Genomic DNA, 144179 nt, shown 5'->3' on the forward strand with positions numbered 1-144179 from the left:
AAGGGGTTAGCCCTATATAAGACATTTTTTCTTTGGTAGCGTTTTTAGGATGCCTTGTTAGCTATTGTACATGTAACAGTTGTTTTTATTGAAAGAGGTCCCTGAGGAAGTCCTTTTGTATAAGGACGAAACGCGTAGGACTGGTGACCTTTTTATATTTGTTTTTATCTTTATTTTGTACACCTCCTGATTTTATGAGTGAATAAATTGCCTTTGAAGTATTCATCTGGTTGGAGTCTTTTGGATCATCTCGCTGACCCTGATACCCCACTGGCTACCACTCGAGGAGGGACACCTAATAACACCCCGCATTTACATTGTAGGGAGGCACCCATAAAACGCTTTACCAATTTGGAACTTGTGAGTGCATATAAACCAGTATATTATTTTGAGTATCAAACAATATTTGCACTATGTCTTATCCTCTATTTTAGGTACACCAGCAGAATCCCTAAAACATCCTATCATTCATACAGTGAGTCAATGTAAGGCTACATTATGAGATGTCTATGCTGTGATTTTTTTTAGTGAGAGTAAGAGTCAACAAGCACTCAGTAGCTATGGTAGTGTGATAAGAATCAGAGTGTGTAGTGGTTAATATTGTTTATGCATGTAGGTACACTATGACAGCATCCTGCACCTGCAAATGTAAGCAAAACGGTCATGTGTTAAAATACATTTTTAATTGCTTTTTATTGCTTGTCCTTTGTTATGTTAAATGGACTTGCTATATGCTTGCTGAAAAGCTTTAGGGTTTAACTACATGCCTCCATCCCTCCATTTCAAAAGGAAATATTTTGCAGACTTTCCACAGAGAGTATACATATGAATCTGTGAAAACGCGACATACATTGACTTTCTCATTTACAATTATTGGCTGGAATAGGCGATATACCGCTCTCATAGTGTTGCTAGCAAATGAAGCTTGGGGCTGGCATTTTGGTTTTTAAAACTGCACAATGTGATGTCATTTTATATTGGCTATGCTGGAAATATTTAAGCATTTCTTTATGATCTCGACTTTAAAACATATCTAGTCATTACATACAACCCCCCACCACCTCTCTTTCACCTTCTCCAGATAACTTCTTTTATTTGAATCTTCTAATGACAGCTGTGACAAAGTTACAACATTCATTTGCCTACTTGTAATATAGAGATTCTCCTATCGTTTTTTGAGGATGAATTTCTACGGACAGTGTACAATTCGTTCTGTCCTCAAGTACATTGATTCTTAGGGAAGTTGTAATGAATTGTATAGGATATTAGTATAAAGGTTCTGGATTATGGGAGTCTTTCGCCTCGCCTCATCAGGCCATGGCTCCACTCGACTACTCGTCATACGTTACCAACAACTCACCATCCTGCAATAACGTCATGAACTCCTTTAACACCTTTTCATTCCTTCACCATTTTCCCTACATCAAATAATACCACGCTCCACCCGGTGTGCTTTCATTGTCATTCTGTTCACATGCGTATACAATTCTCTGGATATGATTTGTGTTTTTTCTTATTACGTTCATTACATTATGCACAACCACTTCTTCAAATGTTCTGTTTATTTATTGTGGTCCTACATTGTGGGTAATTCTGTTAGTGTTTAAATTGCCTCCTTTTACAAGCATGCCATATTTTAAGGCTAACTATGTTCATAAAACTGGAACATGGTTGTCGGTTGATTCAGACTGATCAATTGACAATACAATTGCCAGTCTCAATTACAATTACGTAAGTTTCGCAAATATTAATATAATAACTGAGGTTATCTATAATCAGCCGCTTAACCACAACTATAATATAATAACTGAGGTTATCTATTATCAGCCGCTTAACCACAACCATTAAATATCATAGTCTGCATAATGGTATAATCTATACGGTTAATTAAGAGGAGGTTAATAATGTTGGTATCCTTAATGATATCCTTTTCTGTTCAGAACCACACTTTAATTTCAGGTTCAGAACGACGTTCTATTATTTAGTTAGTTTTGGTTCTTTATTGTCTACTGTCTCTATCAGGTACAAATACATTGTCGTTCACGTTTCAATCTACTGCCTCTACAAGGCCACACATTTCTACAATGGGGTATTGGGGTACGGGGCCTGATTCCCAACAATCCGTCATACGTTTATTCTAATTCACTATCTATAAACAATCATCCTGATTCTAACAAACCTTGCTCATTTTACCCTCCTCTTTCCTTCAGGTGCTGCCACGGCAAGACACCTTCCTAAGTCTCCATTCAGGGAACTATAGTAGCTATCCCGGGAATCTTCAGCACCCTTGGGTTCTAAGGATACTACACTATTAGCTATGTCCCTAAGGACTACAATATGCTAAACATCAATTTTATTTAAATTTTCTCTCACTCAACTACAGTTCCTTTCTTCTTCTTTCTTCCTCCTTCCCCTCTCTTCTTTTCTCTCTTTCTCCGACTTGGGAACCTCAAGGTACTTTTGCAAATCACAGCTTGGGTGTCGCTACATACATCGCATTACCTCCTAATAAAGCCTCCGTCTAGGGTCAGAGAACTGGCTTTCTAGGGTTAGGAGCTGGCCTTAGTTGTACAAAGTAGCTGGTCCCGCGAGGCCAACTCCCCAATCTCACCACGAAGATTTTCTCCCCTCGCATTCACCCACCTATCGGGTTTATAGTCAGGGCCTCACCTGTCACGGCAACACATTTTTGGTCTTTTACTGTCACCGAGAGGCCGCCACCCCACCACCACGCCAGTGGCTCGAGCCCCATGCCCAAATCATAGGTAGAGCCTCTCACCAGCCGCTTGGCAACTAGCAGGGGTTCACCTGTCATGGTGTAGATAGCTTTTAGCTTTGGAACTAGTTAGCCAGCCAGTTCTACATAAACTCAACTATGTTTATTCATCAGTTCATTGTTGTTGTGTTTTTTCCCCCCAGCATGTCCCATGAAGCTGACAACAGGAGAAGAAACGTCCCTCCCTAGCGCAACCGCTAAGCCAGGGGCGTACCTAGAGCATTTGGCACCCGGGGCAGGTCCTATTTTTGGGAATGATCTACTAAACAGCTAAAGGATAAAAAAACGCCCTTTTCTTATTTTCAGTTGTTTAGCAGATAAATCCCTTATTTGTTATCCTTATGTGGGATTGCAATATTTAAGGACAGGAAATAAGGGAGCTATCTACTAAACACATACGCAGAGATACACACAATCACACATAATCACAGATTTACACAAACACAATCACTGACCCACACACATACAATCACAGAAACACAATCACATAAACACACAAACATTACATAAATACACACATTTAATAATTAAGAGGTCCACCCTGCCTCCCTACCTTGCTCTAGAAGGGCTGGCGTGGATCCTCAGTCCCTGGTGGTCAGTGGTTGCTGCTGGGATCTCTGTGCTCTTTCTGCACAGTTCCATCGCACGCCCTGTAATGATGCCGAGGCCGCGATGACATCATATCCTGGCTGCCGGCTCACTGCAGGGTGAAGACCGTCAGACACAGTCAGATGCACACAGTCCCACACACAGTCACTCACACACAGTTACAGGCAGACAGTCAAACACGCAGGCAATCACACAGGCAGACAGTCACACATACACACACAGATTCACAGACAGTCACACCCACAATCACAGGCAGACAGTCACACATACACACAACACAGTCACAGGCAGTCACTCACACACACACACACACACACACAATCACAGGCAGTCACACACACACAGTCACAGACAGTCACTCACACACACGCACGCACGCACACACACACACACAATCACAGGCAGACAGTCACACACACACACACACAGTCACAGAGACAATCACAGTCAGACAGTCACACACACAGTGGCACACACACACACACACACAGTCACAGACAGTCACACACACAATCAGAGGCAGACAATCACACAGGCAGACAGTCACACATACACACAACATAATCACAGACAGTCACACACACACAATCAAAGACAGTCACAATCACAGTTACACACTCACACACAGTCAAAGACAGTCACAGTTACACACTCACACACAGTCAAAGACAGTCACAATCACAGTTACACACAGCACACACTCTCTCACTTACTGTAAGCTTGGGCTGGAGTAGGAGTGGATACAGTCCCTCCTGTGCTGTAGTTGGGGAAGCAGGGACTCCTTCCTGCTTCCCCTCTGTGTGATCAGTAAGTAGCTCCGCCCCTCATCCGGCTTGGCTCCGCCTCCACGGCCATTTTAGCTCCGCCCCCAAATCTCCGTGCAGGTTTCCTGCTTCCAGCCCCTGCGTTTGAGCTGTGTCGGCTGCCCGGCACCCCTGCTGCTACGGCACCCGGTGCAGCCACACAGCTCACAGAATAGCAAGCCTGGCCAGCCCTGGTGGCACCCCCCTGCCTGATGGCACCCGGGGCGGACCCCCCCCCATTAGTACGCCACTGCGCTAAGCCATACACCCACTAGGCTTGCTGTTCTCAGTATAGCTCTATTATAATACACGCCAGGCTCTTTTAGATACCAACTATCCCCAAGAGGATTTGCACAATCACATACTCCAGCCAAAAATATATATTATTATGTAATTTAAACAGCACTGGGTTACAGCAATCTGCAAACTATTGATTGGGGATTGCTGGGTTAGAGTCTCGGACTACCGTTTTATGAAACACTGGCCTTAGTCGAATTACCCGATAAATGGCAGCCGCATTCGCATAGGAAATCCTGGTAGGGCCTGTCAGTCAAAGGTTTTACAGGTAGGGCAGTCTGCGGCATATTTTCATACAGGTCATTCATCTTCATTGACCATTGTGGGGATAGTTCGCGGGCTGTGCTGGTTGCCTGTCCTTTCGGCTCTTCCTCTCTCAGGAATGCATCCCAGGCTACCCCAAATTGGCCACATACGCTTTGTCCCGTTGTTAGTTAAGAATTCTTCGTTCCTTACCCAACTGCCAGACACCCAAACCCAACTCCACATTTCAACATGTAATCCAGTCTAACCTAGCTATTGGCACGGCAACGAGTTGTCACGAATAACTGTAGCCGCTAACACTACAGTACACACAATAGCACTGTGGACATTCTTCAAGGGCTCTCAGTGGAATACAACTGAGCGTACAAGTCAATTATGGTCTAATTTGCCGCATTTTGCCCCCTTCAATTCTCAGACAATATCAAACTCTCCCCTTTCAGACATATAGCACCACCTTCCGACAGCATGTTCAACTATACACCTTTCCTTAATGCTCACTTAACAAGGGTTCTAGGTATAAGTAATCGATTCATCACCCCACGAATAACATACCCCCACGATGGAGTTCAGGGTGTCACCAGTCTCTAGACAGCATTTTAATTACACAAACCAGGTCGTATACCCCCTAGTGTTGAACCTTCTTTGGCTTCCTAAGTCCTAGGAACTTCTCGATTATAGCTAATCAGACAGGCATTATATCTAACCAAGAAGACTTCATTGGTACCGCCACAACCTCATGTCACTACAACATTCTAACCAGAATTAAGTCACTTACACTAGGCAATCCCCTAACTACTCGAAATCGATTCTACATGTAACTCTATGTATTAAATCAGGTTGAGACCCTGCCTCGTAATAAGACATCCATTCAAATAGGACCGCAATCACATCCAGTAGCAGGACACCAGCACATGTTCAATTGGGTTCACTTGGAATCAGCTACTTTTTCCGCAACGGGGGAAGAGGTAAGGCAAGTGTATCATATTGTAATCACGTTTGCTATAAGTGTGTTATCCTGTATTTCTTTTGCCCCCCTTTTAACAAGCCTACCCCTACGTTGGTCCCGGCACACCACACGACTTAATCCCAATCACAAGGTATTTTATGATCACGATATTAATCGACCATAAGTAAAAGGCTGAAGGCTTGTATTTGTGGGAGGAGTTAGCGTTCCTATAAACGCTACTCCCCCCTTCCTACCTTGACGAGGCTTGCGCTGTTCACCCAACCCACCTCACCCTCTTACCTATACAGTCTTCGGTAGGTCCCCTTTTTACAGACCTACCCCAACGTCGGTCCCGGCACACCACACCGACTTAATCCCAATCACAAGGTATTTCACGATCACGATATTACCCGACCACAAATATATATATATATATTTCTCCGACAGAGCGCCGCAGTTGTGGAACGATCTCCCACACACTTTCAAATCTTCCCCAAGCCTAAAGTCCTTTAAGAGATCCCTCTCTACATACCTCAAAACAGAATGCACATGTCATGGTTGATTATATATGTCTTACCTTTTGTTAAATGTTTTGCATATATTGTGTATTAATATTGTTTTTATATTTTATTGTACCATAATGTATCAATGCAATGTTTTGTGGATCCAGGACATACCGTATATACTCGAGTATAAGACGAGTTTTTCAGCACATTTTTTGTGCTGAAAAACACTCACTCGTCTTATACTCGAGTCAGTTGTCTGTATTATGGCAATTTTCATTGCCATAATACAGACAAGGACCGGGGGCTGTCAGGAAGCTGTAACTTACCTTCACCGCAGCTCCTGTCAGCTCCCTTCTCTCTCCTCCGTCCGTGCAGCTCCCAGGTCAGCTCCCTCTGCAACTCTCGCGAGTGCCGCAGGGTCAGAGCGTTGCCACGGGTTACCGTGGCAACGCTCCGCGCGGCCGCGAGAGTTGCAGAGGGAGCTGACCTGGGAGCTGCACGGACGGAGGAGAGAGAAGGGAGCTGACAGGAGCTGCGGTGAAGGTAAGTTACAGCTTCCTGACAGCCCCCCTCCTACAGCCCATCCACTGGACCACCAGGGAGTGAGAGCCCCCCTCCCTGGCCAGCTAACAAGCAGGGAGGGGGGACGAAAAAACAAATAAAAAAATAATAATAAAAAATAAAAATAAAAACAACATTAAAAAATATATATATCACAATAATAATAAAATAATAATAATTAATAAAATGCCCACCCCCACCAATGCTCTGCACTCACACACACACACACTGCACTCACACACACTGCATTCATACACACTCATACACAAACTGCACTGCATTCATTATATACACACACTGCATTCATACACACACTGCATACACACTGCATTCATACACACACTGCATACACACTGCATTCATACATACATTGCATTCACACTGCACTCATACACACACTGCACTGCATTCATTATATACACACACTGCATACACACTGCATTCATACACACACTGCATTCATACATACACACATACACACACTGCATTCACACTGCACTCATACACGCACTGCATTCATTATATACACACTGCACTCATACACACACTGCACTGCATTCATTATATACACACTGCATACACACTGCACTCATACACACACACTGCACTCCATTCATTATATACACACTGCATTCATACACACACTGCACTCATACATACACACTGCATTCATTATATACACACTGCACTCACACACTGCACTCATACACACACTGCACTGCATTCATTATATACACACTGCATACACACTGCACTCATACACACACTGCACTGCATTCATTATACACACACTGCACTCATACACAGACTGCACTCATACACGCACTGCACTCATATACACGCACTGCACTCCATTCATTATATACACACTGCATACACACACAGCATTCATATACACACTGCATTCATACACACACACACTGCATTCATTATATACACACACTGTAAATAAATATTAAATTAATATAATTTTTTTAGGATCTAATTTTATTTAGAAATTAACCAGTAGCTGCTGCATTTTCCACCCTAGTCTTATACTCGAGTCAATAAGTTTTCCCAGTTTTTTGGGGTAAAATTAGGGGCCTCGGCTTATATTCGGGTCGGCTTATACTCGAGTATATACGGTACTTGAAAATGAGAGAAATCTCAATGTATCTTTCCTGGTAAAATATTTTATAAATGAATATATATATTTAGATTTAGATTTAGATGAAGATGAAAAACACTGATAAAAACTGATTTTATCGTTTTTTTTACATCTACATCACTGGACTAATACAGCTACAACCTCTAATATATATACAGGGAGTGCAGAATTATTAGGCAAATGAGTATTTTGACCACATCATCCTCTTTATGCATGTTGTCTTACTCCAAGCTGCATAGGCTCGAAAGCCTACTACCAATTAAGCATATTAGGTGATGTGCATCTCTGTAATGAGAAGGGGTGTGGTCTAATGACATCAACACCCTATATCAGGTGTGCATAATTATTAGGCAACTTCCTTTCCTTTGGCAAAATGGGTCAAAAGAAGGACGTGACAGGCTCAGAAAAGTCAAAAATAGTGAGATAACTTGCAGAGGGATGCAGCACTCTTAAAATTGCAAAGCTTCTGAAGCGTGATCATCGAACAATCAAGTGTTTCATTCAAAATAGTCAACAGGGTCGCAAGAAGCGTGTGGAAACACCAAGGCACAAAATAACTGCCCATGAACTGAGAAAAGTCAAGCGTGCAGCTGCCAAGATGCCACTTGCCACCAGTTTGGCCATATTTCAGAGCTGCAACATCACTGGAGTGCCCAAAAGCACAAGGTGTGCAATACTCAGAGACATGGCCAAGGTAAGAAAGGCTGAAAGACGACCACCACTGAACAAGACACACAAGTTGAAACGTCAAGACTGGGCCAAGAAATATCTCAAGACTGATTTTTCTAAGGTTTTATGGACTGATGAAATGAGAGTGAGTCTTTATGGGCCAGATGGATGGATTGGTAAAGGGCAGAGAGCTCCAGTCCGACTCAGACGCCAGCAAGGTGGAGGTGGAGTACTGGTTTGGGCTGGTATCATCAAAGATGAGCTTGTGGGGCCTTTTCGGGTTGAGGATGGAGTCAAGCTCAACTCCCAGTCCTACTGCCAGTTTCTGGAAGACACCTTCTTCAAGCAGTGGTACAGGAAGAAGTCTGCATCCTTCAAGAAAAACATGATTTTCATGCAGGACAATGCTCCATCACACGCGTCCAAGTACTCCACAGCGTGGCTGGCAAGAAAGGGTATAAAAGAAGAAAATCTAATGACATGGCCTCCTTGTTCACCTGATCTGAACCCCATTGAGAACCTGTGGTCCATCATCAAATGTGAGATTTACAAGGAAGGAAAACAGTACACCTCTCTGAACAGTGTCTGGGAGGCTGTGGTTGCTTCTGCACGCAATGTTGATGGTGAACAGATCAAAACACTGACAGAATCCATGGATGGCAGGCTTTTGAGTGTCCTTGCAAAGAAAGGTGGCTATATTGGTCACTGATTTGTTTTTGTTTTGTTTTTGAATGTCAGAAATGTATATTTGTGAATGTTGAGATGTTATATTGGTTTCACTGGTAAAAATAAATAATTGAAATGGGTATATATTTGTTTTTTGTTAAGTTGCCTAATAATTATGCACAGTAATAGTCACCTGCACACACAGATATCCCCCTAAAATAGCTAAAACTAAAAACAAACTAAAAACTACTTCCAAAAATATTCAGCTTTGATATTAATGAGTTTTTTGGGTTCATTGAGAACATGGTTGTTGTTCAATAATAAAATTAATCCTCAAAAATACAACTTGCCTAATAATTCTGCACTCCCTGTATATAGATAGCACTTTCAAGACTCAGAATATTTAAAGTAAAACTTAACTTTTAATGTCCATAGTTAAGAGATCAACATTTCAGTTTGCAACCCAAACTTTCATCAGAATTTTCTTTCTGATGTTCGCCCTGGTGCCTGGAACTCTTATTGGTAGCCTGTCCAGGTTCTGCAATATAAACTGTCTTCTCCAGCCTTCTCATGTAGTATAGGGTAAACTTGCGGATGGCGAGTATATGTGTTGTGGAGGTATTTTAAAGAATGGGGAAATCCTTTGTGTTTTGACTAGCTGTGATCTGAAGTATTTGGATACATTGCTTTGTTATCAACTCATCTAGCATTAGGACGTGCCACAGATTAAGCTGGTTAAATGGTGATATAGAGCAGCTCTCTAATTTCAATATTAGTTTGTTTTGCACAGTTACCCTTTACAAAAAATTTTTATTAAATTATTCCCAATTTTTTTGTTTCTGTTTTGTTTTTCACTATTGTTTAATTCAAATGATATTCCTTCAAAATAACACTTGTTATTGTACTGCCCTTTTAAGAATGAAAATGACTATGATACAGCTCAGAGTGCAGAGGGGGAATCTAGAAAAACATCTACTTAAGGCTTTGCTGCAAACACCATGATAATTCAGTGATTTTAAGTGCCCAGTGCAGGGTTTCTGTTTTAAACACACTGAACATTCACAGATAGTTTTAATTGTATGACTGAGGTTAGTTGCACCCCCAGAACTCTGTTCCGAACTACCTAATGTCAATTCTGTGCATAAAATACTGCCTGCAAGGAGAAACATTACCAACCCTAATAAAATTGCTAATTTAAAAAAATAAAAATACAAATTCTCACCCTTGCATGCTCTCTGAGCAGGCAAAACGGTCCTCATAGAGAAGCCTGTGATTTGACCGCACAAGACTCCTGGCTTACGTCAGGAGTGGGTGTTAAAGTCAGCGCCAGGAACTTTGCCCGGCGCTGGATTCCAGGTAAGTAAAATGTTTTTTTTTTGCAGGTTGGAAGGCAATAGTAGTGGGGGGACCTAATTCATAGCCAGGGGCGTCACTAGAGGGAGGCCAGAGGGGTCTATGTACCCCCCTCCCTAAATCAGGCTGTGCCCCCCCAATTGGCAGTGAAGTTACTGCTCGCTGCTCTGGACTCCCAAGAAGTTAGTGAGAGTGTGTGCATACTTAATAATAGTGTGTGTTAGTGAGAGTGTGCTAGTGACATTGTGTGTATACTTAATAAGTGTGTGTTAGTGAGAGTGTGTGACGTGTTTATACTTCAGTAAGAGTGTGTGTTAGTGAGAGTGTGTAAGTGACATTGTGTGTATACTTCATAATAGTGTGTGTTAGTGAGAGTGTGACATTGTGTGGATACTTCAGTTAGAGTGTGTGTTATTGAGTGTATACTTAAGAGTGTGTGAGTTACCATGCTACCAATTATATTCATAATACATTTTATAGATTATAATTAAAAAAGGTGATGCTGAGGGAGGAGGGATGATGCTGAAGGGGTGGGGGGTAATGCTGAGGGAGGAGGGATGATGCTGAGGGAGGGGGGTAATTCTGAGGGAGGGGGGTGATGCTGAGGGAGAGGGGTTGATGCTGAGGGAGTAAGGGTGATGCTAAGGTAGGGGGGTGATGCTGAGGGAGGGAGAGTGAGGGGGGTGATGCTTCAGCACCGTGTCACTATGGTTACCAGACACGATCGCGGCCACTTTGTGGCACGGTCATCACGTACACGCTCTTCACATATGCGCGGTCACTGTCACCCATTCACACAGCTTTTGACCACGGATCACAGGGGGCACACCTGCACTGGGTAAGTGATTATTTCTCAATAGTTTATGTCTTATATAAACTCTTTGTTCATTTGTATGCACATCTTGATAAAGACCTTCCGGGTCGAAATGTTGATTGCTCTATACAACACGAATTCACTTTGAAAAATCCGCTGGAGTGCTCTCTTCATTTATATTTCTATATTCCCACACTGTGCAGCACCTAGGTCGATTGAATTGAAACTTTTAAAGGTAGAGTGCCAGACTTCCTTGTATATCTATCTATATATCTATCTCTATCTATATATATAATATATATATATATATGTATATATATACACACACACGTTTTGTAATTGCCCCCCTACTTTTGTCCCTGGACCCCCATGTGCCTCCCCTAAATATGAATGCGGGTATGTTCGTAGCGCCCAATAGGGCATTTACACAGGAGAATGTTCCTCCTCCTAAGGGATTGGAGTAACTCTGGAAATTAAATAAAGATTCTTAAAGATAGGCCTGAAAAAATATAATTCTACCACTTTTTCTGCAGTAGATGGTTGATTCCTCCAACCACCACCTCTGTCAAAGCATGTGCTATCTCTAAGCTAGGCAAAGCTAAGCTGAACACATATAAAAGCATGCAATATGTAATACATTGAAAAGGTCAGTCCACTCCTTTGTTTCTATAACCTACTTACCTGACTAGTTTTGCCAGTCACAATTCTTTAAAAAATGCACAGAATGTTCATTACACCCATGTTTTCCTTTATGATCAATTGCACAACAAAATATTTGTCAGAGAAACTACTTGACACCATCATACCTTGTGTGCAACCTTGTGGCATCATTATTTTAGAAAATGTAGTAGATAAATGAACACAGACTTCTAGTTTTCTAGCCAATTGCTAATTCCCTTGGTTTCTAGTGGCTCTAATGAATTTCAAAAGCATTTTCATTTTCCCCTGCCTAGTTTAATGCAGACAGCTACTCAGCAAATCACAACATTTTTTGACATCACATTACAGTTACAAGATAGTCTTTAGGTTGTGAGATTGGAGCTAGGCTTGCCGTAACCTGGTTAGATTTATATAAAGAAAAGTTTAGTTAATGCAATGTTAATGAAAAACTTTGGTAAATACACACAGTTTAAATCAGTTGAACATCAACCTATAATTGAAGGGCTAATGGACTTTTCCCATACCAACTAGTTCTAAGTTCAAGAAGTCACACGGCTATAGGAGTTACTATAATCACAGATCCAAGTAATAATCAAACATATAGTAGGAAACTCAAACATATAGACAGCACGGGGATTGCAAGTAGCTAAGCCAGCTCTTAGGTCTTCAATAGATATCAATAAGCGTGAACAAGGAGTGACAAGGTCAATTTCAAGAAGGCTACATTACGCTGTCAGAATTTCCATAGTTTAAAAGAAAACCAGTGCTTGCCTGAAGGCCGGTCAATCTTCCTCTGTGACGGTAGCCAAAACAGATAGAAAAAATTCAAGCCAACAAATGATGCAAGCAGTGGTATGCTAGCAACTTTTGGATGCAAAGTGACTATTTTGGTTCAAGATAAGCTTCTCTCTTTGGATTCCATCAACCTAGTTCTTTATCCCTGTGTCTTAATGCAATATACATTTCAATATATTCTCTATGTGCCGCTATGTCACATTTTCATACTCCTTTATTGAGCCCTTAGACTGTTTGTTTTGGAGGGGGGAGGGGGGGGGGGGATTGGGGGTTAGGGGGGGCGTGGAGTGTACATTTTATTCCATCTTTGAAGGTAGCATTCTAATTAACATTAAATTTGCCAATTTGAATGCAATTATGTTGTTCACCTGGATACAGAGGTTTAATACTTTTACTCTTTTTTTTTTTTTTTTTCAAAGCAAAGTTTTGTTTTCTTAAAATAGGCGTAGGCAAACAAAATGTCAAACAGGTCATTTAAATTTCTGATAACACAGAGACAATTGTTACTTATATCGGTAGGTAAAGGTATTGTTGAAACATCTATATATCATTTACAAAATATCCAGGTTTCCATTTGCATGAAAGCTATTGAATAAACATAGACTTGCAACACCTGTAGTAAACTTATATGGTTCTCTATCCTTCAACTTCCCAACAAACAGGTTAAGCCACTCCTTTACACTAACATTTCACCTTCCAACATACTGTAAAATATCAGCCTGTTGAAGAGGAGCGTACATGCAGCAGTGTTCATGGTATGTTCTTCAATTCTGTACAAAAATCTTAAAATTTCTGTCTTCTCTCCAGAGTTAGAATGTGGTATTCTATAGAATGTGATTTGGTGTTTTTTTGTTTAAGAAATTATGTCATCTAAACCATAATTTAAATGTTATTCAATATATAGGAAAGCAAACAAACAAATAGTAATAATCAATACCACTATACTATGCATAGAATAAAAACTATTTCAAAGTAAAATTTTATTTTAGAGAACTGATATGCAAAATTTAACTTAAATAGCAACTTTCTGACTATATATAAAAAAGATAGATAAAAAGATAAAAGTAGATTACAAAGATTATCGTTCTGACTATAGCCGAGTTGTAGATTTAGTATTTTTGCCTGGCAGGCTATTTCTATTCATATTTCCATTCATTACAGTTCAGAGTTTAGTGGGAAAAAAAAACGCCAAACATTTTCAATAATGCGAAATGAAATATGCATGCAGACAAACAAAAAGTACTTTGTAACGTGTTTGAAAATCATGATAACATGGTTAACCCCTTTGGTTATGTTTGCAGCTAATTTGCACAGTTTATTTTATATGAATAATGTTTTACTCTGGGCTTTATCTACTAAACTGCACATTATAGAGAATTTAAATCTGGATGGCAACATTTAGCTTAAAATAGCAAAGAAACCTGTGACTATAGCTGATTTGGAGACTTTTTCCAGAATAATGTTTATAATGTACAGCGCTACGGAATCTGATGGCGCTATATAAATAATACAATATTAATAATAATAATAATAATGTAAATTGTGCCATTTCAATTTTAATTTGCTAAAATTCAGGGATTAGTCATTAACACCCCCCCCTCCCCCATGTGTATATTGCTATTGTTTTATAAAAATATTTGAGAAGTACGTTAGTAATATAATTTTCTTTGGATGCAACCTCTGTCTATGTCTGGGAATTTTAATAGCTAACCTTCTTCTTACATGTTGACACATTTCTAATGAATAAATATATTTACAGAGTGAACATCTTCTTAGAATTGTATTCTGTCTGTCTGTCTATCTATAAATAATAACACAAAGGTAAACTAGGGGACACTGAGACATTTGGGAACACTGGGAGACTTGGGGACACTGAGACTATGTATCAGTGTCCATATGTATCATTGTCTCAGTGTCCCATGTTGCCCCGTGTCTCCATGTCGCCCAGTGCCCCCTATTGAGACATGGGGACACTGAGACACTAGGGACACAGACACTAGGGACACTGGGAGACATGAAAACACTGAAACACTGGTTGGGAGACATGGGGACACAGAAACTTGGGGACATTATGGAATGTCGCCATGTGTGTCTGTTTCCCTGTGTCCCCATGTGTCTGTGTCCCCATGTCTCCCAGCGTCCCCTAGTGTCTCAGTGTTCCCAGGTCTCAGGGTCCCCTAGTGTTTCAGTGTTTCCATGTCTTAGTATCCCATTGTCTCAGTGTCCCCATGTGTGTCTGTGTCTCAGTGTCCCCAGAGGTCTCCATGTGTCCCCATGTCTCAGTGTCACCTAGTGTCTCAGTGTCCACATGTCTCCCTGCAGCCTTTACCCCATCCCACACTTCCCTGAGCTGTAGACTGTCTTTGCAGGCTGGGAGCTGCTGTCTGGACTCTCTGTGCTGTGTAGCTGCTCCCCGCAGATCAGTGAGTTGAGAGATGCAGGTATATGCTGTAACTTCCTATCCCTGCCCCTCTCAACACACAGTGACCCCAACGGGCCGGTGTTGGTATTGCAGAGTAATCTCTGTTTATACAGAGAAAAATACCAGCATTTGTATTGCCGGTAATACTGAAATATTGGCAGCGGCCAGACAGCCTCAAATAAATACTGGCAATGGGGCAATCCTAATAAGTGAAGACATTTTTATTTTATTTTTTATTAAATCAATGGGCCTATTCCCTGGGCCTGGAGCTGCAGCTCCATCAGCCCCTATGTTAATCCGGCCATGCCTCTGTCGACCTGATAGTATATGTCCTTTAAATGCCATAGGCGTGTGCAGCCTATTGCATTAGGGTGTGCACCCTCAAGCACAAGCACACGTGGCGTGTATATATATATATATATATTTATATATATGTATATGTATGTATATATATACACACATATATACACACACACACAAAGCTGTGTGTGTGCGGTGTGAGGGTGCTGTTAGTGTGATGTGTGTGTGCTGGTAGTGTACTATGTGGGTGAGGGTGTTTGTGTGTGCGTGCTTGTGAGGGTGCTGTGAATGTACTGTGTGTCAGGGTGCTGTTTGTGTGTGTGTGTGTGTGTGTGTGCACTTGTGAGGGTGCTGTAAATGTACTGTGTGTCAGGGTGCTGTTTGTGTGTAAGGGTACTGGTAGTGTTTTGTGTGTGTGTGTTTGTTAGGGTCCTGTTTGTGTTTGTGAGGGTGCTGTGTGTGTGGGTGCTGTATGTGTGTGTGGGTGCTGTATGTCTGTGGGTGTGCTGTGTATGTATGTGGGTGTGCTGTGTATGTCTGTGGGTGTGCTGTGTATGTCTTTGGGTGCTGTGTATGTCTGTGGGTGCTGTGTATGTCTGTGGGTGCTGTGTGTGGGTGCTGTGTATGTCTGTGGGTGCTGTGTATGTCTGTGGGTGCTGTGTATGTCTGTGGGTGCTGTGTGTGGGTGCTGTGTATGTCTGTGGGTGCTGTGTATGTCTGTGGGTGCTGTGCATGTCTGTGGGTGCTGTGTATGTCTGTGGGTGCTGTGTATGTGTGTGTGCTGTGTATGTGTGTGTGTGTGTGGGTGATTGTGGGGGGTGGAGGTGGGGGTACATTACTTAATATCCCCCCTCCCTTACTTTATGTGGGGAGGGGGGATTCTTGTTCCTTGTCCCTGGTGGTCCAGTGGAGGTGGGGGCAGATCAGTTATCCCCCCTCCCTTCTTACCTTATGCCTGGGAGGGGGGATCCTGCTGCTGCCATCCATCCCTGGTGGTCCAGAGGAGAGTGAACTCTAGCCCCGCAGGGCTAGAGTTCACTCACGCAAGATCTGAGCGGTGCCGCGGCAACGGTGAGCCGGTGAGGGGAGGCTGAGAGCAGAGCCGGCGCTCGGATAGCGCCGGCTCTGCATGAGCCGGCAGGGGAGATCCTGAGATCTCCCCTGCCGGTCTCAATGCATAGGCGTGCCGCGGGGATTAGGGTGTGCCCAGGCACACCCGGCACACCCCGTGCGCACGCCTATGTTAAATGCGAATTAAAGCTTTCTGAAATGTTAAGAAATAATATAATATTATAAATAAATGCAATGTCAAAGTATTTCTCTGCTTGTTAAGATTATTGGGTATCCATGTTACAGTAAAAAAGAATTTACAGAATTCAAACTCATCTTCTTTACTGCATCGTCCCAGTTTCGCTGACGGAGCCAATCCTCTTCTCCTGAGATCATCTCTCATCATTCATCATAGAGCTCTGATGATATTGTGTCATTCCAATGCTTCTCATAAAGAGAGACACATGTGGATATCAGTATTTCTCACAATTGGCATACATGGTGCACGAATGGCAATCGCTACAATCCGACAAAATATGCTTCTCATAGAGAAGCATTAAAGCTAAGGTTCCACTACAAGAAACACTCACACTGCACAACAGTTGAAAGTGATCTCTCTCGAATCTCCCTGATAGTGGAGATGTGTAAGAATTTATAAAACAGCTGTCTCTTTATGATCACGTTTCGAAAACAATTCAAAAGGGACAAGTTGTTAACCCCTAAATAGTGATGTCCCGAACAGTTCGCTGGCGAATAGTTCCTGGCGAACATAGCGTGTTCACGTTCACCACGGATGGCGAACATATGCGATGTTCGGTCCGCCCCCTATTTTATTTTTGGTCTTTCAGCCAAATTTACTAATTACTTAGTATTAGTAAATTGTGCCCCTACTCGCAATACCGCGAGTAGGGGCATGTCTATTAAACAGTGAGCAGCCTGTGGCTGCTCACTGTTAAAAAAAAAGGGTCCCCCCTCCCTGAGCGGGTGGGGGCCCTAAAGTAAAAAAAGGGGGGGGACCTATTGTCCTCCCCCCTGGCCCCCACCCTGAGCGGTGGGTGGGGGCCCTAAATACCAATGGGGGAACCTATTGTACTCCCCCCGGCTCCCACCCCTGAGTGGCGGGTGGGGGCTCTAAATACCAATAGGGGGGACCTATTGTCCTCCCCCGGCCCCCACCCCTGAACGGCGAGTGGGAGCCCTAAATACCAAAAGGAAGGGGGGCCTATTGTCCTCCCCCTGGCCCCCACCCCTGAGCGGCGGATGGGGGCCCCAAATACCAATGGGGAGACCTATAGGTCCCCCCGGCCATAAATACCAATAGGGGGGACCTATTGTCCTCCCCCCTGGCCCCCACCCTGAGCGGTGGGTGGGGGCCCTAAATACCAATGGGGGAACCTATTGTACTCCCCCCGGCTCCCACCCCTGAGCGGCGGGTGGGGGCTCTAAATACCAATAGGGGGGACCTATTGTCCTCCCCCGGCCCCCACCCCTGAACGGCGAGTGGGAGCCCTAAATACCAAAAGGAAGGGGGGCCTATTGTCCTCCCCCTGGCCCCCACCCCTGAGCGGCGGGTGGGGGCCCCAAATACCAATGGGGAGACCTATAGGTCCCCCCGGCCATAAATACCAATAGGGGGGACCTATTGTCCTCCCCCCGGACCTCACCCCTGAGCGGCGGGTGGGGGCACTAAATACCAATAGGGGGGGACCTATTGTCCTCCCCCCCGGCCCCCACCCCTGAGCGGCGGGTGGGGGCCCTAAATACCAATGGGGGGACACCTATTGTCCTCCCCCCGGCCCCCACCCCTGAGCGGTGGGTGGGGGCCCTAAATACCAATAGGGGTGGGACCTTTTGTCCTCCCCCCCGGCCCCCATCCCTGAGCGGTGGGTGGGGGCCCTAAATACCAATAGGGGGGGACCTATTGTCCTCCCAGCCGCCCCCACCCCTGAGCGGCGGGTGGAGGCCCTAAAAAAAATGCCCCCCCACGTGACTAGGGGTCTCCAAACCAACCAATCAGAGTGCTGTGACAGGTAAATGTAGAGACTTACCTATTGTGGCCAGAAAGAGTCCCTGTGAGTTTTCACCTGCTATTGAAGTCTATGGCAGTTCGCCAGGTTCGCCCGTTCGCGAACATTTGCGGAAGTTTGCGTTCGCTGTTCGCGAACGGAAAATTTCATGTTCGCGACATCACTACCCCTAAAGGAAATGGAAGGTCCCTTTAATACATGACTGTACAACAATATTACTTCCATTAAATGTTACAAAATAACATAGAACCCACTCCATGTCATATCAACAATTTATCTTGGTCTACTGAGAATAATATTTCATTAAGTAAAATATAAGGTATGTGTATATTCAAAGTTAATGAATGTTTTAACATCTATGGTGTACATTGTTTAGTTTTTTTTTTTGCTTCCTCATTCCAATCTAGACAATGTGTTTCTTGACAGCTAATTTCAGGTTTACCTGTAATTCAAAATGTGCTTATTTAGGAAATTAGATAAAAGGTTGCTGACACATATGACAGGTATTTTTGGGGCATGACCTTTACATGCCAATGGGTGTCAGGCAAATCCCAGTTTGCGAAGTTATAGACTGAGTTAGCTGTACTAGTAAATTAAGTAAACAGTAATTTCAACCCATAAAATGAACAATTGGGCGGCTGTGTTGTAATTAAAACTGAGCGATTTGCCAAGAAAATCAGATGAACACACCTGAAAGATAATACAATAAGTAATAGAATATTATTATTTCTATTATTATAATAAGGTCAAACCTACACAGCAACATCCTGTATTACTTTTAATATTACTCACATTAATGAGTGCACTGAAGATTACTGTGTATATGAAGCATATCAAGACAATTTACTCAAAATGACGCAGGAAAAATTGTATTATTGATAGCAGCTATGGAGGACTTAGTCTAAAGGAGTAGACTGGAACACAAGTATATGGTAAGCATAATGGAATTGTGTAACTTCTTAAACCTCCATTTTTGATGCAAGATATTGTTATGGTTTGTTGTTATGCTCCTATGTTTTAATGTGATGTGAAGTAATTGGAACCAAACCTAGCAGAGAGGTAGCTTGCATGCATCATACTCAGAGACTATAGGTCCCTACAATAAAAGATTATCTTCCAGCTCCAAAGATGTTAATGGGCAATGGGCAAGTGAGATCCATGAGGCTTTAATTAGCATAACATTGGCAGGAGAATGTATGTGCCCATAAAGGGTTAACCCATACAGACACTATGAAACAGGAACTGGAAATTGGGATTTCAAATTGTAATCTTTGCTGGCATCCAATGGGTTAAGTTGTGGTGGAATCTCGGTAAAAATAAATTTAGTAGGCCGAGATTACCACGTGGCATGTGTACGTGCATATGCTGACGTATCGATCAGTTGGTTGCACGAGGCAAGATACGATCAGTAGTGTACGGAGCATGTGCAAGAATACAGGATATAGTATTCCCCCTCCTCCATTGTGCTGGACAAGCCATGTGGTCAAACAGGAAGTTAATTCTTATTTGTGTTGATTGGTTAAGAGAATGTGCGGGTGGAGCTTAATATGGGAGGAGTTATATGCCTATATAAGGAACCTGCACTATTGTCCGGGGCTCAGAATTTGCTGTATTTTGGTGACGCTAGTCCCTCTGAGTCCCGATCGGTGATCCAATAAAGAATCTCTTCCTTCCTGAAGAAACCTGTGTCCATCTCTCTGTGCTTGGCTTCCGTCAGTTTCTCCGGTATCATTTGGTGCATTGGCCGGGAAGCTCATCGTTCAACGGTAGCTGAGAGGCAGAGGCGTGAGACGGTCTATCTTTGCCCACGTTCTCTATGGCTGCACCCCTGAACTTCTGCGTGGACCTCCCTTCGTCTCGGCGCCACTGGTCTGTTGTCCAGGAGATCATCGGCCTCTACGTGAGAAGTGCTGGGGTGTCCCCGTCGATGAGTGTGAACTCAGGTTCAGGAACGAGGAGGTAAGACAACTGCTGTTTTAGACGGCAGGACCCGCTAGGGGTATACCGATTGTGCGGTAGGCCCAAAGGGGTTTTTGAATCTGTATCTGCCCCCTCTGTCGGAGGGAAGGAGCGAAGGCGCACCGCTCGATCGAACGCTCTTTAGTCAGACCGTTTGATTTGGTTAGTCAGGCGGGGCGCTCTGGTGTAAAATAAGCCCTAGCCGGACACCGGTGTCTTGTCTAGACTAGCGTTCTAGGGTGTATATTTTGTTCGCTAGGTCGGAGGGACCGGGAGACTAAGCGGCGTCTGTGTAAATCCGGTTCGCTAGTTCTCATCCTATCTGGGCTAAGTGGGAAGGCGTGTAAATTTGGAACCCACTAGACTTTTGATAGTACGACTAAGAGGCGTCTGTGTAAATTCGGTCCTCTAGCTCGTTGTATAGTGCGACTAAGAGGCGTCTGTGTAAATTCGGTTCTCTAGCTCGCTATATATGTGGTGATTGGGCAGTGTGGCTAACCAAAACGTATGTAGATTGTTTTTAGGTAGTCCATTCAAGGTACTGGCCAATAGTTTAGTTGGGAATTGTAAATGTGTTAGCGATTGTTTAGTAAAGTGTATATTTTGTTAGATAGCGCGAGCTCAGCCGTCTAGCGAGAGTGTTAATAGTGTGTTGCTGTATTATAGTGCACGGTACCATAACCCTGTATATTTACTGACATTGTATAATAAGTACTAATCATTGTCGTCCATTGCATGTTTAACACCATAACCACTAATAATTGTATTGTGACCTTAACTTGTGCTTTGACCTATGCTAACCGTACTGTAACCGCTATTTGTAAAAGACGATGTTACTGGGGTGTGTTATAGACGGGTAATTCATATATAGAGAATTATAGCGTGGGTGACTGTATAGTTACGCCAAAGGGCATAATATTGATTATATAGTGACTGGTGTAACAGCTGTGTGTGTACGGGAATTCCCTGAGTGTTTATTGTTATTGTGTACGTTTCACTTGGTAACCGTACCACGTGGTGCTGTTGCCAGAGGAAACGGGTGTGACTGTTGAATAGTACGCGTGTATAGTATTCGTTGTCGACGACGTTCCATTGTTAAGTATGGGTGCGTCACAGTCAACGATTCCGGATCCCTTAGGTTGTATGGTGAAGAATTTTAAAAAGGGATTCAAAATTTGTGATTTTGGGGTAAAGATGTCTCCTGTACGTTTGGTCACTTTGTGTACTAGGGAGTGGCCTACTTTGGTTGCGGCATGGCCGCCACGTGGCAGTTTGGATCCAACTCTGGTACAGCGCTTACACGTGGCTGTATCAGGTAGGCCTGAACTTTACGGCCAGTTTCCTTATATTGACTGTTGGAGACAGGCCGTAAATGACTCGCCAAAATGGCTCCAGACATGCCACGAGGAGCAGTGTCGCCTCATGGTAGCTAGGACTTGTTCGTCCACTAGGACTGGTGTTAGGCCCATTTTGGACACGCCCCCTGAGTCCGAGATCCCTTTGCCGCCCCCTTACTTTCCGTTAAGAAGAAGTGACGCAAACGCAGGAAGTCCTGCACCCCTCCCCTCATTACCCTCATCCACTTCCGCTTCCTCCTCCAGTACAGGATCCACCCCCCCTCGTACTAAATCTCCCCTTCCGGAACCAGAACCCACCCCCATTAAAAACGAATATCCTGATTTGGCGCCACTTCAGACTTCCGGTCAAGCTTCATCTAGCTCGGCTCGAAGTGTTTTATTTACGACCTTTTCCCAAAACCAACCTCCCACATCCCCATACCCTATCTCTCCCCGACCGGAACCCATGACTGACGCCTCTCTACGTAGCCCCATCCAAACCCGACAGTTGACTGGTGCCCAACAATTAAAGCACTATCAGATGCCTCTTCGCCTAAATCCCGGGTCAGCTTATATCGATGCCGCAGGTCAAATGGCACACGCTGACCCAGTCTTCGTATATGTCCCATTTACCACTACCGACCTTTTAAACTGGAAGACCCATAATTCCTCGTATACTGAGAAACCACAAGCCATGACTGATCTGTTCACCTCAATAGTACAGACGCATAATCCGACATGGGCTGATTGCCAGCAGTTACTAATGACTTTATTTAACAATGAGGAAAGGACAAGAATAAATCAAGCAGCCATTAAAGCATTAGAAGATAGAGCCCGTGCTTTGAACCAAGCTAATCCAGCAGCATGGGCCGCAACACATTATCCCAACACTGATCCCGATTGGAACGTAAATGGTGCTGATATGGTTCAACTCAGAGCCTATAGAGACGCTATAATTGCTGGCATGAAAGCCGGAGGAAAGAAAGCCATTAACATGTCGAAGACAGTTGAGGTGATTCAGAAAAGCGATGAAGCGCCCAGTGTCTTTTATGACCGATTATTGGAGGCATACCGCTTGTATACCCCCTTTAATCCGGAAGACGCAGACAATTCCCGAATGGTTAACTCCGCCTTTGTCAGCCAAGCATACGGAGATATTAAGCGCAAGCTACAAAAGTTAGAAGGGTTTGCAGGTATGTCCATCACCCAACTAATGGAGGTAGCAAATAAGGTCTATATGAATAGGGATACAGAAAGTAAGAAAGAGGAAGAGCGCAAGATGCGTAAAAAGGCTGATATGCTAGCGGTAGCGATCGCAGGCGTAGATAGACGGGGCCCAGATAGAGGCGATAGTAGATGGAATGAGGAACCTCTAAGTAAAAATCAGTGCGCTTACTGTAGGGAAGAAGGGCATTGGAGAAATGAGTGCCCGCGAAGGGAACAGTCTGAGAGAGACAGACCTAGGACAGGTTATGGAAATTTTAGAGGCAGAGCGAGAGGTAGAGGAGGCCCCGGAGGGAGTAATGGTTATAGAGGGAGTAATGGGAACAGAGGAAGTGTTAGGGAAGACAGGTATATTCCAGCAGCGCAAAGGTCCCGCGATAGAGAAGGTAGGGACTTCGTAGGATTGGCTGACACGGTCATGGAGGACTATTGATACCGACCGGGCTCCATCCCCCTTGGTCGAGCGGAGCCTATGGTCGATGTATCAATAGGGGGGAAAAGGAGTGCGTTCATGATCGACACTGGTGCTGAACATTCAGTGGTGACTAATCTAGTTGCTCCTCCATCTGGAAGGACTATTACTGTGATAGGAGCAACTGGAAGAAGTGCTGAAAGACCGGTTCTTAAAAGTCGACTCTGTACATTGGGAGGCCACGTAGTAAAACACCAATTCCTTTATATGCCTGAATGTCCAGTCCAATTGCTGGGACGTGATATGCTATCAAAATTACAAGCGCAGATTACGTTCCTACCAAATGGAACAACATCCTTAAAGTTTAATGGACCTTCAGGTATTATGACTTTATCCATACCAAAGGAAGAAGAGTGGCGACTTTATACAGTGTTGACTAGCCAAAACCCTAGGAGTGATGAGACATTGTTTAACATACCAGGAGTTTGGGCAGAGAACAACCCACCAGGACTGGCCCGCAATATTCCACCTATAAAAATTGAACTGAAACTTGGGGTTTATCCAGTGAGCCTAAGACAATACCACATCCCACAGAAGGCTAAGAAGAACATCCAATCCTATCTGGATAAATTCATACGCGATAAAAGTAGCAGAAGTGACTCCGTGGATACATCACTCCAGGGTTAAACCAGCAGCAGTCGATTCTTGGCAAGTTACAGCAGATCCAGAGAATCCCTGCAAGATCCGGTTGAAACGCACTACTCAGTCGGAGTAACGAGGAATTATTGTGGATTACAAATTTTATTGTTACAGGTGTGAGTGAGAAGGCCATAATAAAGCCTGTCCGCTTACCATCACATAGTGTATAAGCCAGGAAAGTCTTGAAGGGACACCTGTGAAGACGAGCAGAACTCCATTCCCTGCAGCCCTCACATCCTGGAAGCTGAGGTTCCATCGCACGGACGAAGACTGAGGATGACGGCGAAAGATGTGCTTTTTATTGTGTTTATTTACATGTGTTTTTATATTCAGGAAGGTAGAGGTACCGACACTCCTAGCTGTGAGGTATGCATTAAGACTACGAGAACAGGTAACCATATTTCCCAAACCCTAATTTGGCATTCACAATACGAATGTAAAGGAGAGGTATCAAGATGTAGATACCTAAATATAGATTATAGTGTGTGCCATTTAGGAGTAGGAGAACCTAAGTGCTTCAGTCCAGAGTATCAACCTCGTACAATTTGGTTGACTCTCAGGAATGGAGATCCTCAGGGGACCCTAATTAATAAGACGGTATTAGAATCCGTACATTCTTCGGGTGTTCTGCTATTTGATGCGTGTAAAGCGATATCGAGTGGTAGAAAGCCGTGGAATGTATGTGGGGATCTTAGATGGGAGAGGACGTATGGGTCTAACGATAAATACATTTGTCCCAGTAGCAAAAATAAATATGTGAGTCCTAGATGCCCAAATAAAGACTATAACTTTTGTCCATATTGGTCTTGTGTGGGGTGGGCGACTTGGGGACAGACAGTAGACAAAGACATGATAGTGACTAAGTTGCCGACTAGCCCATATTGTAAGTCTATGGAATGCAACCCAGTCCATATACTTATTAATAACCCCGACAAGTTCCTAGATAAGTATGGCAATTTATTTGGGTTTCAGATATACGGGACGGGTTTAGATCCTGGGACATTATTGTTTATAGGGATAGAGACTGATACGGTATCCTCCCAGACTCATCAAGTATACCATTCCTTTTATGAAGAGATGAGTATAGATAATAAGATCCCCCATAACGCTAAAAACCTGTTCATTGACCTAGCTGAAAGTATTGCCGATAGTCTTAATGTTACCAACTGCTATGTGTGTGGAGGTACTAACATGGGAGACCAATGGCCTTGGGAAGCAAAGGAGGTAATGTCCGGTTCTGAGGCAGTTGACCAATTAATATCTACACAAGCCGATTATCATATGAGTGTTAGAGGTAAATCTGAGTGGAGATTAAAGACCTCCATCATAGGTTATGTTTGCATAGCAAGGAAAGGAATAATGTATAACACTTCTGTAGGAGAATTAACTTGTCTAGGGCAAAAAGCTTATGATGATGATACAAAGAATACAACTTGGTGGTCGGCTTCAAATGTCTCAGAACCATCTAACCCGTTTGCTAGATACGCCAATTTAAAGGACGTGTGGTTTGATCTATCCATCACATCTATCTGGAGAGCCCCAGCAAATTTGTACTGGATCTGTGGTAAGAAAGCCTATTCGGAGTTGCCACAGGACTGGGAAGGGGCATGTGTGTTGGGTATGCTCAAACCATCCTTCTTCTTGTTACCGATTGAAACAGGTGAGACTTTAGGTGTTAAAGTGTATGATGTGAATCATAGGAAGAAAAGGGGACCCATAGAGATAGGCACCTGGGAAGATAATGAATGGCCTCCCCAGCTTATCATAGACTATTATGGGCCAGCCACGTGGGCTGAGGATGGTACTTTTGGTTATAGAACCCCTATTTATATGCTCAACCGTATTATAAGATTACAGGCGGTGGTTGAGATTATCACTAATGAGACATCACAGGCGCTCAATCTTCTAGCGAAGCATAACACCAGGATGAGGACAGCAGTCTACCAAAATAGATTAGCCTTGGATTACCTTTTGGCAGTAGAGGGAGGTGTATGTGGGAAGTTTAACCTAAGCAATTGCTGTCTTCAAATAGACGACGAAGGGCAAGCAATAGCTGAGCTTACTAGCCATATGGTTAAACTAGCGCATGTGCCTACTCAGGTATGGAAAGGGTACAATCCAAGTAGTTGGTTTGGTAGCTGGTATGAGTGGTTTGGAGGGCTTAAGGCAGTGGTAGGTGGAGTCCTACTGATTTTACTGTTGTGTCTACTCCTACCGTGTCTTATACCCTTAGTAGTTAGGTCTGTGCAAAGCCTGATAGGAAGTATAGCAGAGAGGAAGGCTGCTGCACAGATAATGGCGATTTATAAGTATAAGGCTTTAGATCAGGGAGAACCAATGCAGGAAGATGAGTGTTAAAAGATTCACATCATAAGATAAGTCTGGTCTGGTTCAAGGTAACTTGCGGTGTAAGCAAAACTAAGGTTATGTGATGCCTCAAGTAATTGTAAAATATCAAGAGGCATCAAAGGGGGGAATGTGGTGGAATCTCGGTAAAAATAAATTTAGTAGGCCGAGATTACCACGTGGCATGTGTACGTGCATATGCTGACGTATCGATCAGTTGGTTGCACGAGGCAAGATACGATCAGTAGTGTACGGAGCATGTGCAAGAATACAGGATATAGTATTCCCCCTCCTCCATTGTGCTGGACAAGCCATGTGGTCAAACAGGAAGTTAATTCTTATTTGTGTTGATTGGTTAAGAGAATGTGCGGGTGGAGCTTAATATGGGAGGAGTTATATGCCTATATAAGGAACCTGCACTATTGTCCGGGGCTCAGAATTTGCTGTATTTTGGTGACGCTAGTCCCTCTGAGTCCCGATCGGTGATCCAATAAAGAATCTCTTCCTTCCTGAAGAAACCTGTGTCCATCTCTCTGTGCTTGGCTTCCGTCAGTTTCTCTGGTATCAAAGTCTGGATGGTTAAAATGGTTAAATTGTGTGGCTAGAGTGCATTTCAGTTGACAGGACTGAATAGGGTTAATTATATGCTTATTTTACTGCTTGGGATGTAATGTCTTATTTAGTTTTGCATGATGCAAGATAAAATGTTATTGAAAATAACTAGCTAACTAACCAAGCAACTACATAAAAAAAACAAATAAATAAATAAATAAATAAGATTGTGGTCCAGGTGAAGTGTGGAGGAAACACACATAAGTAAACATTTTAAAAGGTATGTTTAGTTTGCATACAAATCAGTGTGGCATGTATCATTTAAAATTTACTACATAAATGGTGTACAGCAGATCCATACCCCCCAAATGTCCCTATTTAGGGAAAGTCCCTGTTTTGGCCCCCAAATCATTCTGTCCCAGATTTCTATCCTCATGTTCCTCTTTTCCCAAAGCTCCATTTTATTGTTGTGTCTTCTTGTGTAACGGCAATAATACTCACAGTAATGTGTCTTTACATTACACGTAATGTGTTTGGAGCTCAGGCTATGTAAATATGATACATACTTGTTCTAAAAACATGTAAGTTGCATAAATTGTCATTAGTAATAAAAAAGATTTGCTTAATGAAGTAATTTTGGTGTAAAGACTTACACCCCTAAAATTTAAGTGTCCCTTTAATCCCCTTGTCTATTTGAAATGTTGGGAGGTATGCAGATCAGATCATGTAAACTTCTGGAAATCTGCAGGATAAAAAGGTTAAAAGTTAGGAATTTATTGATATCTCTTTCATATTTTTTTTAGAATTGATGACATGTGCGTATAGCAACACAATTAATTTATATATGTATTATTTTTATAGCAACTGGAGCAAGGATGGCGATTACCTTTGGTGACTATAAATTGAGACCCAGCCATTGTCTTCTATCGGTTCTAATCACCATATCAGTCGTATTAGGGTTTAGTTATCTGAATGAAACTTCCCGAAGTATCCAACTGCAGGTATAATATTCCCTTACTTTTTTTTACACAATGAAGTGCTACTTATTTTTTATTTTGAATTAACTTAACTTAACGCCACATGCGGCTAAGGTGCTGGTCCATGCCACTGTCCTCTCTCGCCTTGACTACTGCAATCCACTTCTCAGTGGTCTTACGTGCTCCCAGGCTTATCTTCCTGTCCGCCCGCATCTCCCAGGCCTCACCCCTCTGTCAGTTCCTACATTGGTTTCCCGTAAGATATAGGGCTCAATATAAAATTGTGGTTCTTGCTTTCAAATCTCTACATAATGCTGCTCCCACCTATCTATCCTCTCTAATACACTAGTATGTCCCGTCTAGGCCCCTACGCTCTGCTGAAGACCTGCCTCTATCCTCTGTTCATACCCACACCTCTGATACTCGCCTTCAAGACTTCTCTAGGGCTGCACCATTCCTGTGGAACTCCCTTCACTTCCCTTTTCCTTTAGACCCTCACCCAGTCTCCACTCCCTGTCTGTGTGTCAAACCTGTCTGGTTACAATTACATGTTTTTTAGTCCACCCATTGTTACATAGTTACATAGTTACATAGCTGAAAAGAGCCTTGCGTCCATCAAGTTCAGCCTTCCTCACATTTGTTTTTTGCTGTTGATCCAAAAGAAGGCAAAAAAAAAAACAGTTTGAAGCACAATTTTGCAACAAGCTAGGAAAAAAATTCCTTCTTGACCCCAGAATGGCAGTCAGATTTATCCTTGGATCAAGCAGTTATTACCCTACATTGAAAGATTATATCCTTGAATATTCTGTTTTTGCAAGTATGCATCCAGTAGCTGTTTGAACATCTGTATGGACTCTGATAAAACCACCTCTTCAGGCAGAGAATTCCACTTCTGTCTTCAGTCTAAACGTATGGCCTCTAGTGATGTCCCAAACGGTTCGCTGGCGAATAGTTCCTGGCGAACATAGCTTGTTTGCGTTCGCCACGGCGGGCGAACATATGCGATGTTCGGTCCGCCCCCTATTCATCATCATTGAGTAAACTTTGACCCTGTACCTCACAGTCAGCAGACACATTCCAGCCAATCAGCAGCAGATCCTCCCTCCCAGACTCTCCCACCTCCCAGACAGCATACAATTTAGATTAATTCTGAAGCTGCATTCATTTTTTTTTGTTTGTGTTTATTATACATTATCCTCCATAGCCAGTAACCTGTGTTTATTATACATTATCCCCCATAGCCAGTAACCTGTGTTTATTATACATTATCCCGCCATAGCCAGTAACCTGTGTTTATTATACATTATCCTCCCTGATAATGCAACACTTACAACAATCAAGTAACATACATTCATATAAAATGTAAGTTACTTAGCCAGTCAGTGTAATGACAGGAATGAATAAGTAGATAACTCCCTAATTCCCACGGTATAAGGGAGCTATCTACTAAAAGGCTGAAAGACCTTAATTGGTATTTCAGCCAAATTTACTAATACTAAGTAAAGATTACTTAGTATTAGTAAATTGTGCCCCTACTCGCTATACCGTGAGTAGGGGCATGTCTATTAAACAGTGAGCAGTGGCTGCTCACTGTTAAAAAAAACAAAAAAAATTAAAAAGGGTCCCCCCTCCCTGAGCGGGTGGGGGCCCTAAATACAAATGTGTGTGGGGGGGGGACCTAATGTCCTCCCCCCTGGCCCCCACCCCTGAGTGGTGGGTGGGGGCCCTAAACACAAATTGGGGGGGACCTAATGTCCTCACCCCTGGCCCCCACCCCTGAGCAGTGGGTGGGGGCCCTAAACAAAAATAAGGGGGGACCTAATGTCCTCCCCCCTGGCCCCCACCCCTGAGCGGTGGGTGGGGGCCCTAAATACAAATTGGGGGGGACCTAATGTACTCCCCCCCTGGCCCCCACCCCTAAGTGGTGGGTGGGGGCCCTAAACAAAAATAAGGGGGGACCTAATGTCCTCCCCCTGGCCCCCACCCCTGAGCAGTGGGTGGGGGCCCTAAATACAAATTGGGGGGGGACCTAAGGTACTCCCCCCCTGGCCCCCACCCCTGAGCGGTGGGTGGGGGCCCTAAACACAAATTGGGGGGGACCTAATGTCCTCCCCCCTGGCCCCCACCCCTGAGCGGTGGGTGGGGGCCCTAAACACAAATTGGGGCGGGGACCTAATGTCCTCCCCCCTGGCCCCCACCCCTGAGCGGTGGGTGCGGGCCCTAAACAAGAATAAGGGGGGGACCTAATGTCCTCCCCCCTGGCCCCCTCCCCTGAACGGTGGGTGGGGGCCCTAAATGAAAATTTAACCCCCTCCCCCCAGGTGACTAGGGGTCCAAAAAACCCTAGTCACCCCCTCCCCCAAAAAATAAATTCCTACCTACCCCCCTCACCCTAAAAATAATGAGTGGGGACTGTTTACTAAATACCTGTAAAAATAAATAAAAATAAACTTACCATTCGATGTTTTCTTTCTTCTAAAATCTTATTTTTTCAGCCCCAAAAAAGGCCAAATAAAAATCCATAATAACCGACGCAATTAAAAAAAAAAAAAAAAAATGAGCGCAAAAAAAAATAATCCATCTTCACCCGGAGAGGGCTCCGCGCAGACTTAATCCACCAATCAGAGAGTTATGAGTTAAATTACACAGCGTGGGAAAATTCCAAAGAACTTTCCCACGCTGTGTAAAATGACACAGAGCACTCTGATTGGTGGATTTCAAACCAACAAATCAGAGTGCTGTGACAGGTAAATGGAGAGACTTCATTTACCTGTCAGAGCACTCTGATTGGATGGCTTAAACCCACTAATCAGAGTGCTCTGAGCCTAATTACAGGGTGGGTCAAGGCTTTATAAGCCTTCCCCCGCCCTGCAAAGCTCAGTCTGCGCGGAGCCCTCGCCAGGTGAAGATGGATTATTTTTTGCGCTCGTTTTTTTTTTTTTTTTTTTTTATTGCGTCGGTTATTATGGATATTTATTTGCCCTTTTTTAGGGGTGAAAAAAAGAAGATTTTAGAAGAAAGAAAACATCGAATGGTAAGTTTATTTTTATTTATTTTTACAGGTATTTAGTTAACGGTCCCCCCTCATTATTTTTAGGGTGAGGGGGCTAGGTAGGAGTTTATTTTTGGGGGAGGGGGTGACTAGGGGTTTGGGGACCCCTAGTCACCTGGGGGAGAGGGGTTAAAATTTAATTTAGGGCCCCCACCCACCGCTCAGGGGTGGGAGCCAGGGGGGAGGACATTAGGTCCCCCCCCTTATTCTTGTTTAGGGCCCCCACCCACTGCTCAGGGGTGGGGGCCAGGGGGGACAATAGGTCCCCCCCTTATTTTTGTTATGGGCCCCCACCCACCGCTCAGGGGTGGGGGCCAGGGGGAGGACATTAGGTCCCCCCCCTTATTCTTGTTTAGGGCCCCCACCCACGGCTCAGGGGGAGTTTTGCCATGGATCCCCCTCCGGCATGCCACAGTCCAGGTGTTAGTCCCCTTGAAACAACTTTTCCATCACTATTGTGGCCAGAAAGAGTCCCTGTGGGTTTTACAATTCGCCTGCCTTTTGAAGTCTATGGCGGTTCGCCCGGTTCGCCTGTGCGCGAACATTTGCCGAAGTTCGCGGTCGCTGTTCGCAAACCGAAAATTTTATGTTCGCGACATCACTAATGGCCTTGTGTCCTATGATTTCCACACAATGGTTTGTATTGGCCCCAAATATATTTGTATAATGTTATCATATCCCCTCTCAGGCAACGTTTTTCTAAACTAAATAGGTTTCAATTTGTTAACCTTTCTTCATAGCTGATATGTTCCATTCCTTTTATTAATTTTGTAGCCCGCCACTTTTTCTAGTGCCATAATATCCTTCTTTAGAACAGGTGCCCAAAATTGCACAGCATATTCAATATGTGGTCTTACCAATGATTTATAAAGAGGCAAAATGATATTCTCGTCCCGAGAATAAATTCCCTTTTTCATGCATGACAATACCTTACTGGCCTTGGCCACTGCTGATTGACATTACACATTGTTGCATAGTTTGTTGTCTATAACAGTTCCCAAGTCATTTTCGTGTATTGTTATCCCTAATTCGCTTCCATTAAGGGTATACGTTGCTTGTGTATTCTTTACGCCGAAGTGCATAACTTTGCATTTTTCAACATTCAATTTCATCTGCCATTTGTGTGCCCAGTCCCCTATTATATCTAAATCCCTCTGCAGCAAAGTAATATCTTGCTCACATTGTATTATTTTACAAAGTTTTGTGTCATCTGCAAACACTAAAACATGACTTTCAATGCTGTCTTCAAGATCATTTATAAACATGTTAAATAGAAAGGGTCCCAGAACAGACCCCTGAGGGACACCACGTGCCACCTCTGTGCAGGTTGAAAATTTACCATTAATGACAACTCTTTGTACTCTGTTTTTAAGCCAATATTCTACCCAAGAACAAGCATTTTCATCTAGACCGATTTCCTTGAGTTTGAACACTAATCTATTGTATAGAACTGTATCAAATGCCTTGGCAAAATCCAAATAGATCACATCCACTGCAACACCCTGATCTATACTTCTACTTACTTCTTCGTAGAACGAAATCAAGTTAGTTTGACATGACCTGTGCTTCATAAAACCGTGCTGATTTTTGCTGATAACCATGTTCTTCTCAAGGAATTCTTGAATATTATCCCTTAATAACCTTTCAAATATTTTACCAGCCACAGAAGTTAAGCTCACAGGTCTATAATTTCCAGGCAAGGATTTTGAACCCTTTTTGAATATAGGAACCACATCTGCCTTCCTCCAATCCTCCGGAACACTTCCTGAAAGAAAAGAATCTTGAAAGATTAAAAACAGAGGTTCACTTATTTCTACACTTAGTTCCTTAAGTACACGTGGATGCATAACGTCAGGCCCTGGAGCTTTGTTTATTTTAACTTTCTTTAGTTGCTGCAGCACCTTGTCTTGAGTTAACCAATTACAATTATTCTGCAAGTTTTTAGTAGCAATCATTTGCACATCTATTGCCATGGGTTCTTCCTTAATATATACAGAGGAGAAATAGTTATTTAAAATTCCTGCCTTTTCCTGGTCTTCATTAACTAACACCCCCGTTTCAGTTTTTAGTGTACCTACACTTTCATGTTTGAGTTTTTTAGAATTTATGTACTTAAAAAATGCTTTGGGGTTGTAAAGCGCCAAGTAATTTGTTGGCGCTATATAAATATAATAATATTAATAATAATAATAATAATAATTAGGGGATGGAATGTGGTGTAACAAAGGCTGAATTTGCATAAAAGTTGACCTTATGCACAATTAGCACATTTACATAATAATAAATGCATATTTATGATATGATGCAGTGAAAACAAATGTGAGGAAGGCTGAACTTGATGGACGCAAGTCTCTTTTCAGCTATCTAACTATGTAACTATGTAACTATTAACAAAATCCTTGAATAACCAAGGGTAAGAAGGAGTCCTTCTGTGATGTGTGACAGAGGGAAAGAGTTAAATCTGTAGAGATTCTGCATGCACCCTGTCTCCCAATGCTTCTCTATGAGGAGCATTCTATTGGTTGGGAGATTGTTAGTACTGGTGATGTCTTGCATGGAGTGGGACTGCAGTGTTGTTGGGATGTTATCACGCCTGGATTAGAGGTAAAATTATCTTATAATTTTACAGTTTTTCTGATGGGGGAAGGAGGAACGGAGACTTACCAACAATCCAGTGTTATAAATAAATGTATTCATTCACAACGGTTGAAGGGACACTATAGGCACCAGAACAACCTTTGCTGAATGAAGTGGTCTTGGTGTACAGATCATGCCCCTGCAGTATCACTGCTCAATTTTTTGCCTTTTAGGAGTTACGTCAGCCACACCTCCTCTGTATGTTCCCTACAGTCTTTCTACACATTTCAAGTAAAGAGAGATCTAATGATTAAGCTCTCTTTGTTGCACAGTCGGTTTAGTTTAGAATTTCTTAACTGCTTTGTTAGTAGCTTGCTAGTGCCTACAGGAGCCTCTGTTAAATTAACAGAGCAAGAGATAAACATGTCTGATAGGAACTCACTGTGCTGATTAAAAATGAAAAAAAAATTCCATGTAGGCTGTGTGAGTCGCAGCCAGAGTTGTTGTGGCTAGGGCTGCATAAAAAAAAAGTGATTTAACTCCTAAATGGCAGAAAGTTGAGCAGCGAAACTGCAGGGGCATGATCTATACACAACAACTGTTTCATTAAGCTAAAGTTGTTTGATGCTTAGAGTATCTCTTTAAGCTAAGCAAAATATTCAGTCAAATTCTAACATTAAAAAAAAATGGGTAAGGCTCCTTTTTAGCCTTGTTACTTCATAAATGAGGTATAAATGAGAGTACTATATTACCTAGGAGATGTAACCAAGCACATTTTATTTTCACTGCAGTAGCCTACATGTTGTGTACAAAATACACAGCAAAAATCTAACATTATGTGAAAACCACAAAAAACACAATACTACTCCAAAATTTAGCAGATATTGGTGACAAAATTACCATTCGAAAAATTTAAAAATGAATTGTGTTCTTTCATAAAAATATATATTAATGTGTGTCAAATGTATTTTTTTTCTTTACTGCTAATAAACTTAGAGGTCAAACATACTAAATGTGGAGAACTTTAAGCCTTTAATAATCATTGTGCTCCTTGTAATTTATGACCTGTAACTGCCTGTATTTATTAAAAATCATACACGTGTGATGTATTACAGAAATCAAGGCAAATTGACTTTATTATATACACATTATTATAGGCAAAATTATAACAGATAGATGTAAAGATGACTGAAAGCTTAGGAGATTCCATTAGTTTTCCTGAGTGAGTCAACTGACCCTTAGCTCAGAAAGCACTGCACTGCTGGACTTTGCTTTTGACTGAGAGGAGACTGCAGTGAAGGCAGGGTGGTACTAAATGTTAGGATTACTAAATAGTTTGGCTACTTACATGGGGAGTGTCAGGGCACTCTTTGCAGTGCAGTGGTTGGTGCTTGGAGTGCTTCTTTAACTGAGAGTATTTCAATCAAGGAAAGGTTTTATTTTTTGTGCTTCTATCTGATAAGGGAAAAGTTAATAAAACACATGCTTAACAAATACATCAATATAACTTATTCAGCTACTAAACAAAATATTCCTTCTCTCAGCAACGGCTTCTAATTCTGGAAAGGCGGTTACAATCTATAGCAGTTGACAGATCAAATCTACGTCGCAGAACAGACAATTTACAAGATCAGCTAGAAAAGCAAGTCAATGAGATGAACAAACTCCAAAAAATTCGTGATTTTGAAACTGAGCAATTAAGCATCAAGTGTGTGTCTGAGAAGGTAAAGTTTGAAAGAAAAAAAGCTACTTATGTGATTTTTCTTTATAATTTGACTGTTATTCATTATATTATAATAGAGATTGTTTATCATACAAATTACAAATTACTTAGGAAATAGACATAAAAAGTTTAGTCGGTAACAAAATAACTTTGTTGTACTTAAACTTCCATCATCCTCTGCTAGTTAATTGTGCTTTTGTCCAAATTCTCTTGCCTGTAACAAATAATTACATTATCATATCAGACTTTTTTGTGTGGTAAAAAGCCCAAAGATAATGGCTGGATTTAAAAGGAAGGATGAAGTAATTGTTAATAGTTGATGCCCAGACATTGCTTAATCTCTATTGGGAAATAGTGCAAAGGGGATGAGGTCTGGAACCAAAATAAGTATAGGCATCAAGACCGCTTTTTCTCATTGAAGTGGTCAAGTTTCAATGTCCCTATCCTCTTAAATGGATACTATAGAGCTAGGAATACAAAGCTTCTCCTCCTGAACAGTAAGGGATAAAAAAAAAAACGTACTATACTCACCCAATTCCAACAACGATGTTCCTTGGTGCTGGGTCAGTGCTCTGCCTCCTCTGACATCACCCAATGGGGAGGCTAATGTGCATGCACGGTGAGCACTGCGAGCGCATTGGACACTCCTTATTGCTGCAATGCTTTCCAATGGGGTATTAACTGACCCTGAATGTCCATATGCAGAATGTCAGTTAGGTGACCAAAAATAGGTTAGCGAACAGGAAGTACTTCTAGTGGATGTCTGATTGAATCAAATAACAATTAAGCATGCATAAAATAATCAAGGAGTAAATGTGACTAGAATCAGAGGACCCGATCACAACACCAAACCCTCCAAAGATAATCCCTGGGTTGGAACAACGGAATAAGCTGCATCTTCACTATTTTATCCAGAAAACTCCTGTAGGCTATATTTTCAAAAGGTAGAAGTGCTACCTTCAACGCAATAAAGGGCTAGATACAAAAATCTGTGCAGCTGATATAATGTGACCACAAACAGTGAGGGAAACTGTATGAAATTATAATTGCAATGAGTTTTACCCTGCATACGACTTACCCTTCCTTCAGGATTCCTTTGACCTCTTCATAGTAAAAAAATATAAGGTGGACAAACCACCTCTAATAACAGATATCGGTGATATGCTCTAGAAGCTGCAGAGGTCCCACACGACTGTCATGATGCCTGAGTAAGACTACTCCTCCAGATAATCAAGTAAAACCTTTTAAGCAGACAGACCCTCTGTGTTGGGGAGTCACAAACCAGTAACCTTCTTCCACCTAATACAACAGCAGTCACGGTGACTGAGGGGAGTCAGATACTGTGGCGAAACCGACCTCGCCACGTCTCTTTGGAGGGGGCTGCTTGCCCGCCTCTTGCCTTTGGACTATGGACCAGACTTTATGTGAATGTGTTAACCCAGATAGCTATGCCATGGAGCCCATTCGTGTAGTTAAAGACTTCGGCTCCATGGCAATTGAACTGTGTGAATAGGATCTGCGCGCTATTCGGTAGTTTTGTGCGCTCAGATCCCAGATATCTGGGGATATGTGAAATGTCTGTGTGTTATGTGTAAAAGGTGACTTTATGTATTTTAAAGTGTTTTACTGTCTTTGTGTCCCCATGTGCTCAATGGAGTCTGTCTCTGTCCTGGGAGGTAATTAGATTACTTCTACCTTGTCTCCAGGAGAGAGGACTCTGTAAAACCGGTCTGAACCGGAAAAACAATCTGGCAGGGGTTTTAAAAGATACTTTACTAACTTTTGAACCCCTGGTCTGATTCATGCCATTTTTTTTATATGTTGTTCCCCTGAATGGATTGATTGTGGATATGTATTTTTATGTGAATGTGATTTATGGTTTTAGAGTTATGAAAGTTGGGTAGAAAGTATGTTTTAACTGTATGTATAATTGAGTTTCCTCTCAGGATAAGGGGAGGGAATATGTGGGATGTAACTGTGATGTGATTGGTTGTTTTATACCTCCCTGTGGGCGGGCCTGTATTTGTAACAACTGCAATAAAAACCAGGCTGGGTGTGCCAGCACCTGAGATTCTGCTTGACCCTCAAACCGATGTGTCGTCTCGTTTTTGGGGGAATTGGATTGTATGCTGACTGCCAGGAGTGTAAGCGGATTGTATGCTTTTCCTGTTCGGTTGATTCCAGGGTTCGTGTCTTTCCAGTTCGGGAGTTTCCAGAATTCGTACAGTTTGCAGTTCAGGAGATTGGTGCTTGCAGTAGCTGCTGGTCTAGGAAAAAGGGGATTATCGCCTAAACGATTTTTATCCCCTTTTGAGCAAAACAGTCCATTAAAGATACCTTTTGGAGGATCTCCGCCACAGCATTGCAACTGTTATAAGACTCTACCGAGAGGAGCAATCAGGGATCTCTGCCCGACTTCACAATGTGGAACTCACTTCCGTTACCCACGATGATCAAATCTCTAACTTGGAGCAGGTGGTTCAGGCTATGCAAATATGCGTTATTCTTTTGAGCATATTACGAAATTACTCATTTAGTTTGCAAACTCGCTATAGACTACAAATACTTTAACATACAAATAGGACTGCATTCAGATGCTCTCTATTTAACTTAATTTTTAATAATTAGTCCCTTAAGGTTTTCCCTTGATGTCAGGCGCACATATATATTGTAGGTGTTTAAATATTCTATCGATGTCGCTCCGCTCTGTAGTACTTCTTACCATACGCAAGCAGGTGTAGCAGTTTGGATACATGTAGGCATTATGTCTTTTGCTACTCCTCTTGGGATCTCTACTTCCGCTCATTCTGTTCTGTGATTGGCTTCAATACACGTGGCTACTTGAGTAGCGTGAGGATAAAGACGAAGCTTGGTGATGCTCATTTCTGTTTTCCTTTAAGAAGGTGTTGTTAAACACCGAAACGCATCGGGCTTCCATTATTTTATGACGTTATTTCTTTATTCCACTTTGTTTAGTTTTTCACTTTATGGGAAGCCTAAATAACACTTGTTATTCTTTATACTTTCTCTACCTCTTTCAGAGAGGTCTATCTATATTGGTTATGAAGGTACATGCTTCTGTTACCGTGTACTTTATTCCATCTTTGCCAAGGTATTTAACAGGGTATTTTATCTACTGATATGTATACATCTCTTTAGCACTTAGAGAAGCCCATTAGCTTACTGAAGTAGGTAGTTCTGGACTTAATATTCCTATTGGACCATCTGTCATCATATTTTTTTTATTTTTGGACTGTAATGGACTGTTATATATCACCTACCATTCTACATAATTTTCATCAATTGAATGTAACACTCTTTCTATGATAGGAGTGAGCTATTTAACGTTTAGTTTTTTAGATTATTGTACACCTACTTCCTTGCAAGTATATTTCGGCTCAGTCTGTAGGAGAAGATTTCAGTTGTTTGTTTACAGTGTGTATGTGTGTTGCATATTATTATTATTATGTGTGTCACTTAATAAAGCGTATATTGTTTATTTTTTAGTCTTATTATTCCCTGCCCTTACAATGTTTCCATCTATGGGTAGGGCACGTATATTATTTTTCCTTTTGTGTTTTTATATAGCTTTGCCTATTAGAGTCACCCTCTTTGTTTGGGATAGACTGCACCGCTTCTTTATACAGCCTGACACAATTGTCTTTTCTCCTGCTGTGTCTAGCCTTTCATATATATATATATATATATATATATATATATAAAAAATCAAAAAATTACCGGCACTCATGGACTTCTTTCATCCGATTTATTTTAGGTGAATATAGTCAGGTCGACATTTCAGCTCCCGATCGGAGCTTTCATCAGGACACCAAAGACATATTACATGACATAAAACAAACATATATAGGACATAAGAAACACATCAACCAATAGACACTGACCTTATCAGCTGTATTCTGTTCATCCTGATGTTCGGCGTGCACTCAGCGCTATTGCGCATGTCTGCCATCGGTGTGAACTTCCGCGTCATGTGGTCGGGAGGCCGGGTCTACGTCCGGGTAGCGTCACAGTATCTTAGCAACCGCTGATACATTCAGCTAAGGTTGCTACTGTGTTTCCAGCCACCGTCAGGAGAGCTCTCCCTTCTGAAATAGAGCCAGCCCCTCGGTGACATCGGGTTCGACCATTCCGATCGTTAGTGCTTGCCGAAAATCCTGATGAACTAAAGAACTATCAAATCGTACATGTTAATATTAATATCTGAGTACAGTCAATTATACATATCTTCTGATTATACAATAAAAAACAATTGTCCTCCACAGTAATAACTAATAATCAAAAAAATGATAATGACATAAATATGTAACCAATAACGTGAAAACTCTGTGAATACACAAAAGATATATAAAAAATATATATATATATATATATATATATATATATATATATGTGAAAACATGTGTCTATTATGTCAAAAGTGAATGCAAATACATATGCATAACCATTAGGGTACTTATGTAATATAGTGTTTCTAAATAATGTATAAACAGTATTTACGCATGTGACATATTATAGAGGAATATTCCCTTATTGATCAATGGTGGTATATTGAAAAAGATATATGAGACGTAAATATACATCAATAAGTGTATTAGTGTATTATATGTGCCAAAACATTATTAATCTGCCCCTAGAGGACAGTCAGGTGAAAAAGGAAAGAGTATATAACAGGATATGTGAATTTCAGACACTCTGGATTAAGATATGTAGATAGTTTTAGGTGAGTGTCTATAGTTGTAGCCATCAACATTATTGAGTGCATTTAATCTTTTTAAAAAAAAATTCAGATTATCCAAAGAATCTTTTTTTCTAAAAAATGTTTTCAATTTAAAAAATATTTTTTTAAAAGGAACTATTTCTACAGCTCACTCCCAAGAGTGACTCTCGAAAATGCTCCTTCTTTCCATATAATTGAATAGAGAGGACATGTATATATATCTCCAAGAGGGGACTACTATTTAACACAAAAGTAGAAGATTAATTTATAAAAAAGAGATAAATTAACATTTTTCGTTGAGACCTTTAGGAGAAATGGTATCAAGTTCCATTATCCAGTAGGTTTCTCTTTGTAAGAGAAGTCTCCCTCTATCCCCACCTCTAGCTGCCATAGGCACATGGTCAAATGCCACACAGCGTAAAGCAGAGAGTGGATGTTGTTTTTCCAAGAAATGTCGGGCCACAGGTTTGTCCAACTTGCCATCACGATAGGCAAGTCGGATACTCGATCTGTGGCCCCTAATCCTCTCGCACAGTGCTGTTTCTGTCTTTCCTATATAACTCAGTCCACAGGGACATGTGAGTTTATATATAACAAATTCTGTGCGACAATGTATTCTGTGGGCAATTTTATAGATTTTACCAGTATGAGGATGAGAAAGTGTCTTCATACCAACCCAGGCCCCAAACCACTTCCAGTGGAATGTGGAATTATACAGATTTGGCCGTACGCTGAGACTTAAGGATTATTTTAATAAAAATCAGAAAAATACAAGCAACCAGACCTCTGAACCAAGAACACAATTTTTTCGAAAGCCTAGTCAATTTGATCCCCCAACAACTCAACCTACGATCAAGACTTTTTTGTCTACCATCATGAATGAGACGAAGGGTGTATTAAAGGAACATAAACCACAATACTGGAATTTTACAAAAGAACAACATAAATTAGTACGTCGTCTATCATCGGATCCAACGATCGTAATCCGCCCTGCAGATAAGGGAGGGGGGATAGTGGTTCTGAACTATTCTGATTATGCAGAAGAAATCCCAAAACAACTGTCTGTGCAAACAACTTACCAACTTCTAGACAAGGACCCAACTAGTGCCATTGCTCAGAAGATTGAAGAGGTTCTATCGTTCGGATTGAGAGCGGGTTACATTGAAATGGATCTCTTTGGATATCTACAGAAAAAAGCTCCACGTACACCGATATTGTACACGTTGCCCAAGATCCACAAAAATCCAACTACCCCTCCAGGCAGACCTATTGTGTCTGCTATAGACGGCATTTTAGAACCCATAGCTAAGTATCTTGACCATTTATTCAAACTACCGGTCACTGCCATACCTACGTGCATTAAGGATACCAATAGCCTGATAACAGATCTTAAACAAATTAAAGAATTTGATGGGGTATTAATAACAATGGACGTCAACAGTTTGTACACGGTGATTCCACACCAAGAGAGCATTGAAGCTATGAGACAACTATTATCAACATCTACACAGTATTGTGGCCCTCCCATCGAATTTACTTTGGAACTACTATCATTGGCACTATATAATAATTATTTCAGGTTTGAGAAACAATGGTTCCTACAGGTCTCTGGTACATCTATGGGGGCAGCGATGGCCCCCATGTACGCCAATACGTTTATGTTCGACTTTGAACAAAAGTATATATTAACACAATATCGGGAGCAAATAGTTCGGTACTATCGTTTCATTGACGATATTTTAGTCCTTTGGAAGGGCACATATGAAGAAGCGAAGACATTTGTTCAATATGTCAATAATTTGCCCACACCAATAAAAGTGACTTCACACATTGATCACAAAAATGTCCAATTCCTCGATCTTGAACTATCAGTCATCGATCATCAACTAGAGTTTAAACTCTACACTAAACCGACTGATCGCAACACCATTTTACATTTTGATAGTTTCCACCCGCAACACCTTAAAAAATCCTTGCCACTGTCTCACTTCCTAAGGGTTTATAGAAACAACTCCCAGGAAGAACAACGGGAGGAACAATTGAAGATGACGTACTCCAAATTTATGAGGAGGGGATATAGGCAACCGATATTGGAGAAAGCCTTGATACAAGCAAGAGAACAATACCAGAAAGGAAGCAACCCCCGAAAAGAATTAACCAACCGGATAGTTTTTCCAATGACACTACACTCCGCAAGCAAAGAAATCGCTGAAACTGTCACTCGAAACTGGAACATTCTGCGACAAGATCCGACACTTCCGAAGGAACTGACAATCAAGCCAATGTTTTGCTATAAGAAGAATAAGAACTTAAGAGATCTATTGGTTAAAACATATCCTTTTCATTGTTATAATCCCTCTAGAAAAGAGATAGCGAATAATGGCTGTGTCAGATGTTTAGGTTGTGTGACCTGTGGGCATATAATTCCTTCTAAGACACTTTCTCATCCTCATACTGGTAAAATCTATAAATTTGCCAACAGGATACATTGTCGCACAGAATTTGTTATATATAAACTCACATGTCCCTGTGGACTGAGTTATATAGGAAAGACAGAAACAGCACTGTGCGAGAGGATTAGGGGCCACAGATCGAGTATCCGACTTGCCTATCGTGATGGCAAGTTGGACAAACCTGTGGCCCGACATTTCTTGGAAAAACAACATCCACTCTCTGCTTTACGCTGTGTGGCATTTGACCATGTGCCTATGGCAGCTAGAGGTGGGGATAGAGGGAGACTTCTCTTACAAAGAGAAACCTACTGGATAATGGAACTTGATACCATTTCTCCTAAAGGTCTCAACGAAAAATGTTCATTTATCTATTTTTTATAAATTAATCTTCTACTTTTGTGTTAAATAGTAGTCCCCTCTTGGAGATATATATACATGTCCTCTCTATTCAATTATATGGAAAGAAGGAGCATTTTCGAGAGTCACTCTTGGGAGTGAGCTGTAGAAATAGTTACTTTTAAAAAAATATTTTTTAAATTGAAAACATTTTTTAGAAAAAGAGATTCTTTGGATAATCTGATTTTTTTTTTAAAAAGATTAAATGCACTCAATAATGTTGATGGCTACAACTATAGACACTCACCTAAAACTATCTACATATCTTAATCCAGAGTGTCTGAAATTCACATATCCTGTTATATACTCTTTCCTTTTTCACCTGACTGTCCTCTAGGGGCAGATTAATAATGTTTTGGCACATATAATACACTAATACACTTATTGATGTATATTTACGTCTCATATATCTTTTTCAATATACCACCATTGATCAATAAGGGAATATTCCTATATAATATGTCACATGTGTAAATACTGTTTATACATTATTTAGAAACACTATATTACATAAGTACCCTAATGGTTATGCATATGTATTTGCATTCACTTTTGACATAATAGACACATGTTTTCATATATATATATATATATATATATTTTTTATATCTTGTGTGTATTCACAGAGTTTTCACGTCATTGTTTACATATTTATGTCATTATCATTTTTTTGATTATTAGTTATTACTGTGGAGGAAAATTGTTTTTTATTGTATAACAGAAGATATGTATAATTGACTGTACTCAGATATTAATATTAACATGTACGATTTGATAGTTCTTTAGTTCATCAGGATTTTCGGCAAGCACTAACGATCGGAATGGTAGAACCCGATGTCACCAAGGGGCTGGCTCTATTTCAGAAGGGAGAGCTCTCCTGACGGTGGCTGGAAAAACAGTAGCAACCTTAGCTGAATGTATCAGCGGTTGCTAAGATACGGTGACGCTACCCGGATGTAGACCCGGCCTCCCGACCACATGACGCGGAAGTTCACACCGATGGCAGACATGCGCAATAGCGCTAAGTGCACGCCGAACATCAGGATGAACAGAATACAGCTAATAAGGTCAGTGTCTATTGGTTGATGTGTTTCTTATGTCCTATATATGTTTGTTTTATGTCATGTAATATGTCTTTGGTGTCCTGATGAAAGCTCCGATCGGGAGCTGAAACGTCGACCTGACTATATTCACCTAAAATAAATCGGATGAAAGAAGTCTATGAGTGCCGGTAATTTTTTGATTTTTTATGAATTTGGAACTTGGCACCTGGTATCATTGTTAATACAAATACATGAATAAATGACCCCCACTCTCCTAATAGATCAATAAAACTGACCTTACTTCTCTCCTAAGAGATCAAAAAAAAAAAAAATTGACCTTACTTGCACACTCAAAGTTAGGTAAAAAAAACGATTTATTATAAAATTCAGACAAAATATAAAAGAAAGCAATAACTTAAGCATAAAATATGTCCTGTTTAAACAATCAAATGAAAGCCATAAAAAGTCCAAACCTTATTAATATGCTCGGCGTCCCGAGTCGGCAAAAATATATGGTGCTGAAAAAAGTATATAGAATAAAAGTCCTTTTGTAATCCAAGTGATGGCTTGTGATATTGGGAGTCAGACCTCTCCAGACGCGTTTCTCCGCTCCTGCGGCTTTCTCAATGGATCCAGCCGCAGGAGCGGAGAAACGCGTCTGGAGAGGTCTGACTCCCAATATCACAAGCCATCACTTGGATTACAAAAGGACTTTTATTCTATATACTTTTTTCAGCACCATATATTTTTGCTGACTCGGGACGCCGAGCATTTGAATAAGGTCTGGACTTTTTATGGCTTTCATTTGATTGTTTAAACAGGACATATTTTATGCTTAAGTTATTGCTTTCTTTTATATTTTGTCTGAATTTTATAATAAATTGTTTTTTTTTACCTAACTTTGAGTGTGCAAGTAAGGTCAATTTTTTTTTTTGATCTATTAGGAGAGAAGTAAGGTCAGTTTTATTGATCTATTAGGAGAGTAGGGGTCATTTATTCATGTATTTGCATTATATTTTATATTTTATAGGCTGTTAGGTTTCCTATTTTTTAACCCCTCTCACATTTATTTAATCAGCGCTCCACTATACACATTTTTCTGTATTTCTATTATCATTGTTAATAGTTGGAGTGCAAGAGTTTTTCAATTTGTTTATATATATATATATATATATATATATATATATATATATATGCATGCTTTTGGTTATTTGCATTTATAATTACAATTACACTAACGGGAGGGGAATTTTTCAACATCAGCAATAACAATAACTGCTGCCCTATTTCTGTGTTGATTTTGGATGAGCTTACAATTATTGCTTCCCTTACACAATCTCTTCCACCTTCTTTATTTATTATCAGCACTATATTGGATCATATCTTTGGGAGATATACACTACAGGAACTGTACTAGATAAAATAGTGAGGATTGAGACGATACTGTATCATATTTACACAGACTGATTTCTTAACACATTTATTGTAGTTAAAAATATAATAATATAATTGCCGTGAAGCTCTGTTATACACTCAGACACACCTGGAATACTGAACTTCTAAAAAGAGGAACATTAGGATAGAAAAGAGGGACAGATGCATTTAAATCCAAAATAGGTGCACTTGAGAGGTATGGTAAAGGAAAGAAAAAAGCGGCAAGAGGAATTTGAAGGGGAAACATGGGAAATCAGAAACTAAAAGTAGGAGTACAAATCAAATATGGATTTCTCATAACAAAACATGTGAAACAGAAAGTACACTGCTATTAAATGACTTCTGACATAAATGATAAGGTTACAGTAATAAGTAATAAATCAATACATAATACATAATACATAAGTAGTACATCAATATGTTCACCATCTTTAGCGTTAGGAAATATATAACATACTAACAAGCAAACCTTTTCAGAACAAGTTTTGTAAATAATTTTCAGTATTGTGACTGAAATGTCATGAGTGAATTTACACTAATTTATTACAATTACCTAATGAAGTGTAATTATTTTTTTTTCTTTTTAGGATAACCTACAAGAAACAGTTTTATCAAAGGAAAACATAATCAAAGAACTAACAGGTATTAAAATCTTCAAAATCGCATCTGTTTATCTACAAATTTAGAATAGGGACATGCATCACTTTCAATCAACTGTGTCATTCAAAAGCTTTAGCACTTGCCTCACTCTGTAGTCTGAAAAAAAGCAGGTACTTGTTTCTTCTTTCTTATACTTTACACATCTACTTCACGGGGGGCACTGATCAAACCAATCAGTGTCCTATCCCTAGGAATACTGTATTGGCCATGTCTGACAGATTTACACATGAGCAGTTGGAAGATATCTTCACTTCTACAGAGCTATGCAGGACCACACTCCTCGGCTGAGAGTGTCAGCTGAGTGAGTGCAACCAGCACAAGCCAGGTAAGTTGCCAAACCATACTAAAATTTTACGCCTTACCAAGGCTGTAGTGGTCATGGCATTTTTGGAGTATTCCTTTAATCAGTAATGGATTTATTTTACCTGATGAACAGCAGCACAGCAGTAAATTAGCGGGCCAGATACCTTTGAACATGTTTATTCATTCTTGTTCTTTATTCTCGAACAAGCATATTTATAACCTGCTAAGGTTCATTTACTAAAAGAACATGCCTTTAAAGGTGCATAAATGATAAAAGATAAAAAGAACAGTATGTACAGTATAGAAAAGTTAAACAGATTCTGTGGAGCTTGTGGCATGAAGCTGAATGCTGGGGTGATTGCTTAAAATAAATGTAACGGTTGAGTATTTCACTTTGATTGCATTAATGATGACAGGAATCTTGACCAATAAGCCTAATAATTAATAATAAGACCAATAATTCCTTTTGTGCAATGATGTCATATTCTGTACGCGTTACTTCGCGGCTGCCAGCGGACCCTGAAGGACGTGTGCATGACTGCATCAGACAAACATCCTTAGCCAATTATTATATAGTATGTATAAAGTAGACATTTGCAATTAGTTTCATTCCGAATGTACATTCGTACGAATTTCATGCCATTCGGATGCTTATGAATGTCTGAAGTGCCAAAATTCCGAGGTGACGACGTTCGGCAGTTCCAAAATACCAAACCAAATTCCATTGGTCTGAATTGCCGAAGCAGACAGATTTTTTTACTTACCCGAGTTTCCGTAACAAAACACTTTTTTTTGCCCATGCACATTCCTATGGAGGGCTCACGGGAAAAAACAAATAGATAGATGTTAGGATTATGTATGTTTGCCCCTAATAACGCATAACATGCACTTTGTTTTTACATTATAACAGATCAGCATGAGAATTTAAAGACACAACATGAAACTCTTCGTTCTGAAATGAAGCAAGTTGAAAAAGACCAGTCCAGACTACTAGAAAGGTTCTCCACTCAGTCGTAAGTTATACAATCAAAACAATATGCCTGGAAGTTGTAAAGTAGCTACAGTTACACTTTTGAATTAATTATATGTTCATTATTTAGGGTTTCTGATATAAAATGTAAGAATATTTTATTGCTTTAAATCTTTTAGTTTTTACACATTTAGACTTATAAAGATATAATTTTTTTAAGTGGACATCCAGGTACACACATACGTTAGGAGCAATGTACAGATTTGGTTACTGGTAGCTATACCAAGTTTGCTTGTATAATGCAGTTGCAAATCACTTTTGTTTCTCTTTACGCAGCCCTAACCACACCTCCCTGGCTGTGACTGACACAGCCAGCATGAAAGCAAAATGATTTAATTTTCAATCAGATGTAACTTACTTTAAAAAAAAATATCTTGGGGGGGGGGGGAAGGGGGAGGAAGCGTGTCTACCTGAGCTGAGAAAGCTGAGAAAAAACCATAAATTGATCCACCCGGGGATCTCTGACATGCAGATATCCGCAGGTCCTTTGAAAGGGCGCAGCAAGATAGTGCCTACAAGGCCTCAAGCCTCCAGCGACTCTGAGGAGCCCCCAGAGGAAGATGGCCCTACAAAATCGCGGATCCAGAGCGGAGTGTATGGGAGTGAAGAATATACAACAGAAAATATGCACAACGTGGAAGTAGGTATAGTGTACTAGCTCAAAAACACCTGTAAAGTGGTATCCCCTACACCACTTAAAACATAGAATTATACATACATAAAACAAGTGGAGCTTTTTGATTTCAGCAGGCGTTCTGTAAAAGTAAAATACATACAGAAAATAGTGCAATATGTCTATAACACAGTATATAGAAAAGGGTTAAAAGATTTGTCAAACTCACAAGCCTGGAGTCATACCCTCATATGACTCTGGTGGTATAAGCCTCTGGACCATTTGGGGGTTGTCCAGACCCTTCTTTGGCAGCGTGCTGGATGTTGAGTAATTCCTTTGGTGCCTTTCTGACTGGTTTCAAAAATAGGAGTAAGTACCCAGTGTGTCAGGATTTAAAAAAACGATTTATTCCAAAGAAATATAAAAACAAGATATATATAATAAAAAATACTTATCCCAGGTAATACTGGGTAGACTCAATAGTCTCAAGTTCAAGTAGATAGTCCAAAATGCGTTTCGCCTTCTCATAAGGCTTCCTCAGTTGGCTGTTCTGTGTTCCGTCTGTTCCAGGGGCTTTTTAAATGCCTTGTTTGCCGGTTTCACTAATTTCGTCTTTTACTTCCGGGTTTCGTCACTTCCGGTTTCGTCACTTCCGGTTTCGGCACTTCCGGTTTGCGGCCTTTTGGAACGCAACGTGCGTTCCAACATCAGTTTCGTCGTTGGACTTCCGTGTGTGGGCAATTCAACAAGCTTTATTGACATAAGGAAGTGTCCATGTGCGAGAAATACTTCATATAGGAATAATTTAAGTAGAGAAGTTCGCGAGAAATACTTCATATAGGAATAATTTAAGTAGAGAAGAGTATTATAAGTATGAATATTATATTATATGTATGAGTCCATACTGTACCAATTTTATGAATATACGAAATTCTCTACTTAAATTATTCCTATATGAAGTATTTCTCGCACATGGACACTTCCTTATGTCAATAAAGCTTGTTGAATTGCCCACACACGGAAGTCCAACAACGAAACTGATGTTGGAACGCACGTTGCGTTCCAAAAGTGCGCAAACCGGAAGTGACGGAACCGGAAGTGACGGAACCGGAAGTGACGAAACCGGAAGTGACGAAACCCGGAAGTAAAAGACAAAATTAGTGAAACCGGCAAACAAGGCATTTAAAAAGCCACTGGAACAGACGGAACACAGAACAGCCAACTGAGGAAGCCTTATGAGAAGGCGAAACGCGTTTTGGACTATCTACTTGAACTTGAGACTATTGAGTCTACCCAGTATTACCTGGGATAAGTATTTTTTATTATATATATCTTGTTTTTATATTTCTTTGGAATAAATCGTTTTTTAAATCCTGACACACTGGGTACTTACTCCTATTTTTGAAACCAGTCAGAAAGGCACCAAAGGAATTACTCAACATCCAGCACGCTGCCAAAGAAGGGTCTGGACAACCCCCAAATGGTCCAGAGGCTTATACCACCAGAGTCATATGAGGGTATGACTCCAGGCTTGTGAGTTTGACAAATCTTTTAACCCTTTTCTATATACTGTGTTATAGACATATTGCACTATTTTCTGTATGTATTTTACTTTTACAGAACGCCTGCTGAAATCTAAAAGCTCCACTTGTTTTATGTATGTATAATTCTATGGGAGTGAAGAGTCTGATTCTGATGCTTCACCCTCCAACAAATGAGACATCAAAAAATTGCTGGTGGAATTATCTGGAAGGCTGACCTGGCAGGTGTGTGCACTGAAGTGTACGGTCTAACAGCACGAGTCAGCGCAGCTGAAAATAGAGACGGGAAAAGAGAGCTCATATTTATGGAGGCCCGATCTCAGATGGAGACCATGTCACATCACATCCAGAGGCTCACGAGCACAGTTACAATGTTATAAACAAGGCACCACAAGAAAAAAGTGCAGATCTGCGGCGAGTAGGCAATGAGGCAAACCCTGCACTTTACCAACAAAGTGCCAGCAGCTGGGTGAGAGGAGAGGCAGGAGTGCCACCCATCATGTCTGCTTTCAGAACCTGGAAAGCCCTGACCGCCCCTGCAGTTGCGCCTACGGATATTATGGCCGTTACCCAAGATGTCTTTATCAAAGCGGCAATTCTGGTCCACTCAAAGAATACCCCCTCTACCATTTTGGATAACTGCTCTATCAGGGTATATGATGACCGACTCTTCACTATCCTCATGGAGAGGTGGAGGTACATGCCAATAACAAGGCAGCTGCACGAGGCTGGGATTCGATACAGATAGGGAGTGTCGGGCACCCTGGTGGTGCAGCAAGGAGACTTCTCCCTATCGATGGACAAAAACCCCACAGACTTTTTGAAAACACTTCAACTGCCCCTAGCACGGAACGCTAACACAGACTCCGCTACTGAAGACATGGAGATGGATCGAGGATGGATCTCTGAAGTGGGGACGCATCTGCTAACCCCAACGTAGGCCTGATGGAATGGCGGAAAGCTGGTGTCGCTAAGGCCCCCTAAAGGACTCTTGCCCAACTCATCTCACACAATTTCCACCAAATTTTCACCAATGTTATCCTTTTCATTTTCATCTTGTTTATTAAAGGACCACTATAGGCACCCAGACCACTTCAGCTCAATGAAGTGGTCTGGGTGCCAGGTCCCCCTAGTTTTAACCCTACAGCTGAAAACATAGCAGTTTCAGACCTGCTTCATTATGCTAAAGTTTTTTTGGTGACAAAAGTGTCCCTTTAGTCACAAGATCTTACTTAAAATATTGCATGCACTATTGGGGACCTTAGGGTTTGTTTATCAAGTATCAAAACATAGTGAATTGATAACTGAATTGATAAATCAAAGCAATAATAGATGATTTTGAAAAAAAATTGTTGCAAATCAACTATAGTCACAGTTCGACTAGTTTGAACAAAATTTTGCAATTTGTTTTTTAAGTCACTGCATTTTTAGTATTTTGTGAAAAACATACCAACCAGCATTAAAATATATGTGTCATATAATGTTCCAATAATATACCCATGTGCATTGTTGGCCAGACAGGCTGTCAATCAACCTGGTATGGTATACATTTATGCCAGGCTGACGTGACCCTTTTAGGATGGTCACAGACCAGTTTCAGGCAGACTCACCAGTGACACGAGCCAAATCCTGGCAAACCCCTTTCACCTTCCGTCCCATTTTGTATACCTCTCAATATTGGAAGATATGCTTTTACCTATCCACCATGGTTTGACACATATTGTGTATACATATTGAAGGGCAGCACAAGACAAGTGTTGCCCGGCAGTATGTAGAATTTAAAAGATGGTGCATACATATACATAGTGCAGGGCAGCTCTTTTCATGTGTTTTAATAAATATGACATAATTCTATGTGTCTCTGAAACCACACAATAACCTATTATCAAAGTGTATGTTTCTAAACATGCATTTGATCTTCATTTAAAGGACCCAATGCATGAATGTTATTAATATGATGAGAGAAATCTGTGATGAAAGAAGAGCAAAAAAATCAAGGGGAGAATCAAAGGCCACTGATAAAGCGAAAGCCACATTTATTGGGTTTATAACGGGATTACCTTCTCTTCCTGCAATTAACCAAACTAATGACAAACTCCATAACACGAGAGACAATCCAGGAGTCAGTCTGCATACAACCATAAACACAAGGATGGACCGTATTACTGACACAGGTATAGTTGAATTTCTGTAATATGTGATTAATACAAGATCATTGTGTACATGAATGGCCAGGAGAGCACCATTTATTTCCACCAAATGAATGATAGTAGCAATGTTTCAACCTTTGCTTGGTCTCCATCAAATTTAAACAGACTCTGGAAGAGTACTGATCAGAGTCGGCTCTCTAATTAGGCGGTTTAGGCGGCCGCCTAAGGCCTCACGCTGGTTGGGGCCTCGCTGCCGCCTAAACCACCTGTGGGCAGACTGTGTCAGGTCCTCGGTCACTGACCAAGGACCTGACACCAGGAAGGGGGCCCGGCGGCTTGCCCGGTATGCTGCCGCCAGCCACCGCAGACACCGGTCTGCAGCTCCGCAGTAAGCAGAGCTGCAGACCATGTGTCTCGCGAAAACCGGCCAATCAGAGCATTGCCACGGGTTACCACAGCAACGCTCTGATGGTCTTGCGAGATTACATGGTCTGCAGCTCTGCAGAGCTGCCTCAACCCCCCACACCACCCTCAGCCTCACCACCCTCCCCACCAGCCTCCCCACCACCCTCAGCCTCACCTCACCACCACCCCCAGCCTCACCACCCCACCACCCTCAGCCTCACCCCCCCCACACCACCGTCAGCCTCACCACCACCCCAGCCTCACCCCCCACACCACCCTCAGCCTCACCACCACCCTCAGCCTCACCACCCCCCATCAGCCTCACCACCACCCTCAGCCTCACAACCCCCCACCACCCCACCACCCTCAGCCTCACCTCACCACCACCCCCACCCTCACCACCCCACCACCCTCAGCCTCACAACCACCCTCAGCCTCACCACCCGCACCACCCTCAGCATCACCACCCCCAACACCCTCAGCCTCACCCCCCCACAGCCTCCTCAGCCTCACCACCCCACCACCCGTAGCCTCACCACCACCCTCAGCCTCACCACCCCCCACCACCCTTACCCTATCCACCACCCTCAGCCTCACCACCCTCATCCTCACCACACCCCACCACCCTCAGCATCATCACCCCCACGACCCTCAGCCTCACCACCCCCCACCACCCTCAGCATCACCCCCACACGACCCTCAGCATCACTACCCTCAGCATCACCCTCCCTCACCACCCTCAGCCTCACCCCCCCACCACCCTCAGCATCACCCCCTCACCACCCTCAGCATCACACCCACTCCCCTCAGCACCACCCCCTCACCACCCTCAACATCACCTCCTCACCACCCTCAGCATCACCCCCCACCACCCTCAGCATCACCACCCTCAGCATCACCTCCCCTCACCATCAACCCCCCTCCCTCAACATCAACCCCCCTCCTTTTCACATCACCCCCCCCTCCTTCTCACATCACCCCCCCTCCCTCTCACATTACCCCCCACACTCTCACATCACCCCCACTCTCAAATCACCCCCTCACTCTCACATCACCCCACCTCCTTCTAAGATCCCCCCCTCCTTCTCACTTCACCTCCCCTCACTCTCACATCACATCACCCCCTCCTTCTCACATCCCCTCTCTTCTTCTCACATTACCCCCCCTCCCTCTCACCATCACACACCTCTCCCTCTGACCATCACCCCCCTCTCCCTCTCACCATCACCCCCCCATACACACAACACACTTCAAGCAGCTACCCCATACACATACGGTCTCAGACAAAAACGCAAACATGCTCACAGAGACATACATTCACACACACAAGGATACTCTCTGTCAGACACACTCTCAGACAAAAACGCAAACATGCTCACTGAGACATACATTCACACACACAAGGATACTCTCTGTCAGACACACTCTCAGGCACATACACAGGTAGACAGTGCCTCAATGTGTGTATGTGACACTTTTGTGTTAGTGGGGCCTCATGTTTGAGTTTTGCCTAAGGCCTCATAAACTCTAGAGCCGCCTCTGGTACTGATACATTGTTTCTCTTATTAATTTGGCAGAAAAAGGTATTTCACATACAACACTTTGTTTAGAGCATCCCGGTGCAATAAAATGGGTGTGAGACAGAAGTCTTAGGGCAACCGCGGTAAAAGTAATCCACACCTCCCAACAGTTGGCGGTATGAGAGGACTTTACCAGTGATGCGTTTTGCGTCATTGGTGATGGCCATGATGGCCAGACCCACCCAGACAAGCCAGACCCACCCATTGAAGGGACATGTCAGCTTGACATCAAGCATAACTGAATAATTGAATTTGAAAGACAAATGAATAGGCACCACCAGTTCCCACACTCAAGGGCTTCAAGTAAATACATAAATAATTCTACAGAGAAGCACATATGCTGAAATGTTGATGCACACACATTTTTTCATCAGATTCATCATGATAGCATGACAATTCTCTACATAAATAAAATATGCAATATAGGCAAATGTTTAAACCACCTTAAAATTATTAAAATATGCAAATTGACGTAATCGATAATTAAAAAGCTTAAAAAGTGGCTCGGTTATTAATTAAACTGTGAATTATTAAAAATGGTTTATTTACTAAAGTGAGAATTCAAGGTGAATTTCACATTTAAGGTCAAAATTGCCAAATCTGGAAATGTCTATAATTCAGCTTTGTTTACACATTGGCTACTCTGTGCTTCAAATTGAAATTCACCTAGAATTCACTATGAATTCTCACTTTAGTAAATAAACCTAAAAAGGGAAATCAAAAATCATGAATTCCAACATTTGCCCAACATAGCAGTACTGAAAACAGAGAGAGATTTAGAGAATGTTTCCAATATGTGAAATTTACTTTACATTTCCAGCAATTCTCACTGTAGTGAATAACTTTGCAAGTCATTCATCTTGAAGCATAAATATAATTGATATTTCCATTTACGTCAACCGGCACGAAGATGCCTACGTTCAGCATTAACTCTTTAGGCTCTCATTTTGAGAAAGTGAAATTGTCCCTAATACTTGCTTATTAAACTGCATAATACTAATTATAGATAACAAATACATGCAAAAAGTTAATGCAAAAATGTGTCAAATGTTTATTTCCATTAAATATAACCATGGGTGTACCACCAAAAAGTTGACAATTCAACTCTACTTTAAAGGACCACTCTAGTGCCAGGAAAGCATACTCGTTTTCCTGGCACTAGAGTGCCCTGAGGGTGCCCCCACCCTCAGGGACCCCCTCCCGCCCGGCTCTGGAAAGGGGAAAAGGGGTAAAACTTACCTTTTTCCAGCGCTGGGCGGGGAGCTCTCCTCCTCCTCTCCGCCTCCGTTCCTCCCCGTCGGCTGAATGCGCACGCGCGGCAAGAGCTGCGCGCGCATTCAGCCGGTCACATAGGAAAGCATTCATAATGCTTTCCTATGGATGCTTGCGTGCTCTCACTGTGATTTTCACAGTGAGAATCACGCAAGCGCCTCTAGCGGCTGTCAGTGAGACAGCCACTAGAGGATTAGGGGGAAGGCTTAACTAATTGATAAACATAGCAGTTTCTCTGAAACTGCTATGTTTATAAAACAATTAGTTAACCCTAGCTGGACCTGGCACCCAGACCACTTCATTAAGCTGAAGTGGTCTGGGTGCCTAGAGTGGTCCTTTAACTCTACTCATTTGTGGTGGGGTATCACTCAGCTTCATATATGGACATTTTAATGAGGGTTAATGGCAACTAGCTTTCAAATTCTATGGGTGATCAACAATTAAATACAAACATATTAAAACCCCTAAAGGTGTAGTGTAAAAAACATAACCACTTTGTGATATTGTAATGTTTATGATGATAGTATGATGGGTGCCATTGCATGGTTCTGGGTCAAAATCATTTTGAGTGATACAACCAGACTAGTAATATAGCAGATGGTTACTAGGCTGTGGGTGATTTGGAAACCTCAGTTTTGGTTAATGAATAGAATTTATTTAGTGTATGAGTATAAAACGACTTCCATCTCACGCGATACTTCAGCAGAAAAATAAATCAACATTGTGCTCTCTCAAAATGAATCTCAAATGATATGTATTATGTGGCGTAAAAGACTCCTGTAGAGCAAATAGCAATAAGGATAGAATACAGTCTGTAAATACAATTTACTTTCTTTACAATCTTTACAATTCTTTACAATTTAGCAAAAAGATGCTTAGATGGAACAATCTCATCTTACTTGCTTACATAATGACTTCATTGATACACTCCTCGTTCATTATATACCGGTACCTCTGTAATTACAATTGTCCTCTCTTTTACAAACAAATGTGACATTCCAACTATTGGCAGGTGGCCTGGTTGCTATAGTAAAATGTTTATTGTAAACACTATTTACCGAGGGAATGTCCAGCTATATTGAATACTATCTGAGGCCAACTGGTTAATTAACATATCAAAGAGTTATAAGGTGCTTGTTTAACCCTTTACCTTAGATACGCACAGTGACCTTTTCAGTTATATGCATATACACATATAAAATTAGACTCTTGACAAATTACTCAGGAGTTAAACTGCACAAAACATTTGACCCAGAATTGAGCTAGGCTCTCACTGACGTTTGCCAACACAATATTATGTAGTTGTTATGGTGCTTAGAGTATTGAAAATATTGCCTTTTGAGCTAAATTTCCTTTTATCCAGAAAATATAGCATGCCGCAAAACCACTCTGTAATACTTTAAGTCCTTAACTTTTGCTTGTATTTATTTTTTCCTGGTATACTTGCCTTTAAATCACGACATCTCATGTTTTATTTCACAATTGTTGTTTGCAAAATTCAGTTATGTATAGGGGTGAATACTACCTCTACTGGTTACTATGCTATTTCTGGCAAACAGACGATTTGTTATCAACAATCTGCATAGTACAAAGAGTTCTTGCACTTGGAATATCTGTTAAGCATTTGAAACCAAACATAAACATAACACGTATTTGCATATTATAAACGTTATTAATAGAGTTGAGCGGACACCTGGATGTTCGGGTCTGGCGGGTTCGGCCTAACTTTGAAAAAAAGTCCGGGTTCAGGCTCGAACTTGACCCCGAACCTGAACCCCATTGAAGTCAATGGCTACCCGAACTTTTGGGCACAAAAATGCCTCTAAAAAGTAATGGAAAGGGTTGAGGGCTGCAAAAGGAAGTAAAATGGGGGTAAGAGTAGGACAAGTGCCCTGCAAACAAATGTGAATAGGGAAATCACTTTAAATAACATAAAATACATAAAATAAGCAGCCGCTTAGTAGATAAATTGGTCTTTCAGACAAATTTACTAATACTAAGTAAAGATTACTTAGTATTAGTAAATTCAGCCCCTACTCGCTACACCGCGAGTAGGGGCGTGTCTAGTAAACAGTGAGAAGCCAGTGGCTGCTCACTGTAAACAAACCCCCCCCCCAAAAAAAAACTATTGCCCCCACCCCTGTGCGACGGGTGGGGGCCCTAAAAAGGAATGTGGAGGGGGACCTACTGTCCTTCCCCCGACCCTCATCCCTGAGCGGCAGGTGGGGGCCCTAAATAACAATAAAGGGGGGGGACCTACTCTCCTCCTCCCCCGGCCCCCACCACTGAGTGTCGGGTGGGGGCCATAAATAGGAATTTGGGGGGGACCTACTGTCCTCCCCCCCATCCCTCACCCCTGTGCGGGGGATGGGGGCCCTAAATAACAATAAGGGGGGCCTGGCCCCCACCCCTGCGCGGCGGGTGGGGGCCTTAAATAACAATAAGGGGCAGGGGAACCTACTGTCCTCCCCCCCCACCCCTGAGCGGTGGGTGGGGGCCATAAATAAGAATTTTTGGGGGGGCGGACCGACTGTCCTCCCACCGGCCCCCAGCCCTGTGCAGTGGGTGGGGGCCATAAATAACAATAAGGGGGGACCTACTGTCCTTGCCCCGGCCCCCACCCCTGCGCAGTGGGTGGGGGCCCTAAATAACAATAGGGGGCTTAATGTCCTCCCCTCTGGCCCCCACCCCTGTACGGCGGGTGGGGGCCCTAAATAACATTAAGGGGGGGGATCTAATGTCCTCCCCCACTGGCCCCCACCCCTGAGCGGCGGGTGGGGGCTGTAAAAATATATTTACGCCGCCCAGGTGACTAGGGGTCCCCAAATCCCTAGTCACCTCACTCCCCCCAAAAAAATTACCCCTACCTACCCCCCTCATCCTAAAAATAATAAGGGGGGAACCTAATCTAAATAACTGTAAAAAAAAAAGACTTACCATGTCTTATTTCTTCTAAACTCTTCTTTTCTCAGCCCCAAAAAAGGCCAAATAAAAATCCATAATAACCGACGCACTTCAAATAAAAAAAAAAAAATAGCAAAAAAATTAATAAATCTATTTTCACCCATGGAGGGCTCTGCGCAGACTAAGCTCTGCAGGGTGGGGGAAGGCTTATAGGTGTGGGGGCCAGGGGGAAGGACAGTAGCCCCCCCCAATTTTTATTTATGGCCCCCAACCGCCGCGCAGGGGTGGGGGTCGAGAGGGAGGACAGTAGGCCCCTCCCCCAAAATTCTTATTTATGGCCCCCACACACCGTGCAGGGGTGGGGCCGAGGGGGAGGACAATAGGTCATCATCCCCCTTATTGATATTTATGGCCCCCACCCACCGCTCAGGTGTGGAGGCCAGGGGAGAGGACATTAGGTCCCCCTCCAATTTTTATTTATGGCCCCCACCTACCGCGCAGGGGTGGGGACCAGGGAGGAGAACAGTAGGTCCCCCCCAAATTCTTATTCATGGCCTCCACCCACCGCACAGGGTTAGGGCCGGGGGGGGAGGACAATAGGTCCCCCCTTATTGATATTTAGGGCCCCCACCCACCGCTCAGGGGTGGGGGCCGGGGGAGGACATTAGGTGCCCCCCCCAATTTTTATTTATGGCCCCCACCCACCGTGCAGGGGTGGGGGCCGGGGGGAGGACAGTAGGTCCCTCCCTTATTGATATTTAGTGCCCCCACCCACCGCTCAGGGGTGAGAGCCAGGGGGGACAATAGGACCCCCCTTATTGGTATTTAGGGCCCCCATCTGCCGCTCGGGGGGGGGGGGCAAAAGGTCCCCCCTTTAGTTTAATGCGCGAATGGGGGCTCAGGAGGGGGGGATTTTTTTATTTTTTTTTAACAGGCTGCTCACTGTTTAATAGACATGCCCTTAGTAGCCGGGTCACATGCTGCACTGGCCAATCACAACCATGCCATTAGTAGGCATGGCTGGGATGGCTTCTAAGGGCACACGAGTCAAACACTTGTTGATTGGCTGCCCTGCAGCCTTTCAAAACGTGTCATTAAATCGCCGAATACCGAACTCCAACCCGAATATACAATGATATGTCCATGTTCGGGTCCGGGGTCCAAAAAAAAACGTAATGTTCGGTACGTTCGGGATTGCTCAACTCTAGTTATTGCATATTATAAAAGTGATCTAGTTAAAACATAAATTGTTTGGCCTCTAGCACCATCTAGTGGTTTTACATGTTATATGCATACATTTGGGGGGAAAAGTGACTCAGAATGGTCTATATTAAATAGACAACTTGTCTTATTTTACAAATTGTATGCCTTGGTGGGGGTAAAGTGAAATTGGGGACTACTATTTTATCCCAAAAGTGGAAATATGAAAACTCAAACTGACATGTCTGTAATTTGCCTATATATTCTCAAAAATCTGTATGGGTCTATATGGGGTCTATTAGCAGAATGTAAATATAGTGTCTTTACTGAAGTGGGACACATATGGTCTGTTAAACAAATATGAATGTAAACTTTGGCCAGTGTTTGCGACTAAGTGGCTACTAGAAAAAAAACTGGACATACCCCGTTTGCAATACCTTGGGTTCTCTACTTTTGCAAATGGTAATACTCATTCCTGGGCTACCATACAGTCTCAAAGGCAACATAACCAGGCTGGTAAATTTTGTGTATAAACTGAAAAATTTAACATGCTATATTTTACCCTGTAACTTTCCATAACGCCATAAAACCTGTAGATGCGGGGTACCGTTGTACTCGTGAGGCAGTGCTGAATACAAATATGTGTATTTTATTGGAGTGAAAGTTAAAAGTATTATGATATTTACAGTCAAAATGCCTCGCTGAGCTAAATAAATAACAACATTTCTTAATTTCTCACATTTTCAAATAAAATAATGTTTCATAAATGAATATTTGATGTGAAATAAAAGCCCTGTTTCTCCTGAACATAATGATATATAATAAGTGTGTACTTCATATGAAAGAGGTGAATTTAAGTGGTATTATAGAGACAGGTTCAGGCACCAAGTGTAGTGGTGTTATGGAGACAGGCTCAGGCACCGAGTGTAGTGGTGTTGAGGAGACATTCTCAGACACCAAGTGTAGTGGTTATATGGAGACAGGCTTCGAGACTATGGTGAGGCCTAATAGAAAGCAGTTGTTGTTGGGGGATTCTACCATATGAGGTGTGGAGCTGGACAATAGTGGTCTTGTGAGATGCTTACAGAGACAGGAGACGTATTTGTAATATTGTTAAGTGAGCAAAGCAGGAAGGGGAATTGGATGTACTTGTCCATCTAGGGACAAATGACTTGGCTTGCAATGAGGTTTAAGAGGTAAAGGAATTTTTTTTGTGTTTTTGACAATGATATACGGCAGGTAGCTTCCACACTGTCATTCTCTGAAGTTCTGCCTGTGCGTAACACTCAGAATGACAGGCGGATGCGTATTAGGGACTTTAACTTGTGGCTTGGTGAATGGTGTCGGGAGCAAGGATTTGGCTTCATTTCTCATGGTAGTTCTGTTTGGAATGGAAATAAACTGTACAAAAAAGATGGTTTGCATCTTTCTCAAAAGGAAATAAATATTTTCAGTGAGCAGTTTAGAGGTTTTGCTAGGATGTATTTAAACTAGGAAAGGGGGGGGGGGGGGCAAAAGGGTGATAATACATTAATCCAATTGCCCCCCAAAACAAGGACAGAAGGTGCCTGTAGCAAGTGTGTTAAAAAATGATAAGCTTAGAGTCATGTCTACAAGTGCTCGCAGTTTAGGGAATAAGATCCATGAACTTGTGGCAATAATTGAAACTGATAATGTAGATTTAGTCGCTGTTACTGAAACATGGTATAATGAGTAAAATAACAGGGACATATCAATACCATGGCACTCTTTATAGAGAAAAGACAGGAAAGGCAAGAAAGGGGGAGGGGTGGCTCTGTATGTGAAGGATAGCATACAATCTAGCCAAAAAAGTTAGTGAGGCAAACATAGAGTCTGTTTGGGTTACGTTAGAATTTGGTAATCACACAGTAACTCATGTAGGTGTGATTTATAGGCCCCGAGTACAAATAGAATAGTTAGATAATCTACTAGTTGAGAAATTAGCTAAGATGACAATGACTTTAATCTTCCTGATGGGAACTGGAAAAACTAAAATAGCTGCTTGTGCCAGGAGCACACATATTCTAAACTCCCTACTGGGATTGTCTCTAAAACAAGTCGTTGAGCAGCCAACTCATAAAGAGGTCATACTAGATTTAGTGTTAACAAATGGAGATTTGGTATCCGATATTACTGTAGGTGAAAGTTTAGGATCCAGGGATCATCAGTCAGTGTGGTTTAATATAAGAACAGTGACTGTGTCACACCACACAAAAACAAAAGTGTTAGACTTTAGAAAAACAGACTTTTCTAAAATTAGAATATGTGTAAAGGAGTCATTATCAGACTGGAGCAATTTAAATGGAGTCCAAGAGAAATGGGATTATTTAAAAGTTTCACTGCTGAAGGCAACAGAAAATTGCATTAGGCATGTCAGTAAAAGCAAAACATTTAGGAAAACACTGTGGTACTCCGCAGATGTGGCCAAAATAGTAAAAAAAAACTAAAAGTTAGCATTTAGTAATTATAAAGAAAACCAGAGTGAGGAAGATAGAGAGAGCTATAAGATTATGCAGAAAGAGGCTAAGCAAGTTATAAGAGCTTCCAAATCACACACAGTCAGTAAAAAAAGGGGACAAAGCATTTTTTTTAGATGCATAAATGAGAAAGGGAAAGTAAAACAAGGATCAGTTAGATTAAAAACAAAAGGAAGGTATGTAGAAGGAATGTTGTGCCCATTCACAAGAAAGGTAGTAGGGAGGAGTCGGGCAACTATAGGCCAGTAAGCCTTAATTCAGTAGTGGGGAAAGTAATTGAAACCATGTTAAAGGATAGGATTGTTGAACATCTAAAATCACATTGATTTTAAGATCAGAGACAACATGGGTTTACTTCAGGGAGATCATGCCAAACTAATCTTACTGATATTTTTGATTGGGTAACTAAAATAATAGATCAGAGTGGTGCAGTAGACATTGCTTACCTAGATTTCAGTAAGGCTTTTGACACTGTTGCACATAGACGGCTTATCAATAAACTGCAATCTTAAAGTTTGGATTCCAATATTGATGAATAGGTAAGGCAGTGGCTGAATAACAGGCAACAGAGGGTTGTAGACAATGGAGTATATTCGAAACATGGTCTTGTCAACAGTGGGGTACCTCAGGGATCTGTGCTTGGACCCATTCTCTTTAATATTTGTATTAGTGATATTGCACAAGGTCTTGATGGTAAGGTATGTATTTTTGCTGATGATACGAAGATATGTAACAGGGTTGATGTTCCAGGAATGATAAGCCAAATGGCAAATGATTTAGGCAAACTAGAAAAATGGTCAGAGTTGTGGCAGCTGACATTTAATGTGGATAAGTGCAAGATAATGCATCTTGGACTTAAAAACCCAAGGGCAGAGTACAGAATATTTGATAGAGTCCTAACCTCAACATCTGAGGAAAGAGATTAAGGGGTAATTATTTCTTAAATGTAGGCAGACAGCAAGAAAATGCTAGCAGAATGCTTGGTTGTATAAGGAGAGGTATTAGCAGTAGAAAGAGGGAAGTGCTCATGCCATTGTACAGAACACTGGTGAGTAGTGATGTACCGAACTGTTCGCCGGCGAATAGTTCCCGGCGAACATAGCGTGTTCGCGTTCGCCACGGCGGGTGAACACATGCGCGGTTCGATCCGCCCCCTATTCGTCATCATTGAGTAAACTTTGACCCTGTGCCTCACAGTCAGCAGACACATTCCAGCCAATCAGCAGCAGACCCTCCCTTCCAGGCCCTCCCACTTCCTGTACAGCATCCATTTTAGATTCATTCTGAAGCTGCATTCTTAGATAGAGGAGGGAAAGTGTAGCTGCTGCTCATTTGATAGGGAAATGTATAGCTAGGCTATTGTATTCAGTGTCCACTACAGTCCTGAAGGACTCATCTGATCTCTGCTGTAAGGACAGCACCCCAAAAAGCCCTTTTTAGGGCTAGAACATCAGTTCTGCTTTTTTTTCCTGTGTAATCTAATTGCAGTTGCCTGCATGCCAGCTTTTGTGTCAGGCTCACAGTGGATACTGTGCCCACTTGCCCAGTGCCACCACTCATATCTGGTGTCACAATAGCGTGCATTTAAAAACAAACATTTTTTTTCACTGTTATAGATTGAATAGCAGTTAGTTGTCTGCAAGCGTCTGTGTGTCAGACCAACAGCGTGTACTCTGCAAACCGCTGCCAGTGCACAGTGCCACTCATATCTGGTGTCACAGTAGCGTGCATTTAAAAACCCCAAAACGTTTTTTTCACTGTAATAGATTGAATAGCAGTTAGTTGTCTGCAAGCGTCTGTGTGTCAGGCCAACAGCGTGTACTCTACCAACCTCTGCCAGTGCACATTGCCACTCAAATCTGGTGTCACACTAGCGTGCATTTAAAACCAAAAAACTTTTTTCACTGTTATAGATTGAATAGTAGTTAGTTGTCTTCAAGCGGGTGTGTCAGGCCTACAGCGTGTACTCTGCCAACCTCTGCCGGTGCACATTGCCACTCTTATCTGGTGTCGCAATAGATTGCATTTAAAAACCCAAAAACTTTTTACTGTTATAGATTGAATAGCAGTTAGTTGTCTGCAAGCGGGTGTCAGGCCTAAAGCGTGTACTCTGCCAACCTCTGCCAGTGCACATTGCCACTCATATCTGGTGTCACAATAGCGTGCATTTAAAAACAAAAATTTTTTTTTCACTGTAATAGATTGAATAGCAGTTTCTCCCCTCCTTGCCTTTCTGTTTCTCAACCACAAATAGATCATGCCTTTCCTACCCTTCAGACATTCTCCCCAGCTACTGACCAAGAGGTGGCTGCTCTTCTTTGCTCCTCTCGCCCCACCACTTGCCCACTCGATCCTGTCCCATCTCACCTTATCAGATCCTTATCGTGCCTTCTTTAACACACATCTTCAACTGCTCGCTCTCTTCTGGCATCGTCCCTGCTGACCTTAAACATGCCACTGTAGTACCTATACTAAAAAAAAACATCCCTCGACCCATCCACACCCTCTAACTACCGTCCCATATCCCTGCTCCCTTTTTCCTCAAAGCTGCTGGAAAGACTTGTCTTTAGCCGTGTGTCTCATTTCCTCAATTCCAACTCTCTCCTTGACCCCCTTCAATCTGGCTTCCACCCTCTCCACTCTACAGAGACTGCCCTTATCAAAGTTACTAACGACCTAATCGCAGCTAAATCCAAAGGCCACTACTCCATACTAATTCTTCTTGACCTCTCAGCGGCCTTTGACACCGTTGATCATACTCTCCTTCTTCAAACTCTTCAATCGCTTGGTCTCTGTGACTCTGTCCTCTCATGGTTTTCCTCTTATCTCTCCCAACGCTCATTCAGTGTCTCTCTTTCTAATGATACCTCCTTCCCTCGTCCTGTCTCGGTTGGAGTCCCCCAAGGCTCCGTCCTTGGTCCCCTTCTATTTTCTCTTTATACTGCCTCTCTTGGCAAACTTATTACCTCTTTTGGATTCCACTACCACCTGTACGCCGATGACACCCAGATATATCTCTCCTCCCCGGACCTCACCCCTGCCGTCCTGCAACGTGTCACTGCTTGCCTTTCTTCCATCTCTGACTGGATGTCCTCCCGCTTTCTGAAACTCAATCTCTCAAAAACTGAGCTCCTTGTCTTTCCTCCTCCTAATACTGATCCTCCTCTTTCGCTCTCCCTTCAAGTTTGTGGTACCAACATCAGTCCATCCTTGCAAGCGCGCTGTCTTGGCGTCATACTTGACTCTGGTCTCACCTTTGAGCCTCACATCCAGCATGTTGCCAAATCCTGTAAATTCCATCTTAAAAACATAGCTCGCATCCGCCCCTTTCTTGCACCAGATACTACCAAGGAGCTTGTCCATGCTCTAGTAATTTCCCGCATGGATTATTGTAACCCTCTCCTGATTGGTCTTCCCAATAGCCGTACTGCACCCCTACAGTCCGTAATAAACGCTGCTGCTAGATTGATTTTCCTCTCTAGTCGTTTCTCTCACACCTCACCCCTCTGCCAGTCCTTACATTGGCTTCCTGTATGCTATAGGAGTCAATTCAAGGTACTAACTCACACCTATAAAGCACTGAACAACTCTAGCCCCTCTTATATCTCCTCACAGATCCATAGGTATGTCCCTTCTCGGTCTCTCCGCTCTGCCCGTGACCACCTCCTGTCCGTTGTCCGCACCCGTACGGCCAACTCGCGCTTGCAGGACTTCTCGCGGGCGGCTCCCTTCCCATGGAATAGCCTGCCTACCGCCATCAGACTCTCCCCTAGTCTTGCATCTTTTAAGAAGTGCCTTAAAACCCATCTCTTTAGGAAAGCGTATGGCCTCCAAGACTAACCCCTACCTCACATTCCTGTCTCTTGCCCTCTCCTAAAGGGCAGCCCACCTTATTTGATTGCAAATTCCTGTCCTAATGTGTTTTACACCCCACCTCCTATAGAATGTAAGCTCAATTGAGCAGGGTCCTCTTCAACCTATTGTTCCCGTAAGCTTATTTGTAATTGTCATATTTATAGTTAAATCACGTCTCATAATATTGTAAAGCGGTACGGAATCTGTTGGCGCTATATAAATGGCAATAATAATAATAATAATAATATCTGGTGTCACAATAGCGTGCATTTAAAACCAAAAAACTTTTTTCACTGTTATAGATTGAATAGCAGTTAGTTGTCTGCAAGCGGGTGTCAGGCCTACAGCGTGTACTCTGCCAACCTGTGCCAGTGCACATTGACACTCATATCTGGTGTCACAATAGCGTGCATTTAAAACCAAAAAACTTTTTTCACTGTTATAGATTGAATAGCAGTTAGTTGTCTTCAAGCGGGTGTCAGGCCTACAGCGTGTACTCTGCCAACCTCTGCCAGTGCACATTGCCACTCATATCTGGTGTCGCAATAGATTGCATTTAAATACCCAAAAACTTTTTTCACTGTAATAGATTGAATAGCAGTTAGTTGTCTGCAAGCAGGTGTCAGGCCTACAGCGTGTACTCTGCCAACCTCTGCCAGTGCACATTGCCACTCATATCTGGTGTCACAATAGCGTGCATTTAAAACCAAAAAACTTTTTTCACTGTTATAGATTGAATAGCAGTTAGATGTCTTTAAGCGGGTGTCATGCCTACAGCGTGTACTCTGCAAACCTCTGCCAGTGCACATTGCCACTCATATCTGGTGTCACAATAGTGTGCATTTAAAACCAAACAACTTTTTTCACTGTTATAGATTGAATAGCAGTTAGTTGTCTTCAAGCGGGTGTCAGGCCTACAGCGTGTACTCTGCCAACCTCTGCCAGTGCACATTGCCACTCATATCTGGTGTCACAATAGCGTGCATTTAAAACCAAAAAACCTTTTTCACTGTAATAGATTGAATAGCAGTTAGTTGTCTGCAAGCGGGTGTGTGTCAGGCCAACAGCGTGTACTCTACCAACCTCTGCCAGTGCACATTGCCACTCAAATCTGGTGTCACACTAGCGTGCATTTAAAACCAAAAAACTTTTTTCACTGTTATAGATTGAATAGCAGTTAGTTGTCTTCAAGCGGGTGTGTCAGGCCTACAGCGTGTACTCTGCCAACCTCTGCCGGTGCACATTGCCACTCTTATCTGGTGTCGCAATAGATTGCATTTAAAAACCCAAAAACTTTTTACTGTTATAGATTGAATAGCAGTTAGTTGTCTGCAAGCGGGTGTCAGGCCTAAAGCGTGTACTCTGCCAACCTCTGCCAGTGCACATTGCCACTCATATCTGGTGTCACAATAGCGTGCATTTAAAAACAAAAAAAATGTTTTCACTGTAATAGATTGAATAGCAGTTTCTCCCCTCCTTGCCTTTCTGTTTCTCAACCACAAATAGATCATGCCTTTCCTACCCTTCAGACATTCTCCCCAGCTACTGACCAAGAGGTGGCTGCTCTTCTTTGCTCCTCTCGCCCCACCACTTGCCCACTCGATCCTGTCCCATCTCACCTTATCAGATCCTTATCGTGCCTTCTTTAACACACATCTTCAACTGCTCGCTCTCTTCTGGCATCGTCCCTGCTGACCTTAAACATGCCACTGTAGTACCTATACTAAAAAAAAACATCCCTCGACCCATCCACACCCTCTAACTACCGTCCCATATCCCTGCTCCCTTTTTCCTCAAAGCTGCTGGAAAGACTTGTCTTTAGCCGTGTGTCTCATTTCCTCAATTCCAACTCTCTCCTTGACCCCCTTCAATCTGGCTTCCACCCTCTCCACTCTACAGAGACTGCCCTTATCAAAGTTACTAACGACCTAATCGCAGCTAAATCCAAAGGCCACTACTCTATACTAATTCTTCTTGACCTCTCAGCGGCCTTTGACACCGTTGATCATACTCTCCTTCTTCAAACTCTTCAATCGCTTGGTCTCTGTGACTCTGTCCTCTCGTGGTTTTCCTCTTATCTCTCCCAACGCTCATTCAGTGTCTCTCTTTCTAATGATACCTCCTTCCCTCGTCCTGTCTCGGTTGGAGTCCCCCAAGGCTCCGTCCTTGGTCCCCTTCTATTTTCTCTTTATACTGCCTCTCTTGGCAAACTTATTACCTCTTTTGGATTCCACTACCACCTGTACGCCGATGACACCCAGATATATCTCTCCTCCCCGGACCTCACCCCTGCCGTCCTGCAACATCTCTGACTGGATATCCTCCCGCTTTCTGAAACTCAATCTCTCAAAAACTGAGCTCCTTGTCTTTCCTCCTCCTAATACTGGTCCTCCTCTTTCGCTCTCCCTTCAAGTTTGTGGTACCAACATCAGTCCATCCTTGCAAGTGCACTGTCTTGGCGTCATACTTGACTCTGGTCTCACCTTTGAGCCTCACATCCAGCATGTTGCCAAATCCTGTAAATTCCATCTTAAAAACATAGCTCGCATCCGCCCCTTTCTTGCACCAGATACTACCAAGGAGCTTGTCCATGCTCTAGTAATTTCCCGCATGGATTATTGTAACCCTCTCCTGATTGGTCTTCCCAATAGCCGTACTGCACCCCTACAGTCCGTAATAAACGCTGCTGCTAGATTGATTTTCCTCTCTAGTCGTTTCTCTCACACCTCACCCCTCTGCCAGTCCTTACATTGGCTTCCTGTATGCTATAGGAGTCAATTCAAGGTACTAACTCACACCTATAAAGCACTGAACAACTCTAGCCCCTCTTATATCTCCTCACAGATCCATAGGTATGTCCCTTCTCGGTCTCTCCGCTCTGCCCGTGACCACCTCCTGTCCGTTGTCCGCACCCGTACGGCCAACTCGCGCTTGCAGGACTTCTCGCGGGCGGCTCCCTTCCCATGGAATAGCCTGCCTACCGCCATCAGACTCTCCCCTAGTCTTGCATCTTTTAAGAAGTGCCTTAAAACCCATCTCTTTAGGAAAGCGTATGGCCTCCAAGACTAACCCCTACCTCACATTCCTGTCTCTTGCCCTCTCCTAAAGGGCAGCCCACCTTATTTGATTGCAAATTCCTGTCCTAATGTGTTTTACACCCCACCTCCTATAGAATGTAAGCTCAATTGAGCAGGGTCCTCTTCAACCTATTGTTCCCGTAAGCTTATTTGTAATTGTCATATTTATAGTTAAATCACGTCTCATAATATTGTAAAGCGGTACGGAATCTGTTGGCGCTATATAAATGGCAATAATAATAATAATAATAATAATAATATCTGGTGTCACAATAGCGTGCATTTAAAACCAAAAAACTTTTTTCACTGTTATAGATTGAATAGCAGTTAGTTGTCTTCAAGCGGGTGTCAGGCCTACAGCGTGTACTCTGCCAACCTCTGCCAGTGCACATTGCCACTCATATCTGGTGTCACAATAGCGTGCATTTAAAACCCAAAAACTTTTTTCACTGTTATAGATTGAATAGCAGTTACTTGTCTTCAAGCGGGTGTCAGGCCTACAGCGTGCACTCTGCCAACCTCTTCCAGTGCACATTGCCACTCTTATCTGGTGTCGCAATAGATTGCATTTAAATACCAAAAAACTTTTTTCACTGTAATAGATTGAATAGCAGTTAGTTGTCTGCAAGCAGGTGTCAGGCCTACAGCGTGTACTCTGCCAAGCTCTGCCAGTGCACATTGCCACTCATATCTGGTGTCACAATAGCGTGCATTTAAAACCAAAAAACTTTTTTCACTGTTATAGATTGAATAGCAGTTAGATGTCTTTAAGCGGGTGTCAGGCCTACAGCGTGCACTCTGCAAACCTGTGCCAGTGCACATTGACACTCATATCTGGTGTCACAATAGCGTGCATTTAAAACCAAAAAACTTTTTTCACTGTTATAGATTGAATAGCAGTTAGTTGTCTTCAAGCGGGTGTCAGGCCTACAGCGTGTACTCTGCCAACCTCTGCCAGTGCACATTGCCACTCATATCTGGTGTCACAATAGCGTGCATTTAAAACCCAAAAACTTTTTTCACTGTTATAGATTGAATAGCAGTTACTTGTCTTCAAGCGGGTGTCAGGCCTACAGCGTGCACTCTGCCAACCTCTTCCAGTGCACATTGCCACTCTTATCTGGTGTCGCAATAGATTGCATTTAAATACCAAAAAACTTTTTTCACTGTAATAGATTGAATAGCAGTTAGTTGTCTGCAAGCAGGTGTCAGGCCTACAGCGTGTACTCTGCCAAGCTCTGCCAGTGCACATTGCCACTCATATCTGGTGTCACAATAGCGTGCATTTAAAACCAAAAAACTTTTTTCACTGTTATAGATTGAATAGCAGTTAGATGTCTTTAAGCAGGTGTCAGGCCTACAGCGTGCACTCTGCAAACCTGTGCCAGTGCACATTGACACTCATATCTGGTGTCACAATAGCGTGCATTTAAAACCAAAAAACTTTTTTCACTGTTATAGATTGAATAGCAGTTAGTTGTCTTCAAGCGGGTGTCAGGCCTACAGCGTGTACTCTGCCAACCTCTGCCAGTGCACATTGCCACTCATATCTGGTGTCACAATAGCGTGCATTTAAAACCCAAAAACTTTTTTCACTGTTATAGATTGAATAGCAGTTACTTGTCTTCAAGCGGGTGTCAGGCCTACAGCGTGCACTCTGCCAACCTCTTCCAGTGCACATTGCCACTCATATCTGGTGTCACAATAGCGTGCATTTAAAACCAAAAAACTTTTTTCACTGTTATAGATTGAATAGCAGTTAGTTGTCTTCAAGCGGGTGTCAGGCCTACAGCGTGTACTCTGCCAACCTCTGCCAGTGCACATTGCCACTCATATCTGGTGTCGCAATAGATTGCATTTAAATACCCAAAAACTTTTTTCACTGTAATAGATTGAATTGCAGTTAGTTGTCTGCAAGCAGGTGTCAGGCCTACAGCGTGTACTCTGCCAACCTCTGCCAGTGCACATTGCCACTCATATCTGGTGTCACAATAGCGTGCATTTAAAACCAAAAAACTTTTTTCACTGTTATAGATTGAATAGCAGTTAGATGTCTTTAAGCGGGTGTCATGCCTACAGCGTGTACTCTGCAAACCTCTGCCAGTGCACATTGCCACTCATATCTGGTGTCACAATAGTGTGCATTTAAAACCAAACAACTTTTTTCACTGTTATAGATTGAATAGCAGTTAGTTGTCTTCAAGCGGGTGTCAGGCCTACAGCGTGTACTCTGCCAACCTCTGCCAGTGCACATTGCCACTCATATCTGGTGTCACAATAGCGTGCATTTAAAACCAAAAAACCTTTTTCACTGTAATAGATTGAATAGCAGTTAGTTGTCTGCAAGCGGGTGTGTGTCAGGCCAACAGCGTGTACTCTACCAACCTCTGCCAGTGCACATTGCCACTCAAATCTGGTGTCACACTAGCGTGCATTTAAAACCAAAAAACTTTTTTCACTGTTATAGATTGAATAGCAGTTAGTTGTCTTCAAGCGGGTGTGTCAGGCCTACAGCGTGTACTCTGCCAACCTCTGCCGGTGCACATTGCCACTCTTATCTGGTGTCGCAATAGATTGCATTTAAAAACCCAAAAACTTTTTACTGTTATAGATTGAATAGCAGTTAGTTGTCTGCAAGCGGGTGTCAGGCCTAAAGCGTGTACTCTGCCAACCTCTGCCAGTGCACATTGCCACTCATATCTGGTGTCACAATAGCGTGCATTTAAAAACAAAAAAAATGTTTTCACTGTAATAGATTGAATAGCAGTTTCTCCCCTCCTTGCCTTTCTGTTTCTCAACCACAAATAGATCATGCCTTTCCTACCCTTCAGACATTCTCCCCAGCTACTGACCAAGAGGTGGCTGCTCTTCTTTGCTCCTCTCGCCCCACCACTTGCCCACTCGATCCTGTCCCATCTCACCTTATCAGATCCTTATCGTGCCTTCTTTAACACACATCTTCAACTGCTCGCTCTCTTCTGGCATCGTCCCTGCTGACCTTAAACATGCCACTGTAGTACCTATACTAAAAAAAAACATCCCTCGACCCATCCACACCCTCTAACTACCGTCCCATATCCCTGCTCCCTTTTTCCTCAAAGCTGCTGGAAAGACTTGTCTTTAGCCGTGTGTCTCATTTCCTCAATTCCAACTCTCTCCTTGACCCCCTTCAATCTGGCTTCCACCCTCTCCACTCTACAGAGACTGCCCTTATCAAAGTTACTAACGACCTAATCGCAGCTAAATCCAAAGGCCACTACTCTATACTAATTCTTCTTGACCTCTCAGCGGCCTTTGACACCGTTGATCATACTCTCCTTCTTCAAACTCTTCAATCGCTTGGTCTCTGTGACTCTGTCCTCTCGTGGTTTTCCTCTTATCTCTCCCAACGCTCATTCAGTGTCTCTCTTTCTAATGATACCTCCTTCCCTCGTCCTGTCTCGGTTGGAGTCCCCCAAGGCTCCGTCCTTGGTCCCCTTCTATTTTCTCTTTATACTGCCTCTCTTGGCAAACTTATTACCTCTTTTGGATTCCACTACCAGCCGTACGCCGATGACACCCAGATATATCTCTCCTCCCCGGACCTCACCCCTGCCGTCCTGCAACATCTCTGACTGGATGTCCTCCCGCTTTCTGAAACTCAATCTCTCAAAAACTGAGCTCCTTGTCTTTCCTCCTCCTAATACTGATCCTCCTCTTTCGCTCTCCCTTCAAGTTTGTGGTACCAACATCAGTCCATCCTTGCAAGCGCGCTGTCTTGGCGTCATACTTGACTCTGGTCTCACCTTTGAGCCTCACATCCAGCATGTTGCCAACAGTGGCGGCTCTAGACTTTGTGAGGCCTTAGGCGAAACTCAAACATGAGGCCCCCACTAACACCTAAAGTTAAAAATAGGGGTTGCATTGTGTGTATAAGGTGCTGTTGTTGTATTTAAGGACGAGCTTTCAGCGCTGGATACAGAGAGCTAGTCTCTGTATTCATCGTTCAGAGGCTTGCAGTGTAGCGGCTCCCTGTGAAGCCGCATTATGATTTCTCTGACTGTAGTTATGACATAATATGAAAACTAACTTAATTTGCAATAAACAAATTTAATTAGCAATTATGCCAATCATTTATACATGACTGAGGGGTATGGTTACATAGCCTTGCAGTCGTGTATACACAAGTGCCGGTGTATGTATATATGAGTGTATCTGGCATTGTCTACCTATGTGTGACAGGGTTTGGGGTGAGTGTTGCACAGTTGGAGTACAGGATTGTAAGGGTTTATGTAATAGGGTGAGTGTGGCATGGTGAAGGGGGTGAGTGGGACAGACTGATAGAGGATGAGTGACAGGGTCGGGGGGTGAGTGTGACAGTGCAAGAGAAGGTGAGTCTGACAGGGTTGATGGGGGGGTTAATGCAATAGGGTAGGTGTGGCAAAGCAAGGAGTATTGTATGGTTGCAGTGGGTGAGAGTGACAGGATTAGGAGGGGTTATGAAAGTTTTGCTGGGTGTGTGGGGTCTGAAAGTGTTTGGGAATGGTGATAGTGTATGTGAAGGGGGTGTCAGTGTGTGTGGTAATAGGGTACGGGTGGGGAATGACAAGGTGTGCGGTGGAAGGCTGTGACAGTGCGTGTGTGGGGGAAGGGTGAGATTGGATGGGTGTGGTGTGACAGGGAAGAGGATGTGAGAGAGGGTAGGAGACTTTGACAGGACAGGGGGTAGTGGGGGGGCTGGAGCAGGGGGTGGTAGGGCAGGTGGTGGTAGGGGGGCTGTGACAGGGTAGTGGGGTGGTAGGAGGACAGTAGGAGGGCAGAGGGTGGCTGGGGCAGAGGGTGGTAGGGTTCCCCTGGGGCAGGGGGGTTATGACAAAGCACGGGGTGGGAGGACGGCAGTGACAGGGTACGGGGTGGTAGGGTGGCTGTGACAGGGGGTTGCAGGAGGGCAGTGACAGGGTACGGGGTGGTAGGGAGCAGAAGGTGGTAGGGTGGCTGTGACAGGGCAGGGGATGGTAGGGGGCATAGGATGGTAGGAGGGCAGAGGGTGGTAGGGTGGCTGGGGCAGGGGGTGGTAAGAGGGCAGAGGGTGGCTGCGCCAGGGGGTGGTAGGAGGACAGAGGGTGGCTGGGGCAGTAGGGGGGACTATGACAGGGCAGGGGTGGTAGGAGGACAGTGACAGGGTAGTAGGAGGGCAGAGGGTGGCTGGGGCAGAGGGTTGCTGGGGCAGTGGTGGTAGGGTGGCTGGGTCAGTGGTGGTGGGGTGGCTGGGGCAGAGGGTGGCTGGGGCAGTGGTGGTGGGGTGGCTGGGGCAGTGGTGGTGGGGTGACTGGGGCAGAGGGTGGCTGGGGCAGTGGTGGTGGAGTGGCTGGGGCAGTGGATGGCTGGGGCAGTGGTGGTGGAGTGGCTGGGGCAGTGGTGGTGGGGTGGCTGGGGCAGAGGGTGGCTGGGGCAGTGGTGGTGGGGTGGCTAAGGGTAGTGGGTGGTGGGGGCAGTGGTGGTGGGGTGGCTGGGGCAGAGGGTGGCTGGGGCAGTGGTGGTGGGGTGACTGGGGCAGAGGGTGGCTGGGGCAGTGGTGGTGGAGTGGCTGGGGCAGTGGGTGGCTGGGGCAGTGGATGGCTGGGGCAGTGGTGGTGGAGTGGCTGGGGCAGTGGGTGGCTGGGGCAGTGGTGGTGGGGTGGCTGGGGCAGAGGGTGGCTGGGGCAGTGGTGGTGGGGTGGCTAAGGGTAGTGGGTGGTGGGGGCAGTGGTGGTGGGGTGGCTGGGGCAGTGGTGGTGGGGTGGCTGGGGCAGAGGGTGGCTTGGACAGTGGTGGTGGGGTGACTGGGGCAGAGGGTGGCTGGGGCAGTGGTGGTGGGGTGGCTGGGGCAGTGGTGGTGGGGTGGCTGGGGCAGAGGGTGGCTGGGGCAGTGGTGGTGGAGTGGCTGGGGCAGTGGGTGGCTGGGGCAGTGGTGGTGGAGTGGCTGGGGCAGTGGTGGTGGGGTGGCTGGGGCAGAGGGTGGCTGGGGCAGTGGTGGTGGAGTGGCTGGGGCAGTGGGTGGCTGGGGCAGTGGTGGTGGGGTGGCTGGGGCAGAGGGTGGCTGGGGCAGTGGTGGTGGAGTGGCTGGGGCAGTGGGTGGCTGGGGCAGTGGTGGTGGGGTGGCTGGGGCAAAGGGTGGCTGGGGCAGTGGTGGTGGGGTGACTGGGGCAGAGGGTGGCTGGGGCAGTGGTGGTGGAGTGGCTGGGGCAGTGGGTGGCTGGGGCAGTGGTGGTGGGGTGGCTGGGGCAGAGGGTGGCTGGGGCAGTGGTGGTGGGGTGACTGGGGCAGAGGGTGGCTGGGGCAGTGGTGGTGGAGTGGCTGGGGCAGTGGGTGGCTGGGGCAGTGGTGGTGGGGTGGCTGGGGCAGAGGGTGGCTGGGGCAGTGGTGGTGGGGTGGCTGGGGTAGTGGGTGGTGGGGGCAGTGGTGGTGGGGTGGCTGGGTCAGAGGGTGGCTGGGTCAGTGGTGGCTGGGGCAGTGGTGGTGGGGTGGCTGGGGCAGAGGGTGGTAGAAGGGCAGGGTGGGGAGCGGAGGCATAAATACCTTAGGATCCCTGGTGGTCCAGTGGGCGGCCAGGCTGTTTCCCTGGTGGTCCGGTGGGCTCCCTTTACGGTCTGCAGCTCCGCCGGGTGCAGAGCTGCAGACCACGTGGTAAGTTTAGTCTCGCGATCTCAGCCAGTCAGAGCGTTGCCGTGGTAACCCGCGGCAACGCTCTGATTGGCTGAGATCGCGAGACCCACTCAGTATGCAGCTCTGCGCTCGGCGGAGCTGCAGACAGGCTGGTTCTCCCGGGCAGGCATAGGAGGGGCCTCGCACCCGGCGGCATTAAGGGCAAGCCGCCGGGCACCCTCCTGTGTCGGGTCCTCGGTCTGTGACCGAGGACCCGACCTGTCACACTGCCCTAAGGCGATTTAGGCGGCCGCGAGGCCCCCATCAGCGCGAGGCCTTAGGCGGCCGCCTAAATCGCCTAATTAGAGAGCCGCCTCTGGTTGCCAAATCCTGTAAATTCCATCTTAAAAACATAGCTCGCATCCGCCCCTTTCTTGCACCAGATACTACCAAGGAGCTTGTCCATGCTCTAGTAATTTCCCGCATGGATTATTGTAACCCTCTCCTGATTGGTCTTCCCAATAGCCGTACTGCACCCCTACAGTCCGTAATAAACGCTGCTGCTAGATTGATTTTCCTCTCTAGTCGTTTCTCTCACACCTCACCCCTCTGCCAGTCCTTACATTGACTTCCTGTATGCTATAGGAGTCAATTCAAGGTACTAACTCACACCTATAAAGCACTGAACAACTCTAGCCCCTCTTATATCTCCTCACAGATCCATAGGTATGTCCCTTCTCGGTCTCTCCGCTCTGCCCGTGACCACCTCCTGTCCGTTGTCCGCACCCGTACGGCCAACTCGCACTTGCAGGACTTCTCGCGGGCGGCTCCCTTCCCATGGAATAGCCTGCCTACCGCCATCAGACTCTCCCCTAGTCTTGCATCTTTTAAGAAGTGCCTTAAAACCCATCTCTTTAGGAAAGCGTATGGCCTCCAAGACTAACCCCTACCTCACATTCCTGTCTCTTGCCCTCTCCTAAAGGGCAGCCCACCTTATTTGATTGCAAATTCCTGTCCTAATGTGTTTTACACCCCACCTCCTATAGAATGTAAGCTCAATTGAGCAGGGTCCTCTTCAACCTATTGTTCCCGTAAGCTTATTTGTAATTGTCATATTTATAGTTAAATCACGTCTCATAATATTGTAAAGCGGTACGGAATCTGTTGGCGCTATATAAATGGCAATAATAATAATAATAATAATAATAATAATATCTGGTGTCACAATAGCGTGCATTTAAAACCAAAAAACTTTTTTCACTGTTATAGATTGAATAGCAGTTAGTTGTCTGCAAGCGGGTGTCAGGCCTACAGCGTGTACTCTGCCAACCTGTGCCAGTGCACATTGACACTCATATCTGGTGTCACAATAGCGTGCATTTAAAACCAAAAAACTTTTTTCACTGTTATAGATTGAATAGCAGTTAGTTGTCTTCAAGCGGGTGTCAGGCCTACAGCGTGTACTCTGCCAACCTCTGCCAGTGCACATTGACACTCATATCTGGTGTCACAATAGCGTGCATTTAAAACCCAAAAACTTTTTTCACTGTTATAGATTGAATAGCAGTTACTTGTCTTCAAGCGGGTGTCAGGCCTACAGCGTGCACTCTGCCAACCTCTTCCAGTGCACATTGCCACTCTTATCTGGTGTCGCAATAGATTGCATTTAAATACCAAAAAACTTTTTTCACTGTAATAGATTGAATAGCAGTTAGTTGTCTGCAAGCAGGTGTCAGGCCTACAGCGTGTACTCTGCCAAGCTCTGCCAGTGCACATTGCCACTCATATCTGGTGTCACAATAGCGTGCATTTAAAACCAAAAAACTTTTTTCACTGTTATAGATTGAATAGCAGTTAGATGTCTTTAAGCGGGTGTCAGGCCTACAGCGTGCACTCTGCAAACCTCTGCCAGTGCACATTGCCACTCATATCTGGTGTCACAATAGTGTGCATTTAAAACCAAACAACTTTTTTCACTATTATAGATTGAATAGCAGTTAGTTGTCTTCAAGCGGGTGTCAGGCCTACAGCGTGTACTCTGCCAACCTCTGCCAGTGCACATTGCCACTCATATCTGGTGTCACAATAGCGTGCATTTAAAACCAAAAAACTTTTTTCACTATTATAGATTGAATAGCAGTTAGTTCTCTTCAAGCGGGTGTCAGGCCTACAGCGTGTACTCTGCCAACCTCTGCCAGTGCACATTGCCACTCATATCTGGTGTCACAATAGCGTGCATTTAAAACCAAAAAACCTTTTTCACTGTAATAGATTGAATAGCAGTTAGTTGTCTGCAAGCGGGTGTCAGGCCTACAGCGTGTACTCTGCCAACCTCTGCCAGTGCACATTGCCACTCATATCTGGTGTCACAATAGCGTGCATTTAAAACCAAGAAACTTTTTTCACTGTTATAGATTGAATAGCAGTTAGTTGTCTTTAAGCGGGTGTCATGCCTACAGCGTGTACTCTGCAAAGCTCTGCCAGTGCACATTGCCACTCATATCTGGTGTCACAATAGCGTGCATTTAAAACCAAACAACTTTCTTCACTGTTATAGATTGAATAGCAGTTAGTTGTCTTCAAGCGGGTGTCAGGCCTACAGCGTGTACTCTGCCAACCTCTGCCAGTGCACATTGCCACTCATATCTGGTGTCACAATAGCGTGATTTGAAACCAAAGAACTTTTTTCACTGCTATAGATTGAATAGCAGTTACTTGTCTTCAAGCGGGTGTGTCAGGCCTACAGCGTGTACTCTGCCAACCTCTGCCAGTGCACATTGCCACTCTTATCTGGTGTCGCAATAGATTGCATTTAAAACCCAAAAAGCTTTTTTCACTGTTATAGATTGAATAGCAGTTAGTTGTCTGCAAGCGGGTGTCAGGCCTACAGCGTGTACTCTGCCAGCCTCTGCCAGTGCACATTGCCACTCATATCTGGTGTCACAATAGCGTGCAATTAAAACCAAATTTTTTTTTTCACTGTTATAGATTGAATAGCAGTTAGTTGTCTTCAAGCGGGTGTCAGGCCAACAGCGTGTACTCTGCCAACCTCTGCCAGTGCACATTGCCACTCATATCCGGTGTCACAATAGCATGCATTTAAAATCCAAAAACGTTTTTCACTGTTATAGATTGAATAGCAGTTACTTGTCTTCAAGCGGGTGTGTCAGGCCTACAGCGTGTACTCTGCCAACCTCTGCCAGTGCACATTGCCACTCTTATCTGGTGTCGCAATAGATTGCATTTAAAAACCAAAAAACTTTTTTCACTGTTATAGATTGAATAGCAGTTAGTTGTCTTCAAGCGGGTGTCAGGCCTACAGCGTGTACTCTGCCAACCTCTGCCACTGCACAGTGCCACTCCTATCTGGTCTCACAGTAGCTTGCACGCATAGTACCACTAATGCAAAAAAAATGACAGGCAGAGGCAGGCCACCCCGCAGGGGCCATCGTGGTTGTAGTGCTGTGATTCCCTTTTGCCCTAGAACAATGCCCAATTTTCAGAGGCCACGTACCCTGAACTTGAAAGGTTCTGAGGACATAGTTGACTGGCTAACACAGGACACCCAATCTTTTACAGCTTCCGCTCGGAACCTTGACGCACCATCCTCCTCCAGCTTAGCTTCGGGCACCTCTCAAGATACCACTCACCCGCCTGCCGCCACCACCAACACTTGTACCACAGCCGCTTCACTTTATCTGTCAGAGGAGTTATTTACACATCCGTTTGAAGAAATGAGTGATGCGCAACCATTATTGCCAGAGGATGTAGATAACAGGGATATGTCTCAGTCAGGCAGCATTACACACATGGACGTACGGTGTGATGATGATGATGCTGTACCCGCTGCTGCTTCCTTTGCTGAGGTTTCAGATACAAGTGAAGCGGTTGATGATGACGATGCGTCCATGGATGTCACGTGGGTGCCCGCTCGGCAAGAAGAAGAACAGGGCGAAAGTTCAGATGGGGAGACAGAGAGGAGGAGGAGACGAGTTGGAAGCAGGGGGAGGTCGTCGCAAGGAGCTAGTGGCACAGTCAGACAGCATGCATCGGCACCCGGGGTCAGCCCGACAGCACGCCAATCAACGCATGCTGTGTCCACCACCAGAATGCCGTCATTGCAGAGCTCAGCAGTGTGACATTTTTTTGTGTGTCTGCCTCTGACAACAGCGATGCCATTTGCAACCTGTGCCAAAAGAAACTGAGTCGTGGGAAGTCCAACACCCACCTAGGTACAACTGCTTTGCGTAGGCACATGATTGCACATCACAAAAGCCTATGGGATCAACACATGAGTACAAGCAGCACACAAACTCAAAGCCGCCAGCCTCCTCCTGGTCCAGCATCTTCAGCCACGTCAACTTTGCCCCCTCTCAACCATCCGCCACTACGTCTCTCGCCTTGAGCAGTTCCCGCTCATCTGCCCACAGTCAGGTGTCTGTCAAGGACATGTTTGAGCGTAAGAAGCCAATGTCAGAAAGGCACCCCCTTGCCCAGCATCTGACAGCTGGCTTGTCTGAACTATAAGCCCACCAGCTTTTACCATACAAGCTGGTGGAGTCTGAGGCATTCAAAAAATTTGTAGCTATTGGGACACCGCAGTGGAAGGTACCCGGACGAAATGTATTTTCACAAAAGGCAATCCCCAACCTGTACTCGATTGTGCAAAAGGAAGTAATGGCATGTCTGGCACACAGTGTTGGGGCAAGGGTCCATCTGACCACTGATACCTGGTCTGCAAAGCATGGTCAGGGCAGGTATATCACCTACACTGCGCATTGGGTAAACCTGCTGACGGCTGCCAAGCATGGAATGCGTGGCTCTGCAGAGGAGTTGGTGACACCGCCACGACTTGCAGGCAGGCTTGCTGCCACCTCCTCTACTCCTCTTACTCCATAACTCCATCCTCTTCCATAACCTCCTCGGCTGAGTCCTCTTCTGCTGCTGCGTCTTGCCCCACATCAACGGCACCCCCCAGCTCCCCAGGTACTATTCCACATCCCGAATACGGCAGTGTCACGCCGTCTTGGGTTTGACTTGCTTGAAAGCAGAGAGTAACACCGGACAAGCACTCCTGTCCGCCCTGAACGCACAGGTGGAAAAGTGGCTGACTCTGCAGCAACTGGATATCGGCAAAGTGGTTTGTGACAACGGAACAAATGTGAGGCGCTTGATTTGCGACAGCCCGACATGTTGGAATTCAACATTCCTAATGTTCAACCGCCTGCTCCAACAAGAAAAAGCCTTTAAGGAATATTTGTATGACCGGGGTGCTAGGACAGCCTCTGGGGAGCTGGGAATTTTTTTGCCACGTTACTGGACGCTCATGCGCAATGCCTGTAGGCTCATGCGTCCTTTTGAGGAGGCGACTAACCTAGGCAGTCGCACCGAAGGCACCATCATTGACATCATACCATTTGTTTTCTTCCTGGAGCGTGCCCTGCGAAGAGTGCTGGATCAGGCCATAGATGAGCATGAAGAGGAAGAGGAAGAGTTGTGGTCACCATCACCACCAGAAACAGCCTTATCAGCATCGCTTGCTGGACCTGCGGCAACGCTGGAAGAGGATTGTGAGGAAGAGAAGTCAGAGGAGGAATGTGGCTTTGAGGAAGAGGAGGAAGACCAACCACAACAGGCATCCCAGGGTGCTCGTTGTCACCTATCTGGTACCCGTGGTGTTGTACGTGGCTGGGGGGAAGAACATACCTTCATTGACATCACTGAGGAGGAGGAACGGGAAATGAGTAGCTCGGCATCCAACCTTGTGCAAATGGGGTCTTTCATGCTGTCGTGCCTGTTGAGGGACCCTCGTATAAAAAGGCTGAAGGAGAACGACCTGTACCGGGTGTCCACGCTACTAGACCCCCGGTATCAGCAGAAAGTGGCTGAAATGTTACCAAATTACAACAAGTCGGAAAGGATGCAGCATTTGCAAAATAAATTAAAAAGTATGCTTTACACAGCGTATAAGGGTGATGTCACAGCACAACGGGAATCTAACAGGGGAAGAGGTGAAAGTAATCCTCCTCCTCCAACGACCACGCCGGCAAGGACAGGACGCTTTAAAGACGTGTTGTTGATGGAGGACATGCGGAGCCTCAGAGAACGACTCGACCGACAGGTAGCAGACTACCTCGCCTTAACTGCAGATATCGATGAACCCCTTGACTACTGGGTGTGCAGGCTTGACCTGTGGCGTGAGCTATCCCAATTTGCGATAGAACTTCTGAACTGCCCCGCTTCAAGTGTCCTGTCAGAAAGGACCTTCAGTGCAGCAGTAGGTATTGTCACTGAGAAGAGAAGTCGCCTAGGTCAAAAACGTCTAGATTACCTCACCTTTATTAAGATGAATGAGGGATGGATCCTGAAGGGATTGACAGTGGGCGATACATTCTACTAAAAAAGGCCTGATGAGATGAGCTGCCTTGGGCTAAAAATGGTGACCCTATGTAAAAGGAACAGTCCCTATTCTGCTCTGTGTAAGTGTGTATCGGGTCCCTGAGGACAGGTGTCAATCCATATCTGCCAAGTGACCCTATGTAGGGGGAACAGTCCCTATTCTGCTCTGTGTCAGGGTGTATCAGGGTCTCTGAGGACAAGTGTCAATCCATATCTGCTAAGTGACCCTATGTAGGGGGAATAGTCCCTATTCTGCTCTGTGTCAGTGTGTATCAGGGTCCCTGAGGACAGGTGTCAATCCACATCTGCCAAGTGACCCTATGTAGAGGGAACAGTCCCTATTCTGCTCTGTGTCAGTGTGTATCAGGGATACTTAGGATAGGTGTCAATCCATATCTGCCAAGTGACCCTATGTAGGGGAAACAGTCCCTATTCTGCTCTGTGTCAGGGTGTATCAGGGTCCCTGAGGACAGGTGTCAATCCATATCTGCCAAGTGACCCTATGTAGGGGGAACAGTCCCTATTCTGCTCTGTGTCAGTGTGTATCAGGGTCCCCGAGGACAGGTATCAATCCATATCTGCCAAGTGGCCCTCTGTAGGGGGAACAGTCCCTATTCTGCTCTGTGTCAGTGTGTATCAGGGATCCTTAGGATAGGTGTCAATCCATATCTGCCAAGTGACCCTATGTAGGGGGAACAGTCCCTATTCTGCTCTGTGTCAGTGTGTATCAGGGTCCCTCACGACAGGTGTTAATCCATATCTGCCAAGTGACCCTATGTAGGGGGAACAGTCCCTATTCTGCTCTGTGTCAGTGTGTATCAGGGATCCTTACAATAGGTGTCAATCCATATCTGCCAAGTGACCCTATGTAGAGGGAACAGTCCCTATTCTGCTCTGTGTCAGTGTGTATCAGGGTCCCTGAGGATAGGTGTCAATCCATATCTGCCAAGTGACCTGCTCTGTGTCAGTGTGTATCAGGGTCTCTGAGGACAGGTGTCAATCCATATCTGCCAAGTGACCCTATGTAGGGGGAACAGTCCCTATTCTGCTCTGTGTCAGTGTGTATCAGGGTCCCTGAGGACAGGTGTCAATCCATATCTGCCAAGTGACCCTATGTTGGGGGAACCGTCCCTATTCTGCTCTGTGTCAGTGTGTATCAGGGTCCCTGAGGATAGGTGTCAATCCATATCTGCCAAGTGACCCTATGTAGGGGGAACAGTCCCTATTCTGCTCTGTGTCAGTGTGTATCAGGGTCCCTCACGACAGGTGTTAATCCATATCTGCCAAGTGACCCTATGTAGGGGGAACAGTCCCTATTCTGCTCTGTGTCAGTGTGTATCAGGGATCCTTACAATAGGTGTCAATCCATATCTGCCAAGTGACCCTATGTAGGGGGAACAGTCCCTATTCTGCTCTGTGTCAGTGTGTATCAGGGTCCCTGAGGATAGGTGTCAATCCATATCTGCCAAGTGACCTGCTCTGTGTCAGTGTGTATCAGGGTCTCTGAGGACAGGTGTCAATCCATATCTGCCAAGTGACCCTATGTAGGGGGAACAGTCCCTATTCTGCTCTGTGTCAGTGTGTATCAGGGTCCCTGAGGACAGGTGTCAATCCATATCTGCCAAGTGACCCTATGTTGGGGGAACAGTCCCTATTCTGCTCTGTGTCAGTGTGTATCAGGGTCCCTGAGGATAGGTGTCAATCCATATCTGCCAAGTGACCCTATGTAGGGGGAACAGTCCCTATTCTGCTCTGTGTCAGTGTGTATCAGGGTCTCTGAGGACAGGTGTCAATCCATAAGTCAAGGTGTCAATATGTCAAATGTGTGGTGTCAATCCATATCCATTGTGATTTAGGAATGTTAGGTGATTTATGCCCTTTATGGATTAAAACCAGACTCTGCATCAACTGTGTAATTTTCCATGGGAGTTTTGCCATGGATCCCCCTCCGGCATGCCACAGTCCATGTGTTAGTCCCCTTGAAACAACTTTTCCATCACTATTGTGGCCAGAAAGAGTCCCTGTGGGTTTTAAAATTTGCCTGCCCATTGAAGTCTATGGCGGTTTGCCCGGTTCGCGAACGCTTGCGGAAGTTCGCGTTCGCCATTCGCGAACCGAAAATGTTATGTTCGCGACATCACTACTGGTGAGACGTCACTTGGAGTATTGTACGCAGTACTGGAGACCGTATCTCCAGAAGGATATTGATACTTTAGAGAGAGTTCAGAGAAGGGCTACTAAACTGGTTCATGGATTGCAGGATAACACTTACAAGGAAAGGTTAAAGGATCTTAACATGTATAGCTTGGAGGAAAGACGAGACAGGGGGGGATATGATAGAAACATTTAAATACATAAAGGGAATCAACACAGCAAAGAAGGAGACTATATTTAAAAGAAGAAAAACTACCACAACAAGAGGACATAGTCTTAAATTAGAGCGGCAAAGGGTTAACAAAAATATCAGGAAGTATTACTTTACTGTGAGGGTAGTGTATGCATGGAATAGCCTTCCAGCTGAAATGGTAGATGGTAACACAGTAAAGGAGTATAAGCATGCGTGGGATAGGCATAAGACTATAAGATAAGGCCAGGGACTTATGAAAGTATTTAGAAAATTGGGCAGACTAGATGGGCCGAATGGTTCTTATCTGCTGTCATATTCAATTTTTCTATATTTCTATGAATTATGGTTTTACAGGCATATAGTTAAATTCCAGGTTTTGTTTTGATCTTGTCCTTAACATATGAAAAACACAAAGCAATTAAACGTAATGAGCAGATTTGTCAGAGAAAAAAAAGCAACAACAAATAATTATAATCAGCAAATTATATTTATTTAAATATGTATATTTAAAGCCCCAGTAATGGAGGAGTTAATTCATTTTCTCAATGAAATTTTAAACAAGGAAAAGACACTTGCAACCTTATTTACCTCTATTAATATAAAAAACAGCAAAATATGCATATACATGAAAACTCCTAAAATAGATTTTAATTCAACTAGCAACATAAAAATTTTGCTAATTTTTGACTTAGCAGCCAATATAATACATAATAATATTAATATATAGGCTGAATTAAAGAGATACTATAATGCTAGGAATTCAAAGCAGTATTCCTGGCACTATAGCTCCCTCTGCCTAAGCCTCCCTCGGACCCAACCAATTGGATTGAGTTAATGCTTTCCTATGGGGAAAAAGCTGAATCTGTATGTCCTTTATAAATATTTTTAGCAGATAGACTTTATTGTTCTGAGTGTATTCTTCATAAATATTAGCATTGCAAATTTAACAGAATAATTTTGTTTTGGGTGAGGAAAGTGATATACAATAATTGTCTATTTTGTATTGTGCAGGGGACAATAGGCTGATCTCTACCACATCCCAAATGGAGACAATGGTGGAGAATGACCCTAGTTTCAAGCAAGAAGTTCAATCATTTATGAGAGAAAACGAGAAAACTAGACTAATGGGAAAGAAGATTATTAAAGAGATAAGAGATCAATTGTATAAAAATTATAACATGCAGAGGAAATCAGAACCAGGAGAAGAGGAAGAAACCATAAATATAGAAAATAAGGAGGCTCCGAAAGTAGAAAACAACTTTGAACTGGACAGCAAAAGGGAAAATGAAGAAGAAAGATCCAGAGATTTTACACAAAATATAAAGGAAAACAAGGTTGAATTAGATGGTGAATTGGAAAAAGAAGAAGAAGGAAGAACTAGAGAGCTTGTACTAGCTATAAAAGAAGAAAAGACACAGATAACAGAAAACTCTGATGCTGTAGATATAGAAAACAATGGATTAGACATTGAACAAGAATATCAAGAAGAAGACACATTCCTGGAGAACAAACAAATGTCTGGTGGGAAGATAACGCAGAAGAAAGAAAATAGTGAGTCTCCAAAGATTGAATATAAGAATGAATGGGGTAATGAACAGGAAGGTAGAACGTTAGGAGACACAGGGAAGATAAACAAGTCAGAAAAAGCGAAAATAATGCAAAAAGATAATGAAAGTACTAAAAACCAGAAAGGAACCAATATGAGTGTGTTAGAAAGTAATAATCTTGCAAATGTTAAATACAGTGATAAAAAAAACAAATCTACACTATCGTCAGATATAAGGATCTCAGACCCAGAACTAAAAGAGAATATTAATCAGAATGTTAGTAAGTATGAGAAAGATTATTATAAAAATGTTGACAGTCAAAAGCTACTCCTGGACAGAAGAAATGAGAAGATTTAAAAATCACCTAATGAGAAAACTATTTTATCTATGAATGAAGCCAATGTAAAACCAATGGTTACAAAACTAAGTGACATGAAAAGGGGAGAACATTGAGATCGCTAATCAAGCAAATTAAAAAAAGAAGTATCTGAAGATATCATAAACACGACTTTCAGTGAATCACAAAAGAAATGGGTAAATGCAGTAACAAGTGCGTCAGGGATCACCACTGAGATAACATTTGTGAGAATATCAAGGAAAATGAACTAACACTAGCTGGAACTAGTGAAATAGAATGCCAAGAAGATCTGACATCTCCATCTAGTTACATAAAATGTAACATGATGGCTTCAAGCACTTAAATGACAAATTATATTAAGGAATGTTGAAGCAGTGCTTTTTATTTTTAAAGCATTCCCCAGGTTGCTGGAGTACAGAAAATGCACTTGACAGAGCATCAAACTAAAAATGTGCATATTTTCTGCATGGTGAATGGTCTTGCATTAAATGCAAATTAAAAAAAACAACAACACTATAATAAAAATATGGATCCACCATTGTTTCATTTTTAGATAATTTCTGATAAACCAGTGCACAGTGATTGTTCTTACACAGGCATGACAACACAAATTTTACTATGTACACATTACAGCTGGTTTACGTGACCATAACTTCCATTTGATTGAATAAACATTACTTAATTTATTATTTTAAGTCAGAGAAAGTTTGGCCAACCCTAATATTCTCTGTTAGTGCAATAGCCACTAGAAGTGTGTTTGGCCGCTAGAATGTAAACATTGCTGCATCTCCAAAAATGAAATGTTTTACATCACAGGGCCAAAATGGCAGGGCCACTGCATCCAAATAATTTCATTGAGATGAAGTGGTCTGGGTGCTTATAGCGGTCCTTCAGCTAAGTGCTCTCAGCCTGTCATTGCTGTCCAATGTTTAATGGCCTATTGCAGCAGGTGAGATACCTTTGATAAACTACTCCAAAAATGTATACCACAAACCAACGAGTCGATAGTTTCCATGGACTTTTGCTAAATAACCACTACAATTTGCTGCAGTGGTGACGGTTCTTATAGTGCCCCTTAAATCCATGTATCTATTAATTTGGTCTCCCTCTTGTAGGTCTAACCATTTATGAAATATCTAAAAAAAAAAAAAAAGCCCCATAATGGTTTCTTGACTTTTTTATTTTTTTATAATTGTTCATTTTATATATGGAAGGCATCTCTAGATGTATGTATGGAATCAAGACCGAGGATATGGAATATTCACAAGTAGATGTGACAGTCTACCCTTCTCTAACTCCCCCACCCTCACCCCGCCAAAAAAAATCCTAAAAATAATTGAAGGCTATGAAAACAGTTTTTGTTTAGAGTGACCCTTTGTTTCCTGGTTCTTCCTTCAAAAAAAAAAAAGGAAAAAAAGAATATAGGTACACTTCACCTTCCTTTCTATCACTGAGGCCATGTTTTCCCTCAGCTCATTCCTCCTCCACTAACATCCCTCGCTGAAGGGGCACAGATGTAAGGGAAGGCGGTCTAAGTAGACAACAAAGGTGATACGGTGGGAGTGTGCTGTTATTGCCTGTCTTTCGCCAGCATGCTATGCATGATGACGATAGACACCAAATATGCACATAATTTACTTTAGCCACTTGAAAAAGCCCACAAAAAGGTGAAAAGAGTTATGGTTTTATATTGTCTTTTGTCTAATAAAGTATTTTGGCTACCTTACCGTTTGTTGAAAGCCATATACTTTTGAGTTTTATATTTTTATTTACTACCTGGCATCTTATCTCTCTAATGATAGTTAGTGATGTTCCGAACGGTTCGCTGGCGAATAGTTCCTGGCGAACATAGCATGTTCGCGTTCGCCACCGCGGGCGAACACATGCGATGTTCGGTTCGCCCCCTATTCTTTATCATTGAGTAAACTTTGACCCTGTACCTCACAGTCAGCAGAAACATTCCAGCCAATCAGCAGCACACCCTCCCTAGCAGACCCTCCCACCTACTGGACAGCATCCATTTTAGATTCATTCGGAAGCTGCAACCATTTTATTTTATTTTTTCAATGTATTATTTTTTGTTATTTTTTTCAGTGCATATAAATGTTATAAGCAGATACTCCCCCCAGACACTCTGTATTACTGCAGATACTCCCCCCAGACACTCTGTGTTACTGCAGATACTCCCTCCAGAAACCCTGTGTTACTGCAGATACTCCCTCCAGACACTCTGTATTACTGCAGATACTCCCTCCAGACACTCTGTATTACTGCAGATACTCCCTCCAGACACTCTGTGTTACTGCAGATACTCCCTCCAGACACTCTGAGTTACTGCAGATACTCCCTCCAGACACCCTGTGTTACTGCAGATACTCCCTCCAGACACCCTGTGTTACTGGAGATACTCCCTCCAGACACCCTGTCTTACTGCAGATACTCCCTCCAGACACTCTGTATTACTGCAGACACTGACACAGAGCAGAATAGGGACTGTTCCCCCTACATAGGGTCACTTGGCAGATATGGATTGACACCTATCCTAAGGTTCCCTGATACACACTGACACAGAGCAGAATAGGGACTGTTACCCCTACATAGGGTCACTTGGCAGATATGGATTGACACCTATCCTAAGGATCCCTGATACACACTGACACAGAGCAGAATAGGGACTGTTCCCCCTACATAGGGTCACTTGGCAGATATGGATTGACACCTATCCTAAGGATCCCTGATACTCACTGACACAGAGCAGAATAGGGACTGTACCCCCTACATAGGGTCACTTGGCATATATGGATTGACACCTATCCTAAGGATCCCTGATACACACTGACACAGAGCAGAATAGGGACTGTTCCCCCTGCATAGGGTCACTTGGCATATATGGATTGACACCTATCCTAAGGAATCCTGATACACACTGACACAGAGCAGAATAGGGACTGTTCCCCCTACATAGGGTCACTTGGCAGATAGGGATTGACACCTGTCCTCAGAGACCCTGATACACACTGACTCAGAGCAGAATAGGGACTGTTCCTCCTACATAGGGTCACTTGGCAGATAGGGATTGACACCTGTCCTCAGGGACCCTGATACACACTGACACAGAGCAGAATAGGGACTGTTCCCCCTACATAGGGTCACTTGGCAGATATGGATTGACACCTGTCCTCAGGGACGCTGATACACACTGACACAGAGCAGAATAGGGACTGTTCCCCCTCCATAGGGTCACTTAGCAGATATGGATTGACACCTGTCCTCAGGGACCCTGATACACACTGGGGGGGGACCTACTGTCCTCCCCCCGCCCCCACCACTGCACGGTGGGTGGAGCCCATAAAAATAATGAGGTGGGGACCTACTGTCCTCCCCCCGCCCCCACCCCTGCGCGGTGGGTGGGGGCCATAAAAATAATGAGGGGTGGACCTACTGTCCTCCCCCCCGGCCCCCACCACTGTGCGGTGGGTGGGGGCCATAAATCACAATTGGGGGAGGACCTACTGTCCTCCCCCCGCCCCAACCCCTGCGCGGTGGGTGGGGGCCATAACAATAATGAGGGGGACCTACTGTCCTCCCTCCCGGCCCACGGCCCCCACCCCTGCGCGGTGGGTGGGGGCCATAAATCACAATGGGGGGAGGACCTGCTGTCCTTCCCCTGCCCCCACCCCTGCGCGGTGGGTGGGGGCCATAAAATAATAACCCCCCCAGCACCCACCCCTTAGCGGTGGGTGGGGGCCCTAAATAAAAATCCCCCCAATCAAAGGTGACTAGGGGTCCCCAAGCCCCTAGTCACCCACCCCCCGCCCCAATAAAAGTTACCCCCTACCTACCTCCCTCTTCCTAAAAAATAGTGAAGGGGAATAAAATAACCAACCTGTAAAGAAAAATTCAACTTACCATTTGACGTCTTCTTTTTTCTAAAGTCTTCTTTTTTCAGCCCCAAAAAAAGGGCAAATAAAAAGCCCGACGCAATTTTAAAAAAAAAAACGAGCGCAAAAAAAAAATTATCCATCTTCACCCATGCAGGGCTCCGCGCAGACTGAGCTCTGCAGGGCGGGGGAGGGCTTATAAAGCATTGCCACGCCCTGCAATTAGGCTAAGAACACTCTGATTGGCTGGATTAAGCCAATCAGAGTGCTCTTTGTCATTTTACACAGCGTGGGAAAATTCCAAAGAACTTTCCCACGCTGTGTAAAATGACACAGAGCACTCTGATTGGTTAGATTCCAAGCCCACATGAAATAAGAAGATTTTAGAAAAAAGAAGACGTCAAATGGTAAGTTGAATTTTTCTTTACAGGTTAGTTATTTTATTCCCCCTTCACTATTTTTTAGGGTGAGGGGGGCAGGTAGGGGGTAACTTTTTTTGGGGTAGGGGGGTGGGTGACTAGGGGCTTGGGGACCCCTAGTCACCTTTGATTGGGGGGGGGATTTTTATTTAGGGCCCCCACCCACCACTCAGGGGTGGGGGCTGGGGAGGGACAGTTGGTCCCCCCCTTATTGTTTTTTTAGGGCCCCCACCCACCGCTCAGGGGTGGGGGCCAGGGGGGAGGACAGTAGGTCCCCCCCTCATTATTTTTATGGCCCCCACCCAACGCACAGGGGTAGGGGCCGGGGGGAGGACAGTAGGTACCCCCTCATTATTTTTATGGCCCCCACCCACCGCGCAGGGGTGGGGGCGGGGGGAGGACAGTAAGTCCTCCCCCATTGTGATTTATGGCCCCCACCCACCGAGCAGGGGTGGGAGCAGGGGGGAGGACAGTAGGTCCCCCCCTCATTATTTTTATGGCCCCCACCCACTGCGCAGGGGTGGGGGCGGGGGGAGGACAGTAGGTCCTCCCCATTGCGATTTATGGCCCCCAACCACCGCGCAGGGGTGGGGGCTGGGGGGGAGGACAGTAGGTCCCCCCCTCATTATTTTTATGGCGCAGGGGTGGGGGCGGGGGGAGGACAGTAGGTCCTCCCCCCATTGTGATTTATGGCCCCCACCCACCGCGCAGGGGTGGGGGACGGGGGGAGGACAGTAGGTCCCCCCCTCATTATTTTATGGCCCACACCCACCACGCAGGGGTGGGGGTGGGGGGAGGACAGTAGGTCCCCCCCCCAGTGTGTTTCAGGTTCCCTGAGGACAGGTGTCAATCCATATCTGCCAAGTGACCCTAGGTAGGGGGAAACAGTCCCTATTCTGCTCTGTGTCAGTGTGTATCAGGGATCCTTAGGATAGGTGTCAATCCATATCTGCCAAGTGACCCTATGTAGTGGGAACAGTCTCTATTCTGCTCTGTGTCAGTGTGTATCAGGGTCTCTGAGGACAGGTGTCAATCCATATGTCAAGGTGTCAATATGTCACATGTCAGGTGTCAATCCATATCCATTGTGATTTAGGAATGTTAGGTGATTTATGCCCTTTATGGATTAAAACCAGATTCTGCATCAACTGTGTAATTTTCCATGGGAGTTTTGCCATGCATCCCCCTCCGGCATGCCACAGTCCAGGTGTTAGTCCCCTTGAAACAACTTTTCCATCACTATTGTGGCCAGAAAGAGTCCCTGTGGGTTTTAAATTCACCTGCCCATTCGCGACATCACTAATTATAGTGTGTTTTTAAGTGTTTAATTAAATATAGCCTTACACATATTTACAATACTATAGCAGCCATTATGACTTTGTTGATGACTTTCTATACGAGCAACATCTTTTAAAAATGTAGGTTTTATTATATTTACTTTCAGAACTCAGATATAAGTGAATATTGAATTATAGTTTGTAGCTGTGGCATAGTGATAAAGACTATCAATAGGGGTTCAGATACACATACCCTATATTTTATATCACAACATTAAGTCTGACTAAACTAATAAAATGAGTACCCAGTAAATATTGGTGACATCGGTGAAAGAGACACACTTTGTGAAAGCAAAATCTCCTTCACTGTTACACCCTGATATTTTATTAACCATGTGGATACCAAGGCCATTTACTCAAATGATTTTGTTGAGATGACCACAATGGCTCCATTTTAATGCTTTTTTGAGCATTGAATGGCATGAGACATGGATGCTCCTTATCCCTATTAGTATTTGTTTTAACACTCACACCATTTCTTGGCATTGATCTATTAGTGACCATTCTAATGAAAATATATTAATTAAAAGAAAAGCATAATCTAGCCACACATATGGATGGTGTATGCTTTCTAGACCCCCAATACATACATAAGCTGTTTCAATGCGGGAAATGTAAACTTTAGATACTTAACCAAACACAAGCTTTTGTTCTAGCAGTGTTACAGGAGATGATTTTAAAATTAAAGTTTTAATTAATTACAATAGCCTGTGTTTTTTTTTAACCTCTTAATCTGTACCCGTGGTATTTACTACGTAGGGGTAACCCGGAGCCTGGTAAAAATCAGCATCATGAAATATCAACATAAAACAAACTGATAAAATATAATTCAAGAAACATTCGGTCACTGTGCATTGTGATATCTGTTCTGTATAATATTCTGGAAAGTATTTTTGGAACATATAACAGATATGGAACATATAGCTGGTGGTTAGAGAGGTGGAGATTGTTCCAGTATGAATGTTTTATGATTCACAAACGTCAAACTATGGTCTCAATTAAAAAGCCAACAAGGCTTTTATAAGTTTGAATCAATTGAATTAAAGACTTTTCGGGAACAGATAAAATAATAAAAATAAAAATAACACTCCAAATAATATTGATATTTTAAAAATATCAAAAATAATGATTATCCTTAGTATAGAAAATAACGGATTTGGTGATTCAATGTCATTTGTCGAGAACATAATCTTCAATATATGGCCTTGAAATTATCGAAAGCAAAAAGCTTTTGATGAATCATTGTTTTTCCTATATGCCCATTGGCAGCACTATCAGTCAGCAGGCAAATAGTTAAAAAAAAAGTCACTGAGTCAATAGGTCAATATGACTCCCACATTAGAACAAGGGAGGATAAACCCTCCCATATGCCCACATGCTGCAAGTGGGAACATTTCCACTTAACAGTTAGCAGCCACTGGTTGCTAACTGTAAACAAAGACTATTAATGACTCTCCCATATGCCCACCCATAAGCATTAAGAGGGGGTTTAAATTTAAAGAAAGAGGGGTGGACAGTGCTATTAATAAAAATAGCTGGCCATGGGTGAAGGGACTCTAATTTTAATAAACCCAGGGGAACCTAATGACCAATAAAATCACTAAACCACATGTGGTGTGTGTGGAAGGACCTAATGCCCCCCAATACCTATCTATAGGTGGCAGGTGGGAACTTTTTAATTTCAATCTAAAGTGGGGGAATCTAATGTCCTTCCCAAAGCCCTCCACTTATGGGTGACAGGTGGGACTAAAATTAAAAATAGGGCAATATATACCCCCTCAAATGTCCACCACACCAGTGTTTTTTTGGGGCCAAATAAAATAAGTTTGAAAAAGAAAGAAGACGTCTTATGGTAAGTATGCACTGATTATCTAAAGCATTAAAACCACGTTCCTAATTTTGTGTATGTCCCTCTTGTGCTGCTGAAACAGCTCTGATGCATCAAGGCATGGACTTCACAAGACCTCTCAACATGTCCTGTGGTGTCCGGTACTAAGACATTAGCAGCAGACCCTTAAGGTGCTGCAAGTTGCAAGGTGGGGCCTCGATGGATCGTATTTGTTGTTCCAGCCCATCCCACAGATGCTCAATTTTGAGATAAAACCAACACCTTAAGCTTTTTGTCATGTTCCTCAAGCCATTCCTATTCCTCTCCATGAGTACCACAAGATGTACTCAGCAATCTCATTGCTGCCACCAAATGTGACAGAGCTCCTGTACTCTGACTGAGTACCTCCACCGGGTCAGCTTCCTCACTGCTACCAGGAAATTCTGGAGCACTTTAGATTCTGAAGCATGTCAGACCCACGCACCAAAGCTTGACTGGGGCCTCTGAGCTTGACCAGCTTTTCCACTGGACCAGGCTGCAGCAATTATAGCCCTCTTACTTCAGGAGACCTTCTCTCCTGTAAAGCAGTGTTTACAGTTTTCCCTTAGACATTAGTCGAGACTGAATGTAGAAAGTAGAAGAAATCTTTATTGTACACAACACTACTACAACATGCTATTTATACAGAGAAATGAGTGTACCTCCCCAGCATCACTCTGTCTGGGGTCTTAATTGCATAATCCCCAGCAAACACAATCAGCTCCCTGCTGTGACCTCAAGACATACAAATATATACAAACTATCTCCCAGCATTTTCCTGGATAGCACCCCCACACATTATATGTCTCTCATTAGCTCATCACCGGGCACCCTAATAGTCCAGGTAGTGCCCTTATGTAGAATCCACGCTATTTGAGGTACAGAGTTAGTTTTACAGAGTCACAGCTATTATCTGAGTAGTCCCAGGTGTCTGGCTGTCTCACAGAAGGGGTTCATCAGGCTCTGTGTAACAGAACACTCACAAATTCCAGGTACCATCTGGTTCCCCATTGCCTCCATGTCCTCCCCTCCAAATAGAGCTCTGTTTGGTGGTCAGGGGACCGAGCGATACCTAATTCACCAGATCGCGGCACAAATTTTTGACAGTGGATGCTGGGGGAAGACTAGAGACACATAGAGGGGCTGGGGGGGAGGCAAAGGGCCACAGAAGGGCGAGGAAGGGGAAAATAGACACACAAAGGGGCTGGAGGTAAGTGACACACAAAGGATGTGGTGTAAGAGACTAAAAGAGAGTGTTAGACAAAAAGGGAAGAGTACGAAAAACAAAAGGTGTAAAAATTTGAAAGGGGAGATTTAGGGACACACAGGTGAAGATGCATTTTTTGGAGGGAAGGGGGTTGTGGCAAAATGCATCATCACCTGTTTAGTCAACAATCCGTGCACCAGCCCTGCCCAGGGGTGCAATATAGGTGAGTTATACTTACCTGATTTTGTACCCATTGGGTGCCAGCTTCTTCAATGTTTAGTTACTGGCATTTTATCATCCAGAAAGACCGTGGGACCCTCCATAGAAACTGCCCTACGATGGGTGTGACAGCAGTAGCTCTACTTTTTGCCACATTTTGTCAGTTTAGTATTTGACCATAAGACAAAGTAGTCTTATTATTTGTTTTGGCTGTGTTTGAATTTCAGTGAAATTACAAAACAGACTTTATGAGTAAACACTTCCTGTAAAGAGAGCCCTATTTAGGCTTTCTTTATTGCAAGTATTGTTTAATTAAGATTTTCTTATCCCCTGCTATGTTAATAGCTTGCTAGACCCTGCAAGAGCCTCCTGTATGTGATTAAAGTTCAATTTAGAGATTGAGATACAATTATTTAAGGTATATTACATTTGTTTGAAAGTGAAACCAGTTTTTTTTTCATGCAGGCTGTCAATCATAGCCAGGGGAGGTGTGGCTAGGGCTGCATAAATAGAAACAGAGTGATTACCTCCTAAATGACAGTGAATTGAGCAGTGAAATTGTAGGGGAATGATATATACACTAAACCTGCTTTTATTTAGCTAAAGTAACTTAGGTGACTATAGTGTTCCTTTAACAATTATATTATACCTCCCAGCATACTTTAAAATATCAAACTGTGGACAAGATGTGTAGCAACAATAGTGATACTGGTATGTTGTATTGCTTTTATATATTATATTTCTTATGTATGGTATAGTTTAGGGGTAATTAATTTATTAACTTTTTGTGTTCTATATAATTTAAAATACACATATTACTGTTAAATACAATTTATTAAAAGTAGAGGGAAACATAAAAAATAAAAAATAAAAAAAATAACACCCTTATCTCTACCGAATATAAATGCCACTTGTCACACATTTCAAAGTACCATACATTTTTTGTTTGATTTGTTAAATCTCACTTCAAGTCTTTGTACAATGTCCTAATTAAATGAATTACAGAAGTAAACAAACTGAATTAATATTTACTATGTATAGCGGAGCCCCAATACCCCTCAAGTTGGGACAATGACAACCTTTATTGGGGATAGTGCAATATTTTATACACAGATCCCCTGGCATCTGTGTGTCTGAGAGAAGATTTAGTTATCCGTCACTTAAACTAAATATCTTCCCGACACAGACAAGCCCAACATACAATAACCCCAAAACATAAGTAAAACAATCCTGAACCCCCACACACGATATACTCCCAGAAAAGTCTGATCCGAGCACCCATTCTGGCATAAGAGCGCTCAGATCCATAAGAAATAGACAAAACGCCTTTGGGGTAAGGACTTGGCCCGTCATCTTCATGGTAAAAACTGTTTCCAGATGTTTAGTGCAATATGCCGGTCTTTTACCAGGAGCTTTGGTGTACTGAAAAAGGAGGGCTACTCCTGGCTCTCAGGTAGCAATTGTTTGGAGAGGTCCCCTGTACCTCTCCTCCAATAGTGCTCTCATATCTTTCTGGGAAGGTGTTGTAAGCAGTAGGTAAACTTGACCAGAATATGGGTGTGATTGCAGCCAGGCCAGAGTTTTTTTTAAAATGTATTACCAAGTCCCGCTGCAAGCAGTGTGGTAAGTTCAGCTGGCAGGAGACATTCCTGGGTACGCTGGGGAAGGGCGCTCTGCTGAGCTATAAGGAGGGGAAGCTAAAGAGAAGGGAAGTGAAAATAGTCTTTTGGAGTGAAATAAGGTATAAGGCAGTGTCTGCCACTTTAAGAAACTTTTTAGAAGTTTTAAAATGACTCCTATTCATATTAATTGTCTAATTTGCAAAGTGAATTATGATGTGCATTGCTGGTAAATCTGCCATCTACCAAATATATTGTATATGGATAATTCTACAAAGTTACATGAACATGTGTTCCCCTGATCTCTGCCTCCTGATAGTACATTTAGATTTTGTCTTACACCAACATTCCAATCTAGAAAGCTTACTTATAATAACAAATTCTAGACTGTCCTAATATGAAAGGGAAATGTAAGAACCGTCTGAAATCAGAATTAAAAATTACTGGAAAGCACTTCAGTTTATTTGCATAGTTTACTATCATATGTCTGACAATTTATAAAAGTGCACAAGTTTGCATTGAAATAGGCACTTTTATAACTGAGAGCAGTTCTACTACAGCTCACTGAGAAGTGTAGAAAAGCCGTGATCGCAGGCGCACATGCACTCACAGCTCCAGACGAGAGACTTCTCACTTCTTTGTGCACACTGAAAGCCTGTGTTGGGAAAAGAGGATATGGCATACAAAGACTGCACACAGTTGGTCTGCAGCTTTTGCAAGCTGTTTTCCTACGACTAAATTGTTTTAAAAAAATACAATACAATTTTCAGTGGAGTCTTCCTTTAAATGTAGCGACTAATGAATTTTGCAAAGCAAATGGTTTTCAAAAGCATTTTATTTTGCTAAATTGTAACACAATATGTTACAGAATATATAATAGTAATAATGATAGCAATTTTTAATTGTATTCTTTTGAAATGCAGAATAAATGAAAGTGGTTCATGGTTCCCTTTCATCATAGTCTGTATGATAACGATATTCTCCATGTTTTTTTTTACTGAAAACAACAGATCTGCTAAAATTTTAGGAATACTCTTTTCACGTCTGCAATATAGAAGAGTAGCTCGTTTGGTTTACGAATAGAAAATCCCAGCATAGCATTTATTTGAAACACAGGATGCAATCATATAAATACCATTTTCTCACATTCATGTATAATAATTTTTTGGTTAAAAGTGTGTACATTTTGTGATTATTGCATGTATTCCTCAGTAAATCATAAAATGACATATGGTTTTGTGTTCAACTCTTTATCATGTGTGGAGTAAATGTCTAAAAGTAAGACACCACAATCAAATAGATATTATTAGACAAAGCAAGTTAAGCCTTTGACACAAGAAGATATGCTGATTACCAGTGTGCATATTTCATTTTCTTTGTTTAATTTAAAGAACATTTTATCTGAAAGGCCCAGAGAGGCAAAGGAAACTGACATGTCCCGTCACAGTTTACTGTACAGATGAAGAAGTGCTAGGATCACCAAGCCAAACTATTATCCTGAAAATGGTTACAATACAGATGAAGAAGTGCTTAGATTACCAAGACAAGCTATTGACTCAGCTAAGAAGGAGGGTAAAGTAACAGCAAGACGCAGGCATTTGTGTCATTTCAAGCTGGTCACAGAATGAGTTTCCCCCTACACTCATGAACTTGCATGTGTCATTAAACCTACAAACTTCAGGCTTTGTAATGGGTTGGCAAAGACAATATTCAAGGAGAGATCATTCTAAAATCACAGCTATCAAGCACACAGCTCAATCATTGAGTCATGAACTCAGAGTCTTCAGATTCCAGTCCCAGGCGAAACTAAACAATACATTGTGTCATAAACTAGTGATAATTACTGTATGGGGTTGATTGTGTCTAGATTTTACTTTACTTCACACAAACACATTACCATAGAATATTAATGAACAACTACCAGGGTTCTTACCAACTCACTAGGGCAGAGGTTAATTTAAAAATGGAACAACTGAAAACAATAGAAATTGGGGGATTGTGGGGTGATGCAACCCGTATTTGACCATATTCTTTCTCTCACTCACTATCATTATTTTTAAATGTGCTCAGCATAAGAGAAGAAGACGTGAGGGAATGTGGGGACATTCTTTCATCAAACTAATATAATGACCAGGTGTCATGTGACCAAGCTCAGGTATTTCTTTCTAAAGGGGATAAGCTTTACTCTTTGGTATAGGTCCCCCCATTTTTATTTAGGGCCCGCACCCACTGCATATAGGTGGGGCCGGGGGAAGGACAATAGGTCTCCCCATTTTCATTTAGGGCCTCCACCCGCCGCTCATGGGTGGGGGCCAAGGGGGACCCTATGTCCCCCATTTAGTTGCATAGCCCCCACTCGCGGGCCACGGGTGGGGGCTTAGGGGGACACTATGTCAACCCTGTTTGTTAATATATGCCCCACTATGGGGTCATTTTTTAGAAGAGGGGGGCTTTTTTTTTTTTACAACAGTGACCAGCCGTAGGTATAGCGAGTAGGGGCATTCGGGAGCTTGCAATCACCCTTATGCTATTGTGGGGGTCATATTGATCCCCATAGAGTCAGGGAGGACATGGGGGGCTTAGGAAGTGGTGGGGAGCACTGCTCCTTGCCGCTTCTATATTAACGTTTTACAAGGAGGGAGCTGTGAGCCGGTAGCTCCCTCCTTGTAATAAACTGAACGAACGAACAAACGAACACCGATATTCGGTTTTTGTTTTTTCGTCTGACATTTCTATTCATTCATTCATTTCTGACGAATGAATGAATAGTCAAAATTCCCGTCCGAATGCCGAACTTGGCATGCGTGGGAATTTCACAACGCTATCTAGTGTGGGCAGATGACGTGTCTCACAGGGACTTCATCTACCCACACAAAGATGGCAGCGCCCAGGACCTAGTTTAAAAACTATACAAAAATGTATATTCTTCCACAACTTCTTCATTTGGATGCCTAATGGATGAGAAAAGCAGGTGAAATCTTAATTCAGGAGATGGCAAACTGAGGTGTTTACCTATTATATGCATGAAAGAAAGATTGGAAAGGAAGATACAATAATTAAAACAGAGTTCATGGATTTGGATTGAATGTGTTGATCATAGGAGGTCATTGAATTGTTCCAATGAAAAGGGAAGACTATTTTGAAATATGGAACCTGGAGAAAGGAGAGGATATACCAAAACAAATGTGGTGAAAGTTCTGGGGGTAGCAAATGAAACATTGTGAGAAAATAGATTATTACTGTTTTATTTTGTTGCATATTACTTTTGTATTTGATGCCCTGCAGGTAACTTTACAGCAGGTCAGCTCTTATAGATCGTTAGAGGGTGGGATAATAGGAGAAAATGTGTAAGATGAGGAGTGGGCAATTCCTGTCTGTACTGCCAATTCTGAGAGGGAAGGAGCTACCCATTCGTTAATGCTGCCAAGAGATGACCACAAATAAACAATATCATTTACAAAATACCATGCTTGCTCATTTGCAAAAAACTTGCACAACCAGTAGGAAGCATGTATGGCTATTCAGCCTTAAACATCTAAACAAACAGGTTAGGCCACTTCTTTACAATGACACAATTACACCTTCCAATATACTTTAAAATATCAGACGGTGGACAAGGAGCAGGGCTACAGCAGTGTTAATGGTACGTTCTATTTCCATGTATGAATAGTATAGTTTAGGTGTAAATTATTTGAATTTTATAATTTATCCAAACTGAAATATATATTATACTGCTAAACTCAATATTTTAAATTTAAAAAAAGTAAAAGTAAAACAAAATAACAGAATACAATGTTCTACACATATAAATGCAACATGCCAATTCAATGTGCGATAAAGTTTGTTTATCTAAATTTTAAAACCTCACTTATTATTATTATTATTATTATTATTATTAGCGTTTATATAGCGCCAACATATTCCATAGCGCTTTACAATATTAGAAAAGGGGGAGATTTAACCATAAATAAGACAATTACAAAAATCTTACAGGAATGATCTGTTGAAGAGGACCTTGCTCAAATGAGCTTACAGTCTATAGGAGGTGGGGTATAAAATAAAATGCAATAAGACAGGAGATTGCAATCAAAAAGGGTTGGAGTGAAGCAGAGCTGGAGGAGAGCAGGAGAATAGAGTGATGCTCTTTAGGAGAGAGTAAGGGACAGGTATGTGAGGTAAAGGTTACTCTGGGATGCCATGAACCTTTCTGAGGAGATAGGTTTTAAGGACTTTTTAAATGATTGCAGACTAGGGGAGAGTCTGATGATGGTAGGCTCCATTCCTATGGAATAGCGCCACCTGCAAGAAGTCCTGCAAGTGTGAGTTGGCCGTATGGGTGCGAGCAGCGAACAGGAGAAGGTCAAGGGCAGAGCGGAGAGGCTGAAAAGGGGCTTAACTATGAATCAGTGAAGAGATGTAGGAGGGGCTAGAATTGTTCAATGCTTTATAGGTATGGATTAGTAGTTTTAATTGACTCCTATATGATACAGGAAGCCAATGTAAGGAATGACAGAGGTGTCTGCAGGGGGAGGGGGGGATTTTTAGTTGTGCCAGTATTTTTATAATAAGAGTGAAACAACACTGCAATACCAGTGCCGGCACTGTGTGTGGAGAGAGGCAGGGATAGGAAACTACATCTTATCCCTGCTTCTCTCTCCTGACTGAAACCGCAGGGGAGCAGCACATGCAGCCAGCAACTTCCAGACTGCAGAAACAGCCTACAGACCAGGTAAGTGAGGGATGGGGGTCAGCATACAGATCAGGCAACTGAGTGATGAACATGTAAGGGGCATGGGGGGCAGCCTACAGCTTAGGTAAGTGAGGCATGGGGGGCAGCATACAGATCAGGTAAGTGAGGCATGGGGGGCAGCCTACAGATCAGCTAAAGGAGGCATGGGGGGAAGTCTACAGATTAGGTAAGTGAGGGATGGGGGGCAGCATACAGAAAGGGTCAGCAAGGAGCAGGAAGGTAAAGTAGGAGAAGGAGCAGAAATGAGCAGGAAGAGGCAGTATGGAGTATGAAGGGGCAGCAAGGAGTAGGAAGGGTCTGCAAGGAGCAGGAGGGGTCTGCAAGGAGCAGAAAGGGGCAGCAAGGAGCAGAAAAAGTCAGCAAGGAGCAGGAAGGGGCAGCAAGGGGCACAAAGGTAAAGTAGGAGTAGGAGCAGAAAGGGCCAGCAAGAAGCTGTAAAGGGCAGCAAGGAGAAGAAAGGGGCATCAAGGAGCTGGATGGGGCAGAAGGAGCCCAAAGGTAAAGTAGGAGAAGGAGCAGAAATTAGCAGGAAGGGGCAGCAAGGAGCAGGAATGGGCAAGAAAGAGCGGGAAGAGGCAGGTAGGAGCAGGAAGGGTCTGCAAGCAGCAGGAAGGGGCAGCAATCAGAAGAAAGAGGCCGGAAGGGTCTGCAAGGAGCAGAAAGAGTCAGCAAGGAGCAGGAAGGGACAGAAGGAGCACAAAGGTAAAAGAGCATAACGAATCAGAAGGAGCCCAAAGGTAAATTAGGAGAAGAACAAGAAAAGGGCAGCAAGGAGCAGAAATCGGCAGCAAGGAGCAGGAAAGGGGCAGGAAGGGACAGAAGGAGCACAAAGGTAAAGGAGCATAACGAATCAGAAGGAGCACAAAGGTAAAGTAGGATAAGGAGCAGAAAGGGGGTAGAAGGAGCGCAAAGGTAAAGTAGGAGAAAGTGCAGAAAGGACTACAAATGAGCAGGAAGGGGCAGCAAGAAGCAGGAAGGGGCAGCAAGGAGCCGGAAGGGTCAGCAAGGAGCAGTAAGGGTCTGCAAGGAGCAGGAAGGGGCTGCAATGAGAAGGAAGGATCAGCAAGGTAAAGTAGAAGAAGGAGCAGAAAGGGCCAGCAAGGAGCTGGAAAGGGCAGCATTGAGTAGAAAGGGGCAGGGAGGAGCTGTAAGGGGCATAAGGAGCGCAAAGGTAAAGTAGGTGAAGGAGCAGAAAGGAATAGAAATGAACAGGAAGGGGCAGCAAGGAACAGGAAGGGGCAGCAAGAAGCAGGAAGGGTCTGCAAGGAGAAGGAAGGGTCTGCAAGGAGAAGGAAGGAGGAGAAAGAATCAGAAGTAGCACAAAGATAAAGTAGAAGAAGGTGCGGAAAGGGCCAGCAAGGAGCTGGAAAGGGCAGCAAGGAGAAGAAAGGTAAAGTAGGAAAATATTTTTATGAATTGGGATCAGTGGCACCCATGCCTTACGTCACTTTGTACTTCCTGACACTCCGTTTCAGAAGCCGAATACCACTGAGCAACCTCAAGATCTGGAGCTGAAGGAAGTCTTTGGGGTTAAACCATTTGAGAGAGGTTTAACTCCTTAAAGGAAAGAGAGCACCCAGGGGCCTCCTGGCATCATAGCATTTTCATTTAGATGAAGTTGTTATGGGGACTAGAATGTTCCTTTAATTTGATTAAAGGAACACTATAGTGTCAGGAACACATACATGTATTCCTGACACCATAGTTGTGAAAAGGCTATTCACCCTGGCTTTATGTGATCATGACTATGCCCCTCCCCTTCATGACACTGTCAACAAGGGGCCAAGCATGGATGTCAACATAATTATGGCCCCCCCGCCCACCCCCACCGCCCCCCCCCCCACCCTGGAAAAATTCCTGCGGGCGCCCATGACAGAGGTGTGAGGCGTGAGAGGACCCACTGGAGAGGAAAATCAGTCTGGCGGCAGCATTCATTACAGACTGCAGCGGGGCAATACGGCTTTTGGGAAGACCAATTAGGAGAGGGTTACAATAATCCATGCGGGAAATTACTAAAGCATGGACAAGATGAGGGCTATGTTTTTAAGGTGGAATCTACAAAAAAATTTAACAGACTGGATGTGAGACTTCAAGTATATGTAATGTCGTAATGAAATAAAATACATACAACATATAATGTTGTAATGTTTAAAACTTAAAATTAATCCTATTCATATTTTAATTGTCTAATTTGCAAAGTGAATTATGATGTGCATTACTGGTAAATCTGCCATGTAGCAAATATATTGTATATGAATAATTAGTAGAAAACATATGGCATATGCTAAAGGAACACTCCAGACACATAAAGCAATTCATCTTGTGGAAGTGCTGTCTATCTCTGTGGTCTGTCAGGTCAGCAACTTTTGCAAGCTGTTTTTTTTTTTTTCATATACCCCTAAAGAAAGCATGCAGAAATGCACGCATGTTTTCTTTTGCGATATATCTACTAAAATGTAAAAACAATTATAACATTTTCAATGGAATGTTCCTTTAATTGCAATGAGTAATCACTTTAGCAAGACAGCTGGTTGTCAGGATACCATCAGCATACCAGATGTAAATTAAACTCAGTAAATGAACAATTGGATGTCTCTTGTTTTTATTAAACATCTGCCAACAAAATCAAGGGAACACACCCATATTACCAACATATAATATGTTATAGAGTGGTTAATAATAGCAATTAATAATGCTATTCTTTTGAAATGCTAAATAAATGTTGGTTCATGGTTTCTTTTAATCGTGGTCTGTTCACAATGTTTTTCTGCAAGATAATTGCTTAGGAGTTTGTACCCTAAAGAATTAGCATACCTGCTAACATTTTAGGAATGTAGACCCAAGAAACGAGCGCAGCTTAGTCAATAGGGCCTTGACAGAGCTAGGGGGCGGGCTTAGGTGGAAAGTGGGCTGTAATTGGGCAATTTAACTAGTGGGCTGATAATTTACTCATTCTAATTTACTCACTGGGCCAAATTTGTCCCTCCCGCCCTCCCTAAGGGGTTTGGGGATTTGCAAGGGTTATTCCCCGCTTTGTCACAGTGGCAGGGTTAGTGAGCTAAAGTTTAGGGGGAAAACAGGCCCTTGGTTAAGTACAGGGTAGTTATTATGTTGGGTAGGAAGGGATTGATATTGTTCATGTTTAATTTTGGTAGGTTTCAAGCTCGTCTGTAGCTCAGAACCTGGTGAGGTAGGGATATCTGGGTATACCCCTACTATGATTAACAAAAATTAGCGCTTTATGTATTATGGTTATAACGTTGATTGTTTGTTATAAATTTTATGTTTATTGCTGAAAATATGGGTCATTGCCTTTTGTATGACTGAGGAATATGTTATGTTATAGGTGGGGTGGGGGGCGAGACTTTAATTATTTATGTTCTTGAAGCGGACCCCTGGTAACTGGACGAGACACAGCTCTAGGAGTACAACTGAAAATGAACTGCGTTTATTTTGTCATACAAGGTTTTACATGCAAAAACCCCTACATGGGGTCTCCAACACAATACACCAGGGGTTTGCATCCCAAGAACCTGATGGGGAATGGAAAAGAGACAAAAAAAGCCAGTTCAAACTGGGCTGGCAGTGTCCCTGTGACAACGCCCTGCTAGGATAGGAAAAGGAAGGGGGAGGGGGAGAGGCATAGACAAGCAATACATTTCACTTAACTATACATTACAGAGCTGCTGCCCCCCCCTCCTCTTTGTTGACCCACAGCTGCATATACAGACACATGTAAGACAGTCACAAAAATGGTGCAGCAAGCTTGTGGCCCACGCCAAACAAATCAGGCCATCCATCACATATCTCCCCCCATCAAAATAGATAGACCTGTGGCCAGACCAACGACGGGCCTGCAACAAGTCGGTTGGACCCCCTTGAGTCTACAGTCCAAGTCCTTGGGGTTCAATGTGACTGGGCAAGTGGGGGGGCATGTGCGTATGGCACTCAGTGACAGCGTTCCGTCACAGTTCTCATTTTATGTTATAATTTATATATATTTAATAAAGCTGTGGACTTATTGACCCATATAAGATCGGTGTTTGTGTTTTATTGGGTAGATGACAAGGTGGGCAGGCCCGGACTGGCCCACCGGGATACCAGGAAATTTCCGGGCCGGGCTGACAGCCCTGATCAACCAGCCCCTTGGACTGTGCCAGCCTGTGTCAGTCCGAAGGGAGTAAACAGGGAGGAGCTGGGGGCTGGTGCGGCAGCAAATAAGCTGCCCGCGGCTGAAGGGAGACCTGTCAGTCTCCCTTCAAAATTTACATCAATTTTGGCCGCATTTGCTCCGCCCCCACAAGTAACTCCCCCTCTTAAATGGAAGCTCTATCTCCAGTATGCAAACTCCGCCCCCACACACATTAATGACCTCGCTGGGAGGAAGAGGCAACAAAGGGGCAACTTCACCTACCAGTGCCAGGTAAGCTTCAGCCATAACAGTGATTGTGTGCCTGCTAGTGAGACAGCTTATGTGTGTGTGTGCCTGCTAGTGAGTGAGCTTGTGTGTGTGTGCCTGCTAGTTAGAGAGCATGTGTGTGTGTGTGTGCCTTCTAGTAAGTGAGCTTGTGCGTGTGTGCCTTCTAGTAAGTGAGTTTGTGTGTGTGTGCCTGCTAGTGAGAGAGCTTGTGTGTGTGTGTGCCTGCTAGTGAGAGAGCTTGTTTGTGTGTGTGTGTGTGTGTGCCTCCTAGTGCATGAGCTTGTGTGCCTGCTAGTGAGAGAGCTTGTGTATGTGTGCCTGCTAGTGAGAGAACGTGTGTGTGTGTGTGTGCCTGCTAGTGAGTGAGCTTGCATGTGCGTGTGTGCCTGCTAGTGGGTGAACTTGTGTGTGTGTGCCTGCTAGTGAGTGAGCTTTGTGTGTGTGCCTGCTAGTGAGTGAGCTTGTGTGTGTGTGTGCCTGCTAGAGAGTGAGCTCGGGTGTGTGTGTATGTGTGTCATTGGTTATAGCTCTACTTATCAATGCATACCGCTCATGAATTCTGTCAGATTGTTTTGGAACAGTTTGATAAAGCCTGAGGTTCTCCTCTGCATATATAACCAGGTCCCTCTAAAGCAAGGTTTTAGAAGCATATCATCATATCTGTTCCATTGTAGGTGTGGCATTGTGCCAATGACTTGTTCGTAGTGAAAAGTAAAGGGTTGCCACAGAATATTTACACCATGTTTATTCCAAACTGTTCGGAATCACAAGATGCTACTGAGTGAGCTTGTGTGTGTCTGTGTGCCTGCTAGTGAGAGAGCTTGTTTGTGTGTGTGTGGCTTCTAGTGAGTGAGCTTGTGTGTGCGTGCTAGTGAGTGAGCTTGTGTGTGTATGTGTGTCTGCTAGTGAGTGAGCTTGTGTGTGTATGTGTGTGTCTGCTAGTGAGTGAGCTTGTGTGTACCTGCTGGAGAGAGCTTGTGTGTGTGTGTGTTTGTGCCTGCTAGTGAGAGCTTGTGTGTGTGTGTGTGCCTCCTAGTGAATGAGATTGTGTGTGTGTGTGTGTGTGTGTGTGTATGCGTCTGCTAGTGAGTGAGCCTGTGTGTGTGTGTGTGCTAGTGAGTGATCTTGTGTGTGTATATGTGTCTGCTAGTGAGGGAGCTTGTGTGTGTGTGTGTGCCTGCTAGTGAGATAGCTTGTTTGTGTGTGTGTGGCTTCTAGTGAGTGAGCTTGTGTGTGCATGTGTCAGGATCGGGACAGGGATCCAACACGCAGAGTACAAACAGTAGCCAGATACGTATACCGGACCTTAGAATGGCCGGACTAACGTAAGTAGTACAGTATAGAATGGTCAAAGACAAGCCGAGGTCGAGGGTAACAGAAGACAGGTAAGCGAGAGACAAGCCGAATCAAGGGTAACAGAGATAAGCAGAGTAAGGTAAACAAGCCGGGTCAAAACCAAAAGGGATAATAGAATACACAAGCACTGAGTGACTAGAACAAGCTAGAACCATGACAGGGCAATGAGCTAATGAAAGAAGCTCTGTTAAATACCCTGTTCAGAGCAGTAACCCCGCCTCCGAGGCGTCCTGATTGGTCCTGCAGCAATTGACTGACAGGTAGTTCCGGAGGAGTGTCCTGATGACTACTTCCTGCCTAGATGCTGTAAAAGGCAGTCACTCCCTAGCGGCCGGCCTAGCATGACCGGATAGACCGCGGGGAAGGGAGCCATCAGACCGTCTGGATGGAGGAACAGCTAAGTCTCTACCTCTTTTAGAGGTAGAGACCACAGGTACCCTGACAGTACCCCCCCTCTCAGATACGCCCACCGGGCGGAATGAACCGGGACGAGATGGGAAGCGAGAGTGATACGCCCTGCGGAGACGGGGAGCATGAACATCCTCCTGAGGTACCCAACTCCTCTCCTCAGGACCATATCCCTTCCAATCAACCAGATATTGTACTCTCCCCCGGGAGATTCGAGAATCAATAATAGAGTTAACCTCATACTCCTCCTGACCCTCCACCTGAACGGAGCGAGGAGGGGCTATTGTGGAGGAAAATCTGTTACATATGAGTGGTTTCAGCAATGAAACGTGAAACGAGTTCGGGATGCGTAAGGTATTAGGAAGAGCTAAACGATACGCAACTGGATTGATACGGGTCAGCACCCTGTAGGGTCCAATATCACGAGGAGCGAACTTCATGGAGGGCACTTTTAAACGGATGTTCCTCGTGCTCAGCCATACCCTATCACCTGGAACAAAGACCGGAGCCGCCCTTCTACGTTTATCAGCGTGTTTCTTGACCAACATAGAGTTGTGCACAAGGATTTGTCGAGTTTGATCCCACAACTTCCTCAAATTGGCAACATGAACATCAACCGACGGCACCCCCTGGGAAGGAGAATCCGAAGGAAGAATAGACGGATGAAAACCATAATTCATGAAGAAGGGGCTTGAATGAGTAGAATCGCAAACGAGATTGTTGTGTGCAAACTCCGCCCAAGGAATCAAACTGACCCAATCATCCTGGTGTTCAGAAACAAAGCATCATAAATATTGTTCAATTTTCTGGTTGGTACGTTCAGCAGCTCCGTTAGACTGAGGATGATAGGCAGAAGAAAAGTTTAATTTAATACCAAGTTGAGAGCAGAAGGACCTCCAAAAGCGGGAAACAAATTGGGAGCCTCTGTCCGATACAATTTGAGAGGGTATCCCATGTAGGCGAAAAATCTCCTTAGCGAATATCTCTGCCAATTCGGGAGAAGACGGGAGTTTAGGCAGGGGAATGAAGTGTGCCATCTTAGTAAACCTGTAAACCACGGTGAGGATAACAGTCTGTCTTTTAGAGATAGGTAGATCGACAATAAAGTCCATGGCCAAACAGGACCATGGTTTTTCTGGAACCTCCAAGGGGTGCAGGAATCCACATGGAAGCATATGGGGTTGTTTGGTTTTAGTACAAACTTCACATGCAGCGATGAACTCCTCAATATCCCTCCGTAAAGCAGGCCACCAGAAGTCCTTAGAGATCAACGCGTAAGTTTTGCGAATACCAGGATGTCCCGCCATCTTGCTATTATGTAAACACTGTAAAAGTTCCAGTTGAAGAGCAGGAGGAACGAAATGACGGCCCGCAGGAGTCTGTTTAGGTGCTAGATGTTGCAACTTAATGATCTCGGCCAGTAATGGAGAATGAATCCTGAGATTCGTATTAGCAATGATATTGCATTTCGGAACTATAGAAGAAAGAACTGGTTCAGGTACAGTAGAAGGTTCATATTGGCGAGATAATGCATCGGCTTTAGAGTTTTTAGAACCAGGTCTGTAAGTCAGTACATAATTGAAGTGAGTCAGGAATAAGGACCAACGAGCTTGTCTAGAGGATAAGCGCTTAGCCTCCCCAATATAGGACAAGTTTTTGTGGTCCGTCAAAATCGTAATAGGGTGTAGGGTCCCCTCCAACAAATGTCTCCACTCCTTTAAGGCTTTAATGACTGCTAACAGTTCCCTTTCCCCGATGTCATATCTGCTCTCAGGCCCAGAAAATTTCTTAGAGAAGAAACCACAAGGGTGTAACGGTTTATCCACCCCTAACCTTTGAGACAGAACAGCACCAACTGCTGTCTCAGAGGCATCGACCTCAAGCAAGAAAGGCAGAGTTGTATCAGGATGGACTAGAATGGGAGCCGAGGCAAAAAGTTCCTTGAGAGTCTTGAAAGCACCAAGAGCTTCCTTAGACCAGAACTTAGTATCAGCCCCTTGTTTGGTCATATTGGTAATAGGCGCAATGATAGAGGAGTATCCTTTAATGAAGCGCCTATAGTAGTTGGAAAAAACAATAAACCTTTGGATAGCCTTGAGTCCTTTGGGCAAGGGCCAGTCTAAAATAGATTGGAGTTTTACAGGATCCATTTTAAAACCTTCCCCAGAAATCACGTATCCAAGAAAGTCTACCTGAGACTGATCAAAACTGCACTTCTCCAATTTGCAATATAGACCATGTTGCAGCAGCTTGTGTAATACCTTTCTGACCTGTCTATGGTGAGTCTCAATCTCCTTAGAGTGTATTAGTATGTCGTCCAGGTAAACAATAACACAATCATGCTGAAACTCCCTAAGTACCTCATTAATCAAATCTTGAAATACTGCAGGAGCATTGCATAGTCCAAATGGCATAACAGTGTATTCGTAATGGCCATACCGGGTATTGAATGCCGTCATCCACTCGTGACCTTGCTGGATTCTCACCAAATTGTAAGCCCCTCTGAGATCTAACTTGGTGAAGATTTTGGAGCCCTTAAGACGATCAAATAACTCGGTAATCAGTGGGATAGGATAGGCATTTCTGACAGTTATTTTATTCAAGCCTCGGTAATCGATACAAGGTCTCAGCGTGCCATCCTTCTTCTTAATGAAAAAGAACCCAGCCCCGGCCGGAGAAGAAGACCTCCTGATGAATCCCTTTTCTAAATTCTCCCGAATATACTCCTCTAGAACCGAGTTTTCCTGAACAGACAAAGGATATACATGGCCCCTCGGAGGCATAGTGCCGGGTAGAAGCTTAATCTTACAGTCAAATGACCTGTGTGGAGGCAAAGAATCGGCATTCTTCTTGTCAAACACTGCCCTTAAGTCTAGGTAAAGGTCTGGTATTTGTCTTTCTGTGGACTGAGTAGGATTCTCCGGTATGTTAATATTAGCTAATGGAGAAACCTTGCACAAACACCGATCCTGGCAGCCCTGGCCCCACGAGAGTATCTCTCCTAACTCCCAATCGATAATAGGGTTATGTTTTTTCAACCATGGGTACCCCAGAACTATGGGAACGGAAGGAGACGAAATGAGCATAAGAGATAAATTCTCCACGTGTAGGATACCAACATTTAAATCAATGGGTATGGTCTCACGAAAGATAACAGGGTCTAGTAGTGGTCTACCATCTATGGCCTCAACGGCCAAAGGTGTCTCCATTAGCTGGGATGGGAAATTGTTCTTACTAGCAAAGGCTTGGTCGATAAAATTCTCAGCAGCACCGGAATCTATCAATGCCATAGCCCTTACTACTTCCTTCCCCCAAGTTAAGGAAACTGGTAGCAGAAGCCTGTGATCTTTATAATTAGGAGTAGAGGACAAAATAGAAACACCCAAGGCCTGTCCTCTAGAGAGACTTAGGTGCGAGCGTTTCCCGGGCGGTTAGAACAGTTCGAGAGTAAATGACCCTTGGCTCCACAATACATACACAAACCCTCTCTTCTCCTGTGCTGTCTTTCCTCCTCAGAGAGGCGGGTATACCCTATCTGCATAGGTTCAGTAAGCAAAGATATCGTGGAGTCAGGACTTGGAAAAGCGGGAGCTAACCTAAAAGAAGGTCTCTGGTTCCTCTCTCGAGTGTTCTGTCTCTCTCTTAGACGTTCATCTATACGAGAGATGAACGAAATTAAATCCTCTAAATTCTCAGGGAGTTCTCTGGTAGCAACCTCATCAAGGATTACATCAGATAGGCCATTCAAAAATACATCCATATACGCCTGCTCATTCCACTTGATTTCTGCCGCCAGAGACCTGAACTCTAATGCATAATCCACCAGTGTTCGGTTCTCCTGTCTCAGGCGCAACAGTAATCTGGCTGCATTAACCTTTCTACCTGGAGGGTCAAATGTTCTTCTAAAAGCAGCTACAAATGCGTTATAGTTATAAACTAATGGGTTATCGTTCTCCCATAGTGGGTTGGCCCATCTCAGAGCTTTCTCAATGAGTAGGGTGATAATAAATCCTACCTTTGCCCTATCTGTAGGATAAGAGCGAGGTTGCAATTCAAAGTGGATACTAATTTGGTTTAAAAAACCACGACACTTCTCAGGAGCCCCACCATAGCGTACTGGGGGGGTAATGTGAGAAGAAGCACCCACTGTGGCTACCTCTAGACCTGAACCGACAGGAGAAACAGGGGTATTACGTATCTCCTCTGGTGGGTTATTGGCACAAGCTAATAGAGCCTGTAGCGCAAGCGCCATCTGATCCATTCTGTGATCCATGGCTTCAAACCTAGGATCAGGAGCAGCCAGCTTACTGTTTGTACTTGCAGGATCCATTGGCCCTGTCGTAATGTCAGGATCGGGACAGGGATCCAACACGCAGAGTACAAACAGTAGCCAGATACGTATACCGGACCTTAGAATGGCCGGACTAACGTAAGTAGTACAGTATAGAATGGTCAAAGACAAGCCGAGGTCGAGGGTAACAGAAGACAGGTAAGCGAGAGACAAGCCGAATCAAGGGTAACAGAGATAAGCAGAGTAAGGTAAACAAGCCGGGTCAAAACCAAAAGGGATAATAGAATACACAAGCACTGAGTGACTAGAACAAGCTAGAACCACGACAGGGCAATGAGCTAATGAAAGAAGCTCTGTTAAATACCCTGTTCAGAGCAGTAACCCCGCCTCCGAGGCGTCCTGATTGGTCCTGCAGCAATTGACTGACAGGTAGTTCCGGAGGAGTGTCCTGATGACTACTTCCTGCCTAGATGCTGTAAAAGGCAGTCACTCCCTCGCGGCCGGCCTAGCATGACCGGATAGACCGCGGGGAAGGGAGCCATCAGACCGTCTGGATGGAGGAACAGCTAAGTCTCTACCTCTTTCGGAGGTAGAGACCACAGGTACCCTGACAGCGTGCTAGTGAGTGAGCTTGTGTGTGTGCCTGCTAGTGAGTGAGCTTGTGTGTGTATGTGTGTCTGCTAGTGAGTGAGCTTGTGTGTGTGTGTATGTGTGTGTCTGCTAGTGAGTGAGCTTGTGTGTGTGTACCTGCTGGAGAGAGCTTGTGTGTGTGTGTGTGTGTGTTTGTGCCTGCTAGTGAGAGAGCGTGTGTGTGTGTGTGTGCCTCCTAGTGAATGAGCTTGTGTGTGTGTGTGTGTGTGTGTATGCGTCTGCTAGTAAGTAAGCTTATGTGTGTGTGCCTTCTATTGAGTAAGCTTGTGTGTGTGTGCCCTTTAACACGTGTGTGTCAGTGAGCTTGTTTGTGGTGAGCATGTGTGTGTCAATGAGCTTGTCTGTAGTGAGCATATGTGTGTCAGTAAGCTTTTCATGTGTGTGTTAATGAGCTTTTCTTTAGTGAGCATGTTTATGTCAGTGAGCTTTTCTGTAGGGAGCATGCGTGTGTCAACAAGCTTTTCTGTAAGGAGCATGTGTGTGTCAGTGAGATTGTCTGTCAGTGAGTCTATGTGTGTACATCTGTGAGCTTGTGTTTTTATGTTAATGAGATAATGTATATCAGTGAGATTGTTTGTCTAAGCTTGTGTGTGTCAGTGAGTTTGTCTGTGTCTGCAGACAATATTTTATATTAGAAAAATTATATATATATATATATATATATTATATATATGTGTGTGTGTGTGTGTGTCTGTTTATATGTTACTCAATCATAAGACATAGCCTTATATATTACATGTGACAATATATGGCGCAATTACTTATGGGGCTGGCATATATTTTTTTGTTCCAGGGCTGCTTTGTATCCCTAGTCCAGCCCTGAAGCTGGGGTCTTTTATTCCACCAGCCCACATGGTGACGATTCGCCTGTTATGCCCTATTATATCTGCAATGGACTCTAGCATACTTTACAAAATTGGCAGTCCCAGAATCGGGATGCCAGTGGGACAGAGGGTGAAGGGGGCAGGAAAATGATGTGATTTTGTCCCTGGCTCTGCCCAAAAGGAGATGGACCTGTGCAGAAAGGGGGGTGTCTGTTAGTCTGGTATGAATACACACCAGTCTGCCTGCCAATCATTTTAGCAAGGAGCAGAGTTTCAGAGCTTCCTGCAGGGTGATAGTGCCCTAAACATAGCGTGATAATGTCTAATAATGCGCTCACGCTATGATTGTTGGGAACAGTTGACGGCGGGACATGATATGAAAATCAGGACTGTCCTGCCAAAATTGAGCCAATTTGGAGGCATGCTATAGAAGAGCTAATTGAACAAATATTTGGCTCCAAAAATAAGTTTGTTTTGTTTTTTTTCTCTATTGGTTACTTTTTCTCACTTGACCTGTGAACAAAATGAACAAACTTCAGCGTACTGAAAAATAAGACAATTAACTAATTTGTTCAGGCCCTTCTTCACTTATTATTAGTATTCTGTATATCAATTACTTTTTCTCAAATATTTCTATTCCATAATTCTAGAGCGCTATAGAATATGTGGGTGCTATATAAATGCCAATAATAATAATAATAACAACCTTTTTCACAGCACACTTATTGGCCCATTTTTTGTACCCTTTGTGATTTTTGCAAATCGTTTTCCCCCAAATATTGTCATGGACAATTCAATTGAATGAATGGTGGAAGCTCCAAACATAATTTATTTTTTTCAGAAAATAAAATAATTCTCACAGTTTCTGTTACAATCATATATTAATAAGTCCATCATCCTGCTAATGGATATTTGTATGGAACCAGATTAATGAAGCTTCTCCAAAATACATTTCTCCAAAATTAGAATGTTAATTGTAAAATTATTTTATATATATATATATATATATATATATATATATATATAAAATGGCTCATAAGACTTCTGCTTTGCATTTGTCACAGCTTGATACCTGTATATATCATGTGTCCATGTGATCTACTTTCAGCTATTTGATTGGCTATTTGTGCGACAGTTGGACTTCCACTAACTGACAACAAACTCAGGTTGAACTGGTGAAACAGCTTACATTTTATATCAATTTTCGGCCTCTAGGTTATCAATAACACACAGCTCTAGTTAAAGAGTTTCTCATTGGTGCGCCGCATTCGTAGCATTAGATTAATGATATGCCATACTAGGCAATTTCATTTTAGTTTGTTTACTTTTACATAAGCATACCTGATGAGGCCTAGCAGAGATATACATGCATCAATTACTACGGTACTTGAGCTTTTGCAGATAGACGTAGTAGGATGAATCATTTATTCGGGGTTTAATATTTGAGTTAAGATTGAGACTTAGTCATATTACTTAGAACACTCCAAGAACCATAATCACCACCGTGCGCTGTAGTGGTTATGGTGCAAGGAGTCCCCTGGCTTCTCACCAATGTAAGTAGTTAAACCGTTTACCCCAGGACGTACTTGGAAACCAGAACCATCTGAATGAACCTTTCCTGGCTAAAGGCTTTGTTTTATATTATTAGTTACAAATGATTTACTTCTTGCCTAGGGTGCGTTTGGTGCTGCTTCGTGACGTCACTACTGACGATGGAGAGCCGGAAGCTAAGCACAATCTTTTGTTTGCTCTCCTCGGCTAAGTCTTGCTGTACAGGACTAGCTCAATGAGCAATGGTATCAGTTGATCATTCGCAGTCAATAAGCTAAACTCTGCACTGCTGGGTTTAGCTTAAACAAAGATCTTTCGGATCTCTTTGCAAAGTAGTGGAGTTGGAGAATGGTGCCTGGCAGAAACCATGTAAGAAGTCGAACCATTTGCAAACTATTTTACTAATTACAATGCTGGGACATGAGAACACTTGTGCCGTTGAGCTTTCCTCTAAGAAGTGATGTTCAGTAGATATTACTTCAGTTTGGATACATTGAGACTAGCAAGCTGGCAAAATACCGAAGATTGTGAAAACAGGGGGCTGCACTCACCTGAACATGCAAACATTGGGTGCTGCTGGGGCCAATTCGTACAATACACAAGATCCAGCGCACTCACTCAACCACTAAACAGCAACTTCAAAGCTCACAGATTAGTTTTTATAATTAGTTTTATTTAAGAACACCTAATCTAGGCAAAAATAATGGGGGTTTAGTTACTGTATATGATCATACAATGTATAAGCGTGCCACGAAGTCAATGTACCCCATCTTTGGCAGGTCCTACTCTAACAACCTAATGTCTGCTCTTATGAGATTAACCCACTTACTTGGGGAAAAAATTCCATCTGGGGTACAAAGTTAAATGGGGCCCTAGAATGAGGCACCTGTGACAGTGAGGGGTGCAAAACCAAGGAGTTGGCCTAGACTCCCAAATATATATATATATATATATAAAACCAGGGGGCTGCACTCACCATAACATGCATAAACCCAAGATTAGCACAGTCTAGCCTTTTACTAAGTAGAAGCAAATAAGTAATCATTGCTAATTAACACGTTATGTGCCTATTGGCTTAACCAAACACAAACTGCAGACAGGTGTAACTCAATGAAAACTTAAAGTGCTGATTTTTACCCTAAGTTTTCCAAAGTTCAGTGCTTGACTTAGAACTACAAGACTTTAGTGCTTTATGCAAGGTATTTTAATGTAAGCAGACAAATATGCAACTTCAATTTTTTATTCATCGAGGATGTTTTGTGTTTGCTTGGGCATACTTATAAAACTATTTCTAAAGGACAGGTCTGACCAGTGTTAACAACAATTTGCCGCTGGTCCTTGCAGTGAATAGCATAGCATGACTGTTTACTCCCTCTCAGTAGATTTTAAACATTCACTAAGGGAACCATTGTTATAGAGTTCTCCTTTGGCCATTTTTGTACATTCCTTTTGTCTCTTTATCATTACCTTCAATTTGTGTTTGTGGTTTTTAGTCAGATAAAAGAAATGTTCTATGTTAACCTCACACAACCATATATGCCAATATCTTCTTGCAACCTTACAAAATATATCCTGAGCCTCTCATTGCACTCCAAATTTTACAGATAGTGAGGAAGTGACATCCCTCATTATCCCATGAGTGTGGGCGATATTTGAGTTGCAGGAGCGTCATGTTTTTTTGATAAACCACACAAATGCAGTTTGACAAATAAACAGAGACCCTTCACACCATAACCACTACAATAATGTTTAATGTATTATTTTGATTTTATGATAGAATGTAAAGCTTAACATTTTGTTTCTTTTGTTTCTACAGTATTCATAACTAACATGGCTCTGAGGTTTGGTGGCAGCAATCCAAGAACCTTCAAGTTGTTCCTACACATTTTGCTCATCATTATATTCATCATTTCCTTTAAAGTCCTGTATATTGACAAATATTCTGAGCTAGAGGTATGATATGCCCTCAGATTTTATTTACACAAAACATATACACAATAATCACATTTATATAATGATAAGAACACATGCATTAATTTGTTGCAGTTACCACGTTGGGGCAAATTGTGACATTACTAGACATGGTATATTTGGTAGATCTACTTACCAACACCTGTTGGTAAAAATAAGTCACTAAGTAATGTTCATACCAACAGAGCTCATTGGCCCATCATTAGGTTTAAAATATACACATAACTCACTTTTGGCTCTATTGGTACCGACCAACACTTAGTTTATCTAGTTTATCTTTTTAAAATTGGAATTATTGTTTTCTTTTCCCCTTTACATATAGATTAGGCAGATGATTTTGAGTCAGATAGCTTCAGGTGGTCAATGTTTTTATCAAACACGAAACCAGGTGTTACTTGACATTTTTTCTATCGGAGAAGATAAAGTCACGATGCTCTAATACTATGAGTCTGGAGCTCATGAGAGCCATTACATCAGGTCTGCACCCAGCAGTGGCTACACACCAAAAGCTCTCCACACTGGATGATCAGGTTTGCCAAAGGTAACAAGAGCGGGGAAGAGAGGAATAAAATTATTATCTTTTAATAATAATAATAAATAAGTATATGTTTTTTTGACGATGCTCCTGTACTCCGACCAAGTACGTCTGTCCAGTCTGCTTCCTAGCTGCTTGCAGGGACCCTGAAATGCTTCAGCCCCAGTCACCGAAGCCTGACTAGGGTCCCTCCAGAGCTCTTCCAACTGATACAGCTGCAGCTCTCATTTCAGGCAGGTATAATCCCCTCTTCCTATTCTGCTGCAGCCCTTCTTCCAGGCAGGTATAATCCCCTCTTCCTATTCTGCTGCAGCCCTTCTTCCAGGCAGGTATAATCCCCTCTTCCTATTCTGCTGCAGCCCTTCTTCCAGGCAGGGATTGTCCCCTCTGCCTATTCCGCTGCAGCTCTCTCTTTCAAGGCAGTGATCATCCCCTCTGCCGATGCCACTGCAGCACTCTCCTTCCAGGCAGGTATCGTTCCCTCTGTCTATTCCGCTGCAGCTCTTCCTCCTGGCAGGAATCGGAACACAGATCCAAAGACTCTGTCACTAGGAATGCATTATTTTAACTCAGGACTAGCCCACATGTTCATTACACTTAGATTGCTGTGATAACTTCAATAAAATACAAATAACCAAATCATAGCAGACAACATACAGCAACTTATTATAACACAATAACATATTTACAAGGGGATGGGGAAGACAATAATTAACACAAAATATCTCTCCTGCATGCAGAATTAGCAATATGCAGATCTTCACAAATATGCAATTTAACAACCCTTGCTATTTAGGTAGTGCATATAGCTGTTGCTACCAACAGAGGGCGCTATACAGGCTCTATAGCTAAATCCACCAAGTTGGTAGCAAGCATTAGCAGGAAAGGGGAGCACACAAGCAATTATCAATAAATACATAATACACATACATTACACACACCCTGCACCTACAATGGGCACAGAGTGACTTAAACATAGGAGTCATCCAGAGATCTAATTGAAGTGTCCATCTTATGTTCCCAGTCACAGTTTTATAATACTAAAAATAAATACTCCCACAAATGAAAGCCCTATCTCAGCCCTTCCACATGCAAACAGCCCCTATCCCGCCCTACATCCCTTGCACTTACAGCATTATTCATTAACGTTGAACTTCAAAGTTAATTCAAACTGAATTTCAAATTTAAGGGCAAAATAGCCAAATTGGAAATATTCTCTAAGACAGTGGTTCCCACACAGGGGCACCGCAAGATATATTCCTGGCGCTGTTATCATGAGGAAGGTAGAGAGGACCTGGGGAGCTCTAACTTGCAGCTCCGACAGGTTCTCCTCTTGCGAGCTCAGAATGTTGCCATGGTTACCATGACAACGCTCCGAATCTCGCGAGAGTGAATTCTACCCTGAGCTGCAAGTAGGGGATATGAAAATTATTGTTTTGTTTCAATACACACACATTGCATCCCTCACGCAAACACTGCCCCACACACTATACACAACTCTCACACACTGCACCCCTCACACACACATTGCACCCCTCACACACACTAATGTCCCTATCCCCTAAACCGGCAGATCCTGGGCTCAAATATCGTATGAATAGCCATGCACAGCTGATTCTGATTATTATTTATAAAGAATCAACATATTCTGCAGTGCTATACAATAAATATCTAAATATAAATAGCTAAACATTCAAAAATGTACGATTACAATTCAAAAATAGGTAGTGACCACCTGTGAAACTTGATTGAAGTTGATATGCCTTCCTAAAGAAGTGGCCTTTAATATTTCTTAAAAGACTGCATAGTAGGAGAAAGTCTGACCACATATGAGAATTTCATAAGAAGGTACAGACAAGTCATGAAGGCAAGAGTTGGTAGTGTACATGTGAACAGAAGAAAGTTGCAAGTCTTCCTCAGAGTAGAGGGGTCGCAATGAAACATATTTCGTTATCAGTCAGGACATGTAGATTTGGGCACTAATATGTAGCGCTTTGTAGGTAAGGCCTAGGATATAAAACTAAACCATAAAGTGTATATAATGAATGGGCAGAGTCTTGCCTATATTCAGTTCTATTAATGTTTCTGGGGAGTACAGTGTGTGACAGGAATCTCTCAGGGGATATGTATGGCATTCATCAGATGAGAAGACAAATGTCATACAAGTACTTGTATTGCCAAGAGAAAGATTGCTTCCCCATATTATGCATTTTAGTAATGGGGATGGGTTTATTGCATTAGATAATTTTACAAATAAATTACAGAAAGTTCCTAGTATCAAAACCTAAGCAAGCAGCATTGTATATTTTGATGTTTAGAGCAGTGGTGTGACTACCACGGATGCAAGGGTTGCAGCTGCTACCGGGCCTGTTACAACTCAGGGCCCAGCCACTGCTGCAACCCCTGTGAGCGTGAGCCACCGGCGTAACCTCAAGGCTGGTGCACTGTTACACCAGTGGTTGGAGAGTGACTGACAAGAGGGGAGTCAAGTGGACTGTGGCAGGAAGTACTCACAGTGAGAGAGCATTTCCAGTTAGACAGGGTACTGCAAGCAAGTACAGGAGGGGAGAGGGAAGAAATACATGGAGGGGTTGGGGATGAGACAATTGGAGGGGCTGGGGCCTGGGCAGTTTTTTCACTGGAGCCCAGTGTTTTCTAATTTGGAGCACCTTTTATTTTAAGAACTTGTGTCAGTTATGCTACAGCATTTTGATGTCAGAGAGATATGAACATTAAAAAAATAAAAACTTTTTTTTCAAAAAACAAACTTTACAATTTTTTACAATAACTGATTTTTTGGTGCCCTCATTTGGCAAAGTTAGTAAAAGAAAACTATAGTTAAGAAATACATGAACTTGCCATCTTCTGCCTCCAAATATAATATTTCTTCTTCTTCTGTAGGAAAAACAAGCACTTCTGCATAAGGAAATAATGTGCTTAGCAGTTGATAGATCCAATCTAAAACAGAGGACAGCAATATTACAAGAACAGCTAGAAAACCAGACCAAAGAATTGGATAAACTCCAAAATATTCATCATTTTCAAGCAGAACAACAAATGGTGAATTTCTTATCCGAAAAGGTAAATTAAGGAAACATTTTCTAATTATGCACATACTACTGATATCCTTTTTTTTATTGTGGTTTTACGCATCATTTTAGTCCTTTTTTCAGCAATTTTAATTAAAGGAAACATTTAAATAGGTAGTGTACACTGTTCGTCTCATCGGCTAAAAGTGGACCAAACATTAGATTTTACTAATGCCAACGAGGGACGCAATAATAGTAACGTAATTTTAAAATGAAATCAAAGTGCTGATAATTAAAGTGCATATAAATAATTCAAACTGTTGAAGAGCAAATCGAACATTATTTCACATACTTCAACCGAAAGCGAAGAACAATTTTCCAGGTGTCCAGATTTAATTATAGAAAAAAAAAAAGAGTAAATGTAACAGATCCCGTATACTCCGGCTGAGTATATCTGCTGAAGACTCTCCCTAGTTCCGCAGAATGAAAGTGTGTTATAGCCTTTGCATCCCCAAACATCAGCCAAGACTTGATGAAGGGTAAATCAACTAGTTTTATTCAGGCAAACATACAGGTGTTTGCACATTGACCCCCAGCATGGAGTCTCTATTCATTCTGGCTTAAGCCCACCCAGGCTTCTCTGTGTCTGGGAGATAATTGAGTTGGACCTCGGTAAACTAATTATCTCCCGAATTCAGAAGACACAACACAAAATACCCCGAAAACAAGCATAAAAGAACAATGAACAAGCTACATATCCCCTGAAAGGTGGGATCCGAGTGCCCATTCTGTCCACTGGGTTAAACTTTGGTGCCATGTCACAGTCTTTTACCGGGGGCTCCAGCTGGTTGGGACAAGGGAGCGCCCTGCTTCTCACAGGGAGCGATTGTTCAGGGGATGGAGTATAACCTAAACTCCAAAGAGCACCTGCCTAGCTCTTTGGAAAAAGGGTTAAAACAAGGTCTCAAACTGACCGGTTTGAGGCACTGGCCGTAGCTGAGTTGGAATTCCAGAGAGGTTGAACAGCGGTTGGTAGGGCAATTCGTGGGGGAGTGTATATTGGGGAGGGAATGAGAGTGATCACAGTCTTTTAGGCATAATTTATTTCAAGTACAAGATACTCATGACATGTAAACTAAATATAATAAAAGCATATAAACATGTGACACTCACAAAAAATAAGTGCAACAGCCACATCAATAAATTTATGCTTGTTAGATCTCACTTGGTGAGTGCCACAAACTACAATTAACTCTTTCACTTGATTTTACAGAAGATAGAGTTAACATCATTGCACAGACATCTTGTCTATCATGGCAAACTAAGCTGCTTACATGTCCTCTCCTACAAAACATATTTGCCTCCATTCTACCCATTTTTTTTCGGCACCAGGAACCTGCCCTCTTTTTTGGTGCCAGGAACGGAACTATGAATAAACAAGTGAAATGACCATGTTATAGATCTCGTTTGCTCAGTTATACGCCCTTATAGCGCTTCAGAGTTTCATAATTCGGCCCATATTTGAAAAAAATTGCAATTCATCCAAAACCAAATGCACAGGTCTAGTTGATGTAATGTTTGAATATTTTGATAGACCAGACAATCACTGTGTGACGTATACAGTATGTTTCTGGTGTTTAATGGAAATGCTAATTTCTATATATATATTTTTCCTTTTAGAATTCCCTACAAGATGCTGTTTTATCAAAGGAAAACGCAATCAAAGATCTAAAAGGTATTTACATCTTCAAAAAATATCTGTTTTTGTTTAATGACAGATTCTTTTATTTTTCATACATTATGATTAGCTATATGCAACCTGACCATGCTATGTAGTGCAGGTGAACAACTATATAACCAAGTCTGGGAGATATATTTGAACTTAGTATGGTTAGATGTATCTTAAAGGGACACCATAGTCACCAAAACAACATTACTTTAATGAAGCAGTTTTGGTGTATAGAACATACATATATACATACAGACTCACTGCTCAATTCAGGAGTTAAATCACTTTGTTTATGAACCCTAGTCACACCTCCCTGCATGTGACTTGCACTGCCTTCCTACACACTTCCTGGAAAGAGTTATCTAAAGTTTATCCTTTCTTTATTACAAGTTCTGTTTAATTTCGATTTTCTTATCCCCTGTTATGTTAATATCTTGCTAGACTCTGTAAGAGCCTCCTGTATGTGAATAAAGCAAGAGATAAAATAGTTTAAGGTAAAGAGTGAGAGAGACAGAGTGAGACACAAGCAGTGGATTGGGAATGCTTTGATCCATATGGGTATACAGACTTTGTTCAAGTGAACTTTGGAGCCTGCATAGACCCAGTGACATGTGGGGAAAAACAGGACCAGGAGCTTTATTATTATTATTATTATTATTATTATTATTATTATTATTATTGCCATTTATATAGCGCCAACAGATTCCGTAGCGCTTTACAATATTATGACAGGGGGATTTAACTATAAATAGGACAATTACAAAGAACTTACGGGAACAATAGGTTGAAGAGAACCCTGCTCAATTGAGCTTACATTCTATAGGAGGTGGGTTGTAAAACACAATAGGACAGGAATTTGCAGTCAAATAAGGTGGGTTGCCCTTTAGGAGAGAGCAAGAGACAGGTTTGTGGACATAAGCTTTCCTAAAGAAATGGGTTTTAAGGCACTTCTTAAAAGATGCAAGACTAGGGGAGAGTCTGATGGAGGTAGGCAGGCTATTCCATAGGAAGGGAGCCGCTGCGAGAAGTCCTGCAAGCGTGAGTTGGCCGTACGGGTGCTTACAACGGACAGGAGGTGGTCACGGGCAGAGCGGAGAGACCGAGAAGGGACATACCTATGGATCTGTGAGGAGATATAAGAGGGGCTAGAGTTGTTCAGTGCTTTATAGGTGTGAAATTAGTACCTTGAATTGACTCCTATAGCATACAGGAAGCCAATGTAAGGACTGACAGAGGGGTGAGGTGTGAGAGAAACGACTAGAGAGGAAAATCAGTCTGGCAGCAGCGTTCATTACGGACTGTAGCGGTGCAGTACTGCTTTTGGGAAGACCAATCAGGAGAGGGTTACAATAATCCATGCGGGAAATTACTAGAGCATGGACAAGCTCCTTGGTAGTATCTGGTGCAAGAAAGGGGTGGATGCGGGCTATGTTTTCAAGATGGAATCTACAGGATTTGGCAACGTGCTGGATGTGAGGCTCAAAGATGAGGCCAGAATCAAGTATGACGCCCAGACAGCGCGCTTTCAAGGATGGACTGATGTGGGTAGCACAAACTTGGGAGAGCGAAAGAGGAGGATCAGTATTAGGAAGAAAGACAAGGAGCTCAGTTTTAGAGAGATTGAGTTTCAGAAAGCGGGAGGACATCCAGTCAGAGATGGAAGAAAGGCAAGAAGTGACACGTTGCAGGACGGCAGGGGAGAGGTCCGGGGAGGAGAGATATAACTGGGTGTCATCAGCGTACAGGTGGTAGCGGAATCCAAAAGAGGTAATAAGTTTGCCACGAGAGGCAGTATAAAGAGAAAATAGAAGGGGACCAAGGACAGAGCCTTGGGGGACTCCAACCGAGACAGGATGAGGGGAGGAGGTATCATTAGAAAAAGAGACACTGAATGAGCGTTGGGAGAGATAAGAGGAAAACCACGAGAGGACAGAGTCACAGAGACCAAGCGATTGAAGAGTTTGAAGAAGGAGAGAATGATCAACGGTGTCAAAGGCCGCCGAGAGGTCAAGAAGAATTAGTATGGAGTAGTGGCCTTTGGATTTAGCTGTGATTAGGTCGTTAGTAACTTTGAGAAGCGCAGTCTCAGTAGAGTGGAGAGGGCGGAAACCAGATTGAAGAGGGTCAAGGAGAGAGTTGGAATTGAGGAAATGAGACACACGGGTAAAGACAAGTCTTTCCAGAAGCTTTGAGGAAAAAGGGAGCAGGGATATGTGGCGATAGTTAGAGGGGGTGGACGGGTCGAGGGATTTTTTTTTAGTATAGGTACTACAGTGGCATGTTTAAGGTCAGCAGGGACAATGCCAGAAGAGATAGAGCAGTTGAAGATGTGAGTTAAGGAAGGCACGAGACAAGTGAAGAGAGATCTAATAAGGTGAGATGGAACAGGATCGAGCGGGCAAGTGGTGGGGCGAGAGGAAAAGAGAAGAACAGCCACCTCTTGGTCAGTAGCCGGGGAGAAGGTCTGAAGGGTAGGAAAGGCATGATCTATGTGTGGTTGAGGAACAGAATGGCAAGGAGGGGAGAAATTTTTCCATAGCTGTTCAATCTTGTCAGTAAAGTAACATGCAAAGTTATCAGCAGTAAGGTTAGTTTGGGGGGTGGCCACAGCAGGGCGAAGAAGAGAATTAAAGGTGTCAAAGAGACGTCTGGGATTGCGGGAGCATGAACTAATGAGAGAGGAAAAGTAGGACTGTTTGGCAAGGGCAAGGGCTGCGCTGTATGAACACAATATGAATCTATAATGGAGAAAGTCTGACTGGGTGCGAGACTTCCTCCAGGAGTGTTCAGCACAACGGGAGCATCTTTGCAGGTAGCGTGTTGATTTAGTATGCCACGGTTGGGGGCGAGTCCTCCTCGAGGTGCTTGTTTGGAGTGGTGCTGCAGCGTTCAAGGCAGAGGTGAGGGTAGTGTTATATGCAGAGATGGCCAGTGAAGGACAGGAGAGGGAAGGGATGGACAGCAGTTGTGAATCAATATCAGCTGACAACTGCTGGAGATCAAGAGAATTAAGGTCCCTCCCAAGTTGAGGGGGGTTAGGCTGAGGTTGTTGGGTGAGGGGGTACATGAGAGCAAATGATAAGAGGTGGTGATCGGAGAGAGGAAATGGAGTGTTGCAGATTTTAGATACTGTTCATGCATAAGTGAAGATTAGGTCAAGGGTATTGCCAACTACATGGGTGGGAGAATTAGCCCACTGTGATAGCCCAAGGGAGGAAGTAATTAAAAGTAGTTTGGAGGCTGCTGAGGTCAAAGGTGGGTTAATAGGAATATTGAAGTCCCCGAGAATTAGGGATGGAATGTTAGAAGAGAGGAAATAGGGGAGCCAGGCAGCAAAGTGGTCAAGGAAGAGAAGGGGGACCAGGGGGACGATAAATAACAGCAATGTTAGCAGAGAAGGGTTTGAAAAGGCGAATTTAATGTATTTCAAATGATGGGAAAGAAAGGGAAGGGGGGGTGGGTAAAGGTTTAAAGGAGCAGTGAGGGGAGAGGAGAAACCCTACACCACCACCTTTACATTCAGAGTTTCTGAAGGTCTGAGGTTAGAAAATAAAATAAATAAAACACACTATTATGGGTGGGGAGACATGGGGCTATTGAGGTAATTAATTAGAGATGAAAAACTAAATGAGAGAACATTTGGGATAAAAAGATATGAAGGATCAGATAGGTGAAAGTCATAAACCATGAACATAAATTTACAAGATTATCAGTGAGAGTAATAACACTAGCTAAACAAACAATTAACAAAGAGTCTTAGAGAATGAACAGAAAATGACATGATCATACCAACTTTAAGAAAAACAAAAACAGAAGATCAGGATGGGAGATATAGTTATCAATTAAGTAGTGATAGCATAGGGAGGGAGATGGAATAGAACACAATTTTAAGATAAGAGTTTAAGGGAACAGTAATGCAGGAATTCTTGAGTAGATCTTCCAGAGATGATACCTCTGCTCAGAAGATTCTGCATCTTGTTCATTTATGCTAACCAAGAGGCTTTTGAATCCTGTTCATTATTGCAACTTTAAAGGGGAGCTGTCACTTCCCAAGAATTAAAATATTAAACTTATTTATCCCTATATCTGACAAATATGTATTTGTGACGTAAAGAAATCCATACCTATTTATCCTGCAACTAGGTGCCTCCATCTTAGCTCCATATCAATCATTGTTATAAGTTCTGTCTTTTGCACCTAGCAGTCCGTATTGAGAAAGCATACAGAGAATAGGAGATATTAAACAATGCTTCTGTTCCTCCTCTTCATTTGCAATTTGTGTCCTGGATGTACCTTGCCTGGTAGACATGTGCATGGGGAAAATTTTTGGTTCGGTTCGGTTCGGCATTCCGAAATTCGGGACTTTCGCAATTCAAGACTTCGGCAATTTGGCACTTGAACACTTCGGAACTACGGCAACTTCGGAACTTTGGCACTTCAGCACTTTGGAACTTCGGCACTTCGACACTTTGGAAATTCGGTAATTTCGGAACTTCGGGACCTCAGCAATTCGGCACTTTGGACCCAAATGTACTCGAATGTCCGAATTTCCCGAAATTCGTCCGAATTCATATTCGGACCGAAACGAATTGCACATGTCTATTGCCTGGGATGGATTAAGATGTCATTTGTAAAATGTTTAATATAAATTCAGAATAAAATGGAGTATCTTATTAAAAAATGTTAATGCACATTATAGCTCAATTTCTTAGTTTTATATTCCAGAAAAGTACCAATATTAAAAGAAAATCCCTTGCACCAATGCCTCCAAGCATGGAGAAATCTCTCCGTACTTCCCTACTATAGTAAATAACAAATACAATTACCATGTAGCAAAATTAAAAGTATTTGAAAAGTATAGGAAAAACACATTGTGCCAAAAGTAGGTATCCCTTGTAGACAGACTCCTGTAGACAGGTTTGTCCTGAAGGTAGCTTTGTGCTATCATTCTGGTTGAATGTTTTATCACAATTTGCGAAAACATTCTTTTTAAATAGACGGTTGTGCATTAATGATGTCGCGAACATAACATTTTTGGTTCGAGAAAACGCGAACGGTGAATTTCCGCAAATGTTCGCGAACCGGGCAAACTGCTATAGACTTCAATAGGCAGGCGTATTTTAAAACCCACAGTGACTCTTTCTGGCCACAATAGTGATTGAAGGGGGGGGGAGACCTACTCCTCCCCCCCCACGGCCCCCACCCCTGGGTGGCGGGTGGGGGCCATAATGATAATGAGGGGGGACGACCTACTGTCCTCCCCCCGGCCCCCACCCCTGTGCGGCGGGTGGGGGCCATAATGATAATGAGGGGGGGGACCTACTGTCCTCCACCCTGGCCCCCACCCCTGAGCGGCGGGTGGGGGCCATAATGATAATGAGGGGGGACCTACTGTCCTCCCCCTGGCCCCCACCCCTGTGCGGCGGGTGGGGGCCTTAAGAAAACCATAAAGGGGGGGACCTACTCTCCCCCCGGCCCCGATCCCTGAGCGGTGGGTGGGGGCCCTAAAAGAAAACAATAAGGGGGTGACCTGCTGTCCCCCCTGGCCCCCACCCCTGAGCGGTGGGTGGGGGACCTAAAAAAAACAATAAGGGGGACCTGCTGTCCCCCCCTGGCCCCCACCCCTGAGCGGTGGGTGGGGGCCCTAACAAAAACAATAAGGGGGGACCTGCTGTCTCTCCCCGGTTCCCCCCCTGAGCGGTGGGTGGGGGCCCTAAAAAAAACAATAAGGGGGGACCTACTGTCCACCTCCGGCCCCCACCCCTGAGCGGTGAGTGGGGGCCCTAAATACTAATAAGGGGGGACCTAATGTACTCATCCCTGGCCCCCACCCCTGAGCGGCGGGTGGGGGCCCTAAATTCAAATGGGGAGGGACCCTAGTCACCCCCTCCCCCCCCCAAAAAATAAAAAAGTATCCCCCTAGCTACTCCCCTCACCCTAAAAATAATGAGGGGGGATCTTTAACTAAGAACCTGTCAAAAAAAAAAAAAACTTACCATTCAATGTTTTCTTTCTTCTAAAATCTTTTTATTCAGCCCCAAAAAATGCCAAAAAAAAACATTAATAACCGACGCAATTAAAAAAAAAAAAAAAAATCCATCTTCACCCATGGAGGGCTTCGTGCAGACTGAGCTCTGCAGGGCGGGGGAAGGCTTATAAAGCCTTGCCACGCCCTGCAATTAGGCTAAGAACACTCTGATTGGCCGGTTTAAGCCAATCAGAGTGCTCTTTGTCATTTTACACAGCGTGGGAAAATACCAAAGAACTTTCCCACGCTGTTTAAAATGACACAGAGCACTGTGATTGGATTTCAAGCCATCCAATCACAGTGCTCTGTGTCATTTTACACAGCGTGGGAAAGTTCTTTGGAATTTTCCCACGCTGTGTAAAATGACAAAGAGCACTGTGATTGGATGGATTTCAAGCCATCCAATCACAGTGCTCTGTGTAATTTTACACAGCTTGGGAAAGTTCTTTGGAATTTTCCCACGCTGTGTAAAATGACAAAGAGCACTCTGATTGGCTTAAACCAGCCAATCAGAGTGTTCTTAGCCTAATTGCAGGGCATGGCAAGGCTTCCCCCGCCCTGCAGAGCTCAGTCTGCACGGAGCCCTCCATGGGTAAAGATGGATTATTTTTTTCTTGCGCTCGATTTTTTTTTTTAATTGCGTCGGTTATTATGGTTTTTTATTTGGCCTTTTTTGGGGCTGAAAAAAAAAGATTTTAGAAGAAAGAAAACATTGAATGGTAAGTTTTTTTTTTTTTTTTGACAGGTTCTTAGTTAAAGATCCCCCCCTCATTATTTTTAGGGTGAGGGGAGTAGGTAGGGGGATAATTTTTTTTGGGGGGGAGGGGGTGACTAGGGTCCCTCCCCATTTGAATTTAGGGCCCCCACCCGCCGCTCAGGGGTGGGGGCCAGGGCTGAGGACATTAGGTCCCCCCATTTGTATTTAGGGCCCCCACCCACCGCTCAGGGGTGGGGGCCGGGGGGGGACAGTAGGTCCCCCTTATTGTATTTTTAGGGCCCCCACACACCGCTCAGGGGTGGGGGACAGGGGGAGGACAGTAGGTCCCCCCCTCATTATTTTTATGGCCCCCACCCAACACTCACGGGTGGGGGCGGGGGGCAGGACAGTAGGCCCCCCCATTGTGATTAATGGCCCCCACCCACTGCGCAGGGGTGGGGGCCAGGGGGGGGACAGTAAGTCCCCCCCTTATTGTTTTTTTTAGGGCCACCACCCACCGCTCAGGGGTGGGGGCGGGGGGGAGGACAGTAGGTCCCCCCATAGTGTTTTATGGCCCCCACCCACCGCACAGGGGTGGGGGACGGGGGGAGGACAGTAGGTCCCCCCTCATTATTTTTATGGCCCCCACCCAACACTCAAGGGTGGGGGCGGGGGGGCAGGACAGTAGGCCCCCCCATTGTGATTAATGGCCCCCACCCACCGCGCAGGGGTGGGGTCCGGGGGGGAGGACAGTAGGTCCCCGGGGCGGATCGAACATAGCATGTGTTCGCTCCTGGTGGCGAACGCGAACATGCTATGTTCGCAGGAACTATTCGCCAGCGAATTGTTCGGGACATCACTATTGTGCATGTTTATTTCTGAAAAAATGTATAGATTTATATTTTTCTACTTTTTCTTCTTTATAACAGAGCAATATGAGATTTTGCTACAGCAAGCAGAGAAGAAGCAGTTTAGACTACTAGAACAATTACACACGCAATCGTAAGTTATATGAGCCACATTTATACAATAATTACATTTCTTCATGGATTCTTATGTTAGTCAATGTTATACAGTCATTAAGAGTTAATCACTTAAGGAACTTCAGACAACCACATGTAACTTAGCCTACCGAATGTGTACGCTAAGTTACCCTTAGCTATGTTTTTTGTTTGTTCGTTTTTTGTTATTTTATTAATCCTGTTTATTTATTCAGCATTAATAATTCTGGTTCTTTTCAAATAATAGATTTGCTCCATAAGCTCGCCCTGTGTGACCCTTCCTTTCAGCCTGCAGTGCTTCACTTTTTTATCCAATAAAACATACGTACATAGAAAGTTAAGGCAGTGTCTTTAGAGACTGAGTCATTTCCTGGTCAGGACAGAGATCACAGAAGAAGCTGTAAGCCTCGGGATCGGCCAAAAAATGCATAAAGAAAATGTATACGCTGCAAATATGAGTATCTGTTTAATTTTTTATCATTTTTACTTTACTGTTTGCCACATATCCTAAGTACATCGGATATCAATTTGTTCACATTTACACTGTGATGTGATGAAGGAGGGTTCATACACAAAGCACGTTAATGATCCCATTTTACTAGAGAGTCTCAGTTTACAACTCTAATTCCAAGTTTAAGGTCTGCACATTTCCAGAAGAATAATGAAAGTCCCACTGGTGCAACTGTGAACTCAAAGTGGAAAACGCTTTGCAGATGCAATTAGAAAGTAATGGATCTCAACACTTCAGATTGGAATTTTAGACGTTGGGAAACAGAATAAACAGTGATAACAGACTTATCACAGAGTGACAATGTTTCCACCCCACAATGTGGTCTTTATCAAAAGTTATCACTCTGTTTTCTGTTTCCTATTAAAGGCTGCAATTATCATCTGAGGACCTCCGATCCATTTACTTCTACTTACTATTTACAACTCTAGCTACATGAGTAGGGGTAGTCCAAATATGGTGAAAGGGAAAGTGTCAGAAATCTCTATAAGCTGACATTGAATTTTGTTGCACGAGGCAGCGAAGCAATATTGATATCAGGTGAAAAGTATTCTTGAAACCATATAATTAGAGCCCAAGAGTCTACAATAAGTCTAATATACAAATAAAGGTTATTTGGAAAACAAGGTATAAATTTGGTGCTACTATCACCTTGTGTGAACCACTCCAACACACCAAAAGTCAATATAGTGCAACAAAATAGAATAATGGTGAGAGCACTCAATACATGCAGATACAATATTTTACCAGAGCTTGTTTAGTTGGGATATCTAAAATAACAAAACATAAAACACAAAAACATAGGGTAATACTGTTTTAAAATTGTGCAAATGTTGTATGTGACTGGTTAAACTCACATATTGCTGAGTCACTTAGCAAGCTGACTCAGACTTAGGGCTTATATGGAGATGAAAATTTTCAACTCTGGACGTCCTGTGTCTGTCTCAATGGATCCGCGCTGGAAGCACTCTTTTAAAACACTCCAGAAGGCATTTTAAAATACCACATAAAAATATGGCTTGTAATAAATACAGGTAAAATGTCCTTAAAGAATATGTACCACGAAGCGTTTCGGCACTCACAGCCTTTCTCAAGTGGTCTAGTTTTTTCATCTCCAAAATTCTTCCTTATATCTTCAAAATTTGGCGCCCTTTCTTCCAGCGTCCTCTGTTTCTTCCGCTTTCGTCATCATTCGGTGTCTGCCGATTACGTTACGTCATGACATCTGGCACTTCCGTCATTGCTTAAACGTCCATCCAAACGGCCCCCTACGTCATGACGTCTTTCGGGCGCCGAAACCGGAAGCATTACCGGCGCCATCTTGAAAGGTCCATTTTCATAAAATATGCCAGTCTTTTACACATTTTTCATTTATAACAATTATATATATTATGTATATTTGTCAATGAAGGAGAGATAACAACATCTGGCAAATAATCAAAACTAACACAGTAAAGTAATTATAAGAAGAGGTACTTGTAACCTATTAAAAAGATAGGAAATTGTGTCATTAAAAATATATATATAATACAGAATCTATATAATAAAATAATTACTAAAAAATCCCATTTTCTTTTCTTTTTTCTTAAAACATCCTTTAAAATATTTTACAAATCAAGATACCAATAAAATCCTCATAAGACTATATATATGAATTTATCTCAAAGTCTATATTTAGGCCATAAGGGGACAATGATTCCATATTAAAAATCCACTTCATCTCACTTTTACTGAGGAGGCTATCTATATCACCCCCTCTCCAATGAGTTTTCACAGCCTCTATTCCTATAAATTCAATTCCACTAGTGTTTCCTTCGTGTACTTCCAAAAAATGTTTGGAAACATTGTGCAGGGTAAATTTTCTATTTATATTATAAATGTGTTCCCTGATTCTTTTCTTCAATGTTCTAGATGTTTTCCCGATGTACTGTAGACCACAGGGACAAACTATCATATAGACCACATTCTTCGAATTGCATGTTATAAAGGATTTTATCTCGTGTGCTTTTTTATTCTGAAAATAAATAAAGTTAGTGACATTTTTATTCTTATTTTTTCTTAGGGTACAGCCTCTACATGTTCCACAGTAATAAAAGCCTTTTTCTTTCTTAAACATAGATACAATTTGAGAGTTTTTTTCTTTGTCTAAAAAACTTGAGGTTAAAATTTGTTAAAATTTGTAAAAGTGACATAGTGTCTTTAAGATATGAAGGACATCTCTTGACGGGATCTTGTAAAAATTGGTCTAAAAACTGTGATAAGGGTGATAACAGGGAACCAATCCCCGAAATGATTGGTCTTCCAGGGGGATTTTCTGTGTTTTTGTGTACCTTCGGTAAAACATATAAAACCGAAATTCTAGGGAATTTTACATTTAGAAAATCGTATTCTTATTTATTAAGTAACCCTAGTTCCAATCCTTGATTTATAAATATACTAAATTTTTTCTTTATATCTTCTAAGGGATTTTTTGTAATAAAAGATGTCTCCTGATCTTGTAATTGTTCAAAAATTACTTTAAGATATTGTTCTTTTTTTCCATATCACAACCCCCCCACCCTTATCAGCGGGTTTAATAACAATAGAGGGATTTTTCTTCAAATCCTGTAATGCTTTTCTTTCACTTTTAGTTAAATTGTTTTGATGTCCTTTAATAGGTTAAATTTTTCTCAATTCTCTAGTACAAACTTTTTCAAAAATATTCATGGCAACTGATTTTAAATAACTTGGGAAAAAATTGGATTTAGTTTTAAGAGTAGTATGTTTAAATTTATTCTCCTCTTCTATCTTATCTTTTCCTACATTATTAGTGAATTTCTGATCAAATCATTTTTTTAGACATAATTTTCGTATAAATCTATTAATGTCTAAAAAGGTTTCGAATTTATCTATGTCACAGCTGGGTGCAAACTTAATACCATAATTTAAAACCTTTTTATGGGATTCTTCTAAAATTATATCGGATAGATTAAAAATCCTTATGTCCGTTGTAGTTTTCTTGGAAATGTCTCCTCCCTCCTCCTTTTTTCCTCCTTTCTGTTTTCTATTCCCTCTTCTTGTCGTCTACTTTTTATTGGGGTCTGTGTTTTTGTACCCCCTTTTATTCTGGTCATGGTTTGTCCTAAAAAAAGAATCATCATCATTTATTTGTTGTACATGACTATATCTATTTGGAACTTGTACCTCCTTTCTATAATTTCTGTCTGGTGAATATTGTTTATAAATTCTCTCATAGTTATTCTTTCTAAAGGAATTATTTATTTCCCTCATTCTAGATTTGACTTGGGTCCAACCGTCATCCTGTTCCCCTCTTTGTTGTTTTAAATTATAGGAAGATCTATCTTCAAAGGGTTTTTTATAAGGTTGTTGTGGTAATCTGTTCTCTTGTTTCAGAAAATTTCTTTTATAATTATCTTTCTTATTTTTAGCAGCATAATTCTTTTTTGTGGTTTTATTTGACCTCTTAAGTAATCCTCTTGATCTCTCTTAAGTTTCTTTTTCTTAGTTTCAATTACTTTTCCTTCTATATTTGTAATTTTTTCTATAGTCTTTTCCATTAAGAACTTGAACTCCTCCATTTCCAGAAATGGCTCCAGTTTTTTCTGTATATCATTGATTTCCTCATTAATTTGATGCAAATAAGTCTGCTAACAGAAACAAAAAAATATATATTTTGGTGGAGACAGACCCCTTTAAATACATTTCCCAAGTATCTCTAGGTATATAGTGTTTAAGAGAGCATTACAGCTCATTGTCAGTCAGGGGTTGAGTACATGGGATCAAGGAGCAGCACCTTACTATCTTAACGCCACTCTGCAATTTAGATAATTTTTGCACCCAGTGAGCTGTCAGAGTCCTGGGAGTGATCATGGTCTGCTAGGACGCTTCAGTTACAGGCCAGCAGGGACAATGAATGCCAGTAGGGATTACATTATATCCCTAACCTTTGCACACAGCTCCCGGTCCGGCAGTTTTAAGAGAGCATGACTAATTCTAGGTGTCCAATTTCCTTGCCACTTGGTCACAAAGGAAGGAAACCGAAGAGTAGTGAAATAAGTATGCAAAGGGGATAAAAGCGAATAGACAAAAGTAAGAAAGCCATGTAAAGACGGGCAAAGTGAGGGAATGGGGACATGGACAGAGACATTCAGACATTCATGGACAGAGTATATTCAAGGTTGGATCTAACCATTGATTTTTAAAGAGGCAAAATGATTTTTGGATCACATGAATTAAAACCCTTTTACATACGAAAGCACCCGCTAGAACAGAGGTAAGCTTTAACTGGATTTTATTTTATTTCTAAACGTTGACTGAGGGGGGTGGACCAGGATATAGGAAGGCTTATTCTAAACACTGGTTTTGGTTAGAGTGCCTTTTAATACTGAATAAGTTAAAAATATTATTTTCAGATTTACTTTCTACACAAATTTACATATTTTAGTTATCTACATAATGGACCACAATCGCTGTAATCATACTAAAAAAAGACTGCCGCAATGGATTTTGGCTGATTTGGCGTGTACCTCATTGCTTTGAAAGAGTTCAGTGAAACTTGGGATAAACACAGCTGTCATAAGCAGAAAACAAAATCAAGAATAAACATGTACTATAAGATAAGGAATGGACAAAGTATGCGGGAGAGTTGGCTTTTTATCAGAATGTTTGTTTCTAAACATTTTTTCTTCTTGATTTCGTTTTTGTTCTTCATTTAAAGGACCGAATGTATAAATATTATTAGTATGATGAGAGACTACTGCAATGAAACAAGAGGAAACAAATCACAAATAGTAGACAAATCCAATGAAGAGGAAACAGGGATTACTGGGATTACAGAGGGATTTCCCTTTTTACCTGTAGCAAACCAAACTCAAAATAAACTGTATAGATCAAATCTAACATACCCAAAAACCAACAATAGAAGCATCAGTCTAAATGCAGCCCAGCATAAATGGGTGGACAATGTAACTGACTCAGGTAAGAACTGTATTTTTATCAAACGTTATTGATTTAAGGCAGGGGTGGGCAATCTGCAGCCCTCCAGATGTTTTGGACTACACCTCCCATAATGCTCGTAGGGCCATAATGCTAGCAAAGCATCAAGGGAGATGTAGTCCAAAACATCTGGAGGGCCGCAGATTGCCTACACCTGATTTAAGGTAAAATAGGAGTTTACCTGTATGCAGGGATGTACCAGGGTAGTGTTAAAACAATTGTGAAACAAAAATAGTCTACATTTGTGAATGTTTGATTATTATTACCTCACGTGGATATATCTGCCTGTGAAAGGTCCATGACCACCAATAAAAGGGAAAGGTCTGCCCATTAAGGGGGTTCAATTGCCACTTAAATGGGTGGCCATGATGACTGACAGCCTTCCCCTTCAAGTCACACTATGCAAGGAGCACAGCTCTAGTGCTCCGAGCATCGTCCTAGTACCCTGTCCCCTCCTGCATCCTGAAATATGCATGGCAGATTTTTGCGGGAATAGGACCCTGAAATGCAGGACTGTTTTGGCAACATCAGGACTGTTAATAACTATGTTACCTACAACCAAAATTAGCAACAGATAATAGATACATGATTACTTAAGTAGCTCACAAACACACTCATGTGCCATGTAACTCTTTAAAGCACAATAATTTCAAAGAGCAGTTTCAGCACCATAATCACTCCAGTTCATTATGCAACATCCCCAAAGATTTATGTTAAATCATTTTCAAGCAGCTTGATTTGACCAAACCATTTTTGATCACTATGACACAAACAAAGTCTCACCTGGTATTTACATTTAAGCAACTTAAAGGGACACTATAGTAACCTGAACAACTTTAGCTTAATGAAGCAGTTTTAGTGTATAGAACATGCCCCTGCAGCCTCACTGCTCAATCCTCTGCCATTTAGTAGTTAAATCCCTTTGTTTATGAACCCTAGTCACACCTCCCTGCATGTGACTTGCACAGCCTTCTATAAACACTTCCTGTAAAGAGAGCCCTATTTAGGCTTTCTTTATTGCAAGTTCTGTTTAATTAAGATTTTCTTATCCCCTGCTATGTTAGTAGCTTGCTAGACCCTGCAAGAGCCTCCTGTATGTGATTAAAGTTCAATTTAGAGATTGAGATACAATTATTTAAGGTACATTACATGTTTGAAAGTGAAACCAGTTTTTTTTTCATGCAGGCTCTGTCAATCATAGCCAGGGGATGTGTGGCTAGGGCTGCATAAACATAAACAAAGTGATTTAACTCCTAAATGACAGTGAATTGAGCAGTGAAATTGTAGGGGAATGATCTATACACAAAAACTGCTTTATTTAGCTAAAGTAATTTAGGTGACTATAGTGTTCCTTTAACCCCTTAAGGACACATGACATGTGTGACATGTCATGATTCCCTTTTATTCCAGAAGTTTGGTCCTTAAGGGGTTAAAGGACCACTATAGGCACCCAGACCACTTCAGCTTAATGAAGTGGTCTGGGTGTCTGCTCCAGCTAGGTTTAACCCGTTTTGCTGTAAACATAGCAGTTTCAGAGAAACTGCTATGTTTACATATGGGTTAATACAGCCTCTAGTGGCTGTCTCATTGACAGCCGCTAGAGACGCTTCTGCATTTCTCACTGTGATTTTCACAGTGAGAAGACGCCAGCGTCCATAGGAAAGCATTGAGAATGCTTTCCTATTGACTGACTGAATGCGCGCGCGGCTCTTGCCGTGCATGCGCATTCAGCCGATGACGGAAGAAGAGGGAGGAGAATCCCAGCGCCAAGGGAGCCTGGCGCTGGAAAAAAGGTAAGGGATTAACCCCTTTCTCCCCCTTCAGCGCCACGGTAGTGGGACCCTGAGGGTGGGGCACTTTCAGGGCACTATAGTGCCAGGAAAACGAGTATGTTTTCCTGGCACTATAGTGGTCTTTTAAGCAACTTGGCTAATGATAATGTGGATGTTCTCCTACAACTTTGGGCAGCAATGCAAGTCTGAGTGTGCTGTGTTAACTGAACACCAAAGATATATTGCTTAGATGACAAAAATAGTTTTTGTCAGGATAGCAAGCAGATTTCATTTTCATTTGTAAAGAATTCATGCACTGAGCAATATAGTTTTTCCAAACTGTTTATATATAGTCAATTTCTTATTTTCCAATTTTTTTCTTAAAAAATGTATTATATATTTTACAAACCTAGACCTTGATTTAATATTGTTCGATAAGCTTTTCAAATAATTTAATATTTGTGGATAAACTTTTAAAATATGTATTTTTTTAAATATGAAAACATAATTTTTTTTATCATATATACAAAAATATATTTCAATATATAAAATATTATTATATATTGAAATATTTCTAAAATATTAAATCATTTGAAAAGCCTATCTAAAAAATATTAAATTGAGGCCTTATTTTGGAAATAACAGAGAACTAGAATGATGCATTAATAATTAATCTTAATTTTTTTGCAGGTGGCAATAAGTATGCATCCAAAATAGCCCATAGAGTGGAAAACAAACATAGTACTTTCAAAAAAGAATTTAGTTCATTTGTAAGAGACAATGAAAACACTATGCAATTAGGGAACACTATTAAAGAGTTAAGAGAAGAAAGTGCAAAGAAACAAAACCTCACAGATGCTCTTAACCAGGAGAAAACAGGTGAACAAAGTGAGAAGGACATTTTAAAAGAAGAAATCAAAAAGGTTGAAGATAACATTCATATGGATAATGAATGGAAACAGAAAGGATATAGAGTCAAAGACCTTACACAAATTACAGAAGAGGAGAAAACAAACAAAACACAAAAGACTCATGATTTAGACAATAATGTATTTGTTGGTGAACAAGAAGAAAACAAAGTCCCAGAAAGGTTACTTTGGTCAGAAGATGATAAAACACAAAAGACTGAAAGCCATGATTTCTTAAACACAGACAATAACAATAGGCGGACTAATATATTAGAAGATCAAACCTTAGAAGACACAGTAACAGAAAGGAAAAAAATGACAGAAAAAAAGAAAACAATGAAAAAAGAAAACAAGGAGATTCCTGAAGATAAAAATAACAATGAGTGGGTTGAAAACAAGCATGTAAATGCAACATATAATCAAAAAGAACCAGAAATAGGAAACTCAAAACAAAATCTAACAAGAAGGATCAGCAGACAGAACGTTACTAAGAAAGTGAAAAATTATAAAAATGAAGTTAGCCCAAGGTTAGATCTGGACACAAGAAATAGTTTGGGAAATACGAAGAAAAAATATAAACAAGATGAAAGAACTAATTTATCAGTGAATAGAGACAATATCAAACCTAGTATTAAAAAGCAAAAGGACACAAAAGGGGGGACAAACGTGAAACTCCTAAAAAAAAAGAATGTATATAATAATGTCTGAAATATGACCTTCAGTGAGTCACAGAGACAACATCCAGATATTATAGTAACACATGTATCATTATACAACTAACATACTACGATTTGTAAAAACATGCATGTAAAATCAAGCAACACTAGCTGGAATGGGATGGGATATGGAATGTTGCCATGGGTGTCATTTTCAAGCATTACTTGGCTGGAGTTCCAAGCTTAATAAGTGTAATTTAGTGGCTTGAGCAATTAAATTACCAAACTATGTTAGGGCACAATTCACACAAATGCCAAGTTAAGTTTATGAATTGCCAAAAATTATAATTTTATAAAATAAGTATGTTTTTTAGAGTTGCCACAGAAAGTTTAATTAAGAGGGGCGGCAAACTCAGGGACTGCCCCGGGCGGCAAACTTTTTAGGTACGCCACTTTGTGTGCTCATGCTTGAAGTTACATTAATGAGAATTTATTTGAATTTACATATGTTCTTGTTTTCTAGTTTTCCCACACAAGTGGATAGACAATCCTGCATTGCCCAGCAAGTTTTTGTATGACCTTGCACACAAACTGGGGGTTTTCCAGGCACCCAAGGCCTAGTCCCTCGTGAGACAAAACAAGTGGATCTCCCACATTAGTAATCAGGATAGAGAGGAGCAGGCTTTGGCTACCTGGGAACCCTCAATGTGCATAAACCAGTTCAAAAAGAGTTTCTGGTGCCATCAAGTACCTAATAAACAACACATGATCTAACAATTATTTGTGAATCTTAAGTGACTTCCATTACTTTCCAAAATGATTAAAATCAAAATGTATCATAATTTTTCTATTTATTGTTTCGCAACTGTGAAATATATTTGGGAAAAAATGTGAATTAAGTCTTTCTGTTCACACACACTGCACTGCACCTCTCACACACATTGCACCTTTCACACACATTGTACCTTTCACATGCACACTGCACCCATCACACACACTGCACTCCTCACACACTGCATCCCTCACACACACACATTGCACCCCTCACACACACTACAACCCTCACATACACATCACACTTCTCACAAACACTAAAATCTCTCACACACACAGTAAACTCTTCACACACGTTGCACCCTTCACATGCACATTGCACCACTCACACACACTGCATCCCTCACACACACACATTGCACCCCTCACACACACTACAACCCTCACATACACATCGCACTTCTCGAAAACACTAAAATCTCTCTCACACACACTAAACTCTTCACACTAAGCCTCTCACACACACGTTGCACCCTTCACATGCACATTGCACCACTCACACACACTGCACACACTGCACTCATACACTGCATGCATACATACATACATACATACATAGACATACAAGCATGCATACAGACATACAGACATACATACATACATACATAGACATACATGCATGCAGTCAGACTGACATACATAGACATACATACATACATAGACATACAGACAGACATAGACATACATACATACAGACATACACACAGTATTGCATACATACATAGACATACATTCATACAGACAGACATACATACACATACATATACAGACAGACATACATACATAGACATACATGCATGCAGACAGACATACATACATACATACAGACATACATACACAGACATACATACATATAGACATACATACAGACATACATACATACATGCATACATACATACATCCATAGACATAGTAGCATGCATACAGACATATTTACATACATACATAGACATACATGCATGCAGTCAGACAGACAGACATAGACATACATACATACATACATACATACATAGACATACATGCATACATACAGACAGACATACAGACATGCATACATACAGACAGACATACAGACATAGACATACATACAGACATACATACATACAGACAGACATAGACATACATACATACAGACATACACACAGTATTGCATACATACATAGACATACATCCATACAGACATACATACAGACATGCATACACACAGACAGACATACATACACATACATACGTACATAGACATACAGACAGACATACATACATAGACATACATGCATGCAGACAGACAGACATACATACATACAGACACACATACACAGACATACATACAGACATGCATACATACATGCATACATACATACATCCATAGACATAGTAGCATGCACACATACATACATACATACATACATACATACATAGACATACATGCATGCAGTCAGACAGACAGACATAGACATACATACATACAGACAGACATACAGACATGCATACATACAGACAGACATACAGACATAGACATACATACAGACATACATACTGACATACATACATATAGACATACATACATACATGCATACAGACATACATGCATGCATACAAACATACATACATACACATACAGACAGACATACAGACAGACAGACATACATGCATACAGACAGACAGACATGCAGACAGACATACATACACAGACAGACAGACATACATGCATACAGACAGACATACATACACATACAGACAGACATACACAGACATACATACAGACAGACATACTTTATTTATTTGAATTTACATATGTTCTTGCTTTCTAGTTTTCCCACACAAGTGGATAGACAATCCTGGATTGCCCAGCAAGTTTTTGTATGACCTTGCACACAAACTGGGTTTTTTCCAGGCACCCAAGGCCTAGTCCCGAGTGAGACAAAACAAGTGGATCTCCCACATTAGTAATCAGGATAGAGGGGAGCAGGCTTTGGCTACCTGGGAGACATGCATACACACAGACAGACATACATACACATACATACGTACATAGACATACAGACAGACATACATACATATGCATGCAGACAGACAGACAGACATACATAGACATACATACAGACATACATACACAGACATACATACATGCATACAGACATACAGACAGACATACAGATAAATACAGACATACATGCATGCATACAAACATACATACATACATACATACACATACATACAGACAGACATACACATACATACAGACATACAGACATGCATGCACACAGACAGACAGACATACATGCATACAAACATACGTACATACACATGCATACAGACATACATACAGACAGACAGACATAGACATACAGCCATACATGCATACAGACAGACAGACATACATAGACATACATACAAACAGACAGACAGACATACACATACATACAGACAGACATACATACACAGACATACAGACAGACAGACATACACATACAGACAGACATACATACACAGACATACAGACAGACAGACATAGACATACATGCATACAGACAGACATGCATGCATACAGACATACATACATACACATACATACAGACACACATACATACACATACATACAGAAAGACAGACATAGATATACATGCATACAGACATACATACATGCATGCATACAGACATGCATACATGCATGCATGCATACATACACATACATACAGACAGACACACATGCATACAGACACACACACACACAGCTCATTTTCTAGCCACCCTCCTGTCTCTTACCTTTTCTTTGCAGGAGGGTGGCTGGGGATGATGGGAGTCGGCGCGGCTCCCTCTTCACTGCCTGGCTCTCCCTCTTCACTGGTGCGTGTGCTCCTCCTGCACGGAGTGAGCTGGGAGGAAGTGACCACTTCCTCCCAGCAGCACTTGTGGCTGCTTTTTTTTTTTTTTTAAAGGGACCCGGTCACGCTATACCACGGCCACAGTGCTGACCGGGCCCCTGAAGGGTAGCCCTAAGTGTATGGGCCCCACAAGTGGGGCCCGGGCAGCCGGGGCCCCCAGAGCCGCCGGGCCCGTGACAACCGTTATGGTTGTCACCCCCTGATGGCGGCCCTGACTACAGCCCATATGCACACACTTGCTGCATCCCCAATACACACACTTCGCCCACTACAAATGCACACACTAGAGTCTCTTGTCACATATATAACAGCACAAACACAACACAATTTAAACCGACCTATTTACACAAAACATAACACTACAACCAGCTCACTCTATATGCCCAATACTCTTTTTCTGGCTATTTTGTCCTCTGGTATCCCACTTTCGGAGACAAGTCACAAACAAATGCAGCACAAGCGTGTTGTTAAATCCACTTGCGCTGATTTTTTTTCAATGTACAAATATTGTTGTAGCGGACCACTTATTCACTTAGTCAGTCGTTCCAGAAAAAACTTAGCGGACACAGAGACCCATTTCCCCCCAGTAACTGGACAACACCTAGTTCTGGAGGTACAACACGATTTTATTATGCCACACTCGGCTTTTATGCAAAGCCCCATGCAGGGGTCTCCAACACACACCAACAGGGTCCCATCCCAGGGTCCTTACCCTCCCAGGGGTCTTAGCGCAGGAAAGAAACATCGCTCCCTTTGTTCCCGCAACCCAAATCCAGGGTCTCCCGCTCCAGATATCAAAAGGGTCTTCATCCCAGGAGCGTCTGTATCTGGGAGACAAAGCGTGGGAAAAGGCTTCCGCCTCTTTGTCTCCCAGGCACAGAAAGCCTGCCAAACTAGCCCGTTCCCCAAACGGGTGTCCACACCAACCTCAGGGACCCCCACAACAGTACCTGGCTCGAACAGCCTGCGTTCGCAGGGTCCCTGTGTGAAACCAGGCAAGGAAAGCTTCTCCTTTCGGAATACGAATGTTTCACACTTATGTTGCGAGTGTTAACGTTCTAACTGATTGGTGTGAACATTCCAATGGAGGCCCGGGGAGGTCCTCGCTCGGGAACCGAATGAGGAAGGAAGCAATTCACGAATGCTCCTCCTGGATGGCGTTCCTCTATACAAAATGGCAGCCACCCCGGGAAGGACACGCGCCAAGGCTTCCCTTGCAGTTTTGGCACTATGTCAGGGTGCGAATGTTCTAATGGACGTTCTAACGAGCATTCTAAATGGATCATTGGGGTGGTCCCTGTTCAGGAGATGAATGGATTCCCTTCGTGAAAGAACTCCTGAACGGGGAGCGGGCACAATATGCTAACACATAGGGCAACACACATAATAAAGACAGGGGAAATGTACGAAGGGCAGCGGTTCGGCCACAATTGTTAACTAATGTGATGTGTATAGTGGATGCATTGAATTGTTGCCTGATAGAAGTTGTATCATTAACTACAGCAAGGGTTAATTTTGCTGCCTTTAACTCCACTAAAGGAATGAACCATCTGCCAGCTCACAGGAAAAGGTTTGTACATTAAGGCCTATTTTATTGTGTTACAAAATGAGGTGGAGTAATTTGTAATCAGGTATTTGACTTCTGGTTCAGTATCTGGTTCTGAGGTTCAGTGATCTTTATCACCAGGCTTTATCAGATAATCTGTCAGAGACAAATGAGATAGAAAACCACACTTACAATGTATGTGGTAAGTTCAATCAAGGGTCATTCTTCACTTAAAGGTTTTGAAGTGACTTTAGATGCTATTTTGTTTTTCAGGCCACTATGTATATATAATAAATAAATATATATGTCTGTCCTCAAATTAATTGTCTGGATGCACCAAGATGATCAAACCTGTT

General features: G+C 42.9%; 2 protein-coding genes across 2 annotated transcripts; both read left to right on the plus strand.

Annotated features, from left to right (window-relative positions):
- The first annotated feature begins 13518 nt into the window (after positions 1–13518).
- On the plus strand, positions 13519–86465 carry LOC134603367 (Golgi membrane protein 1-like). Its single transcript, XM_063449258.1, has 7 exons — positions 13519–13621; positions 28056–28195; positions 35345–35524; positions 46175–46229; positions 47461–47563; positions 51664–51908; positions 85036–86465. The coding sequence occupies exons 2-7, from the start codon at positions 28070–28072 to the stop codon at positions 85926–85928; spliced, it is 1602 nt and encodes a 533-aa protein (XP_063305328.1). The 5' UTR covers positions 13519–13621; positions 28056–28069; the 3' UTR covers positions 85929–86465.
- A 13627-nt stretch (positions 86466–100092) lies between these two features.
- Positions 100093–139136, plus strand: LOC134601849 (putative leucine-rich repeat-containing protein DDB_G0290503). The gene is made up of 8 exons (XM_063446351.1): positions 100093–100121; positions 116546–116682; positions 120137–120316; positions 121945–121999; positions 129648–129720; positions 134945–135204; positions 137685–138429; positions 139082–139136. The coding sequence occupies exons 2-8, from the start codon at positions 116560–116562 to the stop codon at positions 139134–139136; spliced, it is 1491 nt and encodes a 496-aa protein (XP_063302421.1). The 5' UTR covers positions 100093–100121; positions 116546–116559.
- The last annotated feature ends 5043 nt before the right edge of the window (positions 139137–144179 follow it).

This window comes from Pelobates fuscus, chromosome 3 (genome assembly GCF_036172605.1).
Source record: "Pelobates fuscus isolate aPelFus1 chromosome 3, aPelFus1.pri, whole genome shotgun sequence".
NCBI classification, from domain to species: Eukaryota; Metazoa; Chordata; class Amphibia; order Anura; family Pelobatidae; genus Pelobates; species Pelobates fuscus.

Excerpts from the sequence above, each read along its gene's own strand:
- LOC134603367 (XM_063449258.1), top strand. The coding sequence starts at position 28,070 with ATGGCGATTACCTTTGGTGACTATAAATTGAGACCCAGCCATTGTCTT. Across the intron at positions 28,196-35,344 it reads CCCGAAGTATCCAACTGCAG|CAACGGCTTCTAATTCTGGA; the intron begins GTATAATATTCC and ends TCCTTCTCTCAG. Across the intron at positions 46,230-47,460 it reads CATAATCAAAGAACTAACAG|ATCAGCATGAGAATTTAAAG; the intron begins GTATTAAAATCT and ends ACATTATAACAG.
- LOC134601849 (XM_063446351.1), top strand. The coding sequence starts at position 116,560 with ATGGCTCTGAGGTTTGGTGGCAGCAATCCAAGAACCTTCAAGTTGTTC. Across the intron at positions 122,000-129,647 it reads CGCAATCAAAGATCTAAAAG|AGCAATATGAGATTTTGCTA; the intron begins GTATTTACATCT and ends TCTTTATAACAG. Across the intron at positions 129,721-134,944 it reads GAACAATTACACACGCAATC|GACCGAATGTATAAATATTA; the intron begins GTAAGTTATATG and ends CTTCATTTAAAG.